Raw genomic sequence first — 110,383 nt, forward strand, 5'->3', positions numbered from 1 at the left:
CCACCATGATCCCAGGCTAAAGGAAAAATGTTAAGAACAAAAAATATGTGGACTTCAAACTATGGCAAAACCTATCTCAGACACACTGAGAAATGAGTCCAAGTTCACACTGTCTAACAGCAAAAAGAATATTTGAACAGAAATGCCCACGCACAAGTAAGAAACTGATGGAAACTACGTGCACACACTCCCACCAAAACCCCAAGAAAAAAAGCACCCAAAAGACAAAGAATCCAGCCTAGAAGAAGATATAACCCCAAAACTGGAAGAAAACTTCACATAGGTGCTCTCTGCTATAAAACGATGGAACAAAAACAGGAATTTGGTACAACAAAATTTCAAAGATGAGTTGATTAAACAGCAGAATGACACACAAAAGAGAGACCTAAGGAAACAAATTGAAATCAAATAACATTACAGAAGTCCCAAATTAATAATAAATGTCAAAATCAGAAGAGACCCTGCTGAAAATGGAATTATGAATAGATAGATAATAAATATTAAGAAAAACAAAGATATGAAAGCAACCAGAGCCAGGTGTGGTGGCTCACACCTGTAATCCCAGCACTTTGGAAGGCCAAGGCGGGTGGATCACTTGAGGTCAGGAGTTCCAGACCAGCCTGGCCAACAGGGTGAAATCCCATCTCTACTAAAAATACAAATATTAGCTGGGCATGGTGGTGCACGCCTGTAGTCCCAGCTACTCAAGAGGCTGAGGCAGGAGAATTGCTTGAACCTGGGAGGCGGAGGTTGCAGTGAGCCGAGATTGCCCCACTGCACTCCAGCCTGGTGACAGAGCAAGATTCTGACTCAAAAAAAATAAAATAAAAAAAGACGTCATCAAAATCTGGAAGATTAAAAAGTGAATGATTGGTAATTGGCCCAGCAAATGAGAGAAAGTTAAGTCCTATGTGTGCCTGCAGGGTGAAGAACCTGAGAACAGAAAATCTATTTGAGCCACAACACTCTGCATCAACCAGAATCCCTCTGAAAGGGGGGTGCAAGAGAGGCTGAAAACAGAAGTGGCTGAGAGTCTGTTTGATGAGCACTTAGAACCCAGACCCCCTTTTATGAGCCTGCACAGTCGGGCAATGGTGCTCCCCATCCCCAGCAGGTGGGAAATTTACTCCCTGCAGATGCTGAAGCCAGAGACTTGAAAAGGACACACACACAACCAATAATAGGTATGAGATTCTGTGATGAAAGCATTAGAATTAAGATTTGCATTGCTTGCCCTTCACCTTCTGCCATGATTGTAAGTTCTATGGCCTCCCCTGCTATGCGGAACTGTGAGTCTATTAAACCTCTTTTGTTTATAAATTACCCAGTCTCAGGTAGTATCTTTTTTTTTTTTTGAGACAGAGTCTCGCTCTGTCACCCAGGCTGGAGTGCAGTGGCGTGATCTTGGCTAACTGCAACCTCCGCCTCCCGGTTTCAAGCAATTCTCCTGCCTCAGCCTCCTGTGTAGCTGGCATTACAGGAGCGCACCATCACACCCAGCTAATTTTTGTATTTTTAGTAGAGATGGGGTTTCACCATGTTGGTCAGGCTGGTCTCAAACTGCTGACCTCGTGATCCGCCTGCCTTGGCTTCCCAAAGTGCTGGGATTACAGGTGCCCAGCCTTCAGGTAGTATGTTTATAGCAGTGTGAGAATGGACTGATACAGATTATCTTCTAATTATGTGATTGTCTGGAAAAGGCAAATCTACAGGTACAGAAGGCAGATCAGTGATTGCCAGGGTCCAAGTGAGGAAGGAGGAGCCCATCAGGGCAGAGACTATTGGGGATGATGGAGCCACGCCACATCTTGATGGACACATGGCTAAGCTTATTCAGAACTCAGAGCACTAAGTGTGCACATCTGTGAAGGGTGCATGAGAAAAGGACAGGAATGGTGATACGGTTTGGCTGTGTCCCCACCCAAACCTCATCTTGAATTGTAGCTCCCACAATTCCCACGTGTTATGGGAGGGACCTGGTAGGAGGTAATTGAATCATGGGAGTGCATCTTTCCCGTGCTAGTCTCGTGATAGTGAATAAGTCTCATGAGATCTGATGGTTTTATAAAGGGGAGTTTCCCTGCACAATTTCTGTTCTCTTGTCTGCCGCCATGTGAGATGTGCCTTTCACCTTCTGCCATGATTGTGAGGCCTCCCCAGCCACGTGGAACTGTGAGTCCATTAAACCTTTTTTTTTTTTTTTTTGTAAATTGCCCAGTCTCAGGTATGTCTGTATCAGCAGCATGAAAATGGACTAATACAAATGGAAAACTTGGTTATAGACTTTTCATAGAATATGCCTGTCTTCTCATTTAATGATGAACAAATCACATTACTCTCAAAATTCCCACCATTGGATTAATTTAAGTATTTTATCTGAGAAGAATACCATTGTTAATTGTGCTTATAATAAAACTTAAAGATTTGAAAAAACTATGTAACTCCAATCACAATGTTTTTCCTAATCTCTTGTTAAATTTAGAGGGATCTTGACCAGGCACGGTGGCTCATGCCTGTAATCCCAGCACTTTGGAAGGCCAAGGCGGGTGGATTACTGGAGGTCAGGAGCTCAAGACCAGCCTGGCCAACACAGTGAAACCCCGTCTCTACTAAAAATACAAAAATTAGCCAGGCATGGTGGCAGGTGCCTATAATCCCAGCTACTAGGGAGGCTGAGGCAGAAGAATCGCTTGAACCGGGGAGGCAGAGGTTGCAGCGAGCCGAGATCGCACCATTGCACTCCAGCCTGGGCAAAAATAGTGAAACTCCATCTGAAAAAAGAAAAAAAAAACTTAGAGGGATCTTTTAGGAACCAATTCCATTGGTGATAATGTAATATTTGTTTAAGATTCAGATTCCTTTGGTTTTGTTTCCTTGTCTTCTGTTTATGTTAAGTAAAATTACCTCTATAACTTTTACTTTCAAAAGTATCCCATTTTATAAGGTAGGCCTATCTGTCTCTCCATCTAGAGACTCCACATAGAAACACAGCTTGAATGATGGTTTTGCAGGGAGGAAACTTGGGAGGCCCTTTGTTTTATCTATTGTATCTTTTCTAAATTTTTTGCCTTTCAAGACCATCTGAGCTTTTTTTTTTTTTTTTTTTTCAAGACAGAATCTGGCTCTGTTGCCCAGGCTGGAGTGCAGTGGTGCAATCTCGGCTCACTGCAACCTCTGCCACTTGGGCTCAAGTGATCCTCCCACCTCAGCCTCCTGGGTAGCTGGGACAACAGGTGCGTCCTACCATGCCTAGCTAATTTGTTTGTTTGTTTGTTTGTTTGTACAGACGGGGTTTCACCATGTTGCCCAGCAGGCTGGTCTTGAACTCCTGATCTCAAGCAATCCACCCACCTTGGCCTCCCAAAGTACTGGGATTATAAGCATGAGCCACCACTATGCCCAGCCTTCATCTGTGCTATTTTTATGAAAACAATAAGTCCTTCCCTGACCCCACTGCAGCTGGAGTCACAGCTCTCTCCTCTCTCTCACCCATGTCCCTCTTCCTACTCCAGAGCTGTTGCCACACTCATCCCCACCCTTTTCTGGATTCCAGTCTTGAGGGACAAGGGTTCTGTCTTGCTCCTCCCCATACCCATGGAGTGCCCTAGTGCACACAGTAGGTCCTCAACACATATAGCTCAAATAAAGGAGACCACATGCCAAGGAGAGAAACCCATCATGAGTTTGCAAATTTAAACATCTGAGTTTTCAATCCTGAACTGGGGTGATGGTCCCGCTGTCTACTTTCCCACAAAGTGAGAGAGAAATCAAGGGACAGAGAGAATGTGGCTAAAAGCCCTTCACTCACAAGAATGCTGGGAGACCAAACACAGCCTCCAACATCTCACACCTAACATCTGATAAGATGTCTTTCCTCCTAGCAAGAGACTGAGCCTTAGACAGGAATCCAGGGTTTGGGATTCTAGAACCATGAGTATACAAAGTTGAGAACATGATGGAGCCACTGGAGCCGGGAGGACATCGAGGTTAAAGCAGAGATGGAGCAGATAAACCCACAAGATTCCTTGGCATTCTTGAGTTCAACATGAATCACTTGTAAGCTGTCCTCAAGGACTATGATTGGGATCCTTTGTTATTTCACTGAGGGATGAGTTCAAATCGTGCACTGCAGAACTGGGTGCAGGTGCTGAAGCTGAGCCCCTTAGCCAGCGAGAGAGGCAGCCACCACCAGGGCCTCTCAGCACGGCTCTGCACCTCTCTCGGTCCTATGTGTCCCCAGCTACTCCCACAAAGTGATGAAACTTTGCTTTTTGTGAGAAAGGGCCCTAAAATAAATCCAACTACTCATGTTGGTGATGGGACACAAGAAGAAGTGAAGAAAAATTAAAGGCATCCAAAAACATGATGATATGGAACTACATACTGAAAAAGCGATCTCCAATTATCCCGAGGCTCAGATCCACCATTGGAATGGCTTCAATGTACACGCAACGCAGAAACCGGAAAGTGTGACTCAGGAAACTGTCAGTGAGGCTCCTGCCATGAGCAAAGATACTTACCACAGAAAGCTCCATTTATTCCTTTTGAGATGGAGTCTCACTCTGTTGCCCAGGCTGGAGTGCAGTGGTACGATCTTGGTTCACTGCAACCTCCACCGCCCGGGTTCAAGCGATTTTCCCATCTCAGCCCTCCACGTACCTGGTATTACAGGCATACCCCACTATGCCCGGCTAATTTTTGTGCTTTTAGTACAGACGAGGTTTCACCGTATTGGTCAGGCTGGTCTTGAACTCCTGACCTCAGGTGATCCACCTGCCTCGGCCTCCCAAAGTGCTGGGGTTACAGGCGTGAGCCACTGTGCCCAACCTCAGTTTATTCCTTTATTGATCCTTCATTCAATTCAACCAATGTACTGATGTGGTCAGGCACTAGGCTTCACTCTAAGGATGTAGCAGGGAGAGGAGCAGAGATGCAGCTTTTGTGGAGCTTATATTCTAGTGGCGAAAGAATCAACAAATACATGTCAGGTGGAGATATAACAAAAAATTAAGAGGGAAAAAGAATAAAGAGTGAAGGAAGTTGATATTTTATTGCAGGAAGCTGATATTTTAGATAGAGTGGTCAAGAAGAGCCTCTCTGGGATACAGACAATGGAGCAGAAACCGGAAGGAGGGGAGAGAGGGAGCCTCATGGGTATCTGGGGCAAGAGCTCTCCAGGGAGAGGGAAAAGCAAGTGCAAAAGCCAGGCAGCAGAAATGTGCCTGAAGGAATAGCGCGGAGGCCAGAGAGGCTGGAACGAGGTGAGCAAAAGCAGAACAGCAGATGAGCCCAGCGAAGGACCAGGGCAGACCCAGTGAGGTCATGGAGGCCCCGGTAAGAACTTTGGCTTTGACTCCTGGTGGAAGGGAAACCATCGGAGGGCCTCGAGCACAGACTTCGCCATCTGACTCAAGCCTTAACAGATCCTGCAGCACAGAGAGTCACCTACAAGGTGAGCAAGTTTGGAGGAGGAAAGGAGCGAGGAGGCTCCTGTTTCTGTCATAACCCACATCGTTGGCTAGTGGCTTGAATAGGGAAGTGGTGAGAGGTGCTCCGAATTGGGGTATCATTTGAAAAACCAGAGGCCGAGCTTGGTGGCACACACCTGTAGTCCCAGCTACGTGAGAGGAGGATATTGTTTGGATCTGTGTCCCCGCCTAAATAGCATGTTGAATTGTAATCCCCGGGGTTGGAGGTGGTGCCTGGTGGGAGGTGACCAGATCATGAGGGTGGTCCTTCACAAATGGCTTAACAACATCCCCTTGGTACTGTTATTGTTGAGTGAGTGAGTGAGTTATTGCAAGATCTGGCTGTTTAAAAACATGTAGCAGGCTGGGCGCGGTGGCTCACGCCTGTAATCCCAGCACTTTGGGAGGCCCAGGCGTGCGGATCATGAGGTCAGGAGATCAAGAACATCCTGGCTAACACGGTGAAATCCTGTCTCTACTAAAAAATACAAAAAATTAGCTGCGTGTGGTGGTGGGCACCTGCAGTCCCAGCTACTTGGGAGGCTGAGGCAGGAGAATGGCGTGAACCCAGGAGGTGGAACTTGCAGTGAGCCGAGATCGTGCCACTGCACTCCAGCCTGGGCGACAGAGTGAGACTCCATCTCAAAAAAAAAAAAAAAAAAAAAAAAAAGCGTGTAGAAGTGCCCCATTTTCCACTCACTCCTACTCTGGCCATGCAATGCATGTGCCATGATTGGAAGCCTTCTGAGGCCTCCTCAGAAGCCAAGCAGATGCCAGCATCTGTATTGCCTGCAGAATCATGTGGCAATTAAACCTCTTTTCTTTATAAATTACCCAGTCTCAGGTATTTCTTTACAGCAGTGCGAGAACAGATGAATACAGAGGATCTCTGGAGCCTAGGAGTTCGAGCCCAGGAGTGAGCCATGATCACACCACTGTACTCCAGCCTGGGCAACAGAGTGAGACCCTGTCTCTAAAAAATCGTAATAATAATAATTTGAAAAATAATATTCATATGTCTGGGGGATCTTCAGATCCATCCCTAGAGGGTGTCAAGGGTTGAGCAAGAATGTTTACTTGTGTCAAGCCATTTATATTTATTTTAGTGTGACTGTAAATTATGCCTTATATTAAATACATTACTGATGATAATTAATGGTGGCTTACGTTCAATTTCAGTTCTGTTCTCATTTTGATAAGAATAACCGGTCAGGTGGCCAGGCGCAGTGCCTCACGCCTGTAATCTCATCACTTTGGGAAGCCAAGGTGGGTGGATCACTTGAGGCCATGAGTTCAAGACCAGCCTGGCCAACATGGCATAAACCCCATCTCTGCTAAAATGTAAAAGTTAGCTGGCACAATGGTGCATGCCTGTAGTTCCAGCTACTCAGGAGGCTGAGATGGGGGGATGGCTTGAGCCCAGGAGACAGAGCAATCACACCACTGCACGCCAGCCTGGGCAACCGAGCTAGACCCTGTCTCAAGAAAAAAAAAAAAGAATAACCAGTCAAGGCACTATAATCTCACATGGGTAACTGACCTGTAGCCAACCCCACCGTTTGGAGTGAAGTTCAGGTCCAGACACAAGCACTTACATACTTGATGTCAGACATCCAAGGCAGGGGGTAGACGTGGGATGCTCAGGAGGATACGCCCCATGTGGCATCTGATCAAGTCTGGCTTAGGTCTAAGGACAACGTTCAGGACAAAAACTATGCCTTTCCCATTTTACCACTGAAGATGCCTTAGGCAACCAATAAAGTGGACGGTGCAGGACCACAGCCCTACACAGCAACATTCTTGCATCACTCGGCTCCACCACAGGAAGTCTCACACCACGGAGTCTGACCACAGGAACGGGCAAATGAAAAGTCACGCAGCTATATGGGCAATGGAGCTTCCCTGCCTCCAGTTCCTGGCCAGGAAGTGGGGGCTGGGTAGAGAAATCTGGAAGCTGCCTGCCTACCTACCAGGTCTCCACTCTGTTTTGCTATGAAGCCTCTAAGGCTTGATACCTGTTAATGGACATATTTGTTGTCAGAAATAAATGAGATGGTGGGGTCAGTTTCCAAAGTCAACAACAGTTTGAATCAAATAGGCTTGGGCACACATGCCACCTCTGCCCCTTGCTCCCTGTGTGGCCTTAGGAAAATTACTCAGCCCCTCTGCCCCTCAGAGGTGGGAATAATGTGAGAAGGAAATGAGTGCCTGCACTTGGCCCTTAGAAAGCCCCAATCCATGTTCAGCCCTGATACCAGCTTCACGAATGTTCCCTTGCAAGTCCCAGAGACAGGACTTCCTGAAGGGTCCAGGTGCCTTCAGGCCCCCTTGGGTCTGTGAGTACTGGACCACATGCATCCCCAGATTAGACCTCAAGGACTTGGAATCCCCACATCAGGCCACAGTGGATTTATGCATCTCCAGACAGGACCAAGGGACTCACGCATCCCCAGATTAAACCACTGACCCATAGGGCAAGGAACTAGGGTGATTTGTTCTCAATGGAGTCTGGAGAAGATTTAGAGTTGCTAGACTTCAAGGGTGGGGGCGGCAAATGGGGAGTGAAATAAACCAACACTTGGGGAAATCTAAAATGCTCAAAAGGAAACTAAAACCCAGGAGCTGAAGGTAACATCCAAAGTCACACCACCAGCGAAGGCCATAGAACAACAAAACTAGAGAAGTTCTTGGAGAGCATCTGGTCTAGCCCTTCATTTTCCAGATGAGGAAACTAAGGCCCAAAGAAAGGAGGAAGTTAACCTAAGCCACATGGTCCACTTGTGGCAAAGCCATCCCTCAGACTCAGATCCCAGATTTGAGGTCTGGCGTCCCCTCCATTCCCCAACACCAGCACCCACGTTGCACACCCTTCACCATCTAGCAGAGATCTCCCCAGGGCTGCCATGAGCTGCCCCATGACACTCCAAGGAGCTGATGCAAAACATTTTGTTTTGCACCATGCCTGTGGGGACAGCTGAGTTAAATCGAATGCTCACAGTCATTATGCTCAGAAACCAAGCAAGAGTTCCATCTATTGGGGTTTCAGAATGAATCAGATTTCCAAACTCTCCTCTCTCCACCTCATCGCATGTCTGTATATGGTAACCTTTCAAAAGTGAGTCTAATAATTAGTCATCTTGGCCTAGTTCAAGACAATAGTATGTTCTCCAATTTCACTTTGTTTTCAACAAGACAGCGATGCCAGCGGTAATGTTCACCGTGGTTAAACACGCTTCTCAGCTGGTCCCTGCAGGCGGCCGAGACAGCTCTGGTCCCCGCAGTTGCCCAGTGCTTCCCCACAGCTCTCTAACCAGGCTGTACCCTCTGCCCAGATCCACCTCCACCCCCAATATTGACACCAACTATGTACCAGGCACTACATTAGATGCTTTAGGCTCATCATTACATTTTATCCTCTTTGCAAGATAGATTGTTCTCTTGTTGTCCCATTTGAAGATGGGAAATTTGAGAACCTGAGGGTACTGGTCCTTGTCTACTGCCCATACCCCAGGTCCAGCCAGTCCCTCTCTTCCTCCCTGCTCCAACCACACTGTTCTGCCAAGGAAATGAGCTCATTTCCACCTCAGGGCCTTTGCACATGAGATTCCTCTGTCTGAAACACTCTTCCCTCTGACTCCGCCTGGTTCACTCCTTCTCACCCTCAGATTTCAATTCAAGCATAATTTCCTAAGGGAAGAATCCTTCACATCCTCAGGTTCCTAGAGCTCTTTTCATCCACACCGCACCCTATGAATCCCTCCTCCTTCAAGGCAGCTCCTATAAATTGTAATTTTATTTTAAATATTTGTAAAGATGGGGTCTTGCTATATTACCCAGGCTGGTCTTGAACTCCTGGCCTCAAGCAACCCTCCCACCTTGGCCTCCCAAAGTGTTGCGATTACAAGTGTGAGCCACTGCGCTCAGCCTAACATGTAATTTTATATGTAAGGAATTATTTGCTACTCTCTGGCTCCTCCACACAAGCATGAATTCTAGGAGGGCAGGGATGGTGTCTGTGTTGCCCACCACTGTATCTCCACACACAGAAAGGACCCATAGTGAGGGTTTAGTTATCATATATTTATGGATGATGGATGGATGAGTGGTCAGATGCAAAATGCTTAATGAAGAATTTACCACCCATTCAAGTAAGAGGTGGGCCCAAATGCAAGCCCAGGCCTCTGACCAGCAATCTTTCTCGGTGTGTGTGATAATCCTCTGCACACACACACACACATCACCCCCAAACTCTGACCCTGGGAGACAGTGCCCACCTCCCTGCAGCAGTGTTCTCAAAACTCCCCTGACCAGCACCCCACTGTCCAAACCCCCCCAGCTCCCACGCCACACACCTGGAGCTTCAGGGATGCTGATTCTGTGGGTCCAGGAAGGCCCCAAACTCTACACTGTTAACAAGCACCCAGGTAATTTAGAAGGGAGTGTGTCCCAGAGCTCGTTTGAGGATCTCTGGACTAAGGTGAGTCCAGGCAAACCCGAATCCCCAGGGAGAGCCGCCCAGCGCCACCCCAGGCCGCCCGTGTGGGAAGTGGCCGGGCGCCGCAAGCCGGGGCCGTGCTGCCCTCTGGTGGTGCGTAGCAGCACTGCAGCCTCTGGGCTCCCTGAGGGAACACCAGCCGCCGGCGCCCCAAGGACTGTGGTGTCCTGGTGGCCCACGTAGTTGGCCTGGGTCAGCGCACCTGGGTTCCAGTCCCTGACTCTCCAGAGACCTCCCCAAGACTTTTTTTTCTTCATAAATGGAACATAATCAAGGTTTCCCAAACTTCAGTTTTTGGGTACCACCTTCATCATCTTGCCCATCTCATTTATACATGCTATTCTTTACTTAATTTTTCTCTGAATTGCCGGGCGTGGTGGTGGCTGTCACCTGTAGTCCCAGCTACTCAGAAGGCTGAGGCAGGAGGATGGATCGCTTGAGCCCAGGAGTTGGAGGCTGCAGAGAGCTATGATCACCCACTGCACTTCAACTTGGGCAACAGAGCGAGACCCTGTCTCAAAAAAAATTTTTTTAATAAACATATTTATGTATTACAACTCATGTTAAGAGAGAAACGAATACCCACAGTAAACAGGGGTGGATTTCACTTGCCATAAATGGTGGGCTGGGGGCGAGGAGGGGACATGGTGGGGAGGGGATGAAAACAAAACCAGGATTACCAAGATTTTCGTAAATAAAAAGACTGCCATTTTACAAACAAAAGCAAACAAGGGCTTTCCTAAGTGGTGAAACTATAAAGAACAGCAAAGAAATTAGCGTTATAAAAATTAGGATAGCCAGGCGCAGTGGCTCACGCCTGTAAATCCCAGCACTTTGGGAGGCCGAGGTGGGCAGATCACTTGAGGTCAGAATATCGAGACCTGCCTGAACAAAATGGTGAAATCCCGTCTCTACTGAAAATACAAAAGTTAGCCCAGTGTAGTGGTGTGCGCCTGTAGTCCCAGCTACTTGGGAGGCTGAAGCAGAAGAATTGCTTGAACCCAGGAGGCGGAGGTTGCAGTGAGCTGAGATTCTGCCACTGCACTCCGCCCTGGGTGACAGAGTGAGACTCCATCTCAAAAAAAAAAAAAAAAAAAGTCAGGATAGTGCTTTACTCTGGAGGTCAGGAGGCTGTCATGGGAAGAGATGGTGGGGGCCCCAGGGAACCCAGTTCTCCTTCTTTGTGTAGGACATGTTCACAGTCCTGTGTTAACCCACACGTACGAGCTTTATGCATTTTTTTCCTGCATTTTATGTGTCACAATAAAACATGTTATAGAAACAAAAAGTAACCAGTGAAATACAAGTAATTTACAAAGGCACACCTAAAAATAGGAGAGATGAGGCTAGGCACAGCGGCTCACGCCTATAATCCCAACACTTTGGGAGGTCAAGGCAAGAGGATTGGTTGAGCCAGAAATGAGACCAGCCTGAGCAACATAGCAAGATCTTGTCTCTACAAAATATCATTTAAAAATTAGCCAGGCATGGTGGCATGCATCTGTAGTCCCAGCTACTCAGGAGGGTTGCTTGAGGCAGGAGGATGGCTTAAGCTCAGGAGTTTGAGGCTGTAGTTAGCTATGATTGCACCACTGCACTCCTGCCTGGGCAACAGAGTAAGACTCTGTTTCTTAAAATAAAAGATGGGGGTGACACTGAGCAGCAGGTCAGAGGTGACACAGCTGCTCAGGGGACAGTTTCAGGGGTTAAATATGCCAGAAACAGAGTGACCATCCAGGGGGTCCTGTGTGAGAGGCAGCTCCAGGCAGCAGCCCTCCCCCCATCCCCACCCTCCTTTCTTCTTCCCTACCCTCCCCTGAGCTCCCTGTATGGAAGCTCAAAGCTCAGAGTGGATTTCTGGAGGCCAGGGTGGTGTGGTGAAAACAGCAGGAACCCACTCTTGGGGGACTATGAGCACCCCAATCACCAGGCGGGTAGGGAAAATTGAGCTCCTTTCAGTTATGAGTCCCAGAGACATTCATGGATATTTACTGCTAGCATCCGTTCTGATTGGTTGATGCCTGTGCCATTCAGTTGTCAAATATGTTTATGATCAGCCCTGCTAAGATGCATTAAAACACATGTGTATTAGTCCATTCTCACACTGCTATAAAGAACTACCTGAGACTGGGTAATTTATAAAGAAAAGCTTCTTTATAAAGAAAAGCGGTTTAGGCCAGGTGTAGTGGCTCACGCCTGTAATCTCAGCACTTTAGGGAGGCCGACGCAGGCGGATCACCTGAGGTCGGGAGTTCCAGACCAGCCTGACCAACATGGAGAAACCCCATCTCTAATAAAAATACAAAAAAAAAAAAAAAAAAAAAAAAAAAAAAAAAAATTAGCCAGGCGTGGTGGCGCATACCTGTAATCCCAGCTACTCGGGAGGCTGACGCAGGAGAATCACTTGAACCTGGGAGGCGGAGGTTGCAGTGACCCCGATTGCACCATTGCACTACAGCCTGGGCAACAAGAGCGAAACTCCATATCAAAAAAAAAAAAAAAGAAAGAAAAGAGGTTTAATTGACTCACAGTTGCCCAGACTGTACAGGAAGCATGGCTGAAAGGCCTCAGGGAACTTACAATCATGGCAGAAGGCAGAGGGGAAGCAGGCACATCTTCACAATGGCAGAGCCAGAGAGAGAGAGCACGAAGGAGGAAGTGCCACACACTTTTAAACCATCAGATCTCATGAGAACTCACTCCCTACCACAAGAACACAAGGGGGAAATCCACCCCCATGATCCAACCACCTCCCACTAGGGCCCTCCTCCAATTTGACATGAGATTTGGGCAGGGACAAAAACCCAAACCATATCAATATGTAATTACTGAAATTAAAACTGTCCACCAAAACACCATGAAATGTCACTCACATACCTCCAGTGGGGCACAGTGGGGCACGCAGTGCATTTTAGGACGTGGTAGGCATTCCCTGGCCCCGCACAGGGCAACTCTAAGAACTAAACGGGCACTCACAAGTGCTGAGCCCCACACAAAGTGTTAACATGGTTAACACGACAGCCTTCCAGGAAGCTGGGAGCTGGGATATCCCCAGCACGGAGGACAATGCTGAGACAGACCCACAGGGCGCAGGGGCTCCCGTGGGAACTCACAAGTGCTCGGCGGCTTGCCTGTCTCTCCTGCCTAAACAAGGAGCAGCTGGGGAAACTCAGGCTGGCCAAAGCACCGACCATTCCCTCTCTCCCTCCACCACCTCCCCACCTTGTTGTTTTTTTTTCCCTTCATTTTTCTCCAAGGAGTTTCTTCCAAGGAATTCAGAGTGCAGGTCCCACTATGAGTTCCCAGGTGAACCCACCTCTCCCAACTTCCTAAACTGTGAAAGGAAAATAAAACTTAAGACTCCAATTCACTCTACCCAAAGGAAAAAAAATTAAGCTGAAAGCTGAGTCATGCGAGAAAAGGCCTTCGCTTTTGTGCCTAAGCAGATAGGTAGAGATAAAAGGCCAGATATCTCCAATTACTCTGGTTCACCTTATCTTACTTAAAGTGCCAATTTACTGAGTGCTAGATGAATACATAATTGACAATTCCCCCACCTACTCCTTTTCTCTTGCAACATGTGAATTCAGTAATATGACCACACCCTCCCTCGTTCCCCTCCAGCCTGCTTTTCCCCTTTAAATACTGACACCCTCAAAATCATCTTTGTAGAAAGGCACAGACTGTTTCTGTGATTCTGTGTTCTGTTCTTCTGGGCATGTCCTTAACTTTGGCAAAATAAACTTCTCAATTGATTGAGACCTGTCTCAAATACTTTTAGGTTTACAAAACCCACTCCCATTTTTACTAAATGTGTGTCCACACATTTGGGAACAACAGACACTGGGGACTCTAAAAGCAAAGAGGAGCCAGGCACGGTGGTGAATCACGCCTGTAATCCCAGCAGTTTGGGAGGCCAAGGCAGGTGGATCACCTGAGGTCACTTCAAGACCAGCCTAGCCAACATGATGAAACCTCATCTCTACTAAAAATACAAAACTTAGCCAGGAATGGTGGTCCCGCCTGTAGTCCCAGCTACTCCGGAGGCCGAAGCACAAGAATCGCTCGAACCTGGGAGGCAGAGGTTGCAGTGGGCTGAGACCGTGCCACTGCACTCCAGCCAGGACGACAGAGCAAGACCCTGTCTCCAAAATAAATAAAAGCAAGGAGGGAAAGAGAGGGGCAGGGGTTGAAAAACTACCTGTTGGGTCCTATGTTCACTCTTTGGGTAACAAGATTAACAGAAGCCCAAACCCATATCACACAATATATACCCACGGAACAAACCTGCCCACACACACCCCTGAATCTAAAATTAAGAACATTAAAATAAATCAATATGTGTCCACACACAGAGAGGCAGCCTGGAAGACTAGACGCCAACACATTCTTTTCTTCATGCAACGTTTGCATTTTCCGACTTCTTTTTACAACAAAGTTTGAAAATGAGAAGCAACCACGTAGCTGTGTGTGTAGGCAATAAAGCATGGTGTTGAGCAGGAAGCCCTCCTATGAGAAGAAGGAAGTCAGAGGCTGAGTCCTCATGGTGCCCTTCAATTGCTAAATGACCTTAGGCAAGTCCTTCCCCTGTCTGGGCTTCAGTTTCCCCATCTGTTCTTTAACTCAAGCCCCACTCCACCCATCTGTCCGCCCTGCCGTGGGCCCTGGAATGTTGGCCCCTGTGGACTGTATCACCCGCACATCGTTGCTGGCTGGCTTCCAGGTTTCGGACGCTGGGAGGAGAGAGAGAAGTAGGGATATTTCTTCCTGCTTCCTTCCTTCTTCAGGTTTCATTCTGGGCAGTGGCTTAGTCCCTCAACCCCAGCTTTTGCTGGGTGGTTCTACTTTCTGTCTCCAGCTGTCAATGGACTTCAACAGCATAATCCCCTACCCCGCCCCCGCAGGCTTCCCCTTGCTGCTGATGCCTAGGAGCCTCTGCGGCCTTGGTTGGGGCTCTTTGCCCCGCCCACCTCTCTATAATAGTCATGAAATCCGACTGAGTAGGATTCTGTTCCTTGCTGGAACTTCAAGCAACACAAGGAACGAGTAAAAATACTCATATAAATACTCATATAAATACTATGGAATGAGTATAAATTTCCCAGACCATATCTTCAGGGATAAAAACCTATTACTTTCTCTATTTCTGCATATTTAATTTATCTGAGTTTTTTTTTTTTTTTCGGTCACTCTGTCGCCCAGGCTGAAGTGCAGTGGTGTGATCTCAGCTCACTGCAGCCTCTGCCTCCCGGGTTCAAGTGATTCTCCTGTCTCAGCCTCCCGAGTAGCTGGGACTACAGGCACGAGCCACCACTCCTGGCTAATTTTTGTATTTTTAGTAGAGACGGGGTTTCACCATGTTGGGCAGGCTGGTCTCAAACTCCTGACCTCAAGTGACCCGCCCACCTTGGCCCCCCAAAGTGCTGGAATTACAGGCATGAGCCATCGCCCTGGCTTATCTGAGCTTTTAAGCTCCCATTTCCACTGAAGGTGGGAAACAGTTGCAAACATGAAGAAGAGCAGCCACTTCACTCCACTGCTCTTTAGGTAAACACTCACTGCATTGAGATTTCAGACACGCATCCGGCATGCATGCACACACACACACACACACCCCACCCAGAGGTGGCGCAGCTGGTGTGGGGAGGGGCTTACCTACCACACCAGCATCTGGGGTGAGTCGCCCAGCTGGGAGGGTTCCTCGCCGACCTCCCTGCAGTCTGAGTCACCCCAGTCCCCACTGCCTCTGCAGAGATGACTGTAGGTCTGCCATGGTCCCTGATCACCCACTCCTGGGAGCCTGAGCCCACCCAGGACAGCCATCCACCCCAGCTACGTGCACGCTCTCTCCAGAGGCTTGAGAACTCCAATCTGCTCCCTCACACTGTGCAGGGTCCCTGATCCCCAGGAGGCTGTCCTGAGGCCACTGCATTCCAACACCTCCCTGTGCCACTGCTGCTCCACCAAAGTGGGCTTCTCTGGGAGTCTTCCAGGATCCCTACAACCTTAACGTGGGTTTCTATCCCCTGAGGGATGGGGTGCTGGACTCATTCTTGGGGACCCAGTAACTCCTATCCCTAACCACACCTCCTCCATCTGGTCTTTTCCGAATCATCTCCTTTTAGGCAAGGGAACATTCTTCACTGTCACTCATTCTTCCCCACCCTGTGCTTCACGGTGTAAGTCACAAGCTCTGGGTCCCCGTGGCTTTGTGTGTGCTGTGCCAAGCCAAGCTTAGGAAACTAAAAACACAAAAAACCTGCTGCAGCCTCCGCCTTCCGGGTACAAGCGATTCTCCTGCCTCAGCCTCCTGAGTAGCTGTGACTATACGCACGCGCCAGCATGCCCAGCTAGTTTTTGTATTTTTAGTAAGAGATGGGGTTTCGCCATGTTGGCCAGGCTGCTCTCGAACTCTTGACCTCAGGTGATCCACCCATCTCGGCCTCCCAAAGTGCTGGGATTACAGGCGTGAGCCACCACGCCCGGCAACACTCTAAAATTTGACTCTTATCTCACAGGCTTCTCTGGGGTCCTCCCTTCCCTGAGATCTAAGCCTTGAGGTCTACTTTTAATAATAGTGATGACCTTCAGTGGCTCTTCCAGCTGTGATTAGCTCTGAATCATTCACTTATTCAGAATACTTCTTGAGCACCTGCTATGCACCAGGTACTGTGCTGGGCACTGGAAATACAGAAATGAATTGAAAAAGACAAGGTGCATGCTTCTGGGGACTGATAGTCTACTGGGGGAGGCGTTCATCAGAAAATAGAAAGAAATAAATGTAAAATGACAGTTGCCATATAATGCTATGAAGGAAAGGCATGTGAGGCTATGAGGGTAAAGAACAGAGGAATTTAATTGAGTCAGAGAGTTCAGGCCAGGCAGGAGCTTCTGCACGTAAAGAAAGAAGACAACAGAAAGCAGGAGATGCCAAGGCCCTGTGGTGGCAGACAGCACGGAGCCCAGGAGTGGCCAGGATGGGCCAGTGTGGCTGGTGTGCAGAGAGGATAGGAAGGAAGCACATGCCAGGTATGGCCAGGTGTGGCAGCCCTGGGAGGGTGGAGGGCCTTGTGGGCACCTGAAGTATCCTGACTAGATCTTAGTGTAGAAGAAGCAGAATGGGGTCAGCCTGCCTGCATAACTAGACCTTCCCTCAGGGTCAAGTCTAGAAGAGAGAGACCAGAAGGGAGTTGGGAGACTACTTAGTAGACTACTGCCTTAGACTAGGCAAGACATAATAGCCAATAGGACTAGAACAGTGGTGATGAGGATGAAGATAACTGGATTGATTCAAAAGCTGTTCAGAAGTTAAGAGTAGTAGGACTTGGTGATGGATTAGACATGGGGGAGGTGGAAAAGAAAGGAATCACAACTCCTGGTTTGCAGGACTGAATGGAAGTGGATGGGTGATGTCAGCAGAGGAAATGCGCGATGGTTAATTTTATTCGTCAACTTGACTGGGCCACAGGGTACCCAGATTAAACACTGTTTCTGGGTATGCCTGTGAGAGTGTTTCTGGCTGAGATGAGCATTTGAATCAGTGAACTCGGTAAAGGAGGTGGCCCTCCCTAATGTGGGTGGGCACCATCCAATCCACCGAGGGCCTGAACAGAACAAAAGGCAGAGGAAGGAGGAATTTGTCCCTTTTTTCCTAACTCACCACTTGAGCTGAGACATTTCTCTTCTCATCTTCTCCTGTCCTCCAACCAGGATTTATATCATCATCTCCCCTGAGTCTCAGGCCTTTGGACTTGAACTGAATTCTACCGTCAGCTTTCCTAGGTCTCCAGTTTGCAGATGGCAAATCATGGGACTTCTCAGCCTCCATAATCATGTGAGCCAATTCCTCATTTTTCCTATCCTGTTCATTCTGTTTCTCTGGAGAATCCTGACTAGTACAGATGGAGACTCTAAAACAGGACCAGGTTATGACAGGAAGGTCAGTTTTAGATTGGTTTGGAGAAGGTTAAGTATGAGGTATCCATGAGATGTCCAAGGTGGATTCACAGGCTTGCACTAAGCAGATAGTTTAGACCTCCAGATGCATATTGGTGAGTTATCTACATCTAGACAATAAGAGAGAAGAGAAAACTAAGCTCACAAGACTCCAGCATTTGATGGCCTAGAAGCAGAGAATAAGACTGAGGAATCTAAACAGCAAATTCAGAAATAGGGAAGAAACAGTACAGAGAAAATAAAAACCAACAATGAAAATGCAAAAATACAGGGCTGACTACAAATAATGAGGCATGAAACCTATTGCAAATGTCCAAAATAAATATTTAAGCTGAAGATACACAATATGTTAAAATAATTTTTTATTAATGACCAGGTTAGGGCAGGAAGGTCATAACCATCTGGTTCTGAAAATCCCAAATAATTTCCCCAAATGTTAAGTATATGAAAAGGGCCAGGTATGGTGGCTCACGCCTATAATCCCAGCACTTTGGGAGGCCGAGGCAGGTGTATCACTTGAGGTTAGGAGTTCAAGACCAGCCTGGCCAACATGGTGAAACCCCGTCTCTATTAAAAATACCAAAAAAATTAGCCAGGCATGGTGGTGCATACCTATAATCCCAGCTACTCGGGTGGCTGAGGCAGGAAAATCGCTTGAACCCAGGAGGCAGAGGTTGCAGTGTGCCAAGATCATGCCACTGCACTCCAGCCTGGGCGACAAAGGGAGACTCCATCTCAAAAAAAAAAAAAAAAGAAAAAGAAAAAGAAAGAAACACATGAAAGGAAGTAAAAGAAGAATGGCATGGGGAATCATAGACTGGACATGAGATAATGGTCAATAGTACTGGAGTAGTAATGATGAGGATGAATTGCATAGATCCAAAAACTGTTCAGAAGTTGAGAGTTGCAGGGCTTGATAATGGATTTGACATGGGGAAGGAGGAAAAGAAAGGAATCAAAACTCCTGGTTTGCAGGAATGAATGGAAGTAGATGAGTGACGTTGTCAACCAATGAGATGGTATTATAGTTATTTTTATTCTTGCCATTTGATAAGTAAACAAAATGGTCTCAATATTTTTCTATTTAAAATAACTTCTGATATAATAAAGGATGTATAACTTCTAAGACACCAAAGAAAACTAATTTAAGAAAACATGGCTCGCTAAAAACAAAAAGCATAACAAGATAACAGAAGTAAGACCACACATAACAGCTGTCATAATAAATGTGCATGAGTTAAATTCATCTAAAATGCTTAGATTGAATCAAAAAACAAAATCTAAACTACAGATTGTTAGACCTCAAAGAAGTGAGGTGTTTAGTGTTTTGTTTTTGGCTTGGTGGTTTTGTTTTGTTTTTTTTTTTTTCAGTGACAGGGCCTTGCTAGGCTGCCCAGGCTGGACTTGAACTCTTGGGTTCAAGCAATCCTCCCGCCTCAGCCTCCTGCGTGGCTTGAACTACAGGCACATGACACCACGCCTAGCCAAAGTGAGGTTTTAATGATATATGATGGCAGCTCGCTGGAAGGAATACCCAAGTCCTACCCTGCCCATTAACCTTCCTCATGAAGTTCCAAGGACAGATTCTCAAAAGAAACAAAAGAAAATGGAAAACATGTTTCCACATTATTATAAAGACGTTGGAGACCTAATCAGAGGCTCCATGGAAACCCAAATCTGGATCTGACGGCCAGCTGTTCCAGAGAACCCCTTAGAATAGTTCTTAGAGTACATGGGTTGCCAGATTCGGCAAATAAAAATAGAAGACGCCTAGTTAAATTTGAATTTCACACAAACACTAAACTTTTTCTTTTTCTTTTTTTTGAGATGTAGTTTCGCTTTTGTTGCCCAGGCTGGAGTGCAATGACGTGGTCTCAGCTCACTGCAACCTCTGCCTCCTGGGTTCAAGCGATTCTCCTGCCTCAGCCTCCAGAGTAGTTGGGATTGCAGGCACCCATTAACCTTCCTCATGAAGTTCCAAGGAACAGATTCTCAAAAGAAACAAATGAAAACGGAAAACACGCCCAGCTAATTTTTGTATTTTTAGGAGAGACGGGGTTTCAACATGTTAGTCAGGCTAGTCTTGAACTCCTGACCCCAGGTGATCCACCCATGTCGGCCTCCCAAAGTGCTGGGATTACAGGAGTCAGCCACCACACCCAGCCTAAACTTTTTTTAAATATAAATATGTCCCAAGCAATATTTGGGACATTGTGCTAAAGAAAAGTATTCATTGTTTATCTGAAATTTAACTTGGCCTCCTGGATCACATGTAGCAACCCAGGACATCATAACTGGTGTGTTAGAAAATGAGAGCCAAGAAAGGCGCAGATGGCCCCCTCCCAGACCCAGGAGGAGCAAAGTAAAAGAGGGAGCGACCCTCCCACCAGGAAAAGTGGGTTCCTCAATCTGGAATCCCAGCTCAGCAGCTCCTCCTGGAGAGAAGACAGAGTGAGGGCAAAGGGCAGAGGCTTCCCTCCTCATACACAAATAGCTCATTTACAAAAAAGCCCACGGCCAGTGAAATGCTACATAAAGGTTAAAAGCAAAGGGATTTCCAGATGACTGACTCTGGGATCCATTTAACTGCTCCCTGCCAAATGCTTGCTAAAATGGACAAAGGAAAAACAGGAAAATCTATATTCACACGTAAACCAGCAAGAAGGCCAGACACATGCTAGAAGCCCTTGAGGTAAACTGGAACATAAGGCGGACCCGGTGGAGTGAGGAATTGGCCCACATCAACTCACTCACATTTCCACAAGGCTGAAAGGCCAGGATCGCTGAAACCATAGGGCTAGAATTTACTTCTCCATTCAATCAGCTTCACCTTTGCTAAATGCCTAGTCTAGGAAAAGACTGTCCTGAGCACAGCAGTGTTTAATACGATCTTCTAGTCAGTCTTCAGTTTACAGATGAGAAGCCTGCACTGGAGGGGCATTGGTTTGTTCAAAGTCACCAGTCTATTAGGTTTTGAATCCAATTCCCCTTACCCTCTGCCACAGCGTGGCCCTCACCAGGGGAGAGGGGCCGGGAGGGGCTGGCAGGGGGTCCTGCCCGCTGTCTGGGATGTGTTCTCCTGCCCTGGCCTTTCAGAGGGGACCCTCCTGTTGTGCTTGAAAATGGTGGTTGCTGTGTGCTTGGGTTTCTGTACAGTCCAGCTGTGCTTAGACCATGGCTTTGTGTGGGTGGGCTTCTATAAACCACCTCTCTGGGCAGATTTCTGTAATCTCTGCTTTTTTTTTTTTTTTGAGACAAGGTCTAGTTCTATTGCCCAGGCTGGAGTGTAGTAACACAATCACAGCTCACTGCAGCCTCAACCTCCTGGCCCAAGCAATTCTCCCACCTCAGCCTCCATAGTAGGTGGGACCACAGGCGTGTATCACCACACCTGGCTAATTTTTTCATTTTTTGTAGAGATGGAGGCTTACTATGTTGCCCAGGCTGGTCTCAAACGCCTGGGCTCAAGTGATCCACCCACCTTACCCTTCCAAAGTGCTGGGATTAGAGGCATGAGCCACCACGCCAGGCTAATCTCTGTCTCCTTAGCCCCCTAACCAGGCCCCCTGCCTTTCTTGCTGCTTTTAAAACCACAGGCCCCAGAGACAGAAAATAAGATGGAAACCTGTCCATATCACTTCCTTACTTGAAACCTTCCTCAGCTCCCCATCACTTCAGCACCCAGCAAGGGTGCCCTTAGGTCTGAATCCCATGTGCATTTCCACCCCTCCCCTGCCACCCCACTTTGTAGGGGACATCTCATATATAGTTCCCAGCCCAGCCGCTCTTAACCACCTCGGTGCTTTGCTCATGCTGGTCCACCTGCCGGGAACACCCTTCCTACAGCCTGTTGGTTCCTGCTTATCCTCCAGGCCAGCTCAGTTCTCATCTGAAAGACAGCAGCCGGCTGTCCCCTCATCCTTGCACTCACTGTATCCTGATCAGAAGGATGTCTATCTGTCTCCCCACTGGAGATCTTTGACCCACAAGGTCAACACCATAAACGCCTGAGCTCACCTGAACTTGATGTCACAAAAAGCGCAAGAGTAAGCTGGGTGTGATGACTCACGCCTTTAATCCCAGCACTTTGGGAGGCTGAGATGGGGAGATCACCTGAGGTTGGCAGTTGGAGACCAGCCAGACCAACATGGCTGTATTAGTCTGTTTTCCTGCTGCTGAATCACTGAACCCAGGAGGCAGAGGTTGCAGTGAGCTGAGATCTTGCCACTGCACTCCAGCCTGGGTGACAGAGCAAGACTCTATCTCAAAAAAAAAAAAAAAAAAGCGCAAGAGTATTTTAGTTTGGCAGGCTTGGGCTGCACCCCCAACTCTGCCACTTGCTACAGGTCTATCTCTAGGAGTGTTACTTTACCTGTTTTCCTCACCTGTTGACAGCTGTTAAACCACTGGTAGCTTGAAATCGGCCATGGTGGGAATATTTACACCATGGAAATTGGCAGATGCTACAAATGGATGATTTTGTTTCAAACGTTGGCTGTTTAAGCATTTGTGGGACTGACTACCCCATAAGTCACCAAGTAAGAAGAAATGAATCTCTGTAAGTTGGAGGGACCCATGGCACAAGTGGCCTGCACCCCACCTGAATCCCTGTGACTTTTCAGTGTGCTCTGGCCAGCTTCCACTTCCAGCCTCTGCAACTAGAAATGAGGCTCTTGCTCCCAGAACTGCCCATGCCTGGCAGGTTGGAACCGCCAAAGACCTTATGAGGCAGGGCAGGCAAGCCCCAAAGTGGAGCTCAGTCCATAAGGGTTCTTGGCTTTGCCCAGGAAAGAATTCAAGGGCAAGCCAGAGGTAAAAGAAAACAGCTTTATTGAAGATTATAGCTCTGTGACTGTTCCTGCATAGCAGGGCTACCCCATAGGCAGAGAGTAGCTGCTCAGGGCACTTTTGCAATCATATTTACACATACTTTTAATTGCATGCAGATTAAGGGGCAGTTTATGCAGAAATTTCTAAGGAAAGGGTGGTAACTTTGGGGTCATTGCCTTGAAAAGGGGCGGGAACCCTGGGTATTGCCATGGCAACAGTAAACTGACTTAACACATGTCTGATTGAAAGCTGCTTTCACCCTAGCCCTGTTTTAGCTAGTCCTCAATCTAGTCCAGTGTTTGGGCCCCACCTCTGGAGTCAAGTCTCACCTCCTATCTCACAACCCCAGAAATAGCTTTTAACAAACGACTCTCTTGAGGGTTGGGGTGTAAATGCCCCAGCTCCCCCACCCCTTGGGTGGGGTAGTTCTGAGTTGTGTGTTTTGTATCACTTCCCATAGTTTCCCCTAAAAGCCTCAGATGCTCACTGAAGTAGACAGCTGAATCACGTGGGGGATTTTTCACACTTTGACCTTTGAAAGTCTTTACTAGTTTCCATGTTTTTCTAAATATAATTTTTGCTTGATTTTTCTTGTTACAGAAAAATATGCCCATTAAAACTTTAGAAAATACAAAAAAAGGCTGGGTGCAGTGGCTCGCACCTGTAATCTCAACATTTTGGGAGGCCGAGGGGGTCGGATCACCTGAGGTCAGGAGTTCGAGACCAGCCTGACCAACACGGAGAAACCCCGTCTGTACTAAAAATACAAAAAATTAGCCAGGTGTGGTGACGAGCACCTGTAATCCCAGCTACTCAGGAGGCTGACACAGGAGAATCGCTCGAACCCAGGAGGCGGAGGTTGCAGTGAGCCAAGATAGCACCATTGCACTCCAGCCTGGGCAACAAGAGTGGAACTCTGTCTTGAAAAAAAGAAAGAAAAGAAAATACAAAAAATTGTTATAATTTTTGACTCTCATTAGTTGTAAATATTGGTATGTGAGTGCATCTATAAATGTATCTTCCTTACTCTTTCTCCTACAGCCTTACCTGCACTTCCCGAATGAACTACTTACATCTGAAATCTCGTCTTAGGGTCTACTTCTGGAAGAACTCTAGCATAATACCAGTAGGACTCCACAAAACTGGCAAGCTCAAAGCAGCAGGTGGCAGAGAAGCAAATGCTACTGGGTATCACTGAGGACTAAAGCTCAGCGCTGATGTTGCCCCTGCTGAAGGAGCAGGAGGGCTGGCCCATCCCATGGTGCCACAGGCTGTGGCCACATCTCACGCCCTCCTGCGCTGATATTGGAATGAGGTGTGGGTTGTTCCTGAGGTCCAGCTAACTTTGGGCTGCTAGAACAAAGAGAAAAACCCTTGGGCGCATCAGTGAAGTCACTACACAGCTTCACTCCTCTGTTGGGTCCCTCAGATAACCAAGTCTCCAAGAGCAAAAGGACAGAGAATCCAGCCTGAACTGAGACTGCCTCAGCGTCAGACAGAAGCCACACGGACACACTCCACTCCAGCAGGGAAGCAGCTCAGCACTCACAGATGGGCTCAGAGATGAAAAGGAAGAGGTCAACTGGGCACTGTGGCTCATGCCTGTAATCCCAGCTATTCGATGAGGCTAAGGCAGAAGTCAAGAGTTCAAGACTAGCCTGGGCAACACAGTGAAACCTTATCTCTAAAACAAATTTTAAAATCTTAGCCAGGTGTGGTGGCAGGAGGACTGTTGAGTCCAGGAGTTCCAGGCTACAGTGAGATACGGTTGCACCACTACACTCCAACCTAGGCGACTAAGCAAGACCCCCGTCTCTATTTTTTTAAAAAAAGGATGAAGTTGGCCAGGCACAATGGCTTATGCCTGTAATCCCAACACTTTGGGAGGCCGAGGCGGGTGGATCACGAGGTCAGGAGTTTGAGACCAGCCTGGCCAACATGGTGAAACCCCATCTCTACTAAAGATACAAAAAATTAGCTGGGCATGGTGGTGCACGCCTATAATCCCAGCTACTCAGGAGGCTGGGGCAGACGAATCACTTGAACCTGGGAGGCAGAAGTTGCAGTGAGCTGAGATTGAGCCATTGCACTCCAGCCTGGGTGACAGGGTGAGACTCCATCTCAAAAAAAAAAAGAGGCGGTTGGCCGGGCATGGTGGCTCACGCCTATAATCCCAGCACTTTTGGAGACCAAGGCAAGCGGATCACCTGAGGTCAGGAGTTCGAGACCAGCCCAGCCAACATGGTGAAACCCCATCTCTACCAAAAATACAAAAATTAGCTGGGTGTGGTGGCAGGCACCTGTAAACCCAGTTACTTGGGAGGCTGAGTCAGGAGAATCGCTTGAACCCGGGAGGCAAAGGCTGCAGTGAGCCGAGATCATGCCACTGCACTCCAGCCTTAGTGAGACAGAGTGAGGTTAAACCTGAGAAATGAGTACCGATGACCCTTAACAAATAGTTGCTTCTCAAGAAATAGGAGAAAACCTTAAAACAGAGTTTGCTCAACTATGTTCCACAGGAAACTAGCTGGTAGAGGGAGCGACAGATGCTAAAGAGAAAATGCTGCACCTTGGAGACACTGAGTGAAGCAAAGGTTCATGGTTGGCTTTTCCTTAAGGCCTTCTTGGATCTGTGCTGATGTCCACTGAGATTCCCCAGGAGAAGGTACAGTGTGACAATCCCCAGAGCAACTTGTAGGACTTGCATTCCAAGCAATGCCAGCTTGGAAAAACAAGCTTCATTTAATAAGTAGGTATAAACAGGAAAGACATTTAATTCAAACATCTGTAAGGAAGTGACCAAAACTGATGACATTTTAGGCCACCAAGAATACCTCACAGGCACTAACAAGCCATCGTTTTCTCAGGCCACATTATCTGTCCACCGTGCAATAAAAACAGAAATTAAAAACAAAAGGATAGACAACAACAACAAAATGAAATCACTTGGAAATTTATGCCTAAATAATTTGAATCAAAGAAAGGAACAAAACTGCAGTTACGGGCCATTCAGAACATCATGACAATTGGAACTCCATGTAGCGATACTTAGGGAATGAAACCGAAGTACTCCCCATAGCTGCAAATGTTTCTGTTATTCAACAAGGAAGACTGAAGGCAAATGAAGCATCCAACTTAAGGAGCTAGAAAATAAGCAACACGATAAACCCAGGGAGAGAAGCAGAAATAAAGATAAAAACTAATGAAATAGAAAACATAAAAATCCATAGAACTGATAAATCAAAGACTCAGTTTCTTGTAAACAGCTGTAGGACACCCAGCATTGTGGAAGCCCAATAAAGGGAGGGGGCACATGGCCGGGCACAGTGGCTCACGCCTGTAATCCCAGCACTTTGGGAGGCCGAGGCGGGTGGATCACCTGAGGTCAGGACTTTGAAACCAGCCTGGCCAACATGGCGAAACCCCGTCTCTACTAAAAATACAAAAGTCAGCCAGGCGTGGTGGCAAGCGCCTGTAATCCCAGCTACTCGGGAGGCTGAGATAGGAGAATCGCTTGAATCCGGGAAGTGGAGGTTGCAGTGAGCCGAGATCGCACCACTGCACTCCAGCCTGGGTGACAGAGCGAGACTCCGTCTCAAAAAAAAACAGTTGGCGGGGGCGGGGGGAGGGAGTAGGAAGCAAGTGAGCAAGAGAGAACACAAAAACACATTAGAGAAGTCAAGGAAATGTAATCAAAGACACAGAGGAGAGGTTTCAGATTAGAAGAGTATTAAATGCATGCAGTGTGCTAGTCAGCTGGGACAGTTCAGTGGAGAACACATGTGTCTTCCTCAGCTCGGGCTGCCCTAAGGAAATACTACAGACTGGGTGGCTTAAACAACAGAAATTTCTTTCTCACAGTTCTGGAAGCTGCAAGTCCAAGATCAAGGTGCCAGCAGGGAAAGGTAAGGCCTTTCTTCTTGGCTTGCTGCTATCAGCCTTTTTTGCTCTGTGCACACCTGGCCTTTCCTCTGTGCAGGAGTAGAGAGAGCTGTAGTGTCTCTTCCTCTTCTCCTAGGGACACCAGTCCTGTCAGATCAGGGCCTCATCCTTATGACCTCATTTAAGCTTAATTGCATCCTTCAAGGCCCTGTCTCCAAAATCAGTCACACTGAGGGTTAAAGCTTGTGAAAGGAAAAATAAATCTTGGGACCCCAAAATCACTAAGCTAAAGGGAAAAGTCAAGCTGGGAACTGGTCAGGGCAAATCTGCCTCTCATTCTATTCAAAGTCTTCCCTCTGCTCACTAAAATAAATGCCGGATTGCTTCCTTTGGAAAGACTAATCGGAAACGCAGAAGAATGCAACTGTTTGTCTTTTATCTGCCTGTGACCTGGAAGCCCCCTCCCTTCCTTTGTTGTTGTCCCGCCTTTGTTTCCAGTTGTCCCACCTTTCCGGATGGAATTAATGTACATCTTACATATACTGATTGACGTCTCATGTCTCCCTAAAATGTATAAAACCAAGCTGAGCCCCGACCACCTTGGGCACATGTCATCAGGACCTCCTGAGGCTGTGTCGCGGGGGCATCCTTAATTTTGGCAAAAGAAACTTTCTAAATCGACTGAGACCTGTCTCAGATACTTGGGGGTCACAGGCTTCAACATATGAATTTGAGAGGGAAGCAATTCAATCCATAACAGCATACTTTTCTAGAAAAATGAGAACTGCCAAGAGAAGTAAAAAACCATGGAACCAACTTTAAAACTGACAGAGGACTATTTCCCAAAAGGGTGTGGGTCACAGAGTTTAGCAGACAAGTTCTCTCAGACTTTCAAAAAATGTTTGTAGGCTGTTTAAACCACCCAGAAAACAAAAAAGAGAATGTGCTGTGATTCAGTTTACAAATCTAGCATAGCCGTGACATGGAACCCGACAAAGACAACCAAACTTCACCCAGTCGGGCATTTTAACCAGAACCCAAGCGATCCCTGGCCACATTATAGTTTGAGAAATGCTACATGGTGCTACACTCATTGTCACTCCATGAAGGGAGTTTTCTAAATAAGGTCCTTGAGTCAAAGGAGTTGGCAGGTGCCCAGACGGCTGAGACCAGAAAAGCCCTTGGGCAAGGGGCGGCCCACAGAGGCGGTCAGCGTGGAGAAGCCCTGGGCCAGAGCCCAAAAGCCCACGGGGGCTACCTATGCTGTCCACACCTGTCTCCTGGACATGGCAGGGAGACTCAAGGAGCCAGAAATGGAGTGGCCACCCATACTAACGCCACATACACACAGCTTGAGTTTAGCATACTTAAGATCTCCTTTAACCTGCAGGAGGTGCCTGGGGCAGAGGGCACAGTGTTGACACTAACTGCTACAGGGTTTGAGGAGGCAGTCAGCTCGGTGTACAACCTAACAATTGAACTGTCGGGAGAGGTAGTGAGCTCCCCATCACTGTCTGACCATCCTCCAGGGATGCTCTTGGGGGGGGCATGCCAGCCCTGGGAGAGAAGCTGGCCTTGATGACATCAGACTCTCTCCTCGCCTGGAGACTTCAGACTCATGATGACTAATCCTCCGATGGCTGCATCCCACCCCATAATGATAATTGCTGACTCAGCTAACCAGGACATGCCATTTCTCATTTTCAGAAAACAGTTTCTGCACGCTCTGTGACCTTCTCCTCTCCATGCCTGTGTTACCATCTGTTGGCAGCGTCTCTCAGGATGAAGATCAGCAGGGAGGGAAGTGAGAGGAAAGCAGGTCCAATCTTACTTGCAGCGCTGGTCACACATGCACAGACAGGGTTGAAAAGTTTCACACAGACAGATGTGTGTGCATCCCTAGCTCCTCTTGGGTTGCCATGGTGAGCAACCTCTCAGGTCCCAGGCTCACAGCAGGTGCCAGGAGGAGGCTGCAGGCTTGAGGACCATTCAAGATGTCCATTAGAAGCACAAACAGCCGGGCGCGGTGGCTCACGCCTGTAATCCCAGCACTTTGGGAGACTGAGGCGGGCGAATCACGAGGTCAGGAGTTTGAGACCAGCCTGGCCAACATGGTGAAACCCCATCTCTAATAAAAATACAAAAAATTAGCTGTGCGTAGTGGTGGGCGCCTGTAATCCCAGCTAGTCAGGAGGCTGAGACAGGAGAATTGCTTGAACCTGGGAGGCAGAGGTTGCAGTAAGCCGAGATCACACCACTGCACTCCGGCCCAGGCAACAGAGTGAGACTCCATCTCAAAAAAAAAAAAAGAAAAAGAAGAAGCACAAACAACCCCAGCCTTCCCTCTCTCCATAATGGACTGAATCTCAGCCTGCCACACTAATAGGTGCGTGGCCACAGAGAAACCTGCAACAGCAATGTCTTACTCCTCATTATGTGGATTTCAATGATGGATACAGTGCTTTCATTGTGATCTCCATATGCAGAATTGCAAAGCCTCTCTCAGCCAGGCACATGTAACCTAGGCTTTGGGAAACCCTCACAAATAATTTTTCAAGGACAATAAACCACAAACGATCAAAGACAACCAGAATTACAGAAGGCTGAAGACTCCAGCCTGGGCCACCTCTGGTCGGGAGCATGAAAAAGACTATGGCGCTAGGGATTAAAAAGTCACTGTCAGCCGGGCATGGTGGCTCACGCCTGTAATTCCCAGACATTTGGGAGGCCAAAGTGGGAGGATCACTTGAGCACAGGAGTTCAAGACTAGCCTGAGCAACATAGAGAGACCCTATCTCTACAACAAATAAAAAAATTAGCCAAGTGTCATGGCTTGCACCTGTAAGTCCCAGCAGTCAGGAAGCTGAGGTGGGAGGATCACTTGAGCTCAGCAGTTTGAGATGGAGTGAGCCCAAATCTTGCCACTGCACTCCAGCCTGGGTGACAGAGGGACTGTATCCCAAAAAGAAAAAAAGAAGATTGCTATCAGCATCATCGGCAGACACTGCACCAGACTTGGGGGTGTGGAAGAGCAGATGCTGAACTCCCTGTTAACTCCCAGTAAGGACAACACTATAGTTCCTTTTAAAAAATATTATTTTAGGCCGGGCGTGGTGGCTCACATCTGTAATCCCAGCACTTTGGGAGGCCGAGGTGGGTGGATCACGAGGTCAGGAGATGGAGACCATCCTGGCTAACATGGTGAAACCCCATCTCTACTAAAAATACAAAAAACTAGCCAGGCGTGGTGGCAGGTGCCTGTAGTCTCAGCTACTCGGGAGGCTGAGGCAGGAGAATGGCGTGAACCTAGGAGGCGGAGCTTGCAGAGTGGAGATCGCACCATGGTACTCCAGCCCGGGCAACAGTGCGAGACTCCGTCTCAAAAAAAAAAAACCTATTTTATTTTTTGAGACAGGGTCTCACTCTGCTGCCCAGGTTGGAGTGGAGTAACACAATTTAGGCTCACTGCAGCCTCAACTTCCCAAGCGATCCTCCCACCTCATCCTCCCGAGTAGCTGGAACTACAGGCATGCACCACCACAGCAGGCTAATTTTTGTATTTTTTGTAGAGATGCGGTTTTGCCATGTTGCCCAGGCTGGTCTCGAACTCTTGGGCTCAAGCAATCCGCCCACCTCAGCCTCCCAAAGTGCTGGGATTACAGGAGTGAGCCACTGCACCCGACCATATTTCCTTTAATAGTGGGCTGTGGGCTTGAAGAAAATGGGCTCTGTGTTACATGCATGATACGGAAGGTACAGTTTACCAAGGACACTTAGCAGAGCAAACCAGGAGCTATCTCTAGGGTGACTGGGTTGGGGTACAGGGAACACAACTTCTTGGCCTCACATTCCACATAGGAGCCAGCTTGGTTTGAGGCACTAGAATTCCACTGGTCTGGGGTAAGAGCCAGATCTCAAGATCTCAAGAAGCCCCAGGAGAGCACTGAGCAAGCCATTGATCCCCCACTCTGAGCTAGGACTTTGAGTTTTCTCCCATAGGGAAGAATATGCTCCATGTATGTGGAGAAAAGAGAAATGAATGCTGGTGACGAGAACGGCAGACTGGGGAAGCCCTCAGGACTTCCCAAAGTTCCTATTCTCCTTCTGGGCATGTGGAAAGACCGTACCTCCTTGCTCTTTGAAGTTAGGTAGGACTTACTTTGAACCATGAAACAGTAGCGGAAGTGATGTTCATCATTTCCTGGTGGAAGCTTGCGCATGACTCACCACATCCCCTTCCTTCTTCTAGAAGGAAGCAAGTGTTGCTATGGAGGCTCCATCAGCCTGGATCCATTAACCACAAGGAGCAGATCCCCCAGTACCCCTCCCCAACCCAGAAACCTGCTTTAGACATGAAAGTGACTCATAAGCCTTCGTTGTTTTAAGCTACTGAAGTTTTGGCACTGTATGTTATTACAGCCTAACCTTGCCTATCCTGACTGGCACACCCAGAATAAATGGCATAGTTATGAAAGATGCCTTTTGTTAGAATCCTTTGTCTAATCTTTTGTCTATACCTGGGTTCCCATTACAATTTCTTACTATGACATCAGTGAGTGTCATGTTGCTCAATTGTCTGCATGTCATATCACAGTAACAAGACATCCCACATGTATGATCAGTTGCAATTCTGTAACAATGTAGACAAAGCCAATCACTTCAAGCCTCAAAAAAGGCTGAACACCATAGCTAGGATGTGGAGACGGAAAAAGTGTCATTTACAATGACAAAAAAAGAAAAAGAAAAAACCATAAAGCATCATAGATTAATTTTTTTTTAACGTGCAAAAAATAGAAAACTACAAAGCCTACCTGAAAAGACACCATCAATAGAGCTTAGTAAATACTAGGAACCACACACACACACACACACACACACACACACGCTCACACACACACTTCCCCAAGGTCACATGGGTGGGTAAGTGACAGGAGGTAGAATTTGAATTCAGTCAGCTTCCTTAACCACCACCAAGAATAGGATGGGCGAGCTTTTTCTATAATGGGCCAGACAGAAAACATTAGAGGTTTCTGGGTTATCTGGATTCTGTTGCAACTACTCAAATCTAGCTCAAAAGCAGCCAATGGACAATATAGAAACAAATGGGTGTGGCTGTGCTTCAATAAAACTTTATTTACAAAAGCAGATAGCCACCTGGATTTGAATCATGGGCCCAGTTTGTTGACACATGATCTAGAATAACAAATCCTTGAAGATAGTCAAGACTTTCGGGGGGGAAACTAATAACAAGCAGAGACTTGCTCTATCAGATATCAGCACGTAAAATAAAGCTACAAAAATTATTTGGAATTGCATTATATTTATGTATTAATTTAGGGTGACTATGTAATTTATATGATTTAGTTTACAGAGAATATTCATTTATGATTTTGAGTCTTCCTAATCAGGAATATGGTATTTCTCTACTGTCACTCAGATCTTGAGAAACAATTTAATGGGGTGGGGGGTGGGAAGGAGCTCCAGGCCAATTTTTAGAAGAAATCCTACCTAACACCAGACAGGTAAATAGAATGTCAGAGGACCAAAACCACTAACACCCTGAGATATGTGTCAATTGCGTCCATTCAGACTTTGGTCCAGTTCTGTGAGGGGCAACGGCAGGGTTGACCTAAGATGGGGCATTTTATAGGAAATGTTTCCCATGTTAAGCTAGAACACCAAAAGGCTTCACCTTCTGGGATATATGGATAGATTTAAACCCTTCCCCCACCCCCAAGGAGACTAGGCTGCTGTGGGCCTCAGCAGAGCAGAAGGGTAAAGAAAGACAGCCCTGAGAATCACATCCAAAAACCAGCCCTGGCCAAGCGCAGGGGCTCACACCTATCATCCCAGCACTTTGGGAGGCTGAGGCGGGTGAATCACCTGAGGTCAGGAGTTCAAGACCAGCCTGGCCAACACGGTGAAACCCGTCTCTACTAAAAATACAAAAAATTAGCCAGGCGTGATGGCGGGCGCCTGTAATCCCAGCTACTCAGGAGCCTGAGGCAGGAGAATCACTTGAACCTGGGAGGCAGAGGTTGCAGTGGGCCAAGATCACACCACTGCACTCCAGCCTGGCGACAGAGCGAGACTCTGTCTCAAAAAAGCCAAAAACAAAACAAAAAACAAATACGTACAGTTAAAAGACTTAAGTCACAACATACATCCATGAACAATTTTAGATGGCAGCATTACCCAAAGCCATCCACCCCTCGCAAGCAGTGCATGATAGCCTCCTCCTGATGACTTAGGCTGCCCATTGTGACCACCGGTGACTGCAGCTTGACATCACAGTATATCCCTGAGTCAAGTGGCTGTGGGTTTTTGGCTCTTGCATCTGCTGTATATAGTTCTGTCTCAGGTGCCATTTGCTAACTCTGTTCTCTGTGTAGCTGCTTTTGGCAGCTCCTCATCTCTCTTCTAATCCACCACTCATGGTCCTAGAGAACAGACCACAAGTTAAGACTGTCACCTACAGAATCCCAAGGGCCAAAACTGGGCAGAGGACAACTCCATCCTTCTTACAAAAGGGCTTCTCCACAAGAAGCATTTCCGTTAGACTCTGAGCAGTGAGATACCCTGCTTCAAGAATTTCTCATGGAGCCAGAAGCCTTTGAAATTTGCCCTTACGATCCTCACCACCGAATTCCACTCAGCAGATTCCAGTACCACCTGGCATCATGCAAGATCAAGAACCCCAAGAAAGCCAAAAAGATGGCCACCTGCAAATACAACGCCTGCCACGTGGTCCCCATCAAAAAGCTGGAGGAACATGAGGCTGTTTGTGTCAACAGGAGCGCTATGGAGGAAGAGGACACCAAGAACCCTCTGAAAGTTAGTCTTCCCAGTTCAGAGCAGAACAATGACACCCAGCAGGTCTCACCCTGCCTTCCCAGCCCCGATATCTGGAACGTCGACGGTGCTAATTGCCAGCATGTGTTTGTCCTTAAGACTTTTTTTCCTCAAAAGCTTGTTTGTGAAAATGACACAAAAAAGTCAGCCAGAGAGACCAGTCCCCAGAAGATCCTCAGACCAGGACAGTAAACTGCCAGCTGAGGAAGGAGCACACGCCTCGTAAATGCATGGAAGAACAAGCAATGCATCAGAATAAAAGACATGCAAAGTAAACTACCCTGGGCTACCTCCTTTTTTAACCTGGCAGATTGATAAATATCAAAAGGCTTAAAATACTCTGCTGGCAAAGGTAGGGCAAAATGGGCACTTTCATAACATTGGTGAGAATGTCAGTTGGTACAACCTCCACAGAGGGCAATTTGACAATAGCTATAAACATTATCAATGCACACAGGATTTGATTGAGCAATTCCACTTCCAGGCTTCATTCTGTAAATATAATCACACATGTGGAAAATGAGCTAAGTACTAGCTTATTCATTGCCGCATTATTTGCAGCAGCAAAAAAGTTAGAAATGAGCCAGGTGTGCTGAATCACAGCTGTAGCCTATTACTCTGGGGGCTGAGGCAAGAGGATCGCTTGAGTTCAGCCTGGGCAACATAGTGAGATCCTGTCTTAAGCAACAAAAAAGGTCAAAAATGACCTAAATATCCATTAAAAGGGCCTGATTAAAAATAAGTTATACTGCAACCACACAACAAAATATTATGCTGCCTTGAAAAAAAGTGAGGAAGCTCTTTCTGTGCTGATATGGAAAGGCTGAGACACACCGTTGAGCTCAGAGGTCAGCAAACTTTTCCTGTAAAAGGCCAGATGGTAAATATTTTAGCCTTTGCCAGCCACGCAGTCTGTGTTGCAACTACTCGGCCCTTCCACTGCAACACAAGAGTAGCCACATATAATATGTAAACAAATGAACAGAGGTTCCAATAAAATGACTTACAACCACAGGTGGCAGGCTGGACTTGACTGGTGGGCCATGGTTTGCCAACCTCCAGTTTAACTGATAAAAACCAAGTCCAAGCCAGGCCCGGTGGCTCAAGCCTGTAATCCCAGCACTTTGGGAGGGGGAGGCGGGCCAATCACCTGAGGTGTGGAGTTCGAGGCCAGCCTCGCCAACATGGCAAAACCCCATCTGTACTAAAAATACAAAACTTAGCCGGGCGTGTGGCGGGCACCTGTAATCCCAGCTACTCAGGAGGCTGAGGCAGGAGAATAGCTTGAACCCGGGAGGCGAAGGCTGCGGTTAGCCGAGATCATGCCATTGCAATCCGAGTGAGACTTCGTCTCAAAAAAAAAAAAAAGAAAAAAAGAAAAAATAAGTCCAGAACAGTCTATACAGTATGCCACCATTTGGGGAGAGTTGCGGGAGAAGACATGAATATGTATGTGCTTGTTTTTGCATAAAATTTCTCTTTAAGGATACTCTAGAATGGAGATCTGCCCACAAAGCCTAAAATGTTTTTTCAACCTGTTGCCTAATAGAAAAATTTGCTTGCCTCTTCACTAGAAACTAATACTGTCCGCCTCCAGGGAAGACAAGAGAGAGCCCTTCTTTACTACTTACTCTTTAGAATCTTTTACATGGGAATATATATCAATATGTTATCTGGTCAAAAATTAAACTATTTTTTTTTAAACAGCAGGTAGAAGACTTGTCTTTTGAAAGTTTTTCAGGAGGAAATCTTAACTGTTAAGTTTTTTTTGTTTTTTTGTTTGCTGAGACAGAGTCCTCACTCTGTCGCCCAGGCTGGTGTGCAGTGGCGCAATCATAGCTCACTGTAGCCTCAACCTCTTAGGCTCAAGCAATCCTCTCGTCGAAGCCTACCAGCTAGCTGGGACCACAGGCGTGCACCACCATAACTGGCTAGTTCTATTTTTTTGTAGAGATGGGGTCTCACTATGTTGCCTAGGCTCACTGCTTTTTTTTTAAGTAATCGTAACTGCCACCCAGCTGGCCCCTTCAACTGCTTACACGAAGTATTAAAGACTTCTTGGGGGAAAAAAAAGTTCTGGATGACAGTGATTAATGAAGTGCATGAACTAGAGAACTGACATACAGGAAATAGGGGGAAAAAGTGATGTGGAGAATATATGTCTATAAACCACAGGCCAATAGGACCAGGAAAACTTACTCTTCCTGAAACTCTCAGAATTGGGCCATAAGGGAGTGAGCCTGGTGGAAGCGCTACCCACAGGGGCTCTGTCAAGACACAGCAAGATAGAGCTGATGTCTGTCACTATGTAGTGGCAGCCTGGAGCATTCTGTTGAGCCTTCTGAAGGTATCCTCCAAGCTCCCAAAGGGCAGCTGGCCAACAGGCAGTGGGAAAGGCAGCCCCACCAACCCTGGGCAACAGGCAAGCTTTGCAGGTTCATGTTAAGGGTTCCTGGCAAAGAGAGTGCCCTGGAAAAGCTGTGTCTTGGGGCAGAGGGTGCTCTGGCTGGCAGAGGAAGAAGAGAGAGGAACTATATTCAGGTCAGGTGCCTTGCTGAAATAATTCCATTAAGTCCAGGCCACAACACTGAGGGGCAAGTATTTTTATTTCCAATATAGAGATATGAAAAGTGAGTTTCAGAAAAGCTAAATAACGGCCAGGTGTGGTGGCTCACACCTGTAATTCCGGCACTTGAGGAGGCCAAGGTGGGCAGATCATCTAAGGTCAGGAGTTTGAGGCCAGCCTGGCCAACATGGCGAAACCCAGTCTCTACTAAAAATACAAAAAAATTAGGGGGCGTGGTGGTGCGTGCCTGTAATTCCTGCTACTCAGGAGGCTGAGGCAAGAGAATCACTTGAACCCAGGAGGAGGAGGTTGTAGTGAGCCAAGATCGCACCACTGTACCCCAGCCTGGGCAATAGAGCAGAACTCCGTCTCAAAAAAAAAAAAAACACCTACATAATGTGCCTTGGTTCACAAAGTTAGTGCATGGCAAGTGGCCTAATTGAATCCATCCCCAGCAATTCCACTCCTAGATATGTATAAACCAGATGTGCACGAGAGTTCACCAAAACCTGAGGATGAGATGTGCATAACAGCTCTATTTTTTTTTTAATTTATAAGTAAACTTTAATTTCGAAAATGCAAACTTGGAGAGGGCAGACAGATCACACACAAGCCTACCACTTCACACTTGGAGGGTGGCACAGCAGCCAGGCAAAGGTGCTCCTCACTTCTCAGACAGTATGGCAGCCAGGGAGAGGTGCTTCTTACTTCCCAGACTGTGGGGTGGCTGGGCAGAGGTGCTAACAGCACTACGTGTAATAGCCAGGCTGGAAGCAATCCACATGTCCTTTGAGATAATGGGTAAATTGTGGAAGTCACACAATGAAAAATATTGTAAATTTCAAAATTAAGAAGAGTAGACTTTAAATGGTCTCACCACAAAAAAATAAGTATGCGAGGTAATATGTTAATTAGCTTGGTTTAATCATTCTACTATGTATGTATAAACGTATCAAAACATCACATCATACCCCATAAACATACACAATTATTTGTCAATTAAAAATAAAATTGGCCAGGTGTGGTGGCTCATGCCTCTAATTCATCCCAGCCCCACTTTGGGAGGCCGAGGCGGGAGGATCACTTGAGCCCATGAGTTCAAGACCAGCCTGGGCAACAGTGAGACCCTGTTTCTATAAAAACATTAAAAAAAATTAGCCGAGCATGGTGGTGCACCTGCAGTCTCAGTTATTCCGGATGCCTGAGGTGTGGGAGGATCACTTGAGCCCAGGATTTCAAGGCTGCAGTGAGCTGAAATCACATCACTACACTTCAGCCTAGGTGACAGAGTAAGACTATGTATAAGATAAAATAAAATATAAAAATATATATATATAAAATAAAATAGAAAATAAAACAAAACGGTCATGAGAATGAACAAATGATAACTACCCATATCTACTTGGATGAATCTCACATAATGTGAAATTCTGTTGACATAATATCTAATGAAAATAAAAAGGCAAAGCAAAGCTGGTGTTTGATGTCAGGATGGCGGTTACCCTTCGTGGGTGGAGAGGGGGTTTCCAGTGCTGCTCTTGTTCTGTTGTTTGATCTCGGTGCTGGTTATGCGAGTCTGTTCACTTTGTGAAAACATATCCACAGCCACGTGGGATTCATGTACTCTTCTGTATGAATATTGCACTCCGATGGAAAGATTTTAACTGAACCTCTATCTAATGCTTATGGTTTTTTTCTATGGCACCATACTCCTACCCTGGCTGACAGGTATTGTCAGTGGCCTCTGCCATCACATGGGCTGCAGCAGGGAGGCACCTGCAGCAGGGAGGCGCGCGGGAGCTGCACACTCCATGGATCTGGTGCTCCCCCGGGGCCGCTGCAGCTGCCCAAATCTCAGCTGCCGACCCAGGCCTCCGGCTCCACAGAGCAGGCAGGAACTCTGCCCTACTGCAGCTGCCCAAACTGCAGCTGTGGATCCAAGCCTTCCCCTGCTCTTAGGGGGGCTGGGAGCAGGGAAGATCTGCCTGTCTGAGTGCAGCTGCAGCCACCTGACTGGTGGCTGCAGACCTGGGCCTCCTGCTCCACAAAGTAGGCAGGTGCTGGGGACAAGCAGGATCCCCACCCCTTCCAAGTTGGCGGGGTGGGAGCTCCCTGGGTGCAGCTGTAGTGGCCCTTCCAGGTGCAGGACCTGGGCATCTCTGCAGCCTGCATTCTCAGGCGGGGAATGCTCCCCATCCCTGCAGGCTCAGGGGTGTCTGCTCCTGCTGCCTGGACTCTCTCCTCTCCCGGCGCCTGCTCCATCTGGGAGCAGGGTTGGGGCCGCACCCCAGGGGCCATGAATGGCAGCAGGAGTCAGATTCCTGGGCAGAAGGGGGCGGGTCCCCAGTAAGGCCCCTCCTTCAGGCCAAGGAGGCCTAAAGGCTGGGAGCCAGCTGCCAGTCCCGAGGACCGGAGTGGGGACTTGTGGTGCCCCCTCCCTGCTGCCATGGCCACCCACGGAGCAATCAGCATGCACTTCACCCCCTCTGAGGTCTATAAAAGTCCTGGGCTCAGCCAGAGCAGGTGAGAGGACAGAGAAAGGGATGACCAGCTGCAGAGAGAAGCTACTGTCTATGCTGATAACTGGAGATAACGGGACAAACAGTAGCAGAGAGGAGCAACCTCCTCCAGGGACTCCTCTCTGCTGAGAGTTAACACTGCAGACCATCTGCCTACAGAGAGAAGTTACTCACTGAGGGTCTCCTGTGAACTGTTGTAACACTCAATAAAGCTTCTCTTCATCATGTTCACCTTCCACCTGTCTGCATACCTCCTGGACACAGGACAAGAATTCGGGTAAAGGTGCCATCAGCCACAGATGTTTCTGGCCAGAAAAGTGACAACCCAAAGATCCCTTAACAGTATGTCACAGAGGATGGCATGGAATGGGGCATACTAAAATGCCAGACTTGCTGTCCAGGATTGGGATCAAGTCCTGACTCAACCACTATCTACCATCTTCCCTCCCCGCACTCACCTGAAACGTGGGTACTAATTTCTCCTTTGCAGGGTATATTGTGTGTAACAAAGAAATGAGAAACTAACATCTAAAAACATACTAAGTAATAACACACTAAGAGCCCATGTTATCTGAGCACCAAGTATGTGCCATGTTCTTCCCAATCCCTTCAACAAGTCTGAAGTTGAAGGATTCTCCCTATTTTACAGCCAAGGAGCCAAGGCTCAGTGCATTAAAGAGACACACAGCTCCCAAGAGCTAAGCTGGGTTTACACCCAAGTCTGTCTGATCCAAAGTAAGAGCTCTACCCAGGACCGCAGGAGGACCTGGGAGAGTCTGCCAGATGCCATGAGCCACATCTCTCCCCAGTGCCTTCAGCTCTGGGGAACAAGACACAGGTATGGTCACAGTGGCTTTGAACTCCAGAATCCTTCACCCCATTCATTTCCCGCAAAGTTCCTGGAACCCTAGGTCTCCTGTTTCTCCCCAACCCTATTGAGCCCATGGCTCAGTGTTGATTTTCCTCGTGATACACCAAGGTCTGCTGAGAAAGTGGCTAATTAAGACTCCCAAACTACTCCTGGCCTATCAAAACAGGTTTGCGGCCTGCTCCTGCCCCAGTCCCTGCCTTGCTCTGAGAAGCAGGACACTTTATCATTTATCCTGGACCACACAAGTACTCACATATCCCAGTTCCTCATGCCAGCATCTGTATCAGTCAGGTTCTGCTGTGTAACAAACCATCCTCAATCTTAGGGCTTAAAGCAATACTGATTTATTATTCTCATGACTCTGTGATCAGATGGGCAGTTCCTCCAGTCTGGGCCAGATCAGGTGAGGCTAGATGGTTTAGGGTGGCCTTACTCACATGTCTGGAGTCTCAACCAGAACAACTAGAATTCTCACCTCCTTCAGCAGATTCTCCCAGAGTCCCCCAGAGGCAAAGCCAACCACATGACCCACTCATGGGAATAGCTACAGGGAGCAGTGATCCCTTGGGAGCCATTGCTGGAACAATCTACCACAGCCTCTATATCTGTGAGCCTCTCACCTCCAGGCCATGCTGGCCACCAAATGCCAGACAATCATCTGGATCTTGCCAGAACATTCACCCTCTGCCATTTTTTTTTTCCAAGATAGTTTTGTTCTTGTTGCCCAGGCTAGAGTAAGTGCAATAGCGTGATCTCAGCTCACCACAACCTCCGCCTCCTGGGTTCAAGCAATTCTTCTGCCTCAGCCTCCCAAGTAGCTGGGATTACAGGCATGCGCCACCATGCCTGGCTAATTTTGTATTTTTAGTAGAGACGGGGTTTTTCCATGTTGGTCAGGCTAGTCTCAAACTCCCGACCTCAGGTGATCCGCCCGCCTCGGCCTCCCAAAGTGCTGGGAGTACAGATGTGAGCCACCACGCCCAGCCTCCCTCTGCCATCTTAACTAAGCCTCATCTTTCCCTCCTGCCTGTCCCTCTCCCAGGCTGACTGCAGCGCCTCCACTCCTGTACTACCTTCCTGAACTCAGGCCCTCTGCCCCTCAGCGCTATCTGGCTAACTCTCTCTTGCTTGCCACACTAGCCTGGGAAACATCAGGCCTGGATCAATCCTCACGACCAAGTTCCCCAAACTCATGATCAAACAGCAGCTGGGCCCCCAGCACCTCCTGAGTGGCAACCAATCTGCCTTCCCATGTGGGCTCTCCCTGTCCCCATGATGGCCAGGAGCTGTGTCAAATCTGACTCCTCCCCACTTTCTCTGAGCAGATGACTGGCCTCATGGTACCCCCTGCTTTACTTCAAAGTTTGTGTTCCCTCTGGCACATTTTATATCAATTGGTTGGTTTATATCTGTCTGCTTTTTAGAATTTAAGCTCCATGGGCGGGCGCAGTGGCTCACACCTGTAATTCCAGGACTTTCGAAGGCTGAGGCACGCGGATCACGAGGTCAGGAGATCGAGACCATCCTGGCTAACACGGTGAAACCTTGTTTCTACTAAATATACAAAAAAAAAATTAGCCGGGCATGGTAGTGGGTGCCTTTAGTCCCAGATACTCAGGAGGCTGAGGCAGGAGAATGGTGTGAACCCAGGAAGCGGAGCTTGCAGTGAGCCAAGATGGCACCACTGCACTCCAGCCTGGGCAACAGAGCAAGACTCCGTCTCAAAAAAAAAAAAAAAAAAATGAAGAATTTAAGCTCCATGAGAATAAGGTAGTTTTTTTGGTTTTTGTCTTTTGAGACAGGGTCTTGCTTTGTCACTCAGGCTGGAGTAGAGAGGCACAACCACAGCTCAAGAGATCCTCCCACCTCAGCTTCCTGAGTAGCTGGGACTACAGGCATGAGCCATCATGCTATGTTTTTAACATTTTTTGTAGAGATGGGGTTTCACCATGTTGCCCAGGCTGGTCTCAAACTCCTGGGCTCAAGTGATCCTCCCACCTCAGCCTCCTAAAGTACTAAATTACAGGCATGAGCCACCACACCCGGTCTGGTTTCTATCCTTTACTGCTGTACCTTCAGCACTACAACTATGCCAGACATGTGGGGGTAGGGTTGGAAGGTCCCTCAATAAGTGTGGTTTTGTTTTTGTTTTTGAGACAGTGTCTCCCTCTGGCTCCCCAGGCTGCAGTGCAGTGGCATGATCTCGGCTCACTGCAGCCTCCACCTCCTGGGCTCAGGTGATTCTCCCACCTCAGCCTTTCGAGGAGCTGGGACTAAAGGCACATGCCACCATGCCCAGCTAATTTTTTGTATTTTTTTTTTAGTAGACAGAGGGTTTCATGATGCAGCCCAAGCTGATCTCAAACTCCTGGACTCAAGCAATTTGGCCTCCTCGGCCTCCCAAAGTGTTGGGATTATAGGCATGAGCCACCATACCCGGCCTAGTAAGTATTTATTTAATGCATGAACCAAAGAACAAGCCCACAGCACACAGAGCTCAGTGAGGATGGTATGTTAAGCTTGCTGTTACCTGCAGCCACTCTGTTCTTTACAGTCTCCTCCCTCCAGGACAGGAAACGGACTCAGGGCAGTCCCTGGGAATGAGCAAGACCTCAGGCAAGACAGGGCACGGGGTACAAGCCCCTGGAGCCTCACAGGCGTCAGCTCAGAGTGTAGCCAGTCAATGCCCTGCATGTGAATCACCCACTGGTGGTTTGTTAAAAATCCCTTTTTGCAGGCTCCATCCCAGGTACCTGACTCAGAGGGCCCAGGAATTTTCATCATTAACCTGCAGCGCACTGCATTTGAGTTTGACAAAGTTGTTCCACCGAGTCTTGGTGTGAGCTGTAGGAGACAAGGTAATGCAGTCTCCATCCTCACCGTGGGGCATACGTCATCCACCTTGGGTGACCAAGGCCTGTAGGGAGCGGCCAGTGACAGAGCCTGGGGAAGAAGTTGGGGAGGGGACAGGCTCCAGGCTGACAAATCACAAAAGCTCAGGGCATGAGTTAGGTGTGGTTCATCTATGGAACCTGCAGGAGCATGCGGCCCAGCCACATGGGCTGCAGGGTGCCGGGTGGGAAGCACAGAGCCCCCGCTCCTCCTCGGCTTTAGATCAAGAAGTGGGACACTGCCAGGACCAAGCATGGCATGCCTGCATGTGAATGGACAGGAGTAGGGGGACCGTAGGTGGGAGCTCAGCAGGCAGAAAGGGGTGTGTCTGAGGCCAGACACATCTGAACTCTGGCGCCCTAATTAACTCAGTCTCCATCCCTCTAGAGTTGGCCGCATCTCTTGCCCCAGGTGAGGACCTGCCCCAAGTCCGCTCAACCTCTGCCCACAGGGATGGCCGTGTGCCTGTCCCATGAAGTCTGCTGCTGAAAACATCACTTCCTCATTTAGACATTCTCAGACTTGGCATCTTCCCCTCTTCAATCCCCAGTGACTCTTCCCAACCACCTGCCAAGCACTGTGCTCTGTTGCCACAACCCTAGGGATTTAGGGCCACAAGGGCAGAGGCTCTGGCCCATCCTGGCCTCCTGCTCAGCCTTGCCCAATGGGGCTAGAGGGTTCTGCCCAGCTGCCTTCACCCCTCTTCCTTGCTTACTAGTCTGACCTGGGGGCCAGGCTCAGCTTGAGGCAGGGGCTTGTTAGTGGGCAGGTGAGCCACCCAAGGCAAGGGCCAGACAAGGCCCTACTGCACCAACCCATCGTCCTCCTCCACCCCCAGTCTCTGCCCACCCCTGCCCAACCCCATGGCTAATAGTACTCAGAGCTTTGCAGAGATGCCCACTGGGTGCAGAGATGAGAGAAATTGCTCTCAGCTCACTGTGCCCCTCTGTGGAAACAGGGTCAAGGGCTCAGGCCTGGGCTGTGCCGATAAGGCTGGCCTCTGAGGATGAGCATTCAGGTCCCCATATCCCAGAAGAGGCCCCTAGGTCACCAGGGAACCATGAGCAGGGCCCAGTAGAGAGGCAGAGTCCAGACCAGCACAAAGACAGAGGCAATTTTATTCTTCCAAAAAAAAATGCACCAAGACAGGGTGAGCACAGGAGCACCCCTGGCCACGTCCCCCATCCTAAGCAGGGTCTGAGATGAGGCCAGGCCTGACCTGGGCTTGGGAGAAGCTGACTGAGCTCCCTGTGGCCTTGGGGAGGGAACCAGGCAGACCTGGGAGTGGAACTTTGTTGTTAGCACCAGGAGCTGCCCACAGCTGGGCTCGGCGACAGGGCAGAGCATGGCCCTGTTGCCTCCACCTGAGAGTCTGGGGAGGGGCTGGTGGCAGAAGGCTCCCTGCAGGAGGTCACCTGAATGACTCTCAGATTCACAGACCCCCTCCGCCCCCACAACCCCTGTAAACATGAGAATGGGCTCGTGACACCCCAGCACCTCAGGACAAGATGAGGGTCCGAGATGTGTGGCTGGGCTTCAGGCGGCCCAGGAGCTGCCGGGCTTTCTCCTGCATGAAGAGCTGGTCCCTGGTCCCCCCGCAGGCCACCGTCTTCCAGGCACTGGACATCTGGGAGGAGGCAAGAGGGTTACCATCCAGGCAGGGACTATGTGTTCCCAACAGACCCTGGTGATCCTGGCCAGGGAAGGGTGGAGTTATAAGCCTCCCTCCCCTAGAAGCCAGAGCCTTCTTATTTTCTCTCCACATTCCCTGTGACCCTGGACAAGTCAATTCCTGGCTGTGGGCTTCCTCAACTGTAAGTAGGAAGCTGGACAAGGAGACATGGCCATGCACTGCCCGCCCCCGCATGCAGCACCAGCCTCGAGGAGAAGCCACAGCCAGGAGGCGGGTGAGAAGGAGCAGTGAGATGGGTCAGCAGCCTGAAGCCAGCCCCTGCCTGAGGACAGACATGTACTCAGCAAACCAAATACAGGGATAATGACTTAGTTACAAGTGAAACCCAGGCCACAAAAGAGAGAATGGCAGAATGGGGGTATCTCTACAGAATGTAGGGCCAGGGAAGGCTTCCCCCTAAGGAAACAGCATTGAGACTGAGATCAGAAGAGTAAGTTAAGCAAATGCAGCCACGGGAAGTAGCAGGAAGAGCACCCAGGCAGAGGAACAGCCTATGCAAAGGCCCTGAGCTAAGAAGGCGGGCACTGCAGGACCCCCAGGGATGGCCAGCACTCAGCCCTGAGCTAAGAAGGCAGACACTACAGGACCCCCAGGGATGGCCACAGCACTCACGGGGGCAGGTGTCGTGAAGTGGCTTCGGGGCTTCTGGGCCACTGCTGCCTTCTCAGGCTTGGCCTGCAAGAAGCCCTGGTTGAGCAGGCTGTTGTCTTCTTTGACACCTGACAGGGTGAGGCTGGAAGAGTCTGAAGGGGCAGTTGTCGGCTGAAACCAAAACCAAGTCAAGGAGTCACCATTTTGCCAGAAGCTGTGAGAGGGAAAAAGAAAACCCGCAATCCCACCCCAGCACCACCACCTGGCTGCTGAGACCTGAAAGAGGATACACACTTTTCCAAGCCTCAGTTTCTGCTTTCAGATGGGGAGTTTACATGAGCTTAATCTTACTTTATACTTAAAAGATTAATTAAAGGGCCAGGAGTGGTGGCTCACGCCTGTAATCCCAGCACTTTGGGAGGCCGAGACAGGCGGATCACGAGGTCAAGAGATCGAGACCATCCTGGCCAACAGGGTGAAACCCCGTCTCTACTAAAAATACAAAAATTAGCTGGGTGTGGTGGTGGGCACCTGTAGTCCCAGCTACTTGGGAGGCTGAGGCAGAAGAATGGCGTGAACCTGGGAGGAGGTGGAGCTTGTGGTGAGCCGAGATCGCACCACTGCACTCCAGCCTGGGAGACAGAGCGAGACTCCATCTCAAAAAAAAAAAAAATTAAGCAAAGAACTTAATCTTGTTCTAAAGAACTTTCTTACTTAAAAAAAAAATCAAGTAATCAAGTAAAGAAACATTTGTGTGCATTTCAGAGCCTGATTCAGTGATGTGTCTGGAGGCACAGTCAGGTACTTGGGGGCACACCAGCCCTGGGATGGGTGCCGTGCAGCTCCCAGGCCATAATAACATAATCAATAAATGTGGAGTATTACTGAGCATTATCGAGTAATAACATAATCAATAATGCTGCCTTTGTCACATAAAGCCTCAGGAGGAGCCAAGGCTGTTCCTAGTTTTCCTGGGACCAGAAACATCCACAAGCATCATAAAGACGCAGCTTTAACCCCAAGCACAGCAGAGTTGCACAAAGCCCCTCCCACGCCTTTCCAGCCTCTCTGCTCTGCTTGGCACTGTGCCCTCCTGACTTAGGCTTGGCACCCCTTTTATAGGCTTTTAACTGGGGCTCAGGGAACCTGAAAGATCCCAGAGAGCAGTGATGGTGTCAGAACTCAAACCCAGGCCCACCTGACTCAATCTGTGCTCCTCACTCCCTGCAGTGACGTTTTTTTCTTTGCAGTAACCTGGCTGCAGGTCCCCAGCCTGTCAGGGACCCCTAGCCAGGACAAGGCTCTGCAAGGACCATGAGGGCAGCAGTCTACTTGGAAGATCAGGCAACCCTTAACCTTTGTTCATGACGCCGCCATGCCTCTCACCGCCTCCCCGCTCTGAGCCAGGGCAAGCCAACTCACCCCATTGTGAGCAGAGAGGGATCAGCAGCACACCCTGGCTTCTGGGGACCCAGGCTCTGCACAGGCAACAACCCCCTTTCTGAGGTCGACCTGACTGTAGCACCCGGCATAGCAAGTGCACTGGCCTGGGGGCCGTATAGCACCCAACCTAGGACTGATGTGCCCAAGTGCCTGGCTATACCTTAAGACAGGCACGGTGACTCACGCCTGTAATCCCAGCACTCTGAGAGGCCGAGGCAGGCCGATCACCTGAGGTCGGGAGTTCGAGACCAGCCTGAGCAACATGGAGAAACCCTGTCTCTACTAAAAATACAAAATTAGCTGGGCGTGGTGATGCATGCCTGTAATCCCAGCTACTTGGGAGGCTGAAGGAGGAGAACCACTTGAACTTGGGAGGCGGAGGTTGCGGTGAGCCGAGATGGCACCATTGCACTCCAGCCTGGGCAACAAGAGCGAAACTCCGATTAAAAAAAAAAAAGAAAAAAAAAGACACATCACTGACCCTCTCTGGGAGGATGCTGGAGACCCAGACGCATGGTTTTAAAACATGTCCTAGCCGCGCAACTCTGCCGAACAAAACCTTCTGTGAGAGACAAGCAGAGCTGCTGACTGAAGCCATGAGTGGGTGCCCAGACGCACCCTCCCTGATAGCCCCTCCCTGCAGAGCCCAGCGTTCCAGAAGCCCAGTTGGAGAGTCACTACACTAACTCTACCTTGAGGGTCCTCTCCAAAACTCAACAGTTCCAAGGGGCAGAAGCCTTCCAAGGAGAACTCATCCTCCTGGGGGCAGCTCTGGAGTGGGATGGGGGTGGCTGAAGCCTTACCAAGGACAGAGACTTGGGCAGTGTGGACATCATCAGCTTCACATCCTCATCCACAATGTCAAGAGCCAGAGACTTCCGGACTTTCTTGATGGGGCTCCGCCGCAGCTGGGGGTTTGCAGATAGAAGGGGGTTAGGGTGAGTGTCTGGATTCCCCATGGTCAGCGCCTGGATGGTCATGGCCATGGATGGTCACAAAACCATGCCCTGTTGCAGTGCAGACTTGGAGCAAGGCCCAGCTGGTGGGAATCTGCTGTCAAAAGAATGGGGGGGGGCTGGGAAAGTTAGGCCTCATGGCCCCATTAGACTCTCTACCCAAGGTAGACCCTGTCCTGCCAGGTGCTGCAACAGTGAACAGGAACACAGCATGAACCTCCACCACAAAGTGACCTGTTCTCACCCTAAATGGACCAGACACAGCCCCTCAAACAGGCCCAGCAGAGAATCATCCCAGTAACACCTAAAATACCACCCACAGGCCAGTAATATGGGAACACAAACCCCTCAGGACAAGCCCCTCTGCAATGCTTAATACAAGCAAGGAATGCCCCATTCCTAACCATGCACCTCACAGAAGCAGGTCCAGGGTCTGCTCCGATACCAGGAAGCAGCTGAGAGTCACACCCCCACTCCACCCAACAGTGCACTCAGCAGGGGCTGCCACGGCTCACAACCATCCCCACCACCAAGGAGAGGCCAGGGAGGACCCTGGAGGCCAGAGGCCAAGTTCTCTCCACCTGCACATGGGATGCCAGCTCGGGCAAGTCCCACCCAGGCTGACTGCCCACCTCCCCTCCTTACCTAACACCCTGTACATCCCACCGTTCCCAGCTCTCCCTTGAGGAGAGCAGTCTGGGAAAAAGGAGCACAAGGAGACTCGAAGGGATAGCGCACTGTCATGAAAGCTAACAACACAGTGGGAGAGAGGCTGGCATAGAATGGAGGCTTGGGACAGTCCCTTCCCTGCTCCCCTGCCCAGGAGTCCCTGCAGATTCCACCTCACCTGAACCCATCCCCCCACCCCCAGCTCATACAGCCTGACACTCAGCCCAGCGCTGCCTGGCCTGACTGGCTCATCCTGACCGCCTCACCTCCATCCAAAGGATTCCCTTGGAACCTCCCTTTCTGTGGCCCTTGGTACCCTGTAAATTCAGTCATGGTGTGTCTGTCTAGCATCTGTCTCTGCCCCCTGAACACTAAGGGGAGATCCAGTCTGGGTCGTAATCGCTGCTCCATCCACCACATCCAGCCCAGCCCCACTTGAGCAGGGTCAGAACACAATGCTGGAGAAGTAAGTGAATCCTTCAAAGCGGAGCAGGGGAGGGTCCCAGAGACACTGTCCTTATCTTGTCAGTTTCCTCGACAACCACCGTGAGAAAGGGGGCAAAGGGGACATGCTGCGCCCCCATTCTCCCCAGAGCCTCACTTTCTACAACCTGTCCCCAGATGCCTCCCCCATGCCACGGCTCCAATTCCCCCTGCCCAGGCTCTTCCACCCCCAGCCTACTCACCCCAGGCTTCCTCTTCTGCTTCTCAGGCCTGACGTCGTCCTCGATGATGAGTTCGATGCCAGCCTCAGAGCGCAGCACCTCCTTCAAGTCCTCCTCCAGGTGCGGGGTCTGCGGCTGTGGGTAGGCATGAGGCAGCCCACGTAAGGCACCATACTCGGGCTGTATGTGTGTGGGACTGTGGGACCAACCCAGCTGCAACTGGGCTGTCCTGGGTAAGGCAGGAAGAAGCCCTGACGCCAGGATGCAGATCTCACACACACCATTCACAACCACTAACTGCTGCCTTGGACAAGCAGCTGATGACCTTGATTCCCGGGGGCCTGCCATGGCTGGGAGCAGCCCAGAGATGCACAGTAACCCTCACACAGCCCTGTGCAATAACTGTCATCTTAAGCAAGTAGAAACAGAGGCTCAGAGATCAAGAGCCTGGCACACAGTCACACAACTGCTGAATTAGGACCCCTACAGCTCAAAAGCCCAGGCTCACTCAACCCTTTGTTCCACACTAATGGGGGCTCTCAAACCCATTTCCCTTTCTGAGTCCCGGGGGTTCCAAGGACCTCTCCAGCTTCAGGCAACAGAGAACAGGGGAGGGAGAGTGCTACTAAGAGCAAAAGGTGCGAAGCACAGCCACTCCTCATAAGTCATCCGAAAAGCCCCCGCAAACTTTTAATTACAGCTACCAAGGTCATGAGATTTGCCCTCACACCTGTTTGGAGAGCATGCAGATATTTTAGTACAGAGGAGCCGAATCTCCACTGCAACAGGAAAGGAGCACTAACTAGTGCCTCACCTCGGCTCATGTAGCCTGGTCCGTGGAAAGTCTGCTTGACTTAGAATCAGTTCCATGGCAGGCCCAGGGGAGCCTCAGCCCCCAGCCACCTTGGGCTTCATAGGAGGCTCCACGCAGTGGAGAGAAACAGCAGGGGGACCCACTGCAGACCTTGTTCACAGTCCAGTGCCTCCACAACCATGCCTTTCTCTCACCCTCCACTGATTTCTAAAACACCTGTGTGTTTCAGAAAGGCCAAGGTGCCAACTCCTTTTTTCATAGAGAAAACACAACCATCCCATCAACTGGGAAGAGTAGGGGAGAAAGGCAGCCTGCACACTGCAGGAAAGACGTCCCCGAGGGGCTTTCCAGTGCTCTGTAGAGAACTGGGAGTTGGTCAGAAGACAGGCCAGAGCAGCAATTTGCCACTTCTCTGAACTAGGCCCAGCGCTTATCTTTGCCTGAAAGTGTTTAAGTTATTTGTATTTCACATCAGTCTCCCCCATCCTGAGGCTGAGTGTCATGGGATACCACCACGTCTCCAGCACCAGCCAGCGCCTGCTTGCACACTCAGGTGCTCAGGAGCAGTCTGAGGAAGTGACAAGGAGCAGCCTCGGCTTCCCCATTTATACTATCAGGATCTCTGCATCTTATCAGGAGGAAGAATCAAATGAGACCTCAGAGGGAAGGGTCCTGTGGACTGAACATGGTTGGATGAACCGAAGGGATCCCACTGTGCAGAGATCCGTGGCAGCGACCACACCACGTACCAGGGGCTTCAGGGGTCCGTACTTCTCCAGGGCGTTCTTGAACGGGGTTGGCGTGTGGGGAGTGTTGTCCATGGAGTACTTCTGATCTGGGGTTACAAACCTGCCAGGGGCCAGAACGGGGGAACCAGTGACAGGATAGGGGCCGACGCCAGGCACTCTGCTGCCCTGGCTCCACCTTCCCCCAGTGTGACCTCTGGCCCCAGTACAGGTTCTCTTCCCATCCCTCTCCCCACCCTGCAGGTCAAGGTCAGGGGCTCGGGGGAAACAGAAGGGAGAGGGGAGTCTAAGAGGGGCCAGGAGCCCCAGACGGGTGGCAGATAGCCGAGAATGCTGCTCAGTCATGGTCCAGACTTGGGACTTTCCAGATAACAAGGCAGTCCGTGGCCACACTTCAGGAACAGTGAGAGAGGCACGGAGCAAGTTGGGAACCCAGGAAGATCCCATCCTGCCCAGCTCTCCCTGGAGAGCCTGTGTGAGAAGGATGGTGGCAGCACAATGGGGAAAGGAGGGGTGAGAGGTGAGGCCAGCATCTTCCCAGGTATCCTGAGAGTTCACCGAGGTGATGGACACGTGGAGGGAACCCTTCAGCAGAGCAGACAAAAACCCAGGATGGTTTGGTCCAGAAACAGAACTGTAAGATGCTTCTATCAGATGTAGACCCACCATGGTTGATTTCCGCCTGCCCTGGAGCAGGGGGGCAGAAAAGGCACCTCACGCCCCAGAGCGCCAGGGCTGGTGGTACGGGGCTGGGCTAGGCTGGCTGTGGGCAAGTGTCAGCTCTGAAGGAAGCTACCAGGTTCCACAAACATGAGCCCTTGTGTGCTGGTATGTGACCTTAGTCACCTGGAGATGCCACCATGGCTGACTCTCATGGCATAACCAGGGCACTTAGAGGATGACAGAAACACCCCAGGTAGCCAGGGACTTGGGTGATGAGGCCAACTCCTAGAAACAGCAGCCTGGGGCCTGGCTGCCTCCACTTCCTGCAGCTGGCCAGCCACTCCACGGGGAGATAAAAAACTAGAACAAGTGCAGACCATTCTTTTCTTCCTTCCTCAGGACCTAGAGATTAGTCAGGGATCCACAGTCTCTTCCCAAACCCTTGTTATCCCCCATCTGGGACACACAGAGATCCCCCTCTGTAAGGAAGAGTGAAGACAGATAAGCACAAGTTAAATGTACACATCTTACAGTTCAAACCACAACTCACAGGGGTGAATCTGAGCCACTCAAGCATCTCCATGGGACATGGAGTTTCTGAGGAACATGAGGAAATTCCAGAACCTCTCTAATTCGTGGCATCAACAAGGACTAAGAGCACACATGTGGCCAAAGGCGGTGGTTCACACCTGTAATCCTAACGCTCTGGGATTAGTGTTAGGCTGACAGGAGAGGATCACTTGAGGCCAGGAGTTAAAGAACAGCCTGGGTAACACAGACTCCACCTCTACTAAAAATTAAAAAATCAGCCAGCCATGGTGGTGCTTGTAGTCCCAACTACTCCGGAGGCTCTATGGTAGGAGGACCACTCAAGCCCGGAATTCGAGGCTACAGTGAGCCATGATTGCACCACTGCACTCCAACCTGGGTGACTAAGAAAGACCTTGTCTCGGAAAAAAGAAAAAAAAGAGTGTATATACACACATTAGAAAACTCAGGGAGAGGCCAGGCCTGGTGGCTCACCCCTATAATGCCAGCACTTTAGGAGGCTGAGGCGGAAGGACTGCTTGAGTACCAGAGTTCAAGACTAGCCTGGGCAACACAGTGAGACCCTGTCTCTCAAAAAAACAAAAAAATTAGCTAGGCATGGTGGTGCACACCTGTGGTCTCAGCTAGTTAGAAGGCTGAGGTGGGAGGATCGCTTGAGCCTGGGAGGTAGAAGCTGCAGCGGGCCATGATCACACCACTGTATTCAACCTTAGGGACAGAGTAAGACTGTCTCAAAAAGAAAACTCAGGGAGGCAGGGAGGCTGACTTGAAAAGAGAATTCAAAAGATTGCTTGGAGATAAAAAATGCAGCTCTGTAAATCAGAGAACTCAGCAAGCTGGAAACCACAGACAACCAAACTAGTGAATCAGAAAACAATCCCATCATGTTCTCCGCAGATTAAGGAAATGGCTTAAGATGGCGAAGAGGTGTATGAAGACGAAAAAGACACAGAGACTAATCCAGCCTATATATGAAGGAATTCCTAAGGTAGGAGAAGGGGCAGACAGGGAAAGAAAAACTAAAGAAATAAACACTTCCTCAGCTCAAGGTTTGAATCTTTAGTCTCATAATGAAAGCCAGGGGGGAGAAAAATAGAGAAATAACACACCACCATACAGCCTGTCAAATTTGAGGGATAACTAAAGAGACTCTCTACAAAGCAATAACAGCTGGATTACAGCTCACGCCTGTAATCCCAGCACTTTGGGAGGCCAAGGCAGGCAATTTGAGTCAGGAGTTCGAGACCAGCCTGGCCAATATGGCAAAACCCCATCTCTACAAAAAATTAGAAAAATTAGCAAAAAATATAAAAATTAGAATTCATCGCCAGCAGGCCCACACTACATGGTTAAAGGATGGCCTTCAGAAGGAACCAGATGGAAATATGGATCTAAAGAAGAATGAAGAGCACTGGAGATGCTTCTTCCTATAGAAAAAAGGAGTTGGAAGGAGGCAGCAAATGAGGCCACATGGATGAGAAAGAAAGGGAGAGAGAGAAGTATCAATGCCTTTTGTAGTGACAGCATGTGTTTAAGGGCTTAGATGCGAAGTCCAAGATTCTGGTTTGAACGGACAATCATTTCTCACGAAACCTATCTAAGTTACGCTTTAGATCACCTTTTTAGACCGATTTTTTTTTTTAAACAAACTAGAAAGAGAATCACACTTTGTCACCTAGGCTGGAGTGCAGTAGCCAATCATAACTCACTGCAGCTTCAAACTCCTGGACTCAAGCAATCCTCCCACTTCAGCCTCCCGAGTAGCTGGGACTACAGGCACACACCGCCATGCCCAGCTAATTAAAAAAAATTTTTTTGGCTGGGAGCAGTGGCTCACGCATGTAATCCCAGCACTTTGGGAAGCTGAGGCAGGTGGATCACAAGGTCAGGAGTTTGAGACCAGCCTGACCAACACGGTGAAACCCCGTTTCTACTAAAAATACAAAAATTAGCTGGTTGTGGTGGCGCGTGCCTGTAATCCCAGCTACTCAGGAGGCTGAGGCAGGAGAACTGCTTGAACCCGGGAGGCGGAGGTTGCAGTGAGCCGAGTTGCACCACTGCACTCCATCCTGGGTGACAAAGCAAGACTCCATCTCAAAAAGAACAACAACAACAAGGTGGAGCCCAAAACTATATTGATAAAAATGATAAATCGTGGTGGCCAGAAAGGAGAGGGCTTTCTTAAAACAGTCTTCAGTGTTATTCCAAGGGTGCCCCCTCCCCACTGTTCCACCAGTGGTCCTGAGGCCTATGGTCTGGTGTTGCTGAGGGAGAGGACGGCGAAGGTGGGGGGCACTGCAGCACTCACGCAGCATGTTTCTGGTGCAGGGGTGTCTTGTCCCGGTGCAGTGGTGTGGTGACCACCACCTTCTGGCTGCACACTGGGGTGGATGTCAGCGAGGGGCTCTCCAGCTCCAATGTGTCCTGTTTGTTCCAGAAGTTCAGAAACTGCCAAAGAAGAGAGAGGGAATGAGACAAAATGATGACCTGCATGTGTATCCCTGAGACCTCAGGGGGTCATGGGGAGAGATCCTTGAGCCCCTCCCCCAAAACGTCTGCTCTGATACTGAGGTCCCCTCTTGACCCATCAGACACCAGAGAACAAGGACTGGGACAGATCGATGCCAGAAGCCCACCAAGCAGGTTCACACAGGCCTCTGGGCTTCCGTCGCCCTAATCCTAGTTTTTGCCATCTCTACTCAAGTGCTGACGACGCAGTTAAGGCACAGGAAGCCCACTGTGGGAGAGTGGCTCCTTCTCAGAAGAAATAAAACTAGCTCTGAACTGACCTGTGAAGGCAAAAGGCATGTGACAGTTGTAGTGATGCTGGTGGCAGTGGGGTTATCATTTAGAGGGCACCTTCTCTTGCCAGTGCTAAGCACTTCACACAAATAATTTCACTTAGTTACCACAAATCCTGAGACATAGGCACTATTACTATCCCCCTTTTACAGATAAGAATACCAACACTTAGAGAGGTTTTGAGTCTTGCACTGAGCGCTAGAAGTGAGTTTCAAATCTAGATCTAAGCTAACATCCATCCTTTGAAGCTCCCTCTCTTCCCTCCCTGCCCTGAAGGTGCTATAACAGAGAGCCATCTGCAACCCTCAGGGTCACCACCCTAAATGGGGTCTCTGAAGTAGGGTGGCCACCACGCTCCATCATCCTGAGCTTCCCAAATAGTAGCTCAGGGACCCGCTGCCTTCCTTCTCCAGCCAGCAGCCCTCACTTGCAAAATGTTACAGGCTGACCTGTGTCTCCCTCAAATTTACATCCTGAAGTCCCAACTCTCAGCACCTCAGAATGGGACTGCATTAATACTTGGAGATAGGGCCTTTAAAGTGGTTAGTTAGGCCAGGCGCGGTGGCTCACGCCTGTAATCCCTGCACTCTGGGAGGCTGAGGCAGGTGGATCACCTGAAGTCAGGCATTTGAGACCAGCCTGGCCAACATGGTGAAACCCCGTCTCTACTAAAAATACAAAAATTAGCCAGGCATGGTGGTGGGCGCCTGTAATCCCAGCTACTCGAGAGGCTGAAGCAGAATTGCTTGAACCCAGGAGGCGTACATTGCAGTGAGCCGAGATTGCGCTACTGCACTCTGGACAACAGAGCGAGACTCCGTCTCAAAAAATAAATAAATAAATAAAGTGGTAAGTTACAGCCTGGCCAACATGGTGAAACCCCATGGTGGCGGGCACCTGTAATCCCAGCTACTCAGGAGGCTGAGGTGGGAGAATTGTTTGAACCTGGGAGGTGGAGGCTGCAGTGAGCTGAGATCACACCAGTGCACTCCAGCCTGAGCAACACAGCAAGACTACATCTCAAAAAAATAAAATAAAAAATAAAGTGGTAAGTTGAAATAAAGTCATTAGAGGCTGGGCGCGGTGGCTCACGCCTGTAATCCCAGCCCTTTGGGAGGCTGAGGCAGGTGGATCACTTGAGGTCAGGAGTTCGAGACCAGTCTGGCCAACCTGGTGAAACCCTGTCTCTACTAAAAATACAAAAAAATTAGCTGGGCATGGTGGCTCATGCCTATAATCTCAGCTACTCAGGAGCCTGAGGCAGGAAATTGCTTGCACCTGGAAGGCGGAGATTGCAGTGAGCTGTGATCGTGCCACTGCACTCCAGCCTCCAGCCTGGGCAACAGAGCAAGACTCCGTCTCAAAAAATAAAAATAAAAAAATAAAGTCATTAGAGTGGGCCCTAATCCAGTAACTGGTGTCCTTATAACATTATAAAATAAGAGGTTTTACAAGAAAAAATAATAGATTAGGACACAGGTGACCACGTGAAGACAAAGGAGCAGCCAGCATCTATAAGCCAAGGAGAGAGGCCTCAGAAGAAACCAACGCTGCTAAATTTCTTGTCGAATCCACCGAGTCTGTTGTACTCTGTTAAGCAGCTGGAGCAAACCGACACAGGGTCTCTCTCAAAATGCCACTAGCCATCCTGACCCGTGATGAGAGGGTCGCCTCCTGCACCAGGCCACCTCAGGGCCTCGCTCTCTCCCACAGCCTCACAGGAAGAACAGACCTAATGAGAGCCAAAGCCCTAGGTTATACCTAGGCCCACCAAGGCCCTGCACCACCCCCCACCACTCCACATCTGCCCTTCCTTTTCTGTGCCTTTGGTCAAGGTGCTCAAGGAGACCCATCCCAGACACCTCTCTGCAGGAAGGCCAGGTGCCCCCCACGACCTCTATCTCAGAGAGACCCTGGCACACATCCCGGTTCCCGAGGCTCTGTGTGTTACTAACAGAGCACCCAGGGGCAACACCCAGAACAGTGCGTTCTCAATGACTTCGCAATTGCTATCACATGGCACTTCCCACACTCTATTCTGGTTAATTCATTACAAGCCCATCCCCAGCACTGGCTATCCCAGGTCTTTCCAGGACCAGGCAGGGCCAGCCAGTGCTGGGGACAACCCATCATCTTCATCTTTGCTCCCCAGTGCTGGCAAGTCAGCTATGAAATAGGTTCCACACATGGACTGAACAAACACGACAGTTCTCTTTCTCTCCTTCATTACCCAGTTACCAGCATCCTCCTCCTCCTCCTGGCAGTCTTCCTGGACTTGCCCAGACTAGATACACATATGCAGCACCATAAACCTTCTCTTTCATCCTGATTATCACATTTTCTGGGTCTTTTTTAGTTAACTGGTCTTCCTACCAGAGCATAAGCTGCATGAGGGCAGAGCCAGGTCTGGTTTTGCTCACCCTTGCCCCAGCACTGAACACTAGGTGTCTGTACCGACCCAATAAGCAGCCAGAGTGGGGTCCACGCACCTGGGAGGGCGAGAAGGGCAGGGTCTTAACAGGTGTGCTCTTGGGCGTGAGGCTGTTACAGGAATCCAGGAAGGACAGACTGGTGCTATTCTCAGTGACAGGGGACAGAGCCACACGCCTCTTCCTCTGCCGCTTGAGCACCGAGGGTGGCGTGCCAATGCCAGAGCCCCCGACTTCAGTGCTGGGGGAAATGGGGATCAGCTCGCCCCGGCTGCTCCGGCTCAGGTCTGAGATGGTGTGGCCATCCAGGCGGTACTCGGTCACGCTGGGCACCGGGGTAGCAGGCTGGCGGGGTGGCAGGACCTGCTGCTGATGTGACGCTTGCAGCTGCACTAGGCTGTTGTTGATACTGTCCTCTGCAGATGGTTCCTCAGGGAGGTCAAATTTACTCAGGTCACACCAAGCATCGGGGTCCTGTCCAGGGAGGGAGGTTAGGAATTGCAATTACTATGCTCTTAATACAAGAGGACTCATTCATTAAGGGAAATATGTAAGTGTCAAGTATGATCCCACAGCCCAGGACCAATCATTAATATTTCATGCATTTCCTCAAAGTTTTCTATGACTATACATCTATATTTTCATAGATTCTTTTTTTCTTTAAAGAGACAGGGTTTCACTCTGTTGCCTACGCTGGAGTACAGTAGCACAATCACAGCTCACTGCAGGCTTGAACTCCTGGGTTCAAGTGATCCTCCCGCCTCAGCCTCCCGAGTAGCTGGGACTACAGACATGTACCACCATTCTCGGCTAATTTTTTATTTATTTATTTATTTTTTTTTGAGACGGAAACTTGCTCTGTCACCCAGGCTGTAGTGCAGTGGTGCAATCTCGGCTCACTGCAACCTCCGCCTTCCAGGTACAAGCCAATTCTCCTGCCTCAGTCTCCTGAGTAGCTGGGACTACAGGTGTGTGCCACCATGCCCATATTGGCCAGGCTGGTCTCGAACTCCTGGCCTCGGGTGATCTGACCGCCTTGGCCTCCCAAAGTGCTGGGATGACAGGTGTAAACCACTGCACCCAGCTTCAGCTAATTTTTTAAAATATTTTTTATAGAGACTGTGTTTCACTATGTTACCCAGGCTGGTCTCAAATTCCTGGGCTCACGTGACCCTCTCACCTCAGCCTCCCAAAGTGCTGGGATTACAGGCATGAACCACAGTACCCAGCCTGCAGATATTTTTATAGAATGAAATATAGAGCATTGAATGGGATGTAACTCATCATTGATCCCTCCTTGGGGCAGCTCACAAAAGTTGTTTCCAATCCCCACAATTCTGCTAGGGAAGCATTACTTTCCCTTTCATACCAAGGAAGCTGAGCTAAGGAGATTCAGTCTTCCCGAAGTTACTCAGCTTCTAGAACAAGCCCGCGAGTCACTACAGGTTTTCCCTCCTTTACCCAATAAATCACAACACAAACCAAAAGGCTTCTGGACACAGAGGCTTCCACTTTGGTCTCTGGGTTCTGGCCTCTGAGCGGACCCAGACACTAAAGTCGAAGTCTGGTTCCCTAGAGTAGTTCACTCCTAAGGGTGGAGGCCAGCTGGGGGCAGGACTGACCTCAGGCCCACAACCCAACTCAGGGAGGACCCAGCACTGACAGTGTCTGGTAGACCAGAAGTACATCCTACAAGGACCACTGAAGTGGGCAGAGCAGAGGAGGGAAGACAGGATTTCCACACATGCAGTAACTCCCCCAACAGGCGCTGAAGGTCGTCGTGGAAAAGAGCCTGAGCTCTGAGCCGGACAGCAGGGTCTAACTCCTGTTCCTGGAGGTCACCGGCTGTGTGAACCTGGCCAAGTCTCCTAACCTCTCTGAGCGTGGGGTGCTCTCACTGTTGATGAGTCCACTACCCACCTCACAGGCTATTAAAGACCAACTAAGAGCCTACACATTAGGTAGCAAGTGATGGGCCTGGCACATGGCAAGCACTCCAATGTTAGGTACTGTAATTACTCATTAAGCACTGGCTCCAGCAATCAGTGGGTGCTCAATACAAGCGAGCTGTGCCTGCCAAGCAAAAAAAAAAACAGAACAGTCTGGGGTAAAGGGAGGTGATGCTGTGGTACACAGTGTGCCAGGCACAGAGGGGCCAACTCTCATCTCAACACTCTCCTCAGGGCTAGGGGGAGGGATGGGGCCCAGTGCTTGCTTCAGAGCTGTGCTGAGAATCTAAGAACGTGCTAGTGCCTCTGACACTCCCTGGAGGTGGGGGCACCACAGACAGACCCCGTAGCTGGGTCCAGTCCCAGCCACTGGGGTCAAGAGGTGAGACTTAGAGTAAAAAAGGCCTGAGTAGATGGCCCCCCAACCCTTCATCAGGTAGTAGCAGGAGCATAGCATGGCAGTCAAGACCACCAAGTATACTTGCTGTGCAACCTTGGGTATACTACTTGACCTCTCTGAGCCTCAGTCTCACCTACAAAACAGAAATGACACACCTCACAGGATACCATGCAGACTGTATGTTAAGCTCAGACCCTGGCAGTTAGATGTTCTAGGATGGGACACCTGGGTGGGAAGGCAAACACGGACCCCCATAATGAACTCCCCACCCTAGTGACCAGGGCTCTGGTCTTTCACCTCCCAAAACCCGCTCTATACAGCAGGCCTGGCCGATGCAGCCAGGAGCTGGGGTGTCACACCAAGAAGCCCTCCTCAAAGGACACAACCCCACAGCCAACACAGTAACCACAACACAGGCTCAATGGCTGCCCCAACCCTGAGTAACCAGAACCCACTCACCACTCCAAGACCAGCACAAAGCCTTGGCATTTCCTGGGCTCCTCTTCAGGGAGACCCAACCATGTGTGATGCCACAAATACCACACTGTCCTGTGCTGTCACCTGCCAGTCAACCTTTAGGACTCAGTGCAGTGCCACCTCCTCTGGGCAGACTTCCCACCCCACCCTGTGCCATACATAGAGGTCAGATGCCACCACAAACTCCTGCTGCACACACCGGGAGCTCCCCAAGGATAGGGACTGCATGGTGACGACCCTGGTGTCCCCAGCCCTTGGGTCAGGGCTGGGCACTCAGCATCAAGTCAGTAACTGTTAGCAGGGTGATGGAATGAGCAAAAGGATGTGGGCCCGCGAGAGAAGCACTTCCTGCTAGGGGTGTTCCGTGCCCACTGTGAAGTGTTGTGACCAACATACCGACTCGATCAAGTCCAGGGCTTCAGAGAGGCTAGAACCCACAGCAGGGATGAGGAGGTTAGCTGCCTCCACCACCCACTTGTAAGGCAGGCTCGTTTCCGGCGGGGAGCCTTCCTGGTCCTCACGCTTCGGGAATTCCTCCAACGGCTCTGGCGTTCGCACTGCGTCCAGATCTGTAGGGGTGGGCTCCTGCTCCTTCGATGTGGTGCCTGCTGCAGGTTCCTCCTCACTGCTTTCCTCCTCCTTTATGGTAGGAGGGACGGAGGGCCAGTTGGTCAGAAGACTTCCCTGTAAGACACAAGAGTACACCATTTGGATTTCGCTGAGATATAGACTATATAGTAGTTTCCAGCTAAAGCACACAACCTGAATCTAAGAAGGAAACTGTGATGAACCCAAATAGAGAAACATTCTACAAAATAATTAGCCATACCATATACTTCAAAAATGTCGACATCATGAGACTAAGAAAGGCTGACTAAAGGGATAGGACAACTAAATGCAATGTCTGGTCCTAGATTGCATCATGGGCAGGGAAAAATGGAATATAAACTGTAGATAAAGATCCTGAATTAGGTTTAAATTCCCTGGATTGAATATAACTTTATTGTGGTTATGTAAGCAAATGGCCTTATTCTTAGGAATCTATGCTACATAACTAATTCTCAAATGGCTCAGATGAAAGAAGTAATACACAGAGGTTGGGTGCAGAGGCTCACGCCTGTAATCCCAGCACTTTGGGAGGCCGAGGTGGGTGGATCACCTGAGGTCAAGAGTTCGAGATCAGCCTGGCCAACATGGTAAAACCCTGTCTCTACTAAAAACAAAACCAAAAAAAAATTAGCCAGGTGTGGTGGTGGGCACCTGTAAACCTAGCTACTCGGGAGGCTGAGGGAGAATTGCTTGAACCTGGGAGGCAGAGGTTGCAGTGAGCTGAGATCACACCACTGCACTCCAGCCCAGGTAACAAGAGCAAAACTCCGTCTCAAAAAAAATTAAAAAATAAATTTTTAATGCTTAATAAACATTAAAAAATTAAAAGACCAGGTACAGTGGTTTATGCCTGTAACCCTAGCACTTTGGGAGGCCGAGGCAAGTGAGTCCCTTGAGTTCATGAATTCAAGGTTGCAATGGGCTATGATCACACCACTGCACTCCAGCCTAAGCAACATAGCAAGACTCTAATAAAAAAAAAAGCGGGGGGGAGGGGGTTGGGTATGGTGGCTCACACCTGTAATCCCAGAACTCTGAAAAGCTCAGGCAAGAGGACCCCTTGAGTTCATGAGTTCAAGGTTGCAGTGAGCTATGATCACGCCACTGCACTACAGTCTGGGGTACAGAGCAAGACCCTGACTCATTAAAAAAAAAAAAAAAAAAAAAAAAAAAAAATCACGCCTGTAGTCCCAGCACATTGGGAGGCCGAGGAAGGCGGATCACAAGGTCAGGAGATCGAGACCATCCTGGCCAACACAGTGAAACCCCATCTCTACTAAAAATACAAAAAATTAGCCAGGCGTGGTGGCAGGTGCCTGTAGTTCCAGCTACTTGGGAGGCTGAGGCAGGAGAATGGTGTGAACCCGGAAGAAGGAGCTTGCAGTGAGCCGAGATCACGCCACTGCACTCCAGCCTGGGTGACAGAGCAAGACTCTGTCTCAAAAAAAAAAAAAAAAAAAAAGGCAGGGCGTGGTGGCTCACACCTGTAATCCCAACACTTTGGGAGGCCAACGCAGACAGATCCCTTGAGCCCAGGAGTTCGAGACCAGCCTGGGCAAGATAGGGAAACCCCATCTCTATAAAACAAACGAACAAACAAAAAGTGAATTTTACTGTATGTAAATTATACCTTTATAAAATAAAGAAAAAAGCTACCAAACTGGGAAAAAATAGTTACTACATGATAAAGGAGTAACATCCTTAATATACAAATAAAATGTACAAACCAGTAACAAGACCAAAAAACAAAAAACAACCAAGCCAAATAACAAATTGAGGGGTAATTTGTTACTCACCCTCATTAATAGTAAAAGAAATGAAAACCAAAACAATGAATCAAAACATCACATTGCACACCATAAATATATGCAATTTTTTTTTTTTTTTTTTTGAGATGGAGTCTCGCTCTGTCGCCCAGGCTGAAATGCAGTGGCGTGATCTCGGCTCACTGCAAGCTCCACCTCCCGGTTCACGCCATTCTCCTGCCTCAGCCTCCCTAGTAGCTAGGACTACAGGTGCCCGCCACCATGGCCGGCTAATTTTTGGGGTTCTTTTTTTTTGTATTTTTAGTAGAGACAGGGTTTCACCATGCTAGCCAGGATGGTCTCGATCTCGTGACCTCATGATCCACCTGCCTCGGCCTCCCAAAGTGCTGGGATTACAGGCGTGAGCCATCGCGCCCAGCCATTGTTGTTTTTTGAGACAGAGTCTTGCTGTCGCCCAGGCTGGCGTGCAGAGGCACGCTCTCAGCTCACTGCAACCTCTACCTCCCGGGTTCAAGTGATTCTCATGCCTCAGCCTCCTGAGCAGCTGGGACTACAGGTGTGCACCACCACACCCGGTTAATTTTTTATATTTTTAGTAGAGATGGGGTTTCACCATATTGGCCAGGCTGGCCTCAAACTCCTAGCCTCAAGTGATCTGCCCACTTCAGCCTCCTAAAGTGCTGGGAATACAGGCATGAGCCACAGCCCCTGGTCAATATATGCAATTTATTTGTCAATTATATTTTAATAAAGCTGAAAAAAAAAGATCAACTCCAAAGTAATTCAATCAAATAAGAACATGATAATGCATTTGTTGCTCATTAAAATTGGCAAAGTTTTTTTTTATATAACCATAGCCGGTATTGACAATAAGGCTGGAAACAAGCAGCCCCATATATTGCTGATAGCAGGATTAAACAGTACAATCCCTTTGATAGCAATTCAGCAATGCTTATGAAAACTTCATATGTCCACACTATTTTACCCAATCATTCCACATCTATAAAATCAACTGGCCAGGCACAGTGGCTCACACTTGTAACCCCAGCACTTTGGGAGGCTGAGGGGGGCAGATCACGAGGTCAAGAGATCGAGACCATCCTGGCCAACATGGTGAAACCCCGTTTCTACTAAAAATACAAAAATTAGCTGGGCACGGTGGTGCATGCCTGCAATCCCAGCTACTCGGGAGGCTGAGGCAGGAGAATCACTTGAACCTGGGAGGCGGAGGTTGCAGTGAGCCGAGATTGCGCCACTGCAGTCCAGCCTGGCAACACAGTGAGACTCCGTCTAAAAACAAAAAAATCAACCACACAGTTCAGCAAATGTACAAAGAAACTGAACAATGATGTTCATTATAGCATTGATGGAAATACTAACAGATGTTCAACAATATAACGGTTAAATAAGATACGGCAAATTCAGGAATGCTGGAGATCTGAATACACATAACAACATGGAAAGATATGTTAAATAGAAAAAGAAAGTTGTAAAACAGTAAGACATCATCTAATTTTAGGCCCGGCATGGTGGCTCACGCCTGTAATCCCAGTATTTTGGGAGGCCAAGTGGGCAGATCACCTGAGGTCAGGAGTTTGAGACCAGCCTGACCAACATGGAGAAACCCCAATTAGCCAGGCATGGTGGCACATGCTTGTAATTCCAGCTACTCGGCAGGCTGAGGCAGGAGAATCGCTTGAACCCGGGAGGTGGAGGTTGCAGTGAGCCAAGATCATACCACTGCACTCCAGCCTGGGCAACAAGAGCAAAACTCCGTCTCAAAAAAAAAAAAAAAAAGTTGAGATGAGCAGGCTCAGCCTTCTGCATTGCCCAATTCTATACAGTTGTTAAGTTTTTGCAATGATCACGCATTACTTCTGAAGCAGAGGAACCAATTTTATAACAGCAAGCACTGACCAGTGAGTGGAGGAAGTTGGGAGTGGTCCCATACACGAATTAACAGGCAAAATTCTTCTGGCAGCAATCTAACAAAATGTATTAAGAGGTTTTTTTCTTTTTAAGACAGTCTTGCTGCCACCCAGGCTGGAGTGCAGCAGTGCGAACTCGGCTCACTGCAACCTCCGCCATGCCAGTTCAAGTGGATTCTCAATTATCATGCCTCAGCCTCCCGAGTAGCTGGGATTACAAGCCTGTGTCACCATGACCACCTCAGCCTCCCAAAGTGCTGAGATTACAGGTGTAAGCCACGACAACTGGCCTGTTTGCTTTTTCAAAGACAGAGCCTCACTCTGTTGAAATCCTGGGCTCAAGTGAACTTCCTGCCCTAGGCTCCAAAGTAGCTGGAAGTACAGGTGTGTGCCACCACACCAGCTTTTTTTTTTTTTTTTGTAAAGACGGAGTCTCTCTATGTTGCCCAAGCTGGTCACGAACTCCTGGTCTCAAGGAATCCCCCCACCTTGGCCTCAAAGTGCTGGGATTACAGAAATGAGCCACCATACTCAGCCAAAAGGGTTCCCCCCACCACCATATATATTTGTCCATCTCTCGGAATTTCTCAAGAAATAACTGCACAAAGAAGCAGTCATTTGGCCACAAGGGTGACTATTAGCGTTTTATCTCTAATAACAAAAAACCAGTAATATCCTTATCTTCATCAGTAAGAAACTAGTTAAATAAATAGCACACCAGAAAGACAACACTGGAGAGAAATGGGTAAGGCTGAAATCAACACAGTCCAGGCACGGTGGCTCATGCCTGCAATCCCAGCACTTTGAGAGGCTGAGGCAGGTGGATCACCTCAGGTCAGGAGTTTGAGACCAGCCTGGCCAACATGGCGAAACCCCATCTCTACTAAAAATACAAAAATTTGCCAGGCATGGTGGCAAATGCCTATAATCCCAGCTTCCCAGCTACTCAGGAGGCTGAGGCAGGAGAATCACTTGAACTCAGGAGGTGGAGGTTGCAGCAAGCAGAGATGGCACCACTGCACTCCAGCCTGGGCAACAGCAAGACTCTGTCTCAAAAAAAAAAAAAAAAAAACTGACCTCCTGTGCTCAGGGTTATGGTTATGGTCTGGGGCTTGGTCCCAGCCCAGCACAGCCAGCACTCCAAACACTCAGTGTCAGGGGACAAAAGCCAAGTCAATAACTGGCTTTCAGCACAGTAGAGTTTTTAAGAGACTAGAGATCTGTTCACTCCATCCTATGCTGAAAGTCTTCTATGAGTCGGCTGATGCCCACTGTTTCTCTTTGTGGAATGGAGACCTTTTCTTCAATCAGAAGTAAAAGATCAAAAGCATACTACTCAGATGTACAAGAAATTGTCAGAAGTAGACTCCTCTGGTTAAGAGATGCACATGGAGTTGAAACTAGAAAAAGAAGTCGTTTTACTTTTCATTTTATACCTTTCTCTACCATTTGAAAGTTACCTCATAGGTGCATTCATATTGGGAAATCGAGAGAGATTCTCTAAAATTGAAAAATCAAGAAATAGAGGCAAAAACACAATATATCACTCTAGCAGGGCACTGTGGAAGAATTGTAGCTGTCAACAAGTTATCTCTACTCAGTAAGAAGAGGGAAAAAGATTTTTTTTAATTATTAAATAGTTCACACCATGACAGAAAAGATTAGAAAATAACAAAGGACAATTGTGTTACCTACCACACATCCGGCATCATCAAATCTTAATGTTTTGTCATGCTTGCTTCAAATTTTTATTTATTTATTTATTTTATTTTATTTTTTTGTGACAGTCTCACTCTGTCACCCAGGCTGGAGTGCAGTGGCGTGATCTCGGCTCACTGCAAGCTCCGCCTCCCGGGTTCACGCCATTCTCCTGCCCCAGCCTCCCGGGTAGCTGGGACTACAGGCACCCGCCACCACGCCCAGCTAATTTTTTGTACTTTTAGTAGAGATGGGGTTTCACCGTGTTAGCCAGGATGGTCTCAATCTCCTGACCTCGTGATCCACCCGCCTTGGCCTCCCAAAATGCTGGGATTACAGGCGTGAGCCACTGTGCCCAGCCTTCAAATTTTTATTTTATTTATAAATAAAAGCTGGAGTGCAGTGGCAGGATCTCCACTCACTGCAACTTCCACCTCCCAGTCTCAAATAATCCTCCCACCTCAGCCTCCCAAGGAGCTGGGACTACAGGTACACAAAATCACACACAGCTAACTATTTTTACTTTTTATAGCAATGGGGTTTCACCATGTTGCCCAAGCTGGTCTTAAACTCCTGGGCTCAAGAGATCCATACGACTTGGCCTCCCAAAGTGCTGGGATTACAGATGTTAGCCACCACGCCCTGCCCAAATTTTTATTTTGAAAAATAACCTTTAGAGATATAGTTAAAAAATATAAAAACTTTGCTCTGGTGTATAGGACAGTGGATGTTAACATAAGTATATACTGATTTCATTTTTAAAACTGCAAATGTAGCTGGGGCATGGTGGCTCACGTCTGTAATGCCAGCACTTTGGGAGGCTCAGGTAGGTGGATCATTTGAGGTCAGGAGTTTGAGACCAGTTTGACCAACATGGTGAGACCCCATCTCTAAGAATACAAAAATTAGCCAGGCATGGTGGTGTGCACCTGTAATCCCAGCTACTCGGCATGCTGAGCTAGCAGAATCGCTTTAACCTGGGAGGCGGAGGTTGCAGTGAGCTATCACATCACTGCACTCCAGCCTGAGCGACAGAGTGAGACTCCACCTCAAAAAAATAAATAAATAAAAACTGCAAATGTAGTGCCAGACATGGTAGCTCACATCTGTAATCCCAACACTTTGGGAGGCCAAAGGAAGGTGGATCTCTTCAGGCTAGGAGTTCAAAACCAGCCTGGCCAACGTGGTGAAACCCCATCTCTACTAAAAATACAAAAATTAGTCAGGCGTGGTGGTGCATGCCTGTAATCTCAGCTACTCAGGTTGCTGAGGCATGAGATAGCTTGATCCCAGGAGGCAGAGGTTGCAGTGAGCCAAGATCACACCCTGCACTCCAGCCTGGGCATCAGAGCAAGACTCTGTCTCAAAAATAAACAGCCTGCAAATGTAATACTATAGGATTTTAATTGTTAATTTCTAGAAAAGTCAAAATTATAGAGACAGAAAACAGATCACAGTGCAAGGAGCTAAGGGCTGAAGAAAGGCTAGAAAAGGAGCACAAGGGAATTCTGGGGTGATGGGACCGTTCTATACCTTGACTGTGGCAGTGGTTACATGGCTGTATGCTTTGTCATAACTCAAAACTGTTTATTAGAGTATGTAAATTACAACTCAATACATTTTTTAATTAAAAAGATAGAGACGCCTTTCTCGCTCCCCGGCCATCTTAGCAGCTGCTCTTGGTTGGGGGCCGTCCCGCACCTAAGGCAGGAAGATGGTGGCCGCAAAGAAGATGAAAAAGTCACTGGAGTCTATCAACTCTAGGCTCCAAATCGTTATGAAAAGTGGGAAGTAAGTCCTGGGGTACAAGCAGACTCTGAAGATGATCAGACAAGGCAAAGTGAAATTAGTCATTCTCGCTAACAACTGCCCAGCTTTGAGGAAATCTGAAATAGAGTACTATGCAATGTTGGCTAAAACTGGTGTCCATCACTACAGTGGCAATAATATTGAACTGGGCACAGCATGTGGAAAACACTACAGAGTGTGCACACTGGCTATCATTGATCCAGGTGACTCTGACATCATTAGAAGCATGCCAGAACAGACTGGTGAAAAGTAAACCATGCAAAATTTTCCTTTAATAAAATCTGCTTGTTAAAAAAAAAAAAAAAAAAAAAAAAAAAAAGATAGAGACAAGGTTTCACCATGTTGCCTGAACTGGCCTCCAACTCCTGGGCTCAAGCAATCCGCCCGCCTCGGCCTCTCAACTTGCTGCGATTACAGGTGTGAGCCGATGCACCCAGGCACCTCTGATTTTTTTTTTTTTTTAATTGCAAACATGCTTTCAGTTTTAAAAAATTAAAATGAGCAACAGGTAAGAAGGAGGCCACCAGCAAGGAGAGATGGAGGCTGAGGATCTCCTTAACTAATTCACAATTTTATATAATCCGCTTGCTCTGCTATCCTTCATCTGCAGGCAGACAGGTGCCAGTTATGTGCAGAAGTGTCACAAGGCCCCAGAAGCACATGGCCCACTTTTAGACTCTGTGGTAGAAACTGACCAATAGCTGTGGACAAGGTGTTCAATGAGATGGTGTCAGATGAATGTGAAATCAAACCAAGCCAAAGGCTGAGCAGCTGTCTCACCTGGCCTTCCGTGGGCTGGGCACTCTGGAGGCCGTCCTTGTCCTCGAGCTCCAGCAGCAAGTACACCGGGGGCTTGCAGTCTTTGGACTCACTCAGGAAGCCTCCTGTGTCCACCTTCCTTTTGATGGTAGAGTTCCAGTGATTCTTCACAGCATTGTCTGTCCTGCAGGGGGCAGCAGGGGGCCTTTGAACCCCAGCTCTGTGGGTGGGGTGCCACCAGGCACATCACTAACCTCCCTAAGCCAAGTTCCTGCTCCTGTAAATGAATCTTCCACTAGATGAACTCTAAAGGTCTCTTTCAGTTCCAAGATGAAGTCTCACGAGTCTCTAGCCCTAATAATTTACAAAGCATTTCCACGAAGCTCTGTGAAATAAGCAACTGAATCTCTCAGGCTATGGCAAAAATTATAAAACGACATCAGCTACTGTCAGGTTCAGGTAAAAAAAAAATTTTTTTTTAATTAAAAAAAATAATGGCCGTGTGTGGTGACTCACCACGCCTGTAATCCCAGCACTCTGGGCGGCCTAGGCGAGCGGATCACCTGAGATCGGGAGTTCGAGACCAGCCTGACCAACACAGAGAAACCCTGTCTCTACTCAAAATACAAAATTAGCCGGGCATGGTGGTACATGCCTGTAATCCTAGCTACTTGGGAGGCTGAGGCAGGAGAAATCGCTTGAACCCAGGAGGTGGAGGTTGTGGTTGGCCAAGATCATGCCATTGCACTCCAGCCTGGGAACAAAAGTAAAACTCCATCTCAAAAAAAAAAAAATTATAAGGCCAGGAACAGTGGTCATGCCTGTAATCCTGGCACTTTGGGAGGTGCTGGGCGTGATGCCAGGCACCTGTAATCCCAGCTACTTGGGAGTCTGAGGCATGAGAATCGCTTAAACCCAGGAGGTGGAGGTTGCGATGAGCCGAGATCACGCCACCGCACTACTGCCTGGGCAACAGAGTGAGACTCCATCTCAAAAATAAATAAAAATAAATAAATAAAAATGAAAAATGAAAAATTTTTTAAAAATTATAAAACTGAAGATATGTGCTTGGAACTCTCAGCCCCTTCCCTGCCCACTTCGAATGTGTAGAAACCATAAGCAAACACTGTCTGCTCATTTCCACTGAGTCTCACACTGACCTCAGATGCAAGGCCTGTTCACCTCCCACAGACTGATAAGTGGCCAAAGAGGGCAGAAGGCCCACAACTGTTCACCTCCCTGAGCCTTGGTTTCTTTATCTGGAAGGTCAGAAGACTACGTCATACTCTATCACTCACTAAAGATTCAGGGAGGAGACACATCTACAGTAGAACAGTAGCATAAAGCACAGAGTAGATTAGCAGAGAAACATGTAGTAATAAAGGCATAGAGTAATACAGGAGGATGGGATAGTACCACAAAAGTGTATAGACGTATAGTGGTGAGAAGCAAGCGGCAGGTCAGGTGCGGTGGCTCACACCTGTAATCCCAGCACTTTGGGAGGCTGAGGCAGGTGGATCACCTAAGGTCAGGAGTTCAAGACCAGCCTGGCCAACATGGTGAAGCCCCATCTTTACTAAAAATACAAAGGTACTGTGCTGACACACAGTAGTCACCACCTTCTTTGGAGTGCCAAGCAGAATGTTCTTCCCTTGAAAAGTGAACAGAGAGTAACAGCTTAACTGAGCACTCAGTCTAAGAGGATATCCTCGGATCATTTGCACTCTAAGCCCTCAGGGACACAATGCTCCTGGGCAAAGGTGTAGGGTAAGGGGTGCTCCTGGTGCTTTGCCCAGATCCTCTGTCCCTACAGCGAATCCAATTCCCCAGCTGCTGGGCATGCTGCCGACGGCTTCTACTATGACTTTATCTGCATAACAGCCCTTGGAAGCAGATCACCAGAGGTCAGGAGTTCAAGATCAGCCTGGCCAACAAGGTAAAACCCCATCTCTACCAAAAATACAAAAATTAGCCAGGCGTGGTGGTGCATACCTGTAATCCCAGCTACTCAGGAGGCTGAGGCAGGAGAATCACTTGAACCTGGGAGGTGGAGGTTGCAGTGAGCTGAGATCACGCCACTGCACTCCAGCCTGGGCGACAGAGCAAGACTCCGTCTCAAAAAAAAAAAAAACAAAAACAAAACAAAACAAAAAAAAAAAAAACAGCCCTTGGAAGGCACAAAGATGCCCCTGGAGTTCCCCGACCCATGTACACATGTGCCCTCCTCACACGTACATACCTCGCATGTATACATGTGAACACACACACCCCTTGGCCTTATAGCAGGCCAAAGCTGGATTTTCCAAGACCCCATCCCTTGTTTGGCCCTTTCCCTACTTTTCTCCACTCCTTCCCTCACAGGTGAGAACCTTTCCAAGAGATCCCATGCACCTGAAACTCTGAGTCACAGGTTCCACTTCCAGGGAACCTGACCCGAAACACCTCCCCAGCCCTCCCACTCCCCAAGACCAGAGTCTGCGGTGCCCCAAGCTATAGTCAGACTCATTCTTTTGCTCGCAAACAAAAAGCACCACTATGTGCCTGGCATTATTGTAGGCACTGGGGATCCATCGGTAAATAAGACAGGTGGCTGCCACTGACAGTTAAATCTAGCAGGGGAGATGAATGTTATCTCCAGCTACAGTTGGGGTACACAGTACTCTGCAGACAGGTGTGGGCACAACACAGAGGTCACCAGGGACCAACCATAGTCTGGGAGAACAGAGAAAACTTCTCTGAAGAAATAGCACTCCCACTGAGAACTGAAGGATGAGAACACATTAGCTACACAATAAGCACAAGCGGGAGTGCACTGCAGGCCGACAGAGTAGCACTAGGAGCTCTGAGAAGAGCTCAGGGTTCGAGGGACTGAAAAGAGGCAAAGCAGCTAAAACCGAGTGAGCAGGAGTGACAGTGGATCAACGTGAGGCTGGTGGCACCTGTGAGCCAAACAGGCCATGTGGGGAAAGAAGCCAGAGTTTCCAACCCAAGTGGCAGGGGAAGCCCCAGAAAGATGACACATTCAAGCTTGAGCTTTGAAAAGGGATCATTTCAGACTTTGGGGAAAACACACCATCTGGCATTTTCTCTCCCTGCCAGGACCACACTGCCATGACAAAAAAAAGGATTCAAAATAAAGCAAGGCAAAAATTCACAAGGACAAAGAGAAACAGGTAGAAGACAGCCACTAGTAAGAGATTTTTTTTTACAAGTTTTCAGAAGATGGAAAACAGGGGAACAATATCCAGCTTAGGGCCAGGTGCGGTGGCTCACACCTGTAATCTCAGCACTTCGGGAAGCCCAAGGCAGGCAGATCACCTGAAGTCAGGAGTTCAAGACTAGCTAGCCTGGCCAAGATGACAAAACCCCATCTCTACTAAAAATACAAAAATTAGAGTCAGGTGTGGTGGCGAGCGCCTGTAATCCCATCTACTCAGGAGGCTGAGGCAGGAGAATCACTTGAACCCAGGAGGCAGAAGTTGCAGTGAGCCAAGATCATGCCACTACACTCCAGCCTGGGCGATAAGAGCAAAATTCAGTCTTAAAAAACATAATATTGACAGAGAGGTAAGCTATTGAAACCACAAAATAAGAACAGGATGCCAGGCCAGGTGTGGTGGCTCATGCCTATAATCCCAGCACTTTGGGACCAGCCTGGGCAACACAGGGAGACCCTGCCCCTACAGAAAATTTCAGAACTAGCTGGGTATGCTGGCATGCACTTGTAGTCCCAGGTCCTTGGGAGGCTGAGGCAGAAGGATTGCTTGAGCTCAGAAGGTTGAGGCTGCACTCCAGCTTGGGTGACAGAGTGAGAACCCTGTTTCAAAGAGTCCGGGCATAGTGGCTCATGCCTATAATCTCAACACTTTGGGAGGCTGAAGTGGGCAGGAGGTCAGGAGTTCGAGACCAGCCTGGCCAACATGGTGAAACTCCATCTCTACTAAAAATACAAAAATTAGCCAGGCATGGTGGCACACACCTGTAGTCCCAGCTACTTGGGAGGCTGAACCAGGAGAATCGTTTCAACCTGGGAGGCAGAGGTTGCAGTGAGCCCGGATCACACCACTGCACTCCAGCCTGGGTGACAGAGCGAGACTCTGGGCTCCCAAAAAAAAAGAGTGCCAGAAAAGGGAAGAGCCCTTAGAAAGTAAAATTTTTAGTGAAAATAATTTCAAAAAAAAGAGAAGATAAGAAGTCTCCCAGAAAATGAAGCAAAAGAGATGAAAACTAGGAGAAAAGATCATGGAATGCTTTCAGTATTTAGAAAAAAAAATTTTTTTTTTTTTTTTTCTTGAGACAGCCTCGCTCTGTCACCCAGGCTGGAGTGCAGTGATGTGATTTCGGCTCACTGCAACCTCCGCCTCCCAGGTTCAAGCAATTTTCCTGCCTCAGCCCCGCAAGTAGCTGGGATTACAGGCTCACCACCACATTCGCCTAATTTTTTGTATTTTTAGTAGAGATGAGGCTTCACTGTGTTGGCCAGGCTGGTCTCGAACTCCTGACCTCAAGTGATCCACCCACCTCAGCCACCCAACGTGCTAGGATTACAGGCATGAGCCACCATGCCCGTCCATAAACATTATTATTTTAATAACTATCATACGTTATTGGAGCAATAGGGATGTATGGGGAGTGGGAAAGCCTAAGAAAGCTAATCTCCTGTAGCAGAGGATCAATATGTAGAATGGCACATCACTTCAAGAGATAATGAACTCAAAAAGATGAGTCTGTTTTAGTAGAGTGATTTAACAGAGTGGTAACAGAGGCTGATGTTTTTCATTATAAACCTTTTAAGAAAAAAAAAAAAAAACACCTTTTAGTAGATTATAGTACTACCTCATTTTTGATCATTTTCTTCTTAAAGAAAGCCCATCTACCCCACATCTCAAGCCTATTCTGTTAGAAGAAACTGAAGTCGAAGAGAAGAGGCTAACCAAGAAGACACAGTGAGCTAGGAACAGGATGAGAACTAGACTCTGGGGTATCCAACTTCTTGCTGAGGTCTCCCTTATCTGTTCTTTTAAGCTGACAGAAGACAGGGCCTTCCCTGGGGAACCACCCTTCCTCCTGACTATGCATGCCTCTAGGAGCCCTGGAGCCAAGGCTGGGTGTTAGAGAACAAGAGCACAGAACCACAGTACCCACCCAGGAACCCTCCTCCATTAGAAACACGGGCCTGGCCTCCTGGGAACCTGCCCCAATCCCCAAGAAGACAGCTTACCTCCCTGGCAACATCTTGGCGATCTCAGCCCAGCGGTTGCCCAGCACCTTGTGGGCCTCGCAGATGATGCGGTCCTCCTCCTCGGTCCAGCAAGACTTCTTCACCTCAGGGTTGAGGTGGTTGTGCCAGCGTTCACGGCACTGCTTCCCCAGCCGGCCCTTCAGGTGCTTGGCAATCAGTGTCCACTGCTTTGTGCCGTACTTCTTAACCAGCTCGATGACCTTAGAGAAAAGCCTCTGGGTAGCCAGTTGCACCAGCCCCTCCCACACCCCCACCAGAGCCCTTCACATCCACCTGAGCCTTGCCATGGCCCTGAGAGGTGCCATCTACCACATCCCCTCAGGCAACACTGAGCGGGCTGCAGGGGATGCCACCCAGGATGACTTTGTGTAGCCCACAGGGCCTACCTGAGGATCTGACCGCATCCCTCTCATTTATTGCCTGGAATAAATCTAGGCCAAGAAGGCCAGACACTTTCTAGAGTAGAGATCAAGTGGGGGTAAACAAGGCGCCAGAGTCCTGCTTCCCTCTTCAGGGCTCAACCCAATAAGCTAAGTAGAAAAGAGCAGAGGGATGAGGAGGAACAACACATAGGGAGTCCAAACTAAAGGTGGGAAATAGACCTTCCCACCCCAGCCATGCCCCAGGCTGCCGCCAAGACCCTCCAGCACTTCCATGGAAATTGGGAGGGCACAGGCTGAGCCATGGTAGCAGGCATGGTGGGCTGACCTAGCCAGACCTGAGTCCCCACATGCCCTCAGTCAGGCTTCCTAGTTCAGGACACAAACCACAACATATGCAGCCATAAGAGCCAGGCCAGGCCCCGCCACACAACAGACACACACGTTCTCGCGTGCACACAGACCACGAGAAACTGGGAAGAGTGGATGCTTCTTTTGGCAAAGATTTTGGTGAAGAAATATTTGACCTCATTTCTGTATGGTTTAAATTTTTATAGCAACCACGTATCACTTTGATTTTTTTTTTTTTAAAGATTTTATGTTTTTACTTTTTATTTTATTTTTTATTTATTTATTTTTAGACAAAGTTTCGCTCTTGTTGCCCAGGCTGGAGTGCAATGGCACGATCTTGGCTCACGACAACGTCTGCCTTCCAGGTTCAAGTGATTCTCCTGCCTCAGCCTCCCAAGTAGCTGAGATTACAGGCATGCACCACCACGCCTGGCTAATTTTGCATTTTTAGTAGAGACGGGGTTTCTCTGTGTTGATAAGGCTGGTCTTGAACTCCCAACCTGAGGTGATCCGCCCGACTCGGCCTCCCAAAGTGCTGGGATTATAGGCATGAGCCACCGCGCCTGGCCTGATTTTATGCTTTTACTTTTTTTGAGACAGGGTCTCACTCTGTTGCCCAGGCTGGGGTGCAGTGGGGCGATCTCAGCTCACTGGAACCTCCGCCTCCTGGGTTCAAGCGATTCTCCTGCCTCAGCCTTCCGAGTAGCTGGGATTACAGGCACACCAAAACACCTGGCTAATTTTTGTATTTTTTGGTAGACAGGGTTTCACCATGTTGGCCAGGCTGTTCTCAAACTCCTGGCCACACCCAGCCAAAAAAGTATTTTCAAACTAAATTTTATTTTATTCTTAAGAGACAAGGTCTCAGCCTGGGCCCAGTGGCTCACGCTTGTAATCCCAGCACTTTGGGAGGTCGAGGCGGGTGGATCACCTGAGATCAGGAGTTCCAGACCAGCCTGACCAACATGGCAAAACCCCATCTCTACTAAAAATGCAAAAATCGGCCAGGCGTGGTGGCGTGCACCTGTAATCTCAGCTGTTCGGGAGGCTGGGGCAGGAGAATCACTTGTCCCTGGGAGGAGGAGATTGCAGTGAGCTGAGATCATGCCACTGCACTCCAGCCTGGGCAATAAGAGGGAAACTCTGTCTCAAAAATAAATAAATAAATAAATTTTATTTCATTCTTTTTTTTTTTTTTCGAGACAGTTTCGCTCTTGCTGCCCAGGCTGGAGTATAATGGCACCATCTCGGCTCACTGCAACCTCTGCCTCCCCAGTTCAGGTGATTCTCCTGCCTCAGCCTCCCAAGTAGCTGGGATTACAGGTATGCGTTACCACACCCGGCTCATTTTTGCATTTTTAGTAGAGATGGGGTTTCGCCATGTTGGTCAGGCTGGTCTCAAACTCCTGACATCAGGTGATCCACTCACCCTGGGCTCCCAAAATGCTGGGATTACAGGTGTGAGCCACCACGCCCAGGCGTTTTGTTGTAGTTGTTGTTGTTGTTGTTGTTGTTGTTGTTTTTAAGAGACAGGGTCTCACTCTGTCACCCAGGCTGGAGTGCAGTGGTGTGATCGTAGCTCACTGCAGCCTTGAACTCCTGGGCTCAAGCAATTCTCCCAACTCAGCCTCCCAACTACAGGCACCTCACCACCACGCCGAATTAATTAAAAATTAATTTTAAGGCGAAGTGCCAGCCATGGCTCATGACTATTGTAATCCCAGAACTTTGGGAGGCCAAGGCGAGAAGACAGCTTGAGCCCTGTAGTTCAAGACCAGCCTGGAAAACTTACAGGAAGACCCCGTCTCTACAAATAAAAAAAATAAAAAAAAAAAATGGCCGGGCACAGTGGCTCACACTTGTAATCCGAGCACTTTGGGAGGCCAAGGTGGGTAGATCGCAAGGTCAGGAGTTCAAGACCAGTCAGGCCAACATGGTGAAACCCCGTCTCTACTAAAAATACAAAAATTAGCCGGGCGTGGTGGCAGGCGCCTGTAATCCCAGCTCCTCGGGAGGCTGAGGCAGAGAATTGCTTGAACCCAGGAGGCGAAGGTTGCAGTAAGCCAAGATCGCACCATTGCACTCCAGCCTGGGCGACAGAGCAAGACTCAGTCTCAAAAAAATAAAAAAGGACAGGAATGGTGGCTCATACCTACAATCCCAGCACTTTGAGAGGCTGATGTGGGAGGATCATTTGAGCCCAGAAGTTCAACCAGCCTGCACAGCAAAACACTCTCTAGACAAAAATTTTTCAAAAAGATTAGCCAGACGTGGTGGCACATGTAGTACCAGCTACTTTAGAAGCTGAGGTGGGAGGATTGCTTGGGCCTGGGAGGTCGAGGCTGCAACGAGCCGTGATTGTGTCACTTTACTCCAGCCTGGGTGACAGAGCGAACCCCCGCCTCAATCAATCAATCAAAAAAATTAGTCAATGCTTTCCAGCCAGTGCAACAGAGTAAGACTCATCTCAAAAAAAATTAATTTAAAAATGCTTACTTCCAGGCCAGGCACAGTGGCTCACGCCTGTAATTCCAGCACTTTCGGAGGCTGAGGTGGGTGGATCACGGGGTCAGGAGTTCGAGACCAGCCTGATTAACATGGTGAAACCCCCATCTCTACTAAAAATATAAAAAAATTAGCCAGGCGTGGTGGCGCGTGCCTGTAATCCCAGCTAATCAGGAGGCTGAGACGGGAGAATCGCTCAAACCCGGGCGGCGGAGGATGCAGTGAGCTGAGATCGCGCCACTGCACTCCAGCCTGAGTGACAAAATGAGACTCCATCTCAAAAAAAAAAAAAAAAAAATGCCTAGTTCCCTTCATCTCCCTCTTTCCCATGAGCCACACCTGCCTCGGTGGAATGGCATCCTCTGGGCTGGTATCGAGGAGAAGAGATGAGGGAACTCCCAAGGTAGCCCCGGGCAGTCATAGCACTTACTGCCTCTTCTAGGTTGGGGACATCCCCAGCCTCTCTGAGCCTTGCTCTCTCCATCTGTAAAATGGGACTAACAATTCTGCCCACCTCACAGGACTGCTATGGCGATCAAAAGAAGGCATCTGTGCCCTGTGAAGGTCACAGGGTGCAATCATCATTAAATCAGGGATAGCAGCAGCTGCCATTTGCTGAGAGCAAATGTACAGGACCTGCAAGCCCCCTACAAGCATCACCTGCTTAACTCTCATGACAACGCTGCACTGCTACTGCTCCCCTCCATGGGTGGAACAAGAGAAGCCAAGTAATCAGCCCAACAGCCCTCGGACCATGAGTAGGGAAGCCTGGAGACACTCTGAAACTTGGAATCTCAGGCCTGGAGCCAGGGCAGCATAAGAGTGTCCAGACTGGCTGGTAGGCAACTCACACCCAATGCTCAGCTTGACACCCCCAACACCACCAACACAAGGCAATCTCACAGTCCCCAGGTACACTGGTGAGTGAAGGCCCACTGTGTGCAAGGCACTGTCCCAGCAGTTACCTTTTGGTCTTCCTCCTTGGTCCATGGCCCCTTGACAAGGTCTGGATTCAAAACTCTCAGCCACCTGTACTGGCATTGCTGGTCAGTGCGGTTCTGGGAAAAGAACAGAAGAACAAACCAATCTGTGAGAACTTCTGGGACCTCGGGCTGGGAGCCTGGTTAAGTACTAGGCTCAGGGGCCCATGGCCTGGGACTAGGCACACCTTGGGTAGGTGTGTCCTGTTCCATGCAACCACCACACACTGCAAGCCCACATGCCGGAACATGGGCGGTTTCCCTTTGCTACACGAGAGGGCAAACTCGGGCCCCTGTGGGAAGCCACCCCCTACCAACCAAACACAAGGGGCCACCATCACAAGTCTTTAATTCCTTGTATGTCAGGGACCCCTGCTTTTTTCTAGGAGACCATTTTTATTCCCTGAAGAGTTCAGATTACACAGAAGAGGGGGAGATGAGGAAATGGGGCAGGAAGGGATCTGGTGACGTGCTTTCTGAGCAGCCCAGGCAGTAAGACATATGGCAGCTCCTGCCACACCCCCTCCCTCCCAGACACCTGTGGGTCAGGGGTGGGAGGACCTGAGAAGGAGGTCCTGAGGGGAACCCCCTCACCATCAGGAGGCTCTAAATACTTGAATGTGGTAGCACCTGCCAGCCCTGCAGGGGCCTCACCATGAAGCCTGCTGAAAGCATCACTTCCCCTCAGTTTCAGTCTCACTGTTGAGAAACCGAACACCTGTTCACTCCTGACTTACAGGAAGAAATGCAAATATGCACCACATGCTGCAAATGTCTCAGAGCCTGAAGACCACCAGGCATGCTGAGGAGCTGGGAGATGTTTACAGCAGTGTACCCTGAATGCCAGTTTGGGAAGAGAGATCCTACAAAGGTCCATTTGCCCTGTTTTATTTGGTTTGTTTTCAGGGGCTTAGTAAGGAACTCCCTTTTCTCCTCCTTGGCAAAGGAGGAGGCACACTGTTCTCCCAGAGCCCTTGCCCCGAGGGAGGGCCACAGGGGGACTGTACTCACAGGGAAGTGGCTGGCCAGGAACTTCCAGTCCTGCTGTCCAAACTGCCTCACCAGGGCCCTCAGCTGCTCGTCCTGCCAACACCAGAAAGACAGGGGCTCAGCACACATACGTGCAGAAAACCTCAGGGCTGCCCATGACAGAGCCCAGTCTAAAAGGAACAGCCTCGTTCATCCATTCCGTCATGAAGTGAATACGTACAAGGTGCCAGGCGCTACAGCTGCAGCAGCAGGCAGCAAAAGAGCTGCCCCTGATCTCATGGGAGGGAGCCAGCTGGCAATAGAAGGCTCACAGGAACAAAAGCAAAGCCACACCCTGCTGGGAGATATGGAGAGGTACGTGGTGACTGCCTACTCAGGGACACTAAGGGACAGGTTCCAAGGAAATGCTGAATAGCTAAAAAGGAGGAAGCAAAACAGATCCAAGATGATTTTGGAGGGAACCATAGGGGCCAGGCCATTCGCAGCATCAGTTCAACCATCTATCATGCAAAACCACTGATGTGTTTGAACAGTGGGTGGTCACAGTCAAACGTGCTTTTTATAAAGTTCTCTTTGCCTGCTACAGGGTGGGAAAGGGGCTGGAAGGCAGCAGAGTCGACATAAGGAGGTCATTACTGAACTTGGGCCAGAGTTGACAGTGATTCAGCACTAGAAGCAGGAGGCCTGGGCAAAAACAAGAGTAGTTAGAAGACAGGCTAGTATCTATCAAAATAGCCTCCCGAAATGAACTACCAATTCACGCGATAACATGAATCTCAGTGTCACTATGATGTGTGAAAGAAGCCAGACACAAGAGGGTACACACCCTATGATTCCATGCATATGAAATTCTAGAAAATGTAAACTAAGCTATAGGGACAAAAAGTGGTTGTTTGAGGCCAGTGGTGGAAAGGGATGAACAGCAAAGGGGGGCAAGGAATGTCTTGGGGACAATGGAAATGTTCTATAGCCTGACTGTTCTGGCGGTTCTACTGAATTGTACTACAAATGGTTGTAGTTAATTATATATAAAGATTTCCTCAGTCAAATCGATTAATATATAAAGAAAATGTCAAGCCAGGCACGGTGGCTCACACCTGTAATCCCAGCACTTTGGGAGGCTGTGGCGGGCAGATCATGAGGTTAGGGGTTCAAGACCAGCCTGGCCAATATGGCAAAACCCCATCTCTATTAAAAATACAAAAATTAGCCAGGTGTGGTGGTGGGTGCCTGTAATCCCAGCTACTCGGGAGGATGAGGCAAAAGAATTGCTTGAACCCGGGAGGCGGAGGATGCAGTGAGCCAAGATCGTGCCACTGCACTCTAGCCTGGGCAACAGAGCAAGAGTGAGACTCCGTCTCAAACAAAAGAAAAAAGAAAATGTCATGCATATAAACAATGGATATTACTCAGTCAAGGGCATTCTGACACATGCTACAGCATGGATGAAAGCTGAGGACACTATGCTAAGTCAAATAGCCAGACAGGGCAAATACTCAGGATTCCACTCACAGGAAGCATCTAAAATAGTCAAAATCAGGCAGGGAGCGGTGGCTCACGCCTTTAATCCCACACTTTGGGAGGCCGAGGCAGGTGGATCACCTGAGCTCAGGAGTTTGAGACCAGCCTGGCCAACATGGTGAAAGTTCGTCTCTATTAATACAAAAATTAGCCCAGCATGGTGGCGGGTGCCTGTGATCCCAGCTACTCGGGAGGCTGCAGCAGAAGACTCACTTGAACCCGGGAAGTGGAGGTTGCAGTGAGCCAAGATCATGCCATTGCACTGCGGCCTGGGCGACAGAGCAAGACTCTGTCTTGAAAAAATAAAATAAATAAATAAAATAGTCAAAATCACAGAAACAGAGTAGAAAGATAGCTGCCAAGGGCTGGAGGGTGGGAGGAGAGTGAATTCATGTTTAATTAGTTTCAGTTTTCCATCCTTTTTTATCGTTTTTTGAGATAGGGCCTCTCTTGGTCACCCAAGCTAGAGTGCAGTGGTGCAAACACAGCCCACCACATCCTCAACCTCATGGGCTCAAGTGATCCTTCCACCTCAGCCTCCCAAGTAGGTGGGACCACAGACACACACCACCATGCCTGGCTAATTTTTGTTTTTTTGTTGTAGAGACAGGATCTCACATGTTCTTCAGGCTGGTCTAGACTGCCTCAAGCAATCTCCTGCCTCGGCCTCCCAAAGTGCTGGGATTACAGGCCTGAGCCACCGTGACCCACCAAGTTGGTGGGTATTTTTTGTTTTGTTTTTAATGACAGGGTCTTGCTATGTTTTCCCAGCTGGTCTAGGACTCCTTGCACTCAGGCAATCTTTCTGCTTCGGCCTCCCACACTGCTCAGTTTACGGGCATAAACCACCGCACTCAGCCAATTTCAAAGATGAAAAAGTTTTAGAGATCTTTTGCAAAACAATCTGAAAATAACACCACTGAACTACAAAGTTAAAGATGGTTAAGGGGTAGATTTAAGGGGGAGGAAAAGGGGATAAACTTAAAGTGAGGTGGTTTTGTCACACACACAAATTTATATGTATATATATGTATACACATGCTCCTAGACAGGAAAATTGGTCACAATGTGGCCCACGACAGGTATCAAAGCCCTCAACTATAGCTTGGCCAGAACCAGTACAGGCTGGGCAAAGTCACCGTAAATTCTCTGGGTGAGCCAGCCTAGGACACCCTTCCCTACCTATTCCATGCCCCCTACCCGCCCTGGCCAGGCTCTCACCTGCTTCCTTCTGTGTTCCCCAGTCCATCTCCAGCACCACCACCCTCCCTGACAACTGACCTGGATACTATCGTTCCCAAACTTACACTCTTCCCACCCACCCTGGGACTCCCCAACGTGGTCAGCTCCATCCCCGCACTGCCCTCTCCATAGCCACCTCTTGCTTGCCTGGCACAGCGCCCTATCCCACTCCCTCAGCACTGGTCTCTCAGCCCCAGCCTGTGCTCTATATCTTTTTTTTTTTTTTTTTTTTTTGAGACGGAGTTTTGCTCTTGTTGTCCAGGCTGGAGTGCAGTGGTGCGATCTCAGCTCAATGCAACTTCCGCCTCCTGGGTTCAAGTGATTCTCCTGCCTCAGCCTCCCAAATTGCTGGGATTATAGGCGCCCACAACCACACCCAGCTAATTTTTTGTATTTTTAGTAGAGACAGGGTTCAGCCATGTTGGCCAGGCTGGTCTCGAACTCCTAACCTCAGGTGATCCACCCGCCTCAACCTCCCAAAGTGCTGGGATTACAGGCGTGAGCCACCGCACCAGGCCACCCATCTCTCTTATCGATCCCCCACACAGCAGATGAACTCCCCTGAAGCCCGGCTACATTCACATCACTCCCGGCATTAAAAACCTTCCATCTTTGTCCAGTTCAGAGTTAGAAAAAAACAAACCAAAAACCAAGCTAACCTGGCTCTGTTATGCATTGAGAGCTGAACAATCCTACAGCTTCTAAGCCCAACACTCAAGGCCCTAGAAGAATCAGCCCCAGTGTATCCTTTCATCTCCGTCAACCATTTATCCCCTTCAAGGACCCTTCCCTCCAACCAAACTGGCCTCCTGTACTGGCTTTTCTCCACCTACAGCCCCTTTCCTGATCTGACTTACCCACCTTTTTGCACACTGTAGGTCTTCCCTTACTGCTAAATTTCCAAATCCTCATCCTTAGCTCAAAGGTCACTTTCTCCACATAAGTTTCCTTAACCTCTTCAGGCAGCAGTAATCTCTCCTTCTAAAGGTACTTGCCACCCACTCATCCTACAATTATCAGGTGCCCAGAGCTACAACAGTGAGCACCAACAGACACTGATCCTACGGGTGCCACGGATGACCACAGCACATTCCAGGGACCTGTACACGGTCTTATCTCTCCATTCCAGAGAGAAAGCTGCTCTGGGGTAGGAACTTGGTCTTGTTTATTCTTCTAAGCCCACAAGAGCCAAATATAGTCCCTGGTCCACAACAGGATGAGCAGAAAAGGTTTGCTTAGCACGCATCTGGAAAAACATCTTTCATGATTTAAAAGGGTTTTACCACTCACACAGCAAGTTTTAGAAAAAACAAAACAAGCTAGTCATGGTGGCTCCTGCCTGTAATCCCAACACTTTGGGAGGCCAAGGTAGGAAGATTGCTTGAGCCCAGGAGACCAGCCTGGACAACACAGCAAGACCCTCTTCTCTATTTAAAAACAAAAAACAAAAGCAATACAAATAATACAATACAAAAAAAAAAAAACCCAATCCTAAAATTAAAGACATCTATGATGTTAACTATGGGTTGAAACAAAACAAAACAAAAAACACTTAAGAACTGAAGACACTAAGAAAAATTGAGGTAAAATAAAAAGGCCAGTAGAAGTCTAAAATGGTACAATCAATTAAGAAAAAGGCAGTTTCTGTAAAACTAAACATACACCTACCCCATGACCATACCTAACTGTCTTCCCAAAAGAAAGGGAAACATGTATTTGCAAAAAGACTTATGCAAGAATCTTCAAGGTAGCACTATACATAATAGCCAAAAACTGGAAACAGTCCAAACATCCATCAACAGGTGAAACGCTGTGTGGTATACCCATACAATGGACTACTATCCAGTGATAGAAAAGGACAAGTTACTGAATCACCCAACACAATGCTGAGCAAAAGCCAGATGCAAAGAATGTAACCGTATGATTTCATTTACAGAAGATTCAAGAACAGGCAAAACAGACTATCCTAAGCAAACACAGGAACAGAAAACCAAATACCACATATTCTCATCTATAAGTAAAAGCCAAACACTGAATACACATGGACACGAAGAAGGGAACAAGGAGACCAGGGCCTACTTGAGGGTGGAGGGTGGGAGGAGGATGAGGATCAAAAAACTACCTATTGGGGCTGGGTGCAGTGGCTCACACCTGTAATCCCAGCACTTTAGGAGGCTGAAGTGGGAAGATCACCTGAGCTCAGGAGTTCAAGACCAGCCTGGTGAACATTTTAGTAGAGACAAGTAGAAACCTTGTCTCTACTAAAAATACAAAAATTTACCAGGCATGGTGGCACGTGCCTGTAATCCCAGCTACTTGAGAGGCTGAGGTAGGAGAATCGCTTGAACCCAGGAGGCGGAGGTTGCAGTAAGCTGAGATCGCACCATTGCACTCCAGCCTGGGCAACAGAGAGACTGTCTTAAAAAAAAAAAAAAAAAAAAAAAAACTACCTATTGGGTATCATGCTTATTACCTAGGTAACAAAATAACCTGTACATCAAACTCCCACGACATGCAATTTACCTATATAATAAACCTGCACATATATACCCGAACCTAAAGTTAAAAACAAAACACACACACACACACACACACACACACACCAGAAAGAAACAGGCAAAACAAATCAAATCAGCAACTGCCTGGAGCTGGGGAAACCTGACCACAAAGGGCCACAGAGAACTTCTTGGGATAATCAGGGTGGTGCTTACATTGGTATATGCATTTGTCAAAAGTGACCAAACTGGCTCACCGTAGTGGCTCACGCCTGTAATCCCAGCACTTTGGGAGGCCAAGGTGGGTGGACTGCCTGAAGTCAGGAGTTCAAGACTAGCCTGGCCAACATGGTGAAACCCCATCTCTACAAAAATACAAGAATTAGCTGGGCATGATGGCGGGTGCCTGTAATCCTAGCTACTCAGGAGGCTCAGGCAGGAGAATCGCTTGAACCCAGGAGGCGGAGGTTGCAGTGAGTGGAGATCATGCCATTGCACTCCAACCGGGAGACAGAGACTCCATATCAAAAAAAAAAAAAAAAAAAAAGAAAAAAAACTGATCAAACTGTTCACCATAAAAAGGGGCATTTGGCCAGGGACAGTGGCTCATACCTATAATCCTAGCACTTTGGAAGGCTGAGGTGGGAGAACTGCTTGAGCCCAGAAGTTTGAGACCAGCCTGGGCAACATGTTGAGACCCTGTTTCTACAAAATACAAAAATTAGCCAGGCGTGGTGGTGCATGCCTGTGGTTCCAGCTACTCAGGAAGCTGAGGGGGGAGGACTGCTTGAGCCCAGAAAGTTGAGGCTACGGTGAGCCATGCTAGCATGGCACTCCAGCCTGGGCAACAGAGCAAAAACCCTGTCTCAAAAAGGAAAAAAAAAAAGGGCATTTGATTGCATATGATTACATATAAATTATATTTCAATCACATTTATTATAAAATAAAAAGACGGAGCTAGAAGGAAACCAATTCAGGGCTTGATGTCAGAAGGTTCAATACAGTTAATTTTTTTAGAAAAAGAAAGTGGGAGTTGGCAGGGTGCAGTGACTCACGTCTGTAATCCCAGTACGTTAGGAGGCCGAGGCAGGCGGATCACCTGGGGTCAGGAATTCGAGATTAGCCTGGCCAACATGGTGAAACTCCATCTCTACTAAAAATACAAAAATTAAGGCCGGGCGCAGTGGCTCACGCCTGTAATCCCAGCACTTTGGGAGGCCGAGGCGGGCAGATCATGAGATCAGGAGTTTGAGATCAGCCTGGCCAGCATGGTGAAGCCCCCGTATCTACTAAAAACACACACACACAAAAAAAAATTAGCTGGGCATGGTGGCGCATGCCTGTAATCCCAGCTACTCGGGAGACTGAGGCAGGAGAATTGCTTGAACCCGGGAGGCAGAGGTTGCAGTGGGCCAAGATCGTGCCACTACACTCCAGCCTGGGTGACAAAGCAAGACTCTGTCTCAAAAAAAAAAAAAAAAAAATTAGCTAGACGTGGTGGCTCACGCCTGTAATCGCACCTTCTCGGAAGGCTGAGGCAGGAGAATCGCTTGAACCCAGGAGGCGGAGGTTGCAGTGAGCTGAGATTATGCCGTTGCCCTCTAGCCTGGGTGACAACAGCGAAACTCTGTCTCAAAAAAAAAAAAAAAAAAAAAAAAGGGGGAGTTACAGACTTGGCCAAACCTCCTAGCAGTCAAAAGGCAAAAAGCACAATCAATGTCCACGACATAGAACATGCCAGCTGCTCAGGAGACAGGATGGGCCCTGAGGTCTAGGACACACATCCCCTTCCCACCCGCTGAGTCCTCAGAATTGAGAGTCCCCCAGAATGCTCTGAGAAGAGGCATGAGGACAATCAGTGGACCCAACCCTTCCTTCACCGGCTCCTCCTCTTCATCCCATCTGATGAGACATCAGGTAGACACTCCAGGCTCAGCTCCTCTGGATAGCCCCCAGCTGCCATCAACCCTCTCTTCCCCATGGCACTCACCTCCTCATGGGTCCATTTGACCTTGCACTTGCTATCCCTCTGCTCCGGCACATCTGAATCTGTGTCCTGGTAGTGCAGCTCATCCAGATCCTCGCTATGGGGAAAGCAGGCCAAGGGTAAAGGATGGTGTGTCCATATGTTTTACATAATGGACAACGTGTAGGCAGCAGCCAGCCCACCCTAGGGAAAGGTCTGGGGGAGAGAGGCTCTTACTTTTTCTTCTTTTTAAGACATAGGCACTTCCGCTTCACTTATTTTTATTGAGACAGGGTCTCACTCTGTCACTGGGCTGGAATTCAGGGTGGCATGATCGTAGCTCACTGCAGCCTTGAACTCCTGGACTCAAATGATCCTCCCGCCCCAGCCTCCTAAGTAGCTGGGACTACAGGGGTATGCCACCACGCCCGGCTAACTTTTGTATTTTTTGTAGGGACGGGGTCTCACCATATTGCCCAGGGTGGTTTTGAACTCCTGGGCTCAAGCAATCCTCCCACCACGGCCTCCCAAAGTGCTGGGACTATAGGCATGAGCCACCACACCTGACCACACCTCTTTTTAAATTTTTTAATGAAATAGGGTTAAGAGCTACTTTCTTCTTTTTTATTTTCAGGAATGCCCTAGTGATTTCAAAAGCTGTATTTAAAAAAAAAAAAAAAAGAGGCCAGGCACAGTGGCTCAAACCTGTATTCCCAGCACTTTGGGAGGCCGAGGTGGGTGGACTGCTTGAGGTCAGGAGTTCAAGACCAGCCTGATCAAACACAGTGAAACCCCATCTCTACTAAAAATACCAATATTAGCTGGGTGCGGTGGCGCATGCCTGTAATCCCAGCTACTCAGGAGGCTGAGGCAGAAGAATTGCTTGAACCCGGGAGGTGAAGGTTGCAATGAGCCAAGATCATGTCACTGCACTCCAGCCTGGGTGACAAAGCAAGACTGTCTCAAAAAAAGGAAAAAGAAAGTTAAGATTTCACCAAGAATATTATGTTCAAAATCAGACTATCACTTTTTCCTTTCAGTAACCAACCTGCATGGATATTTTAAGGAATAAAGTTGATGAAGTAAGTTATCAGGCATCAGGATTTTAAGAGGTATTAGTTATTTGGAAAAAAAAATTCTAAATATATTCTCTATGTCCATTTGTTGTTTTTATTCTTTTAGGGACAGAGTCTGGCTCTGTCACCCAGACTGGAATGTAGTGGCATAATCATAGCTCACTGCAGCCTCCAACTCCTAGGCTCAAGCAATCCAATCCTCCCACCTCAGCCTCCCAAGTACCTGGAACAACTAGCATATGACACTATGCCTGGCTATTTTGTATTTTTTTGTAGAAACATCTCACTTTTTTGCCTAGGCTCATCTGGAACTCCTGGCCTTAAGCAATCCTCCCACCTTGGCCTCCCAAAGTGCTGGTACTACAGGCCTGAGCCACTGTGACTGGCCAAGTTGTTTTTTCGTGTGGGGATTTTTTTTTTTTTTTTTTTGTAATGACAGGGTCTCAGTATGCTGCCCAGACTGGTCTTGAACTCCTGGGCTCAAGGGACCCTCCTGCCTCAGCCTTCCAAAGTAACTTGGATTACAGGTGTGCACCACCGTGTCCGGCTTATGTCCATTTTTGCAAATCCCTTTTCAATCCTTGCCTACAAACAGGCATAATTAATGGAGAGAAAAATCAGTGTACAGTATCTTTTTTCTTTTTTTGAGATGGAGTTTCACTCTGTTGCCCAGGCTAGAGTGAAGTGGCGACATCTCAGCTCACTGCAACCTCTGCCCCCAGGTTCAGGCTATTCTCCTTCCTCAGCCTCCCAAGTAGCTGGGATTACAGGCACCTGCCACCATGCCTGGCTAATTTTTTTTGTATTTTTAGCAGATATAGGGTTTCACCATCTTGGCCAGGCTGGTCTTGAACTCCTGACCTTGTGATCCACCCACCTTGGCCTCCCAAAGTGCTGGGATTACAGGCGTGAGCCACTGCGCCTGGCCCAGTGTACAATATCTTCTAACGCAGCTGTAGGGAAAAAAAAAGACCAGTACGAGCTGCTTTGAATTCTGAGTGTTTTTACTCTACCAGGCAATCTTCCAAGTTGCTCCAAAAAATCCTCATATTTATCCAGTTTAATAGTTACAAAAATGGAAATCAGGCCAGGTGTGGTGGCTCACACCTGTAATCTCAGCACTTTGGGGCCAAGACAGGCAGATCACCTGAGGTCAGGAGTTCGAGACTAGCCTGACCAAAATGGAGAAACCCCGTCTCTACTAAAAATAGAAAATTAGCCAGACATGATGGCGCATGCCTGTAATCCCAGCTACTCAGGAGGCTGAGGCAGGAGAATCGCTTGAACCTGGGAGGCGGAGGTCAAGCCATTGCACTCTAGCCTGGGCAATAAGAGCGAAACTCCGTCTCACAAAAAAAAAAAAAAAAAATGGAAATCAGCCGGGCGCGGTGACTCACACCTGTAATCCCAGCACTTTGGGAGGCCAAGGTGGGTGGATCACAAGGTCAGGAGTTCGAGACCAGCCTGGTCAATATGGTAAAATCCCATCTCTACTAAAAATACAAAAATTAAGGCCAGGTGCAGTGGCTCACGCCTATAATCTCAGCACTTTGGGAGGCCAAGGCGGGCGGATCACGAGGTCAGGAGATCGAGACCAGCCTGGCCAACATGGTGAAATGATGTCTCTACTAAAAATACAAAAAAAATTAGCTGGGTGTGATGGCATGCGCCTGTAATCCCAGCTACTCGAGAGGCTGAGGCAGGAGAACTGCTTGAACCCAGGAGGCGGAGGTTGCAGTGAGCGGAGATCAGAGATCGTGCCACTGCACTCTAGCCTGGGCAACAGAGCAAGACTCCACCTCAAAAAAAAAAAAAAAAAAACCCACAAAAATTAGCTGGGCATGGTGGCATGTACCTGTAGTCCCAGCTACTCAGGAAGCTGAGGCAGGAGAATTGCTTGAACCCAGGAGGCAGAGGTTGCAGTGAGTCGAGATCGTGCCACTGTACTGCAGCCTGGGCAACAGAGGGAGATTCTGTCTCAAAAAGAAAAAAAAAAAAAAATGGAAATCATAGGATCCACCTCCAGAGACGTCAGGTGCTTGAGGAAGGTGAGTAATCTTTCCCCAACTCCACCCGACAGGACCTGCATCAGGTCACGTTGGTCAGGTAAGTTGCTAGGTCAGACATTTGTAAACTGGAAAAAGCTTACAGGTTTCCAAACAAGGCAAGTCTAGGTCTTGTGACCAAATGAAAGGCTTACTGTGCTATCCACATTACCTTCTCCTTGTTCTCCAGAGCTCACCGTTGCTTCCTAGAGTCACTCCTGTACTTCCACAGCACATGGGAAACCTTCCTGTCTTGGGCCCTTACACTGCAACTGCCTGTCTCCTCTACATCATCTACAAAGGTCAGCTCCACCTTGGTATCCCAGGGTTTATCACCAAAAGGCCTTAAGAAATGTTTGCCCAGGGACTGACTGAATACACAAATGAATGAAAAAATGTGCAAAGCTGCTGCCTATTAGTCAATAAGAAATACTAATTAAATTTTTTAGGCCAGGCAAGACCCAATTTCAAAAGAAAAAAATTTTCAGAAATAGGAAAGGAAGGGACGGTGTCTACAGTCAGCAATACAGAAGGATCTGGAATTCATTCCTGACCCAGTTCATGGGTCCTCCACCATTGCAATATAGAAGGCAAAAATCCAGAAGATACTAATAACAGAATGAAGCTGGCTTTAAAATCAACTGCCCCCAGACAGCTCGTGACAGAAACCATCTTTGCTTCTCCAGCATCCAGCACAAAGAAGGCCTGGCTTCTAACAGGTCAGCAAATATTCTTTCAAGGATGAAAAGATGTCTGCATGGACACTCCCTGGTGCTCCAATGCTGTTTATTTTTTTTTTTTTTGAGATAGAGTCTCGCTTTGTCACCCAGGCTGGAGTGCAGTGGCATGATCTCGACTTACAGCAACCTCCACCTCCTGGGTACAAGCGAATTTCTCCTGCCTCAGCCTCCCAAGTAGCTGCGATTACAGGCGCCTACCACCACGCCTGGCTAAGTTTTGTATTTTTGGTAGAGACGAGGGGTTTCACCATGTTGGTCAAGCTGGTCTTGAACTCTTGGCCTCCCAAAGTGCTGGGATTACAGGAATGAGCTACCACACCCAGCCTCCAATGCTGTTTGATAGGGTCAGCATCTCAGACAACTGGGGCATTTCTGTGAGATGATATATTTTACCGTATGTGCTGGCCATCAACTTCACCCACATTCTCATTATCCCCCTTAACAGATGCGGAAATTGAGGCTCAGCGGGGGTGAGGCCACCTGCCAAGTTCCTAGAGCCAGGCTCTGAACCTTCCTAACTCCAGACACCTGCAAGTCCTCACATCCTAATCCCGGCTGAAAAACCAGAGGTTAGTGGTGGCAACCACATTTTGGTCCAACATACCCTACCTTTTGCCCTTCAACGTGCTGGGCTCTGCTCCAGGACAGGGGTGAGTCAGAGACAAAGCGGGAAGTGGGACACTAGGGCAGAGGAGAGTTACAGCAAGTGGACAGGAAATGGGCTGAGGGCTGTGGAGCTGCCATCCTTCACATGGGAGGGGTTCCTCCACTGAGCCCCTCGTGGGAGAAGTAGCCTAGGACCTGGGGGTGGTCTAGGGGCAGTCACTCCTGGAATAACTCTTCCTGAACAAAAAATCAGGATGGAGCCAGGCAAGGTGGCTCACACCTGTCATCCCAGCACTTTGGGAGGCCAACGGGGGGAGAATCCCTGGAAGCCAGGAGTTCGAGACCAGCCTGGGTAACATAGTGAGGTGAGACACGACGCAAGGCCACCCCCCACTTCCATCTCTACAAAAAATAAAACAGGCCAGACGAGGTGGCTCACGCCTGTAATCCTAGCACTCTGTGAGGCCAAGGCGAGCGGATTGCCTGAGCAACACAGTGAAACCCGTCTCTACTAAAAATCCAAAAAATTAGCCAGGTGTGGCGGCATGCACCCATAGTCCCAGGTACTTGGGAGGCTGAGACAGAATTCCTTGAACCCGGGAGGCAGAGGTTGCAGTGAGCCGAGATTGTGCCACCGCACTCCAGCCTGGGTGACACAGAGTGGCTCTGTCTCCTAAATAAATAATTAAATAAATTAGCCAGTTGTGGCGCCCGTGCCCATAGTCCCAGCTACTCAGCCTGCAGTCCCAGCTGGCTGAGGTGGGAAGATCACTTGAACCTGGGAGGTTGAGGCTACGGTGAGCTATGACTGCACCACAGCACTCCAGCCTGGACTGCAGAGGGAGACCCTGCCTCAAAAAAAAACAAAAAAAACAAAACAAACAAACAAAAAAAACCAGGGCAGGGTCTGATAGGTGCCTGAACAGAAAACTCTTCCTGGACATTGGCGCTGTCCTGGGAAAGTGGGGCCTGAGGAACACAGTCCCTGTGCTCAGATCCCTATCCTCAGCCTGAAAGGGCAAAAGTCTAGAGGGATGGAAGGCTTCATCTTCAGATGAGGCTATCGTCTAAAGAAGGACCGAAGGTTGGCTGGGCAAGGTGGCTCACGCCTGTAATCCCAGCACTTTGGGAGGCCGAGGCGGGCCAAACACAAGGTCAGGAGATCGAGACCATCCTGGCTAACATGGTGAAACCCTGTCTCTACTAAACATACAAAAAATTAGCCCGGCGTGGTAACACGCGCCAGAAGTCCCAGCTACTCGGGCGGCTGAGTCAGGAGAATCGCTTGAACCTGGGAGGCGGAGGTTGCAGTGAGCCAAGATCGCGCCACTGCACTCCAGCCTGAGCGACAGAGCGAGACTCCTTCTCCAAAAAAAAAAAAAAAAAAAAAAAAAAAGAGGGACCGAAGGTTATCTGAGCTGCAGCGATCCAGGCAGGGAAGGGGTCAGGACCCCACTGTCCTGTCTCCCAGGCAGGCTGAAAAGCTTGGAGCTCAGGCCCCAGGCGCACAGGTGTAAGACAAGGATCTGGAGCCACAGACCTGGCTCCGGGCTTGGCTCTGCCACTTAAGTCTCTGGGGAAATAAGTAAAATGGAGACCGCAGTTCCTGCCTTTGCCCCAGGGACTCTCTCTCCCCCGCACCTTCAACCCCAGCTGCCCAAAGCTCCTCGTGGGAAGAGGAAGAGAGGTCTCAAACCGAACCAAGATGGGGTGCGGAACCCAGGTGGGAGCACCCTTCTCAGTCCAGGAGAGAGGGCTTGGAGGACTCTGTGCTCCCCGGAATGTTAAGGAGCCAAGCCCACCCACCAAGTTGACCCAAAACTAGGCTGGAACAAGTGCCTCCCAGGCTCGGTCTCCCACTGGCTGGGACTTGAAGACTCCCTCTCGCTCCCAGGGGTCGCCTCCCTCCCCGGCGAAGGCCCTGCCAGCTGACACCGGCCGGCCCACCCCCATCCCGCAATTAGGCGGGAGACAAAATGACATCATGCAGGGCTTGGCCCGGGTCCCAGGAGACCCGCCCGACCCAGCTCCGAGGCCCAGCAGGTCCGGGGAGCCGCGAGGTACTCCCAAGAGCCCCCCAGCTTTACACGCGCCCCTGCCTCAGAGGGCCCAGGACGCAGCATTTCCGCGGAAACACCCCGCCCCCAAAACACACACACACCCCAGCTTGGAGGGAGCCTGGGGAGGGTCGGGGGGAGCTGGGTGGGGGAGGGGTGAGTTAAAGGGAGGGGGAGGGGCCCAAGCCCGCCCGGCTCGTCTCACCAGCGCGTCCGCCGAGACATCCCCCCGGCCCGGACCGCGCCGCGCTCGCCCGCCCGCCGGCAGAGCCCGGAGCGGGAGCCGGGCCGGGGTCAGGACGCGGGCTGCTTCGGCCGCTCCGGGCTCCGGGCCGCGCTCGAAGGCGTCAGCGTGTCAGCAGGTCCCGCGCTCCGCGCTCGCAGGAACTGCAGTCGCCGCCGGCGCGGGTTGAAGCACTTTTCTATCTCCCGCCAAGCGCGTCGGCGCCGCCCGGGCCTGGCGCGCGGGCGCCGGGGGAGGGGCCTGCGGGAGGGGCGGAGCCTGCGGGGCGGGGCGGGGCCTGCGGGGAGGCACCTGCCCAGACCCTCCAGGGCCGGCTGCCGGACAGGGGCGGCGGCCGCGACTTGGGAGTTGTGGAGCGGGCTGGGATGTGACCGAGGCCTGGCTCAGGCGTCAGTCCGGGGCGGCCCAGGAGTATCCCACATAGCGAAGACCGAGGAAGGGGAGCGAGGCGCGAGCATGGGAGAGCCAGCCAGGGAAAGCGCCAGGGCGGAATCCCCCACGCTAGTCCAAGCCACTCCTGCGTCCCTAGAGCCCCACCCTAAAGCGGCCCCTCACCCTACCTGTGCCTCTCCCTGCTTCCTCTCCTACCTCCGAGAGACCCTCCTTAATAGACTTTATTTTTTGTTGTTCATTTTCTTAGAGGCAGGTTCTTGCTCTGTCGCCCAGGCTGGAGTGCAGTTTCGCGATCATAGCTCACTGCAACCTCCACCTCCAGGGTTCAAGCGATTCCCCTGCCTCAGCCTCCCAAGTAACTGGAACTACAGGCGCGCGCCACCACGCCCGGCTATTTATTTTATTTTATTTTAGTATTTTAGTAGAGACGGGGTTTCACCATGTTGGCCAGGATGGTATCGATCTCCCGATCTCGTGATCTGCCCGCCTCGGCCTCCCAAAGTGCTGGAATTACAGGAGTGAGACACCTCGCTTTTTTTTTTTTTTTTTTTTTGGTGGGGGGGTCTTGCTATGTTGCTGTTGCCCTAGACTGGTCTAGAAACTCCTGGGCTCAAGGGATCCTGCCGCTTTGTCCTCCCAAAGTGCTGGGATTACAGGCGTGAACCCTTTCCAGAATTTAAAACCATCCTCCTCTCCCTCAGGGTAAATTCCTTACTCCACAATCACATTTATCTGATCTTCCAGACCACCACCCAGCCCTGGCCAAAAGAAACGGCCTCTTTGCCTTTGCCTGAGCCATTACCCAGGGCAGGAACACTTCCTGCCCCTCCCACGTGGCTGATTCCTATTTAATTTGGGGTCCACTGCTCACAATCTGCCTGTAGGCTTCTGCATTTCCCCCTTTGAATTGGGAGCATCCTGAGGTCCAGGTGGCCTCTCAATGCACCCCAGTATCTCCAGGGCCCAGTAGAAGACCTGACATAAGAAGCCCCAGGCAAAGGTTTGTTGAATTGAATTCAGTTTACCTTGGATTTAAACTCCCAGAGATTAGGCCAGACATAGTGGCCCACGCCAGTAATCCTAGCACTTAGGGAGGCTGAAGTGGGAGAATTGATTCAGTCCAAAAGCTTGAGACCAGCCTGGGGATCACAGCGAGACCCTGTCTTTACAAAAAAATAAGAAAAAATAAGAAATTACCTGGCTGTGGTGGTGAATGCCTGTAATCCCAGCTACTTGGGAGGCAGAGGCAGGAAGATTGCTTGAGCCCAGGAGTTCGAGGGGCTCAAGCCCTCATCATCCCGCCACTGCACTCCAGCCTGGTGACAGACAGTGAGACTGTCTCTCCTTGAGATTTAGCAAAGGTTTTCTATTTTAGATTGACATTTACCAAGTACCAAGGATCAAGCCACACTGGACTTCCTGGGAGCAGTGCTGAGAGGAAGATAAATGAGCTCTGAGACAGGATGCTGAAGAGACCAAGGCAAACCCCAGCCTTTTAGCCCCTGTTCAGGCCTCAGAGCCCCCTTCCAGAAGCTGCTGGCCACCTGGGGACAGTCCAGCCACCAGCTGCTGCAAACTTCACTTACCACAGAAGAAGGAAGACTAACTCACATCTTAAGAGCTAGAAGCTTCCACATCACTTAACTCAGGGTTTCTCCCGCCCACTCCCCTTATAAAGTAATTAATGTGGACATGCCCACCACATTGAAAGCACAGCCTCCACAGCCAAACTTCCTGGGTTTTAAGTCCCAGCTCCACCATTCAGTTGCCGTATCTTAGGCAAATTACCTAACTTTTTTTTTTTTTTCTTAGACCAAGTCTCGCTTTATTGCCCAGACTGGAGTGCAGTGGTGTGATCTCGGCTCACTGCAACCCCCACTTCCCGGGTTCAAATGATTCTCCCACCTCAGCCTCTCGAGTAGCTAGGACTACAGGAACGCGCCAGCATGCCTGGCTAATTTTTGTATTTTTATAGAGACGGGTTTTCATCATGTTGGCCAGGCTGGTCTTAAACTTCTGACCTCAGGTGATCTACCCGACTCAGACTCCCAAAGTGCTGGGATTACAGGCATGAGCCATCATGCCCAGCCAATTACCTAACTCTTCTGTGCCTCAGTTTTCTCACCTGGAAAAATGGGATTTATCAAAATTTTAGATAGCTTTTAAACTATCAGCCTCCCAAGTAACTGGGGTTACAGGCGCACGCAGCCATGCCAGGCTAATATTTCCAGCCAGCATTCTGTTTATAAATTGTAACTCATTTAATCCTTGTAACAACTCTATGAGGTAGATAGTGGGATTATCCTCTTTTAGCAGATGGGAAAACTGCGGCACAGACTTCCCCAAGGTCACACTGCTAGTAAATGGCAGAGCAGGGATTCAAACCTGGCCTGTCTGGTTCTAGAGTCTATGCTCTTAATCACTATACTTTGTAGGTAATTATAGGATTAAATAAATTAATATGTGTAAAGCACCAAAAACAGTTCCTGGCACATAATGAGAGCTATATTGGCCGGGTGCAATGGCTCATGCCCGTATTCCCAACACTTTGGGAAGCTGAGGTGAGTGAGTCACCTAAGGTCAGGAGTTTGAGACCAGCTTGGCCAACATAGTGAAACCCCGTCTCTACTAAAAATATAAAATATTAGCCAGGCATGGTGGCGTGCACCTGTAACCCCAGCTCCTCAAGAGGCTGAGGCAGGAGAATCACTTGAACCCAGGAGGCGGAGGTTGCAGTGAGCCGAGATCGTGCCACTGCACTCCAGCCTTGGCAACAGAGCAAGACTCCATCTTAATAACCCCAGCCTTCCGAAGCTAGGGTTACAGAAGCACTCCGCCATGCCCAACTAATTTTTTGTCTTTTAATAGACATCGGGGTTTCACCATATTCCCCAGGCTGGTCTCGAACTGCTGATCTCAGGCAATCCACCCACCTCGGCCTCCCAAAGTGCTAGGATTACAGGCGTGAGCCACTGCGCCCAGCAAAAAAAGAACTATATTACTGTTAGCTATTATTACTACTGTAATTCTTCAGCTGCCCTCACTCTTATCCTTTGAGGTCCACACATTAGTCATCCCATTTCAGGGAGAGGCAGCACCTGACAGCTTGGGCAAGGTATCTGCCCAAAGCAAGAGTCAGGGAACAGCTGCAGAGTGCACTTGCAACCTGGAACTGGGGCCAGTTAACCAATGCCCTAGAGCCAAAGAAGCCTGGAGTCAGTGCTGTGAGTCAGGCAGCAGGGAGATCACCCTAGTGCCAGATGGAATCTGATGATCTCCACACATTTCCTCTCCAGTTATCATCATACCAACAGATATCCTCTGGAGAGAAGATTCCCAGTGTCCCGAGTGAAACCACACCTGGAAGTGGTCCCTGGACTCTTGACTAATAACATACAGTACTTGCCTCTGCTGGGAAACTTTTCCTGAAAACGCCCTCCTTGGACAGGGAGGCTCCAGGTATTTGGTTATTCCACAATTTGCCCCAACCCTGGCTCCAGATCCAGGCCTTGACCCTATGTTGGGAAGATGAGGATCAAATCAACTTATTAAATGCTCAGGGCTCAGCACCAGCTTGGACACCAAACAAACACTGATTGATGATAAGTAGACTCACATGGCCCTTCTGGCTGGAGTCTTCCCCCTCCACCTCCAGAGCATCCTCCTTATCATTCTTGTCCTCATCACACTTCCTCCACCCACTATTTTATTTCTCTCTCAAGAGAAAGGACAGCCTGTGCACATTTTAAGCTTCAGAACTCAGAACTTTGCTATAGCTTGGCTTCTGGTAGGTACTCATGGAAGGGTTTTACACATTCCATTTAAATTGAGTGGATGCAATGTTACAAAGCTAACATTTGGCCTGGAGAGTTAGAAAGGCTTGGACCTCAAGTGAGAAAGCTGGGAGTGCTAGAGTTTGAATTATATCTCATAAAATATGGGACATCAAAAGAGATTCAGGCTGGGCACGGTGGCTCATGCCCGTAATCCCAGCACTTTAGGAGGCCAAGGCAGGTGAATTACTTTGAGGTCAGGACTTTGAGACCAGCCTGGCCAACATGGTGAAACCCCATAATTATTAAAAATACAAAAATTAGCCGGGCATGGTGGCACGAACCTGTAGTCTCAGCTACTCAGGAGGATGAGGCAGGAGAATCACTTGAACCCAGGAGGAGGAGGTTGCCGTGAGCCCAAACTGTGCCACTGCACTCCAGCCTGGGTGACAGAGCAAGACTCTGTCTCAAAAAGAGATTTGGGGCCAGTTGCAGTGGCTCATACCTGTAATAATCCCAGCACTTTGGGAGGGCTAGGTGGAAGGATTGTGTAAAGCCAGGAGTTCGAGACCAGCCTGGGCAACATAGTGAGATTCCCCTGTCTGTACAAAAAAAATTTGTTAAATCAAAACCTAAATATCAAGTCTCCTTAAACTATTACATACACCTGTTGGCTGGGTTCAGTGGCTCACATGTAATCCTGTAATCCTAACACTTTGGGAGGCCAAGGTGAAAGGGTAGTTTGAGGCTAGGAGTTCAGGACCAGCCTGGATAACACAGCTAGACCTCGTCTCTACTAAAAATGAGAGAGAGAGATTTTGAAACAAAGGGGTGTTTTTCAGACTCTTCTGTCCCACTCCAGGGCATCAGTGTAGAGAACAGAGACATGGTAGCAAACAAGTGGCCATATAGGCATAAGAGGCCAAGGACTCAGCCTGGAAAGGGACACTTTCTACAACAATGTGGATCTCAGTGGAAGGAGGAAGGAAAGCAATTCAAGGAAATAATTGATTCAAGGAATCAAACTAATTCAATACCTGCTTTTTTTTGAGACAGAGTTTCGCTCTTTGTTGCCCAGGCTGGAGTGCAAGGGCGCCGTGATCTTGGCTCACTGCAACCTCTGCCTCCCGGGTTCAAGCAATTCTCCTGCCTCAGCCTCCCAAGTGGCTGGGATTACAGGCATGCACCACCACACCCGGCTAATTTTGTATTTTTAGTAGAGATGGAGTTTCACCATGTTGGTCAGGCTTGTCTCGAACTCCTGACCTCAGGTGATCTGCCTGCCTTGGCCTCCCAAAGTGCTGGGATTACAGGCGTGAGCCACCGTGCCCGGCCCCCAATGTCAGCTTTTACTACTCAAAAGATTGAGATTACATTAATAACCATTTGCAAAGCACCTATCTTTGAGTTCCAGGAATGGACTATCAAAGTATTCAGATCAGAAAATAATAACAGCTTGGCTGGGCAAGGTGGCTCACGCATGTAATCCCAGCACTTTGGAAAGCCACGATGGGCAGATTACTTGAGGCTAGGAGTTCAAGACCAGCTTGGCCAACATGGTGAAACCCCATTTCTACTGAAAATACAAAAATTAGCCAGGTGTGGTGCCGCTCGCCTGTAGTCTCAGCTACTCGGGAGGCTGAGGCACAAGAATTGCTTGAACCTGGAAGGCAAGGGTTGCAGTGAGCCCAGATCTCACCACTGCACTCTGAGCTGGGTGATAGAGTGAGACCCTGTCTCAGAAAAAAAAAAAAAAAAAAAAAAAGAATAACAGGATGATTTTTCTAGGGAAGACACTATGTGCCTGGCACCATATTGAGTTTTACATTCATTTTGCCTTTTTTTTTTTTAGAGATGGGGTCTCACTCTGGTTCGAGGCTGCAGTGAGCTATGATGGCACCACTGCACTCCAATCTGGGGAGCTGCAGTGCAATGGTGCCATCATAGCTCACTGCAGCCTCTAACCCCTGAGCTCAAACGAGCTCAAACTCCTGAGTTCAATCCTCCCATTTCAGTTTCCCAACTTGCTGGAGTTACAGGCATGAGCCACTGTGCTGGCTTATTTTGCATTTAATGCTTATTACTCTGTGCGGCAGGTAACATTTTAACAACAAACAAATTAAGACACAGAGATATTAAGTAAATTGCACTGATCACACAGCTAAGGGCGGGTAGCTTGAAGCAAAACATCCACAACTTGATATTAGATTGGAGAGTACCATTTGTGATGTATACTGAAAGTCTGAGTCTGGGCTACAACTAGAGGTTAGTCATAATGAGAAAATCCAACCATCCGTATTCTCAGGAAGCTCACCAACTGGTACAGAAGATAATGAGTGGAAAATTAGCTCTGTACAGGTGAAGATCAATTGCCAGGACTGTGAGTGCCCACCCAACAGGATCATTGAAGGCTCTTTAGAGCTGGATGATTTAGGAATTTGCAATGCAGGGAATGGCACAGGAAATAGCCAGCGCATGGCAAGGAGGAGGGGGATTAGGAAGTACTCAGGGATTGGCAAGGGTTCAAAATCATTCTTGACTCCTCTCACATCACGTATCTGATCCACCTGCAAATCCTATATCCAGTGGCAAAAGCACATGAAAAGATGCTCAATACCATGTAATTAGGGGAATGTAAATTAAAACCACAATGAGATTTACATGCCTATTAGAATGGCTAAAATTAAAAAGACTAATGATACCAAATGTTGATGAAGATAGGGAGCAATTAGAATTCTCAAATACTGCTGGTGGGAATGTAAAATTGTACAACCACTTTGAAAACTGTTTTTTTTTTTTGAGATAGAGCCTCGCTGTGTATCCCAGGCTGGAGTGCAGTGGCGAGATCTAGGCTCATGGCAACCTCCGCCTCCCAGGTTCAAGTAATTCTTCTGCCTCGGCCTCCCGAGTAGCTGGGACTACAGGCACACGCCACCACACCTGACTAATTTTTGTATTTTTAGTAGAGACGGGGTTTCACCATGTTGACCAGGGTGACTCAGACTGGCTGGTCTCAAACTCCTGACCTCGTGATCCACCTGCCTTGGCCTCCCAAAGGCTGGGATTACAGGCTTGAGCCACCATGCCCAGCCTGAAAACTGTTTCTTAAAAACTTAAATAGGGCCAGGCACAGTGGCTCACGCTTGTAATCCCAGCACTTTGGGAGGCTTAGGCGGGTGGATCACGAGGTCAAGAGATAGAGACCATCTTGGCTAACACAGTGAAAACCCGTCTCTACTAAAAAATACAAAAAATTAGCCGGGCGTGGTGGCAGGCGCCTGTAGTCCCAGCTACTCGGGAGGCTGAGGCAGAATGGTGTGAACCCGGGAGGCGGAGCTTGCAGTGAGCCGAGATCGCACCACTGCACTCCAGCCTGGGTGACAGAGTGAGACTCCGTCTCAAAAAAAAAAAAAAAAAAAAAAATTGGCTGGGCATGGTGGTGCGCACCTGTAATCCCAGCTATTCGAGAGGCTGAGGCAGGAGAATCACTTGAACCTGGGAGGTGGAGGTTGTACTGAGCCAAGATCACGCCACTGCACCCCAGCCTGGATAACAAAGCAAAACTCTGTCTCAAAAAAAAAAGGAAAAAAAAACCTTAAATATACACCTGTCATATCATCTAGCCACTCCAAGAAAAATGAATACATATCTCCACACAAAGCTTTTAGATAGCTTTGTTTGTTACAACCCCAAACTGGAAACAACCTAAATGTCAACAGGTGACTGAATAAACAAATTATAGATAAAAAACAAATATATCCATACAGTGGAATACTACTCAGCAAAAAGAATAAATTGATAAAATATAAATAAGTTACAAACTGTGCTAAAAGAAGCAAAAGAGAGCATACTGTATGATTTTTTTCTTAATTTTTAAATTTTTTAGAGACAAGGTCTGGCTCTATAGTCCAGGCTGGAGTGCAGTGGAGCGATCTTGGCTCACTGCAGCCTCCGTCTCCCAGGCTCAAGCCATCAACCCACCTCAGCCTCCTGAGTAGCTGGAACTACAGGTACACACCACCATGTCAGGCTAATTTTTTTTTTTTTTTTTTGAGACGGAGTTTCACTCTGTTGCCCCTGCTGAAGTGCAGTGGCATGTTCTTGGCTCACTGCAACCTTCACCTCCTGGGTTCAAGTGATTGTCCTGCCTCAGCCTCCCAGGTAGCTGGGATTATAGGCATGAGCCACCGCACCTGGCTAATTTTTGTATTTTTAGTAGAGATAGGGTTTCGCCATGTCAGGCTGGTCTCAAACTCCTGACCTCAAGTGATCCACCCACCTAGGCCTGCCAAGGTGGTGGGATTACAGGCGTGAGCCACCATGCCCGGCCTATAGGACTATTTATATAAAACTCTAGGCCAGGCACGGTGGCTCGCGCCTGTAATCCCAGCTACCTGGGAGGCTGAGGCAGGAGAATCACTTGAACCTGGGAGGCAGGGGTTGCAGTGAGCTGAGATCACGCCATTGCACTCCAGCCTGGATGACAGAGTGAGACTCTGCCACAAAACAACAACAACAACAAAAACTCTAGAAGTTACACACAAATCTAAAGTGACAGAAACCAATCTAAAGTGACAATGGTTGTGGAGAGGAAGGGATTACAAGGAGACACAAGGACGTTTTGGCGCATAATGGATATGTTCCATTTGCATGACTCCAGGGGCCCGTTCTGAGTCACTGGAAGACATGTGGGCCACTGACTAAAGGACAGGGCCATTAACCCTGCCTGGGTTTTTCCAGGCTCATGCCAGCCCTAGCAGTTTCTTTAGGTATGCAATTGCAAAGGGGGATAATTTAGATCTCTAAGAAACCATCTAATCCAAATCCCTTCCATTCCTGAAGAGACTCGGTGCCAGGACCCTGGGCTACATTATACATACCCCATGGCGAGGCCCCCACCCCTGACCTCTACTCTGCACCCTCTGGAGCATCAGCTTTCGCCAACACTTAGTTCTTCTGTCACTTGCAGTTCAGCAATCAAACAGGGAAGGACTTGCGGGGTAGGGAGTTTGGGTTCAAAGTCAGGGAGAAACCGCGGGTGAACGCTAAGGCCTATCCAGAGGCTGGTGGACCCAACCGCAAGCTCCTCCAGCCTTATGGCAGCTCCTGGCAACATCCTCACCCTCCTCCGTGAAAACCGGAGGGGAATGTCAGGCCTTGGAGTCAACCCGAGAGTCTCGCCGCCCGGGGCAAGTGAAGTGCCCTGTTTCGAGGGGCCTCCCATGTAAACCGAGGCCAAAGGCTCCAGGCTGCCCCATGGCAGCGCCCGCGCCCCGGGCCGCCAGACCGCACCGTCAGGAAGTCGCAGGGGAACTCCGAGATCCCAGGCTGAGCCCGCGCCTGGGATCAGGCGGCTCGGGGGGCATTGCGGGAGTCGCGTCCCTGACGTCACCGTGGGGCGCCTGTGCGCAGGGACATCTGGAGCCTGGCTGCGGGGGCTCTGGGGCTCTAACCAGCCCCGCGTCCCAGAGCCTTCTCGGTGGCGTGGTCTCGTTCGTGTGGAGGACGGGTGAAAGAAAGTCGCAGTGATGAGAGAGAGCAAGGGAGGGACGTCGCAGGCCTCGGACATTGTGTCGCCCCCGACCCCTGAACCGTCCATGACTTCCCAGTGTGGGTCAGAGGCTCTGGACCAGCTCCTTACACTGCATGCCCGGTGTCCCGTTTGCAACTCTTATTAGGTTAATTTCTCTCAGCAATTAGACTGTGAGCTGCGGAAGGGCAGCCCTGTGAGGTTGCCTAAGGGGTTTCACCTTGCCCTCGGCCTGGACACAGCCGATTTATCAAGACAGGGCAATTGCAACAGAGAAAGGATAATTAACACGCGGAGCGGGCTGTGCGGGAGACCGGAGTTGTATTACTACTCAAATCAGTCTCCCAGAAAACTCGGGGATCAGAGGATTTTGTTTGTTTTTTGTTTTTGTTTTTGAGACGGAGTCTGGCTCTGTTGCCCAGGCTGGAGTGCAGTGGCGCGCTCTCCAGTTATTTTTACACTGTTACCTGCTAGGACTGATATATATGTTTTCTTCTTTTGTTTTTTGTTTTTGGTTGTCGTTGCTTTTTTATTTTTAAGAGTGAAGTTGGAACACTTGTTCAAGTCGGCTACTTTTCATGTTCACTATCTTATGAACCAGGAAGTTTGTGCACATAGTGAATAGCAGCTGGGATAAAGGGGCATTCTTGTGGCTCATGTTTGAATTTAAAAACACCCCTGCGCCGGGAGTGGTGGCTCACGCCTGTAATCCCAGCACTTTGGGAGGCCGAGGCGGGCGGATCACGAGGTCAGGAGATCGAGGCCATCCTGGCTAACACGGTGAAACCCCGTCTCTACTAAAAATACAAAAAATTAGCCGGGGCGTGGTAGCAGGCGCCTGTAGTCCCAGCTACTCGGGAGGCTGAGGCAGAAGAACGGCGTGAACCCAGGAGGCGGAGGTTGCAGTGAGCCAAGATCGTGCCACTGCATTCTAGCCTGGGCGACAGAGCAAGACTCCGTCTCAAAAAAACAAAAAACAAAACAAAAAAACACCCTTGCTCAACACTTTAGCTAGTTGATTAAGCTTAATTTTACTAATAAAAACTAATCTGACATCACCACCTATGAAATATTCTTGCCAAAAATGTTTAATTCACAGTCAAGCCTTCAGACCTAACTTCAGTTTACAGGAAATAAAGAAGATAAAGGAACAAGTTAATAGACACCATGATGAAGCAATGAGATAAATCCAGAATGCGAGATATTCTGCAAGACACCTAATTTGATCTTTTCAAAAAATCAGTGTCTGGTCAGGAGCAGTGACTCATGCCTGTAAACCAAATACTTCGGGAGGCCAAGGTAGGAGGATCACTTGAGCCCAGGAGTTCCAGACCAGTCTGGGCAACACAGTGAGACCCTGTCTCTACAAAAAATTAAAGAATTCGCTGGACATGGTGGCACACACCTGTAGTCCCAGCTACTATGGAGGCTGAGGTGGGAGGATCAACTGAGTCCAGAATGTCGAGGCTGCAGTGAGCTATGATTGTGCCACTGTATTCCATCCTGGGTAACAGAGCAAGACCCTGTCTGAAAAAAAAAAAAAAAGGCCAGGCGTGGTGGCTCACGCTTGTAATCCCAGCACTTTGGGAGGCGAGGCGGCGGATCACGAGGTCAGGAGATCGAGACCACGGTGAAACCCGTCTCTAAAAAAACAAAAAATTAGCGGGCTTGGGGCGCCTGTATCCAGTACTTGAAGCTGAGGAAGAATGCGTAACCGGAGCGGAGATTGCATGAAGATTGGCATGCATCAGCTGGCGACAAGCAAGACTCCGTCTCAAAAAAAAAAAAAAAAAAAAAAATGCCGGCGCGGTGGCTCACGCTTGTAATCCCAGCACTTTGGGAGGCCGAGGCGGGCGGATCACGAGGTCAGGAGATCGAGACCATCTTGGCTAACATGGTGAAACCCCGTCTCTACTAAAAATACGAAAAATTAGCCGGGCGTGGTGGCGGGCGCCTGTAGTCCCAGCTACTCGGGAGGCTGAGGCAGGAGAATGGCGTGAACCCGGGAGGCGGAGCTTGCAGTGAGCGAGATTGCGCCACTGCACTCCAGCCTGGGCGACAGAGCGAGACTCCGCCTCAAAAAAAAAAAAAAAAAAAAAAAAAAGATTATACAAGGTCGGGTGAGGTGGTTCACGCCTATAATCCCAGCACTTTGGGAGGCTGAGGCGGGCAGATCATGAGGTCAGCAGTTTGAGACCAGCCTGGCCAACATAGTAAAACCCTGTCTCTACTAAAAATACAAAAAATTAGCCAGGCATGGTAGTGCATGCCTGTAATCCTAGCTACTCAGGAGGCTCAAGGATAATCACTTGAACCCAGGAGGCGAAGGTTGCAGTGATTGTGCCAGTGTACTCCATCCAGCCTGGGCAATAGAGCAAGACTCTGTCTAAAAAAAAAAAATTGATTATACAGGCCAGAGGCAGTGGCTCACAGCTGTAATCCCAGTTACTCGGGAGGAGAATCGCTTGAACCCGAGAGGCAGAGGTTGCAGCAAGCCAAGGTTATGCCACTGCACTCCAGCCTGGGTGACAGAGCAAGACTCCATCTCAAAAAAAAAAAAGATGACACATACATTGGGTTTTTTTTTTTTTCGAGACAGAGTCTTGCTCTTTCGCTCGGGCTGGAGTGCAATGGCACAACCTCAGCTCACTGCAACCTCCGCCTGCCAGGTTCAAGCAATTCTCTTGCCTCAGCCTCCCAAGTAGCTGGGACTACAGGCGTCCGTCACCACACCCGGCTAATTTTTGTATTTTTAGTAGAGACAGGGTTTTGCCATGTTGGCCAGGCTGGTCTTGAACTCCTGACCTCAAGTGATCCGCCCGCCTTGGCCTCCCAAAGTGCTGGGATTACAGGTGTGAGCCACTGCGCCTGGCCTATACATTGGGATTTTAAGGTTTACATGTAAAAAAATAAAATAAAAATGATTATACATACGGAAAGCATATATGGCAATATGTTAGCAATTTTTTAAAGTCTGATGGGCACACTGGTGTTTAATGTACTATTCTTTATACTTTTCTGTTTCAAAGTGGGTTTTTTATTTTTTTTGAGATGGAGTCTTGCTCTGTTGCCCAAGCTGGAGTGCAGTGATGCAATCTTGGCTCACTGCAACCTCTGCCTCTCAGGTTCAAGGGATTCTCCTGCCTCAGCCTCTCGAGTAGCTGGGATTACAGGTGCACACCACCACACCTGGATAATTTTTGTATTTTTAGTAGAGACGGGGTTTTGTCACGTTGGCCAGGCTGGTCTTGAACTCCTGGCCTCAAGTGATCTGCCCGCCTTGGCCTCCCAAAGTGTTGGGATTACAGGCATGAGCAACCACGCCCGGCCCTCAAAGTTTTTTTTTTTTTTTTTTTTAATGTAAACAGTTTTATTTAGAAACAGGTACCTGTTTGCATTGTAGAATATGAAACTTGGCTTATGCTCTATAAACAATAACCATTACCCCAATTCAAGAGAGCTAGCATTCACAGAACACACAATTACTTTCAAAGTTTTCACATAAATGGGAGAAAAAATATATCCTTGCCACAAGCCATCCATGGATGAAGGCGAAAAGCCTACTGACCCTGTGGCAGAGCAGGCCTTGCTTCCTCCAAGGCACCTCCTTGGTCAGGAGAGTGTGCTGGGAGAAACTCCTGGTTACTAGGCAGATTGCCAGTCTCTTCTGCAACTAGGCCTCAGTTATCCCTTTGAAAAGTGAAAGTGGAAGTTGGATTAGATTCAGATAGAACCAAAAAGTTCCTTGTAAGATTATGTGTTTATTCTAGTTACCTATTGCTGTATAACAAATTGCACCAAATCAGTGGCTTAAAACTGCCATTTTAAGGCCAGGTATAGTGACTCATGCCTGTAATCTCAGCAATTTGGGAGGCCAAAGTGGGAGGATTGCTTGAGGCTAGGAGTTTAAGACCAGCCTGGGCAATATTTATTTCTATAGGTATTTATTTATTTTAGGGGTAAAGAGCTATGATGTCTGCAATTTCATCTCAAATAAACATAAATAAATAGAGATAGGGTCTTGCTATATTGCCCAGGCTGGTCTCAAACTTCTGGGCTCAAGCAATCCTCCTGCCTTGGCCTCCCAAAGTGCTGGGATTACAGGCATGAGCCACTATGCCCCGCTCCCCACACCCCCCAAAAAAAAATATACATATAATTTTTTAAATTTATATTTATTTTTTGAGACGGAGTTTTCACTCTTGTTGCCCAGGCTGGAGTGCAATGGCATGATCTCGGCTCACCACAACCTCCACCTCCCGGGTTCAAGCGATTCTCCTGCCTCAGCCTCCCAAGTAGCTGGGATTACAGGCATGCGCCACCACACCTGGCTAATTTTTTGTATTTTTAGTAGAGATGGGGGTTTCACCATGTTGGTTAGGTTGGACTCAAACTCCCAACCAGGTGATCCGCCCATCTCGGCCTCCCAAAGTGCTGGGATCACAGGCGTGAGCCACCAACCCCAAGTAGTTAGCATTTAATGAACCTCCCTCCATGTGGCCTGAAGCCACCAGGACACAGGCCCCGTCGACACCCTTAATCTCAGCTCTTCTGCTGAAGAATTTGGCCTTCACAATGACAGGCTGCTTTGGGAGCTTTCCCTTTCCCAGAAATTTGTAGTAGCCAGATTGCACCACATCAATGAGGGGAGCTAGTTAGCAGCATTCACCTGTGTCTGCTCACTGACCAAAGTCCATAATTTGTCAAGGCTGACAGCTGGGCAGGAACTCTGGTTCCTCTTTAAGTGATAATGCCTCATACCAACTTTCCCAAAGTAACCTGGGTGGTATTTGATCCTGTGGTGATGCATTCCACCAGCATTACCGTGGCCTCTGGGGTGCTTCTGGAGCTTGCCTATGCGGCCATGGCCGTGGCTCACATGGCCCTGAAGTTTCTGGGTCTTCCTCAGTCTGGATGGCATGTTGGCGGCTCAGATGAAAGACTCTCTTTCTCTCTCTCTCTCTCTCTCTCTCTCTCTATATATATATATATATGTGTGTGTGTATATATATATATATATTTTTTTTTTTTTTTCTTTGAGACGAGTCTCGCTCTGTGGCCCAGGCTGGAGTGCAGTGGCCCAATCTCCGCTCACTGCAAGCTCCACTTCCTGGGTGCACGCCATTCTCCTGCCTCAGCCTCCCAGGTAGCTGAGACTACAGGTGCCTGCCACCATGCCTGGCTAAATTTTTTGTATTTTTTAGTAGAAACGGGGTTTCACTGTGTTAGCCAGGATGGTCTGGATTTCCTGACCTCATGATCTGCCCACCTCGGCCTCCCACAGTGCTGGGATTACAGGTGTGAGCCACCACGCCCAGCCACTCAAAATACATTTTTTTAAAATTAGCTGGGTATGGTAGCATACACCTGTAGTCCCAGTTACTCGGGAAGCTGAAGCAGGAGGATTGCTTGAGCCCAGGAGGTTGAGGTTACAGTGAGCTATGATCACACCAGTGCACTTCAGCCTGGGCAACAGAGCAAGACCATGTCTCAAAAAAATCAAAAACAAGGCTGGGCGCAATGGCTCACGCCTGTAATCACAGCGCTTTGGGAGGCTGAGGCGGGTGGATCACTTGAGGTCAGGAGTTTGAGACCAGCCTGGTCAACATGGTGAAACCTCGTCTCTACTAAAAATACAGAAAATTAGCCGGGCGTGGTGGCATGTGCCTGTAATCCCAGCTACTGGGGAGGCTGAGGCAGGAGAATCACTTGAACCTGGGAGGCGGAGGGTGCAGTGAGCTGAGATTGTGTCACTGCACTCCAGCCTGGGAGACAGAATGAGACCCTGTCTCAAAAAACAAAACAAAAAAACAAATCAAAAATAAAAATAAAAACAAATATAACAAAATGGCAGTGAGGGCACACCTTCACTCCCATTTTATTACATTCATGGATTCTGGGAGTCAGGAATTCACAAAGATCACAGCAGGGATGGCTTGTCTCTGCTTTATGACATCTGGGGCCTCAATTGGGATGACAAAAGGCTGAGGTGCTTGATGGCTGGGGCCAGGAGTCATTTGGAGGTATCATCATTCATGTTTGGCAAGCGATTTATACCAAGATGCTGGTATAGACTGAGATCTCTGGCTGTTGGCCAGAACACCTATACACGGCCTATCCACATGGCCTTGAACTTCTTACATGGAGGCTCGTGCTCTAAAGGTGAATGTCCCAAGAGAACCAGGCAGAAGCTGTATAGCCTTTTATGAACTAGCCTCAGAGGTCGCCAGCATCACTTCTGCCACGGTGCCAGATTCAAAGATTCAGAGAAGAGAACAGAGACCCCACCTCTCAATGGGAGGAGCTTCAAGCCCACAGGATAAGAGAAGAGCATTTGGGTTGGGAGACAATCGTTGAACACATTTTGGGGATGTATTTGGAACACACTGCCACAGCACTCCCCAGGCCTGTCCTCTAGCTACTTATCTCCCAGCTTTGAGCTACAGCCCCCAAATTCTGCCCCTGGAGTGGCCTCCCCGTTGCCCAGTGCTCTGCCCTGCCTGGCAACTCTGAATAAGCCGTGTACTAGGGCTTGAGTATGGGAGAGAATGGAAGCCTATGAACAGAGCTTTACCATGAAGAAATCATTTGAAATTCAGGATTTGACTTGAGCTGTTCTTCCCAAGCTTTTAAATTTCTAAAACTACTCTTTGACAAATGATTCTCATGACTTTAATAAACCACTCCATATGAACAACTCAACTCTTGAGACTGGACATCTTTTCTAAGCCTAAATTAGGGATTTCCAGCCATTTACTAGTTATTTCCATCTGTATTAATTGCCATAGTCTCAACTGGACTCTTATGCTCCAAAACCACTCACCCTTCAGACTCCCCATCTTTTTTTTTTAAATAGAGTTTCCCTCTTGTTACCCAGGCTGGAGTGCAGTGGCACGATCTTGACTCACTGCAACCTCCGCTTCCAGGGTTCAAGCAATTCTCCCACCTCAGCTTCCCGAGTAGCTGGGATTACAGGCGCCTGCCACCACACCCGGCTAATTTTTGTATTTTTAGTAGAGATGGGGTTTCACCATGTTGGCCAGGCTGGTCTAGGACTCTTGATCTCAGGTGATCTGCCCGTCTCGGCCTCCCAAAGTGCTGGGATTACAGGCATGAGACACCGCGCCTGGCCCAGACTCCCAATCTTTTAATAGCTGCCCCCACTGTCCCAGGAAGTCAAACCCCAAATCTTGCCAATCTAAGTTTCAACACCCAGACCAAATGTGTTTCAAAATGCCACCTTTCCTAATATAATTCCACCTTAGTCCACATCCTTATTATTTGCTCTTGGGGTTGTATCAAACTCTCCTCTAAATGACCATCCTTCTACCATTCCCATCTTTATAGAACCCACCAGCTAAACTATTACCATTATGCAGCAATGGGAATTGCTCCTCCCCTCTCCTCCCCTCCCCCTCTCCCCCTCCCCTCCCCCCTCCCCTCCTCCCTTCCCCTCCTCTCCTCTCCTCTCCTCAGTGGCTCTGCAACCTTCCATCTGGCTTTCAGAGTTGCCCAAAGCTGGTTCTCTGTGTATGTCAGTACACTGCTGTGCATTTCCATACACCAGGTGCACCGTTCTGAGAGGTGCAGTCTCTCCCATTGTCCCATGACAATACCCTCTAGCCTCCTTGGAACAGGTGATTACATTTGGCCCTACATTACAACCCAACATGATGATAGAACTGAGTGCTTCAGGAAGCCAGAGGAGAGGGAAGAAGTGTGGGTGGCCCATTCTGGAGGGCAGTGGTATGATCATAGCTACTGCAGCTTTGAACTCCTGGGCTCAAGCAATCCTCCCACCTCAGTCTCCCAAATACCTGGGTCTACAGGTGTGTGCCATTATGCCTGGCTAATTTTCGTTTTTGTAGAGATGGACTCTCACTTTTGTTCCCCAGGCTCAGCTTCTAAATCAGGAGTATCTAATCTTTTGGCTTCCCTGGGCAACACTGGACGAATTATCTTGGGTCACACAAAATACACTAACAATGGCTGATGAGCTAAAAAATAACAATGGCCAGGCGCGGTGGCTCACACCTGTAATCCCAGCACTTTGGGAGGCCGAGGCAGGCGGATCACGAGGTCAGGAGATCGAGACCATCCTGGCTAACACGGTGAAACCCCGTCTCTACTAAAAATACAAAACATTAGCCGGGCATGGTGGTGGGTTCCTGTAATCCCAGCTACTTGGGAGGCTGAGGCAGAAGAATGGCATGAACCCAGGAGGCGGAGCTTGCAGTGAGCCAAGATAGCGCCACTGCACTCCAGCCTGGGCGAAAGAAAAAGACTCCTTCTCAAAAAAAAAATAATAATAATAATAAAAATAAATAAATCCCTTAATTTTTTTTTTTTTGAGACAGTCTTGCTTTGTCACCCAGGCTGGAGTGCAGTTACGTGATCTTGGCTCACTGCAACTTCTGCCTCCCAAGTTCAATTATTTTCCCCACCTCAGCCTCCCAAGTAGCTGGAACTACAGCTATGAGCCACTATGCCTGACCATGTC

At 48.9% G+C, this 110,383-nt stretch overlaps 2 protein-coding genes and 2 pseudogenes across 3 annotated transcripts; 2 read left to right on the forward strand and 2 right to left on the reverse strand.

Annotated features, from left to right (window-relative positions):
• The first annotated feature begins 32,910 nt into the window (after nucleotides 1–32,910).
• On the forward strand, nucleotides 32,911–33,756 carry GTSF1L (gametocyte specific factor 1 like). Its single transcript, XM_003253590.4, has 2 exons — nucleotides 32,911–33,507; nucleotides 33,583–33,756. The coding sequence occupies exons 1-2, from the start codon at nucleotides 33,229–33,231 to the stop codon at nucleotides 33,673–33,675; spliced, it is 372 nt and encodes a 123-aa protein (XP_003253638.1). The 5' UTR covers nucleotides 32,911–33,228; the 3' UTR covers nucleotides 33,676–33,756.
• A 9,675-nt stretch (nucleotides 33,757–43,431) lies between these two features.
• Nucleotides 43,432–91,839, reverse strand: MYBL2 (MYB proto-oncogene like 2). The gene is made up of 17 exons (XM_030826428.1): nucleotides 91,747–91,839; nucleotides 89,890–89,961; nucleotides 89,674–89,717; nucleotides 88,738–88,911; nucleotides 85,444–85,585; nucleotides 78,216–78,287; nucleotides 77,190–77,282; nucleotides 72,968–73,188; nucleotides 67,768–67,930; nucleotides 59,574–59,861; nucleotides 56,412–56,825; nucleotides 53,429–53,568; nucleotides 49,912–50,011; nucleotides 48,370–48,483; nucleotides 46,862–46,966; nucleotides 44,637–44,786; nucleotides 43,432–43,958 (listed from the first exon to the last, which is right to left on the reverse strand). Exons 1-17 carry the CDS (start codon nucleotides 91,837–91,839, stop codon nucleotides 43,830–43,832), a joined length of 2,514 nt encoding a protein of 837 aa, XP_030682288.1. The 3' UTR covers nucleotides 43,432–43,829.
• Nucleotides 66,893–67,240, forward strand: LOC100590214 (annotated as a pseudogene). The gene has a single exon (XR_001116795.2). The product of XR_001116795.2 is annotated as a 60S ribosomal protein L30-like (transcript).
• A 13,462-nt stretch (nucleotides 91,840–105,301) lies between the features above and the next one.
• LOC115837991 lies at nucleotides 105,302–106,818 on the reverse strand (annotated as a pseudogene).
• Nucleotides 106,819–110,383: the final 3,565 nt, after the last annotated feature.

The sequence above is a fragment of the Nomascus leucogenys genome, chromosome 13 (assembly GCF_006542625.1).
Source record: "Nomascus leucogenys isolate Asia chromosome 13, Asia_NLE_v1, whole genome shotgun sequence".
Lineage (NCBI taxonomy): Eukaryota > Metazoa > Chordata > Mammalia > Primates > Hylobatidae > Nomascus > Nomascus leucogenys.

What these genes read in the sequence shown, in the direction of transcription:
- MYBL2 (XM_030826428.1), bottom strand. Translation starts at nt 91,839, where the DNA reads ATGGGGGTGGGCCGGCCGGTGTCAGCTGGCAGGGCCTTCGCCGGGGAG. An exon ending in AGCACGTTGAAGGGCAAAAG is followed by an intron (nt 89,718 to 89,889) that starts GTAGGGTATGTT and finishes GCATCTGTTAAG; the next exon opens with GGGGATAATGAGAATGTGGG. An exon ending in TGCCCTTCTCGCCCTCCCAG is followed by an intron (nt 53,569 to 56,411) that starts GTGCGTGGACCC and finishes CTTCTTTGGCAG; the next exon opens with TTTCTGAACTTCTGGAACAA.
- GTSF1L (XM_003253590.4), top strand. Translation starts at nt 33,229, where the DNA reads ATGGAGCCAGAAGCCTTTGAAATTTGCCCTTACGATCCTCACCACCGA. An exon ending in AGAACAATGACACCCAGCAG is followed by an intron (nt 33,508 to 33,582) that starts GTCTCACCCTGC and finishes TTTGTCCTTAAG; the next exon opens with ACTTTTTTTCCTCAAAAGCT.